Here is a 142474-nt window from a genome sequence, read left to right on the forward strand (position 1 = left end):
TTTTTGGGTTTTCATTTTAACAGAAGCAAGTCTCAAAGCTGTGGAAACTTGCTACTATTATTCCTGTACCAAAAACAAAAATGCCAAAACCTTAAATGATTTCAGTCCAGTGACTTTGACATCACTGGTTATGAAACTAATAGAGAAAACTAGACTTTGTTAGATCCATTTCGGTTTGCATAAAAGAAAAATAAGGGGACAGTAGATACCACTGTGACTTTACTTTAAGTTATGTATAACTACATAGGAGCGTCAAGACTCATGTTTATAGACCTCTGATCAGCTTTAAATACCAACCAGCCCCATCTTCTTGCAGACACTTTAATTTGGACCTTACTTTGGTCAGCTACTTGACTTTTTAGTAGAAGGTCTGACCCACATGCAACATGATGCTACTCAGCAGTGCCACAAGAAACAAGATTAGATAGATAGGAATTGCAGTAAGTATAGATAGCTAGTCAGCTAGACAGATATCGACAGGGCTCAAAGAATGAAAGTATATGGTTGTCTGTCTGTCTTGATGTATTCATCGACAGAGTTCCCTTGCCTCTTTTATACACTATATTCACTAATGGTTCATACTTTAAATTTGAAAATAGATTCATCTTGAACTATGTTGGCAACTTGGTAAATGTAAAGAAACTTAAGAAGAACAAGTGTTACTCCAATGGTAGATGATTTTGTTAACTAGCATGATGAGTCCTTTCTTAGTTTAACCTCTACAAAAAACAAAGATCTCACTGATTTTTGAAGAAACATTATTTGCTTGCAAGAAACAAGCATCAAAATCAAGGCAGCAGAGATTGTTAAAAGTAATGAGACTCAAGACTGACTTTTAACCAAAACACAGTACCAGTCTGCAAAAAGGGAGAAGTCTGCTCTCTGAGGAAGCACAGTCTTTTTAGCACGTATTCTAACATTATGCTAGTTTTTTTTTTTAATCTTGTATTCTGTCTATCTTAACTTATGTTCTGCTAGCTTTGTTTTCAAATCTTATTGTTAGCTACAAAAATGGGATAAATCAGATTCTACACGGCAAAAAATGAAATGTAAGCAAGTGAAAAGTATTTATAATATGACATTAAATCTTTTTTCCTTATTGTAAGAGTTGCTGACATCAAAAAATTAGTATTTATAATTATTTACCTTATATTAAGAAATCTTGTCAAGTAAATTTTGCTTACCACATAGGCAGATTTAAAGTTTTTTTGTCTAGATTTTTCATATGCATTTTTGCAGTGTAACCTGCCGCAGTAAAATAGTAAAGTCTCAACAGTCAGAGCTAACAGTCCTGTTTAATAAGCAAGTACTGAGAAAGCAGAGTGTATTATTTCAGACAAAATGCACCCAACTACATTCACAATTCCAGTTGTCAATATCAAGTCACAGGTTCAGGGTTCTGAGCACAAAAAGCACCCAGCCCAAATACTCCTTCTTCCCAACAGCTATTAATCTTCTAAATAAGTTTTACTTTAATTATCTTCATCAAGCTAAAATCATTTAGTGAACAGTTATCATTCTTTTTAAGCATTAGTCAAGTCATAATGTTGGTTTTAATTTTTGTATGGAATATTTATTATCTGATATTATATCATATGTATTATGTCCACTGCTATATTTTATTTATGCAAATTTTATATTTGATGGTTGAGCTGGTTTTTTAGTGAGATGTGTTCGTCTTTCTACACAAACCTACTGACAAACCAAATTTCCCACTTGGGACAATAAACATGAATCGTATTGAACTGAATTGTAATATTGATATGTTTTGGAAAGGCATGTAGGTAAACAACACTATTAACCATTATGCCAGCTATAACTCTCTGACTACTGACATAAAAATCAGTCTAGAAGTCTGATTTTCATAAAAAAGCAAAGCCACCATTGCATGGTCAGAAAGATATTGAGGTGATTCTCACACAATGAGGTTGATTCTCTTCTGTGTATCAAACAGAAAGTACTTCCTGCAATCAGTCAGAGAGAATACAGTATAGGGTCATGTTTATTAAGTCATAGTTCATAAGTTATTGTCATTTGCTAGTGTCAATTGTGTGTGTTAAGCACTCTTTATCAGGAAAATAATTTGAAAAGTACACTCAGGAAAAACATTGTGTAATGAGGTCACTCATCTATTTACCTTTCTCTCAAAAGTCTGGAAATCCACAAATTGGATAGGGAGGACGCCAGCCCACCCTGATTCCACCCTTTCAGGTCCAGCCACTATAAATGTGAAGCAGATGTAAAGAAAGTAGTCAGTAATCTGATCTAACTGTGAAGACACCAGAGTAGAGAAAAAGAGGGAGCTTTTTCCTGAGAGGCTACTCTATTTGCTCTAAAATAGAGCCATTCTTCGTGTTGATTATTCTTTTTGTGTCAAAATAAAAGGGGGACTGAAGTCAGAAAGTCTCCAATAATATCTAACTGACTCTATTATTATTTCAAACAAGGTAGCTCTAAGAAGTGTGCTGCTGAGAAGAAAATGAATGTTCCAGCCTAAATGACAGTTTCCTCTTATTCTGCCTTAAGGGGTGCAAATAAATAAATAGAACAGAAGGCCAGCATTGCTACTGTTACAATTTCCTGCCACAATGAAGCACAAAAATGGGTGGAGGCCTCACAAAAGCTCAAGACAGACCAGCCCTTTACCTAAGTCTAGCTACACAAGGTAGGTCTCACTACAGATAGGCTAACCCAAACTTCAAAAAGCAGGCTTCATACTTGAAAGGACATAAGCTTTTAAAGTTAAAAAACATTTAACAATAATTTTAACAGAGGCAAGAGGAATGCCATCAAACTTCTGGCCCACAATAACAGAACAAGGCCAGGCAGAAGAAAAGATAAAAAAAACTAAAGTTCAACAACACCAAGAATGCAAATCCAGTAACAGCACCTTGAAAAATGGCAAAGGTTAAAATCAAGGAAATCCTCAAGCCTAAAGCAATTTACAAAAGAGGTCAACATAATCATCTAAACATCAATCTGATGGATTGTTTGAGAGCAAGTGTTACAGGACAAGGCTACACAATTGATCACTACAAGGGAAAAGCTCAGAACAAGATACGAGCTAGTCACAGTTTCTAGATTACATAAAAACTAAGAACTAATATCAGTTAGACAGAAATTCACCAAACAGGGAAGTCTTTAAATTCTTGACGGAGTTAGAATTTTGAATGGAGGTGGCCAGTTCATTCTACCAGCTAGTAGCCACACATGAAAAGAGTCTGGATTGAGATTTGATACCACAGAGAGGTGGCATCACCAGATGCCATTCATCAGTAGACTTGAATAGTTGAGAAATAGCATAGGTTCTCACAGGTGTCTCCATATATATAGGTGTAGTCCAGCTGATTACTCAGTAAGCAAGCACCAAGGAACTGAACTTAATACGTGCCACTACAGGAAGCCAATGTAGTGATCTGAAAAGAAAAGTGACATGTGCCCACCTCTGCTGGTTGAACATCATTTTGAATCACTTACAGCAGCTTGGTAACACATGAAAGAGAGTTGCAGTAGTCCAGATGTGGCAAGACCAAAGCCTGGACCAGGAGTTGTGCTGCATACTATGTCAGACAGAGTCTGATCTTGCGGATGTTTTGTAGAGTGAAATTGAAAGACTGAGAGAATGTTGTGACATGGTCATTAAAGATTTGGTCATCGGTCACTACTCCAAGGTTGCATATCTGCTTGGCAGGCATTAGCAATAATGGGCTGTGCTGAACAGATTTGAATTGATACATGAAGTGGGATGACAAGAAGGGCCCCTTAGCCAGGTTGAGCTAAAGATGGTGGTCCTTCATCAAGGTTGCAATATCAACGAGATATGCAGAAATTCTAACTGATCGTGTGTAGTACTCTGGAGGGTATAGCTGCATGTCATCGGTATAGCACTGATAGGAGAATCCTTTGTACAGGATAATAAGGCCTAATGAGGAGGCATCTAGAGAGAAGAGTATAGGGATCAGCACCAGTCCTTAGGGTACCCCATGCTTGCCAGGTGCACCCATGACATCTCTTCATGCCAGGACACATAGTAGGATCTGCCCAAGAGTAGGGCTTAAACCACCTGAGGGTAGTTCCAATGATGCCAAGGTCAGAGAGAGTGGCAAGGAGGATCTGGTGGTTGGCCGTGTCGAAGGCAAAGGAGAGATCTAGAAGGATGAAGACAGATGACATATTGGTAACTCTAGGAAGCCATAATGTGTTGACAATGGGATGTAGAGCTATCTCAGTGGAATGGCCCTGCACTAAAGTCTGCTTGATTAGAATCAAGCAGTCTGTTCTGAAGAAGAAAGGAAGAGACTTGGTTAGAGATTGCATGTTCCAATGTTTTTGGATAGAAAAGAAAGCAGAGTATACACTGAAGCTACTCTGTTTATACAGCTGAAGCCAAACCCCCAACTGCATCATCAGGTGGCCCCACCTCCTTGGCCTCTACTTTAAGGAGACAGGGTGGATAATTAAAACTAAAGCATCTATAATAAACATAGCACAGAATAGCAAAATATTAAATAAACAAAATATTAATAAAAACATAATATGACATTAGTACAAAGAAAACACAAAACCATTAACAAAATATTAAAAATATTACGTTTAAGAAAATTTCACTCGAGCCAGGGACAAACATGGCTGAACCGTAGCAACTACCCACCACAGCTAGCCAATGTTTTGTTTGACAGCCATAAGATATTAAGTCTCTGGTCACTCATCTCCTTTTCCTAAAATGTGCTTAATATTCAGAATTCATACAGAAAATTGTAGCATGCGTTAATGACAACAACTAAAAGAAAACATATCAATGCTGCTATTACTTTAATTTCTTAAATGAGTCACCTTTAATTAAATTTCCTTTAACAATTTCCTTTAAAACTAGATTCTTGTAGGTTTTAAAAGATTTAAAAAAGTACAACTTCTAATAAGCAATTTATTCATCATTCTGACATAATGTACTTAGGTTTTTGATTTCTGAGTATTTCATTATTTGCCTATTCATTTTCAGAATTAATGAAAGGTAATTTAAAGCACACAGCTTGTCTGTTTTAGTTTGATAAAGGCCATAATTTGGAAATGTTTGAAGAAGAATGATCAAACAGATGGATATGTATTGAATATGACTTTAACTTATCTTTTTTTTTCCACATCTTGAGCACATGCTGCACATCCAAAGGCAAATGGAAACTAAAATGATTTTTTTTACCTTCTAGATAGTAATTAAGTTGCACTGACTAAGGTAGATTGATAAAATCTGCTAAAGGAGAGTAGAGTTATGCTAAAATGACCTTCATTGCTAGATGATTACTCTATGCTTCCACAGTGTATGATTTATTTTACAGTAAATAAAAGTAAATAAAAAGGTGTGCAAAAATATTGTAGCTGTTTTGTAGTGTGTGTAAGATTAACCCTATTTGGTACTCTTCTGTATTCTGCCAATCCTATGCCATCCTGGTAGAGGAGCCAGTGGGAAAGATTCCTAGTAGTGACTATTCTTGGAATTATTATAAAAAGAAAAGGACAGTAGGGAACACTATCTACTGTAGAAGTGTAAAAGTCCCTAAAGTCTAAAGCCTGCTACATTACAACATAATCAAACCTCTGCAGGGTTAACTGACTTTTATAATTTGGATAAGGGTTCACAACTAGAGAGACATCTGGGGCTACCAGAAAGAGAGACATAATTTGTCATGGACGGCCCAAAATTCTATGGGCAATCCTAACCCCAGAAGTAATTCAAACCTTGAACTTGGAAGTGATCCTAACATCAGGTTAAAAAGATCCTTCTAGTCTCCAGACCAAAGAGCCTGGAGTCAGAAGAAGAGTGAGAGGCAGAGAGGCCAGTGATTGAGAGGTGAGAAGTGTGGTTCTTGACCTTGGAAAGTCACCATTCAATGGTGAGTTAGACTGAGTAAAGCATATTTCATTACTCCTGTGCCTCACTGGTGTTATTTTAGGTTCAGAACCATCTCATTATTGCCCCCTCTTGGCCACAAAAGTAATTAAATACAACATTTCAATTTCTCTTATCCTAGAAGTGAGCGTTAAGGGAGCGCAGTGGTTAAAGCTTTTACCTCAAGCATCAATAGTCCTTTATCTGAATATTGGGCCCGTGAACTATATGTGTGGAGACTGCATGTTTTCCCCTTTGTCTGTGTTTTTTTCAATGTACTCTGGTTTACCTTCCATTCACCTAGGGATGTATATTGTAGGTTAACTGGTAATTCCAAATTGGCCTAGTGCAATTGTGGGTGTCTTCATAAGCAGGCCTTGCAATATAGTGGCCAGCTGTCCTGGGCTAGTTCCTGTGCTTTGCATAATGCAGTGTGGTAGGATTGCCACTTAACTCTGCCATGGTCTTAAACTGGATGAAGCAGGTTTGAGAATGTTATTGTATGTAGTGCTCAAGACAGCCAACTTTCACGGCTGTAAACTGGCATCATCCACCATTTTCAAAGGGTCTAAAATAATGTCCTGAAAGGATCAGGTACAAGACAACAAGACATCAATCCATCATTCATCCTAAATCATCCTGAGGAAATATACTAGCAACAAACAATTCAATCTGTATATCTTTATAAGGCCAGTTGAGAGAAAACCATACACATACACAGACATGGGGAGATTTCCACAAAGACATTTATAGGACTGCATTGCCCTAAAACTGTAAGGTAGCTGTGCTGTACCACCATGATGCCCAAAATTGACATCACACAATAATTAAAATGAAATACACCGAATGAAGAAAATAAGAATGAAAATGGTTGAGGTAGAAGTTTTACTTTATGAATGTAAGAAATGAATGTAGCAATTATTATTTAAGCAATCAAGTCAAGTCCGAGTCCTCAAGGAGCAAAAGTTGCATCTGCTGACTTTCTATGATTTATTTGAAATTATATAAAAACAGCCCTCCAACAAACTTTATCATCTAATCCATGTTACAAATACATGGTTTTTAATGTCACTGTACAGATTATTGCCTTTCAGTATGTGCTGTTGAATTTTCAATGTTTGTTATTCAACACAAGCCCACTGCTTAGTCTGTTCAAGTCAATAATGAATCAATTTCTATTTAAAATGAAGACTCAGCCAAGGGGTCAGGGCAGCCACTATATTTAAAGCATACTATGGAAAATAATTATAAATATTGCCATAAAGTGGCTTCAGTTCAGCATACCTGGAACTTGGAGGGAGGGTGAGCCCATAAAACAGGCAAAATACACCTGACCAGGAAAATTAGGCCATCAATAATTGACAGTCAACAGCTCTTTGCACACATGCAGGCTATTCCAGGAAATTGGGGGTAATTGCTACTGAAGAACAAGTGTGAAGAACATTGAGTCATTTTTCTGGGAATTTCTCAGACAGGCAACTATTATAATTACAGGGCATTGGCCAGGTTGGAGAAACAATGAATAAAGATAGAAAACTGACGACTGAAGCGTGTAAACCATCATGGTGTCCTCATCTACACACTCTGACCTTTATGCGATTGAACTAATTATTAGTTTGATTGTTTCCCTGAAGCTTGGTTGTTTACTAGTGTTAGATGTTTTGATGAGTGCAATAAAAGAATATACTCCCCATTCAAGCCAAACAGAAAACTCTGGGGTTTATTCACAATGAGATGCAACTGTGTGTAAACAGAAATCACCATTCATAGGTGCTGTTCTCTGTCAACAGAGAGGGAAAAGTAGACGTGTCTGGTTTGTGCAGCCATCTGAAAGAGTCAAGTTGCTGTAACATATGGTACCTGTTCACATGCTTGCTGCTTTGTATTCATCCTAAGGCTGATCACCACACCAATGTTTTTTTTTTTCCATTTCTCTAAATTACTGACCACTTATCGATCTCAGGGTGGAGTGGAAGCTCTGAGGCTAAGGATCGGTTGCTCATTCAAATCCTGTAAGCGCCAGAATTGACTCTGTTCCATTGGGCCCTTGAGCAAGGCCCTTAACCTGCAATTGCTTTGCCCTGGGTATGACGTTAATCTGCCTCCAGCCCTGCAAGCAGGTCCTCCAACTTGTAGGGAAAACCTAAGGGTTGGTGGCAGGATTGGCAAAAAAAAAAAAAACTCACATTGTTCCAGTGTGGTGCTGAGGTGTCATCATTGCATGGCTGCACTCGGGTCCCAATCTGGGTGGTTTGTCATGTGGTGCTTGCAGCAATGTAATATGAGCGCATGTTCCCAACCTCTCTTATCAATCCCATGAGTACAATTGGATTGTGAAATTGCCAGGTTAATCTGTTATGTGTGAACAAAAGAATAGTTGCTAAGTAGTATCATATGTGCCATTCTATTTCTTAGTGTATAGAAGGTCATTCAGATTGCAGAAGACACTGGAGATGCTCTGGCAGACATGTCTACACATAGCAGTCAAGATATCTAATACAAATTATTGAATCCTTGCTTTGTTCAGAAAAGGGTAAATGGTACAGGAGCGGTTCTTTTGCTGTTAAAGAAGAAATAAAGAAATGGGTGTACAAAGTAATAAGGCACTTGACACACAGATTTGTGCTTTACGTGTCCTTGGATTTTATAGGTTAGTTCCTTGCCCTAGAAGTATTTAAATAAATGTTCTGGCAGTGAAGCACAAAATATATGAAGGTCATACCCTTCAATTGCTGATTCAGTAAGGCACAAAAAATATTAAAGTGGCAAAAAGGAGATAAGAGAGCAGAATGTGTGTCCAGACTACCCCTATTGTTAGATGGATGCCAACAACTTGTCAAATTTGGCCTCTACGTGGGTGCAGAGGTGTTTAGTTTTACTTTGTTGTCTATTCCCCAACATTTGGTAGACTTATTTTTGCTTCTATAAAAAGCCAAATAAACTGTTTATCTATCTATCTATCTATCTATCTATCTATCTATCTATCTATCTATCTATCTATCTATCTATCTATCTATCTATCTATCTATCTATCTATCTATCTATCTATCTATCTATCTATCTATCTATCTATCTATCTATCTATCTATCTATCTATCTATCTATTCTGTGACTTGGAATTGCTTTATTTTGGACAATCTATGTAATTATAAACTCTGGTCACAATTTATTCTAAAGATGCTTGTTACCTTCTGGAGTTACACTGTATTTTAAGATCTAAAATAAAGCAGATAATTGCTCACAGCATTTCATAAAAAAAAACCTGATTATACTAAGGCAGTTTGCGTAAATTGTGTTTTATTAATTTATTTTCATGTTTGCTAGGCTTATACTGTATTTCAGGAGTAAAAACACAATTATGATTTCCCTCATTATTTCTGCTTTTTTATGCTTATAATTTCCATGTGTCCCATATCTGATCCCGGTGTTTACACAGGCAGCACTCTGAAATGACTAGCATGCATAAATGAACAAGAACATAAGCTTGTGATAATGTGGAAAGAAAACAGGGCATTTTTGTCCTTTTACATTTTTAATGGCACTGCAAATATGACCATTAAATGCACTGCTTGCTCCTGCCAGAAAATATTTCTTTCTCTTTGGTATATAATTCTGTAACAGCTATAGTGGTGATAGAAAAATGTAAACCCTTCAGAATTTTCTCTGTTTCTGCATAAATATGACCTGAAACATGATCAAATCCTAAAACTAGATAAAGAGAACCCAATTAAATAAATGACACAAAAACATTATATTTGTTTATTGAGGAAAATGACCCAGGATTACATATTTGTGTATAAATAAGTATGTGAACCTCAAGGATTATCGGTTCATTTGAAGGGTAAATTAGCGTTGGGTGTTTCACTCAAAGGGATGACAGTCATGTGTTCATGTTTTGCTTTCTCTGTATACTCCATTTTCCTCTGTTGTCCCAAAAACAAATTACAGTAATTGGAAAGCCCACATTTTCCCGATGATAATGAGTATTATTGTGCACCCTGTTTCTCACCTTGTGAATGTGACAGAATAGGCATCAACTCCACCGGATGCTGTAATGGAATAAGCCACTTCTAAAAATGGATGAAATGGCTAGTGTAATAAATTTTAACTGTTAGGTAATAAATGTGCTTTTACTTTAATAATATTTTAACCTTTAACACACATGGGAGCATCGGGACTGTCTCACAGTTATTGCTCTGTTTAAACATGGGGAGAAGAGTAAGAATGTGACACAGTCACTAACCCAGTTTCCGTTTCCTTTAGACTGGAGAACACACCAGACGATAACTGACATCACTTTCAGTCCTGACCTCACCAGTTCCACCTCTTCTGCTTTATCCCATACTTAAACTCACACCTGACAGAGAGTCCCTGTTAATCTAGGAAAGAGCTTCAGAAGATGATGGATCTCCACGTCAGGCAGAAGCTTTTTGACAGCGGACAGCAGTATTTTCTATCTTGACCTCATGACTCACTTTATTTTTTGATCACCTCTTTTTTTCACTTAGGGACATTTAACAGGGTGTCCTCTGGAGTCCCAACACTACGTTAGTCTCCTATGCATATTTTACATCTTGTATAATAGAAAAACAGGTCACAAATGGTTGCTAAAAACTATTTTTATTGTTTTTATTGTTATGAAGATATTTCTGTTTCAATAGTTTTTGTCTATCCCAACCATCCTATGAACTTGCTGAATCCTTTTCAAAATCACATTGAGCAAATATTTATTGTAAGTTCTAAAAATGTTCTACTTTTCTGCCTATTTGAAGAGAGAGTTTACAACATATTCAAAAGAAAAGAGGGTCTGGATTAGTCTTGCAGAAACATTGGCATTGTTACCTTCTCCAGGAATGTTGGTGTTGGACTGTTGGATGAAATATCTATTGGAAAACAATTACATAAGAAATGTATCTTATTTTATCATGGAACAAGCTTGGAAACCTTACTTTTTGAAGTTGTGGTTAATGCTTCTGTTCCACAACTCTGAACTATTAATTCCCAGCTTGATCCCCTGTTGGAATTTTCATGATGTCCTTGCATATTCTTTTCCAGATATCTTACATCCTATATACATGTAGGTTATGTTGTTTAATGACTAACTGCCCCAGGGTGAGTGAGATCTTGCTTTAGGCTCAATGCAGCCAGGGCAGACTTTGGGTCAGTTCTGACCCTATATAATTCAGATGAGCGGATGGGCTGATGAACTAAAACATTTACTTACAAATTTCTCTATGATCCTGTTTTTTCAATCCAGCTATAGTTCTACAGAAATTAAAACATCCATTCACCTCTGAAGGCAGACAGCATTATTCTATATGAACAAGACGTACATCAGTTAAGCTGATTTGCGTTTCTATTTAATGGAAAGAAATTCTGTATTTTAATCCATTCTTGTTTATCATGGCACTGGAGGGCAGTGGCATGTTTCACGCTGTTCAGACATGCAAGTAAGAAGTTCAATGTACTTTGTACTATATTCTGTCTCCTTGTGGACACTCCTGAGATTCCTGATGCATTTTAAAACGTTTGACTCCTATTAAACTCCAGTGTTCCATTCTGCTTTTGGGAAGCACATTTGAGAGCGATCATTATAAAGGGCACTGCAGAAGGTAAGCACTGTTTGACTAACTGATTTTCTCACAAGGCATTCTTCTCAAATACAGAAATCACTTGAAGGGAGAAAATAACTGAAATTAACTACTCATCTTTTCCTACTTCAAAGATAACCTTGCAACTGCACACAGACTCACAGATAGCATTCACCCTCTTCTAATCAGTAGGCCCATGGGCATCCTGTGCTTTTCACAAATATATTCTCCAAGGTATTGAGCTCGCCTAGCTATTCAACACTATGTGTATACTGCTTGCATAAAAATGAGTACTATTTTTATCTGAATGCCCTCTTATGTAAAATGTTAAGATATATCAAATAAAAAGTAAAATGTTGAAGAATTAATTTATTCTTAACTAATCCCTACACACACAAATAAAAAACCTTACTGTAACTTGATTACTCAGTGACTCATAATCTGCTAGGTGAACATAATTCTCTCAGGAAGTAAGATTTATTAATTAAAGTAGTAAGCTATTTGTTCTTAAGGCTTAGTCAGCTAATGTTATCATAAGTCATATTTTGTAATGATGATCGGGGGTATGGTAGACAATGGCAGTTAATAAAGGTGTTTGAAGGCAATGCAGAATTAATTATTTTTTTCCGACAGACTACATCAAGTTACAGAATAATGAGGCTCATGAGTTAGGACTTTTATGACATCAGCTTTGGTCAGGAAGCTTTGTTCATCACTAATCTATACTTTAATTAAACATCAAAAATAAGATTTCTCGGAAACAAGCCACAGTAGGGCATCATAAATTAAATATATTTTTTTTTACCTGAAATAAACATTTCAGTGTAGCAAGACATTATCGAGTGTACGTGCTTTAGGAAACATTTTGCCTAATTGTGAGATACAACTCTTACAGAATACTAAGGGTGTACAGGTGTGCACTTAATATGTATTGTACAAATCCATACAATAAACTGTTAGCAGACAAAATACTTTTAACAATTAGCATAATTTACTCAAGCCCATGTGAGAATCTGTTGCTTTGTACTCAGCCTGATAAAGTGTCCCTGTAACTTTAGCACATCATATCATACACGTTCTCACTTCCTGTATATTGAAGGATGGATTTTAAGGGTGGGAACTTCACCTGGTATGTCAATATTTATTGCTTCATACCTGGCAAAACTCTCTGCACCTCAATTTGCATGGTTTGGAATGATTTATACAGGCACATTAAAATGTTTCTTAGTGACAGCCCTTTAGCAGTCATACTTTATAACACTTTATAACAGCCTCTTCCACCAGGCTGTCAGGCTTCTCAATATGCTGTTGCCCTGAAACATTTACCCCTCACAACTGACCACTTTTAAACCACCCTATCGCCCACCGCCCTACACTAACCACATTATTTATTACCCACTACGTACATCGACATAGACTGTTACTATCTTGTGTTTAGCACCAAAATCAGAGAAATGCCATTTCACTTCAATGTATACTTGTGTTTGGTGAGATGATAATAAAGTTTACGTGATGTGATATCAATTATGAGTTATAAAGACTATGGTTGTTATGCAGTTTGACTTCGTAGACATATACAAATACATATCTACATTTACTTATGTATCAAAAGACTTGCTTTAAGTTATACAGTAAAGGTACTGGCTGGGAGAAGAGTGGTTTTCAAAATTTCATATCTTTAGGTGACACTATTCATGGTTGAGTTTATAAATGCTAGGTCAACATTAACATTTTACATGATTTGTAATTGTGTTATTTAGAAAACTGAAATGCAGACTGAAGATTTAGGGGAAGAATTGTATCTATAGACTCTTCTATGAGCATCCTGAAATTCTCCAGGAGAAGCTGAAGTAAGTTTCTGGGGATAGGGTGACCTGGTCAGTCCATCTCAGCATTTTGCCATCATGACTGTTGCCATAAAAATCAGAATGAAGATAATGTCAGGGACACGACAATTGATCTTTTACAGGTGGTGCTTCATTCATTGGAAAAGAAGCCCCCATTTCCCAGCATCTTAAATCCTGCCTAGGACAGTAATAGCAGTTGGGTGACAAAGAAGGGAGAATGAAATGACCACCCTTTAGTGAGAGATAGAGAGAAGACAAAAAATGTCATTATGTTCATGTTGAACATTTTTCTCATGCAGCTTCCAGCTGTTTTGTTTTTTCAGTAAAGCTGATGGAACTTAATTTCCAGTACTGAAATTTTGAGTTTAACCTCAAAAAAGAAAACCTTTAAAATTTATTGACTTCTTCCTAAAGTGGTTCTTTTCTATGCAGAAAAATATGGACTTTTATATAATTCCTAGAGACCCACTCTGATCTTCAGACAGGTAAAGTCAAACCAGTAGATAAGTTCTATTGAACTTTTAAACCTGACTGACCATTCCTGGGAAGTGAATTGTTACAAATGCATTTGTTAAGATAGATATTGAAATCAGTAAAGGCTGGTGAACCATCTATTTACAGTATGCCTAAATCAATGTGTTTTTTCCTCAAAAAGAAAACTATATCAAGAGAGTCTGGTTGGTTTACAGCATGAAGTTCAATTGATGCAAATATTATAAAAGTTATATTTGCTACCAAAATAAAATAGTTTTTGTAAGAAAAAAAGTTTCTACTAATGCGCATGATTATATCTGTTATTAGCAAATACCAGTGATAATGCATTGCCTAAACCAACTTGTGAGCTAATCACAATAATCTTTTTTGAAAGAATCGGCATTTTTGAGATGTGATAGTAAGCATCCTTCAAATTCTATTATTACATTAGAAGGTGACACTGCAAATGCCACAAACTTTGATAATAATCACATTTTGCAATAATCAGCTAGCCCCAAAAGGATATGCACTTGTTACTGCATTATGTTTCAGGATAAGGAAAAGCAAGTATAAATCCAATTTTAATGAATCCCTTACCCACTGAGTACCTGTGATAATGGGGCTAATACTTTAAAAAACTGGATTTTTTGGGGTTTACTGTCAAACCTACTTCTGGCTGTCCAACACAATTGGTGCAAAAGGTGGGCTTGTAAAAATGACAACATTGTACAGATATGCTCCAGAGTATTCACTGTGTAGTTTTAAAATTTGACCCACCAAATTTTTAAATGTTGAAGATGCACTGTAAAGTCTAAATTGTGGTCTTTTGAACATAATTCCAGAGGATAAAAAAGCTGTTTCTTTACACCTTTGCACTGCTCTTGTTATATTTGAAGCATACCTGTTGCTTTCTCTAATTTTTCCCAAAAGCTTGCCAACATATGGTATGCATTACACATCCAATGTACACACTTTAGTCAGTCTCCTGAAATAACACAGAAATATAAACTTCTATCAGGTTTCAGGACAATGATGATTGGACTACACACAATTTTGTTTTACTGATGCCTTACTATGCACAATGCTTTTTTGTTTCACCCCTGCTTCACGGATTATTTTGTGTTTGGTTAAGCTTGTTTTCCATGGAAAGTCTGAGAATATTTTTTTCTTTTCCTTGATCAAGTGGATTCATTGTTCCCTTTGTGTTTTATTTTCACATTGGAGCTGTAGATTCTAATACAGTTTTGTTTTTGGAATCGACAGCCTGGTTAACATGACTTCTTAAAAACATATTTTATATATGTGTATAGCTGTAATGCATGTACTTTATATAATAAAAATAAACATAATTAAATTACTGTTTGCCAAAATTTGCCAATTTTCTGCTGAGATTCAGTTCCCAGACTTGTCAAGTGGTATTTTACATATGGGTGTGGTACTTTGTATGCAGGTTTTTAATCAAGCAATATCAAACATAATCCATGCTTTATCTATGGTACAGTGTTTCGATAAATACATTTTAAGCCGAGAGTGCATTAATGGGGCTATTTTTGGAGGCTTGTTAACTACGTGCTGTGTTAGGCTAAGCTACAGAAACATCATTCTTGAGTTTATCTTTTATTTATTTATTTTTGGTTTTATTTTATTATCTTCTGTCAAACTTAACAGTATATTCTCTTCTTCATGCTTGTTTTTCTGTATGTGTGAGCCTGTGCGATTATAGGTGACATCTGTGTGTTCGACAGATACAAAGTCTGCTTGACTTTACGGTTGTTGAGGATGAAGCTTGGTTTGCTCTACTCTGTTGAGTATATATTCATGGGATTTGTTGTAAATGAAAAATACTGTAGGCTTTACTTTTATTGTAATTATACATTGGTCCCCAAAATTGTTCTGTTGCTCAGCCTGATGAGTAAACAGAATTTCTTTATGAACCCGACTTTGAGCTTAACATGTAACATTCATAGAGGAAATCACCAACACAGAATTCTTACTTTGTAATTTAGAAGGTTTTTCCTTTTTTAAATATAACAGGATCTTGCCTAGAGTAAAAAGTCCTGTTGAGCATCAGAAACAAATTAATTACTTTATCTTCATTTTCAAATCTGTACAATTTACTTTTCTGTTTGTAATCTTCTCTTTGGTCTTTTTCAGTCTTTGTAAGGTTTCCTTGGCAAAACAACATTTACACACTTATTCTTTTAAACTGGTAGCATGGGATGTCACATTTTGACCTTTCCTTTCTCCAGAAATGTCTTCTCATTTCTTTTTTTCAGTAAGTTTAAAAAACCTTATGGTGTCTGCTGAATGACAACTCAAAATGGCTCACACTAGGAATTATCTTAATTCATTCATAAGAAATGCAATATTGCTGTATGTCCTGGGCTTTTGGTTTGTCTTATCATTTGATAGAAATTTTCAGTTTTTAATTACCCTGCCCTGGTGCCATCATCACTCCATTGGTTTGTGTATGATAGACATTTTAAATTAATTTCTTTATAGACATTATTTTACATAATTAATTAATTTAGAAGTGAAAGCTCAATGTTATGTATTTTTTATGCACTTTTGGAAACTATTTACTTGATGTTTAGAATTAGAAAGCCTTTATTGTCATTGTATTAGTACAACAAACAAATAATACAAAAAACACGCATCCTATAACACATAAATACCATACATACAGTAAATAAACAAAAGGGTGGAAATTATTATCTACTAAAGTAATCATCGTACAAACTGAAAAAATGTTTTTAAAATTTAAAATTCTGATGGCTCAAGGATAAAAACTATCCTCAAATCTATTTGTTCTACTTTTAATGCTGCATATAAAGATTTTTGGAATTTCTGAATTAATTTCTAAGGCTAATTTTTGGTTTCTTATAAAGAAAAGTATTTTGCATCTTTGCACAATGCCATTTTGTTTTTCATGCTGTGGACGTCACAGTGCTGTTATGAAAAATCGACTGGAAATTAGCAGTGTGTGTTATCTCCCTTGTAATGGTATACAAGTTGGAGCCGTGAACCTTCTGGTCATCTGAATTTGAAGTTTTTTATAATAGAGTCGATGTGCACATTTCTTTCTGAAGTTCTGCTGGTTAAAGACCCTTTGCTATGCTTTATTGACCACAAATTTGGTTTATTGTCTTGGCTACATGATTTCATTGAATTGATTCTTTGGTTCCCAAATTTGTCCCATTATTTTTTAATTTCATTCATCTTCTGCTCCCTGTTTTCCATCCGTTTTAATTATTCTGCCTCAGCAGAACAGTACCCTGATATGTTAATAGTACACAAGTGATTACCATTCAAGCAAATACACCATAAGATGTTAATGCTTTTTTGGTATTTATTGAATTTGCTTTAAATGTAACTAAAACTTACTAATAACCATTTTTTCTATTTGGAACCCAAATATAGTTTTATAGGGTCATTACTGCACAATGTATTTTGGAATTTTTACTACAATATGCAAATTAATATTCAATAAGCTTCCCATCTCTAACACTGTGATCAGTGAATATAACAACCTTACTATGCAACTTCTGTCTCCTTCACTTGAAAAATCTCAGTATGCATTTGTTATTAACAGACAAACAAAATAAGGAAATGAATATTTGACATATCAGGGTATATATGATGCTTCTTCCATATGAAACATTCTGTATGATACCTCATAAAAGCATGGCAAATGTTGTTTTCTAATTCTGACTTTTACAGAGGACATTTCCCCCACAACATTAACTTCCTACTAAACATTAAAGCTCTTTCCATTATTAACAAAATATCCTTTCATAAAATCCTTCCTCACAAACATGTTTTCTGTTTCTGTTTTCTTTTCCAATCCTCCTCTCTTCATCCTTCTAACTGCCCTGGGCTCTCCCTTAATGTCAAATCCCCAACAAAACTATTTTCTTTTTTTTCTTTTTTTTGCTCAAAGCGAAACACAACCTTTACTTTCTTTTTTCTTATGGTTTACTATTTTAAGAATATCTATGTAAAGCCTTATATTTCCTTATGCTTGGCTTGGTTCAGAGCTGAGCTAGTTCTCAATTAGTGATCCAACATACACATTCTTATTAATTCCTATAAAAAAATGTAAGTTTCTAAAGTTATATGATACCTTTACTATCAGTTGTTGGCATTCAAAGGCATGGTTATTTTATCTGTGGCATAACAACACACAATTTGTGGCACTCCCTTTGACTTCTTAATAGGGCAATGATGCAGCTAACAAAATATGATTAAAAAAGGACAATTTAAGTAGGAAAAACTGTTAAAACAAATCCAATTATCCGCAGATCCTTATCTGCCCAGATAGAAAGCAGGCAGCCAAGATGCTGCTTTAACAGACTCTGTGATGCTGAACTTACATGTGATTCTAGGAGTTGACCCTAAACTGATTTCTGGGATGAGGTTTAAAAACCACCCCATTGAGGAGCAAACTGTATCAAGAATCAGAAGTGACCTATGGCAAGCCAAATTAACATTTAGAGATATCTCAAAATGAATTTCGGATATCTTAAAATGTAATTTACTTTTAAAGCAGTGAAAACACGCTTAGAGGTTACATAATGTAAATATGTCTGAGCTTCATTCTCAAAACTGTGTGGGGTATTCCCGAACACTGTTTTCTCATCTATCTAGTGGAGTGGTTTCCCCGCTTACCCAGTACTACAGTAAGTACCACAGATCCAGCCTTCATCTTTCTGGGTAGCATCTACTTATTGCTTAGACTTTGCTTAGGTCACTATGGCAAGCCAAATTAACATTCAGAGATATCTCAAAATGAATTTCGGATATCTTAAAATGTAATTTACTTTTTAAGATATCTGAAACTCGCTTTGAGATATCTTAAAATACTTTCCTTTACATTTTAAGATATCTGCAATACATTTCGGGATATCTCAAATGCATTTCAAGATATCTCAAATACAGTTTCAGATATCTCAAAATAATTGTGTCTGTATTTCAAGCTATCTCAAATGAATTTTCAGATATCTTAAATTGACCTTTCATGCATTTTAAGATATCTTAAATGCATTTCAAGATATCTCAAAATCATTTCCTGTAAAACTGCCTATTATTTCAATGGGACTTCTTGTTTATTATAAGATATCTTAAAATGTATTTGAGATATCTTGAAATGAACAGGAAGTGATGTTGAGATATCTGAAAATGTATTTGAGATATCTGAAAATGGACAGGAAGCTGTTTTGAGATATCTGGAAATGTATTTGAGATATCTTAAATTGTATTGTAGATATCTGAAAGTGCTATTGAGATATCTTGAAATAATTGAGTGTCCTTTTAAAGATATCTTAAAATGCATTTTAGATATCTTGAAATACAATTTTAGATATCTTGAAATACATTGTTAGATATCTGAAATAGAGCAGAGATCCATTTTAAGATATCATGAAATTAATTTTAGATATCTAAAAATGTATTTCAGATATCTGAAACAACAATGAATTTCAAGATATCTTAAAAGCTTTTTAAGATATCTAAATTATATTTTGAGATATCTTAAAATAACTTCCTTCTCATTTTAAGATATCCCAAATTCATTTTGAGATATCTGAAATGCATTTTCAGATATCTTAAAATGACTTCCTGCACATTTCAAGATATCTAAAATACATTTCAAGATATCTTAAAATGACTTCCTGCACATTTCAAGATATCTCAAATACATTTCACGATATCTCAAAATCACTTCCTTTGCATTTCGAAATATCTTAAATGCATTTTCAAGATATCTTAAAATAGGCAGGAAGTTCCATTGAAAGTATAAGAAATTTTACAGGAAGTGATTTTAAGATATCTGAAAATGTATTTGAGATATCTTGAAATGTGCAGAAAGCTATTTTAAGATATCTGAAAATGTATTTCAGATATCTCAAAATGTCTGCAGATGTATTTTAAGATATCTTGAAATGTATTTCAGATATCTCAAAATGCACATGAACATATTTCAAGATATCTCAAATTGCATTTAAGATATCTTGAAATGCATTTCAGATATCTGAAAATGTACAGCATATCACTTCAAGATATCTTGAAATCTGTTTGAGATATCATACAATTCTTTTTAGATATCTTAAAATAGATGTATTTTTAGATATCTATAATTCAATTTGAGATATCTAAAATGCATTTCCAGATATCATAAAATTCATTTTGAAATATCTCTAAATGTTAATTTGGCTTGCCGATTTATTGCATTGATGCGGTGCATGGTGCAGTGCTCCGCAGAGTTGGCTATAAAGAGTGATGTGGTGTGGCATTCCATCTTCTCCAAAGTCCAAGCTACTAACAAATGTGTAAGATGGCACCAGTGCTTGTAGCGAACTAATCATTGCAATTCATCACTCGAGTCCCACCCATCCTGGTTGAATGAAAAGTACATACCCTGTAGTAGGAACTAAAAAATTACTAGGAACTACCTACCTGTAACTACAAATGGCCCACATTTATGCAGTGGTAATGCTAAAAGAGTTCCTGAATTTCTAAAATTTCCTGTGATGGGAAAGTGCCTATTGTAACAAGGGCTCAATATACACAGCAATAATCCTGTGGACCCTGGAGATTATGATCCTGAAGGTGTATGTGCACTGGAAAGGCAAGGGAGGGAATTCCTGATTCACAGAAGTTCCCTTATCTACTATATAAGAGGAATGCAAGGAATTCTTTCTTATTGTTCTCAGTCCTCTATTTCATTTTTTTTTTCTGAAGAACAAAGTATCTAGGGTATTCCAGTTTCGTAAATGCAAGCTGGGGCTCAGAAGTGCTGGAGCACCTGGGGCCACCAGAGGGAACTGGGAGAATATAACCCTAGGATTTGTACATGCTGTTTTTAACCCCAGAGGTAGTTACTGGGATTGTCTTGAAATTGGTCTCAGACTGGTGGTATAATGCTATCTCTCTGCCATCATTCAGGTGAGTCTGAAGTCAAGGAAGAGTTAAAGACAAGGAGGGCTGATTTGGAAGAGTCATAGTGTGATATTTGGAAGAATATATAAGCAAATGATGGTATCCGTTTGAGGGAAAGTGGACTGCCATCCCACAAACTAGTCAGGATCACTATTATGTGTAGGCTCTATTGTTTTGTATTTTCTTTGTGAACTTTGTATATTCTGTGCATTATTACTACTCTTTTATAATAACCCCCTGTTGTGTTATTGTTTGGTTTTTTTGTTTGAGTTTCAGGGTGGGCCTAGAGCGTCCCCTACTCTCACACATATTTATATATGAACAAGAAGCAGACACAGAAAAATATTTGACCCCGTATAATGGAAAAAAAAAGCAAAAAAAGAATGATCTTTTTACAAATTAATTGATAACATCTTTTCAGACGTGAGTCAGATGTAGAGCTTATTCAAAGATGGCCAATCTATTGGTCATATGGGTTCCAGGCAGGAAGGGATGGGTCCAGGAGGGCAGACAACAATAGTGACATCAGAGGTGGAATGCCCATTAATTTTCCATTGTACAGAGTGTGGAAGAGAGAGGGCATTAGCACACAGCATCAGCCTCTGGTTTGATTGGTCACTACCATCACCAGAGTACTTAAGCTGTCTCCCAAGTGCATATACATATATGTATTACATGCATAGGCCCGATCACAATCTTATATTTGGGTGGCTACCTGCCAGGTAATGCATGTGGTTGGTCAGCTAGCTGGCAGACATCCACCACATCCTCTCAGTTGCGAGTATATGTAACCAGGTTTATAGGGTCCTTATTGTTACATGTGCAAAGTACAGTGAAAGTCTTACTTCCACATGCTAACCATCATACAAGACCACTCTCCTGCGCCATGATGAGTGGGTATAACTATCTTACCTCAAACCATCTGTCTTTCTAACCTGAAAAAGAAGAATACAGTTTACAACATTATCTGTCATTAGGACTCATACATAGCAATATTTTATAAATTTAAGTTGTTTTTTGTTTGGGCAGACTAGCAAGTTGGCTCTTGTTCTGTATTTTATAAGTACACATTATGCAGCATTGTCCATCCAATGCAAACAAAAAAGGTGCTGGTTGTTCCACCAATTGCAAATAAAGCTAACTGGAATGTATTCTGACATATTGGACCTTCTTCAGTACGATGCAAGTTAAAAGTTGATGTTAGTTTTGCACAAGCATCTGAACATGCTGGTGCCCTTCATTCTGTATGTCATCCAAGGTTCTTCTATTCATATACTGTATACACTGTATATGTACCATAAAGTGAAGTGATCCTCCAATTTGGGTCGATAAACAGAAGTGCCAGAGAAGGAAGAGGTGAATTCAAAGAAAGGCATATTTAATTACTGGAAACCAATAAATTTAAGAGAACAAGGTATTAACAATTCCAATGAAATGGAAGGAAATTAATATAATAACTAACTATAGGAACTAACTATAGGCATGGCTATGAAACCTTCAATGTTCTTGCTGTGAAAGATGTACTATTTAAACTCACTTTAAACTCACCAGGAATTTCAGGCCTGTAGCACACCTTAACTCTGCCTTAGGTTTTCTGTCCCCAGGACATACCTCTATGGTCCCTAATTTACTCCTCTAACTGTCACTTAAATTTCAATGTCATCATTCACTTTAGCAACCTTAAAGCTTCTTGCATTGCACAGAAAATATCACTCAGACAGCTTTGGTCACACTTGAAAGTGGTTTAAAAAAATAAAAAATTATATATACTGTATATGTGTATGTATTTATATGCATATACTGTATATGTGTGTGTTGTCTATGCAGTATATATTTTATATGAAGAGAAACTAAAATGTATGAAAGCTCTTTATATATTATACTGTATTTTGAATATCACTAATCACCACCTATCTTGGAGTAATATACCTTTAGTTTGACATAGTGGTGTCTCTGTTCTGGTTTTACCTTTTCTGAGAATACACAGAAAAACTGATTCCTGCTTCAACACTAAAGTGTGCATGCATTAAAAAATATTCTTGCACTAATAGCCTGAATGGTCATTCTGAAAAAGAGATAATAGATGTGATATTGCAATTAAAAAATATATTTTTTAACCACACATGTACAAACATAACAAACAGTACAAATGATAAACTTGGGCAAATAAAATAAATTATAATACAGTATGGGGTTTGCAGCAATTGTGTTCAATATACATTACATGCTCGGAAAAGTAAATGTTCCAATTAGTGCTGTTGTTTGTTAACATGGCTCTCAAGGGTAGAAATGTTTGCTGATCTGAGTTGCCTGAACTTGGCAAATTGCAGCTGCAGATCACTGGAGTAATGAACAAGCATCCGGGAAATCAACAAGGGATTATGTTTAAGAGATTGCTAATCTTATTTTTCCCAGTACACATTTCACTTTACAGTTCCCTTTCTTGTAAGCTGTATTACAGCAAAACTAAATGATGGATACCATAACATTATGTAAACTCTCTTTTTTCTCTTTCCCAAAGCTGTAAATCACAAATGATTACCTAGGCTTAAATGTTATATAGTGCTTAACGGTCAGGTCACTAGTGAATGATCATTTGAGTTTTTGTTTTGTAAAAACATAGGTATATTTGGTTACTTGATTTTTCTAGGTTTTGCATAAAGATATAGCAAAAAGCATTTTTTGAGTAAATGTGATTTCATAGCCACATTTTCTAACAGTATTTAAACAATGTAAAAAATTACTTTAATCTATCTATTGTATTTTTCTGTGTCTGTTACTGTTCTGGCAAGAGAACAAATATATTTCTTTTGAGTGAGAAATTGGTTTTGTTGATAGAGATCATCATCCCAATTTGTTTGGTACAAGTCTGATCTTGTACCTTTTAATCACAACTTCCATAGGAAACTTTTTTTCATTTTAAAGTGGAAAGGAGGCATTCCTTTCCTAGTCTTGAGAATACTTGCAGAACATTGCTAAATCCAGACTAGGAATTTTAACAATCGGTGAGTTTACTTTTGCTCTGTCCCTCAAATTTGACAATTGTATGAACATCACAGTTTATGTGAACTAATGGTGTTCTATTTGCACAGCAGGAAAGGAAGGGTAATGGAAATATGGAAATAATACAACGGCAATACAAAACAATAAAGCCTCTTCTGTATTTGCATGACTTAACAGGTGTCAGGACCCTTGCATCCTGCCTGCTGTCTGAAGGTCTTATAGCTTTTCTTTCTCTTCCTCTCCTGACTCCCGGATTCCGGGCACCCTTACATCCTGCCAGTGAGCCTTCCTTCACACACTGCCTTCCAAATTAAAGTACAATTTGCATCTGTAGTTAGGAGGTGCCAGGGGTGGATATTTGAATCTCTTTCCAAGCTTTGTTATGCTTTTACACTGTCTAATATTTCTTTAAATTGCCCTCACTAGGTGAATGGTAAACCTAAAAAATCAAAAGCATACATTCCAATCCACTTTGGGTCATTCCCTAGGACAGACCTTTCAACGTTTATATGTACAGCATAGAGAAGAGGTGGGACTAAAATTGAAACAAAGAGAGAGAGACTAACACACCCTGGCAAACACATTTGCAGTCTAGTGCTTGTGTGTAGAGGTGGTGGCAGTATGCTGTCTCTCAATTGCCCTGGAAATAAGTCCTCAAAGGCACTGGAGTAAGTGAGAGAAGCACTAGAGGAATGGTGGTTAAACAGTGTAATTCCTCCAGGCTGGTCAGGATTCAATGTTGCAATAGTCTCATGAGCAACCAGATAGCACCTAGATGTAGCAGCCCACAGCCTTCATAGACCTATCCTTACACCACATATTCTTTTTGGACAAGGCTCAAAAATGAACACCAAGGTTTAAAAGCTGCTCTAAGCCAATATGAAAGTGATATTAACTAGAATGAATATGACAGGTCAAAAGTGAGTGAGAGGGATGATGAAAAGGAAGGAAATATGTAAGCTATTGAGAAGTGGAAATGTGAGAAAGTCACCCTACCAGGGAGATGTTTTAGACTTTTTATAACTGATATATTGGATATGTCCCTTTTCAGGCAAGTACTGTATTACAGCAAATTGAAGGGTAGTATTGTGGAATGTAAGTGGCCAGTTCTTGTAGGGCCTCACCAAGCTTCAGTTTCTGCTTTGTGGCTTCATAAGCTTTACTGCTCTCTTGTGTTGAGTGATATAGAAGATAAAATATAATGTGTGTGCAAATTTAAACCAACTTAATCAAATTCACCACTTATCCCTGGAGATTAATGGGGGTGTTGCATATATATTGTCACATGTGTGTGGATATGGGTCAGTTTAAGGGCTCTGATGATGGTAATTCTCCACTGCTCCACGGGCTGGTGCTGTGTGATAATGCCTTCCCTTTTATTCCCTCTGCAGACCAGAAGATTGACAGCTTTTCCAACTCTGACATCACTTTTGGTATTCGTCCACCTGGACCCTCTTCTTAGTGCTCGAAATACACATAACCGGAAGATCCACCATGCTTGAGTCATTTGGTTTGCCCATGGGTGCCCTAACAGTTCTTATTGTGTCATCATGTTCTTACAATGTGTATGTGTATTGTGAGATTTTTGAGACCCTGCTAACCCCCGAACTGCACTGTGCCCTAAAACTCTGTTAACACAGGCAGGGATTGGTTGTCCGCTGCCAGTGCAACATCATGTTCGCAGGCTCATTGAGTAATGTGTCTGTTGCCTGAAGTTTGATGCAGGGGACATTTTAAACCAACTACTGACCTGGCCTTGTGCTCACTTCCACCTTCTGAGGAAGGTTATCTGTTCTTTTAATCTGAGGAAGGGAGCTAATGCAGGGTGATGTCAGTGTCACCACTTGCTTACAGTGCATTTTGAGTGCTGAACCTACAACTCCCATTTGAAAATGCTTTTGATTGTTCTTGTCTTGACAACAATAAAGCTGATTTGTTTGGAAACCTAGACTCACCTCCTTCTCTTTGGCTCTGTAACCTACACATCACAGTATGCATGTATATATATTGAGGGCAGAGTAGTGGCCTTAAGGCTAAGGTTGCTGGTTCAAATCCCCATTACTGCCAAAAGAGGTCCTACTTTGCTGGGCCTTTGAGCAAGGCCCTTAACCTGCAATTGCTCCAGAGGTGCCATACAATGGCTGACCATGCACTCTGACCCCAATTGTTATGCAAAAACTAACAAATTTCTACAAGAAATTGTATAAGATGAAATAAAGAACAAAAAAAATTCTCTCTATATATATATTTAGTTTTTTGCCCTGCGGTGTGCTGGCACCCTGCCTGGGGTTTGTTTCCTGTCTTGCGCCCTGTGTTGGCTGGGATTGGCTCCAGCAGACCACCGTGACCCTGTAGTTAGGATATAGCGGGTTGGATAATGAATGGATGGATATATAGGTTTTTTTCATAATTTATTGTAGCAAAGGTGTCATACATCTGCATCATTTTTTTATATAATTTTTATAAAATCTCAAATGCCTACAAACTGCATGGATTCCTTTAGAAAAAAAATGTTTTGGTCATGTTCGCTGCTACCCCTGCACCACCCGCTGCACCTCTTCATCTGACTTGAAAGACTTTCTGCCCATCGCGCCTTTGAGTGGTTCAAAGATGTGGTAATCACTGGGAGGCAAGGTCTGATGTAGTTTCAAATCTGGAGTCAGCTGCTGTGGCACCCACCTTGCAGACATTTTGTGGAAGTGCAGCACACAATGGAGGATGAGGTGAGCTGAATCATGACTGAAGTTCAGAAGTGCGGTTATTTCATTCACTGTCACTCGACAATTTTTCATCACTACGTGTTCAACTTCCTGCAGTCGACTCTGGTTGTCACTAGTCTGTGAGTATGACTTAGTTGAGCACACTCTGTTAAAGAGCTCATACCATTTCATAACTTCCTACCACTTTCGCACACCTGCTGGAGTAACAAACATACATCACTTTACTGAACCTTCATTTGTCAATGAATTTTGATAGGTTTCATCCCTTTACTACTCAAAAAAGTGGAAGACAGAATGCAGCTTCTCTTTAGGTCAGTGGGACTGCCATCTTTATAATGCTCATTTGACATCATGTGGCTTGTCTGCACTGCCAATTAACATGACAGCGGTATGGTGTTTAGAATTTCTGTCAATTTCAAGGTTTTCATTAGACTCACCCTTATGCATTTTCACTGATCAGCCACAACATTAATCCAGTGACAGGTGAAGTAAATATCATTGATTATCTCGTTACAAAGGCACCTGTCAAAGAGTGGGATATATTAGGCAGCCAAGTGAACTGTTGGACCCAAATGCAGCTGTGCAAAGGTTGACACCTCAGCACTACACTAGTTAGAATAGAGTGGAACAGTTTGAGGTTTTCAGTTCTTGAGGGCAATGTGTTGGAAATGGGAAAAATTAGGAAACATAAGGATCTGAGCGACTTTGACAAGGGCCAAATTCTGATGGCTAAATGACTGGGTCAAAATATCTCCAAAATGGCAGGTCTTGTGTGGTGGTCCTGGTATGCAGTAATTAGTACATACTAAAAGTGATTCAAGAAAATACAACCAGTAAACATGGGACAGCATAATGGGCACGCAAGGCTTTTTGGTGTGCATGGAGAAAGACAGCCCTGTACTATAGCCTCTGGGACCAAGAATTAGATTCAATAGTTAATAATTAGTAATAAGTACTTCCTTACTCAATCTCATACCCAGCGGACAACATACATCCTCCAAGACACATAAGACCCTGGGTTCTTCAACAACAACCTCTAATCTGAGATATTCTGTATATTGCAGTTTGCACAATATTATAAGAGGGTGTTTTTCTGGTTTTATATATTTTCATGTTGGTATGTGTTACCTTAGTAGAAATAAGCAATTGTTACATATTCCTCTGACCATCCTTTATGTTTGACTTGGGTTAATGTTTGCCAGTTTGAGAGTGCTAGGTAAATATCATTGCCCATTGTAAATCTTGTGGTTTTTTTTTCCCAATAGGATCTGAGCTGCAGGTCTGAGATAAAGTGAATTGTCTACAGGCTGCTTTCTACATTTGGTCTTTAAACAATGAACCTGTCATTAATATCTTTCTATTGTTACAATAGTTTGGTGACTAAAGATTTGGTACATTTATTTCTATTTTTTTTTCCTTTTTCATTCTAACTAGTTTCCCAGATCATCAAATAATTAATACCATAAAAATTAAGTACCTATCTTATCTTAAAAAATGTGGGGGTTAACTGTAATTTGATGGAAGTTCTGCATGGCTCCTGAATACTGTATTTCTAACTGATTAGACAGTAAACACTCTCCCTACTACAATACATTGCTTTCATTTTATATTGTTTACAAACAATGGACAAATGACATACTATTTTGCAACATGCTCAAAGGCCTGAAATAACAGAAAATATTGCTTTTCAAAATGCAGCAAATATCATCATGTATAATTGCTTTTCCTGTTTATCATTTACAGTTTATAGAATTCTTAGAAGTATCAAGTTTCATGCATATTATAATTATTATTGTTTCATCTCAAAATATGCTAAAGTATATAAATATAAAACCTAAAAAGACATACATTTAATTTGAACTATTTAACTATTTAATACTCCTTTATTTGTTGAAGATTTAGTGTATTGAAAATTTGTTTCACATTTAGTTGTATTGTTTCAGTCATATTATGTGTAGTACTAGGGTGTTGTACCGTGTTAGCCATTATGACTGTAGAGAAAAGCCAAGCAAAATGACACCTTTTATTGGCTAACTAGAAAGATTACAATATGCAAGCTTTCGAGGCAACTCAGGCCCCTTCTTCAGGCAAGATGTAATTACATCTTGATTACATTGATTACATCTTGCCTGAAGAAGGGGCCTGAGTTGCCTCGAAAGCTTGCATATTGTAATCTTTCTAGTTAGCCAATAAAAGGTGTCATTTTGCTTGGCTTTTCTCTACAGTCATATTATGGAAAATAAGATCTATAACCACCAGATGGCACAGTTTGACTATTAAAAGCAGTTCCTTGAAGGAATACTATCAAGACCAAATTGCTTTAAAAAGTGATAAAGTTAAGTAGTTAATCATAAAGAATACTTTCCTTGGCTGTAAAAATGTAGGTTTTATTAGTACACATAATATCTCCCTCTACTATTGCATGAATTCTGCAATATTGTTTCAAAAACAAATTAAAATGCTTAGTATGAACCTTACTATTGTAGAAACTGTGGGAAAACACACAAGTTAGCATTTGTAGTGGGGTGAAACCCTGGGTGAAGGAGCAGCAGGTAAAGGGGTGTGACTAGAAAAGAACGAGAAGACCAAAGCATGGTTAGAAGAAGTGTTTGCTGGTGCCAGCAGGCGGAGTGAGTCGGGGTCCCTGATACAAAAGCACTACAAATCGTTCTTCTAAGGGCCATAAACTATTGAAATTGTTTTGCAATTATATGCATCATGCACACATCTTAAAGAAAAACTACTATCAACAATATCTCCCAATAAAACATTAGATGAGCAAAGAAATTAACAGATGTGAATATTAAAAATTTACAGATTGTTTTAACAAAAGTTATTGTAAGTTGACATGCTCTGAGTTCTACACCCAATAGCAAGATGTTAGGCATTTTAATAAATTTCAGTTAATTTAATAGTTATAGCCAATCATTCTTCCAACTTATTCAACCATTGTTCAATCATTCTTCAAGTAAATTTTTAACAAGAACACGGAGAAACGGTTGGAAACTTAAGGGCAGATGTCGCACGTATATTAGAAAGTTTTTCTTCACATGAAGAATTGTAGACACTTGGAACAAATTACCTGGTAGTGTGGTAGAGTGTAGGATTATAGGGACCTTCAAATTTCAAATTGATGTTATTTAGGACAATCTAGGTGAAGGGGTGGATAAACTTGTTGGGCCGAATGGCCTGTTTTCAACATTATAGTTTTAATGGGACCACGGGAAAGGCGCTATATAAATAAAATGTATTATTAATGTTCTAATATTGTACTTGATTTGAGGCATCATCTTTACCTTATTCCTATTCAGTAAACATTGAATATACTGTAAGTTCAATTAAATATACTGTAGCTATATATAAATATTTGCTGTGCGTATAGAAAAAAATATTCTCTTACATCTTTTGGATACCTCATTGTTTAAGGTTCTCTAAAGTTTAAATATACAGTATATGATTTTGTTTCTTTCTTTTCATGATGGTTCCTCTAAGACCTTTAGGATTTAATATCAAGAGCTGGCCAGTCTTATTTTTGGGGTAGGGCTTATATTACAGAGTAGCCTGAAAATCATGCTAGGGTTTATTTTCGGAGTAGGTCCTATTTTCGGGGAAACACAGTAGAATTAATTTAGAATAAGTCATGTTTTTGGACTCACATAAATCAGACATTCACCAAATATAACAAAGCTAATTTTTTAACTTCTTAAAACAAGACAACGTAAACTTGATTACAGTTATTTGGAACTGAAAATATTTGATATATCAAGTTGTTAAAATATGTCCCTAAAGTTTAAATTTAATTATATTAAAAATAAAACATTTAAATTAGTTTCTACAATATTTTTTTTTATTTGGTAGAGGTTGCTTCTTCTTCTTTTATTTTAATATTTGAATAGGCTGATAGGATGATAGAAAGCATGAACCTATATTGGTGTCTCATTTGGATAATGATGGAAAGTTTTATTGTTATATATGTTAAATTTTTTTCCAATTTTTATTTATTTTTGGTATTTATAACTAAATTAAATTATATATGCTGTAATAAAGGCGCTATATAGCGCCCGACCCGGCACAGACTGAGGCAGAGGCACGTGTAAAATCACACAGGCTTTTTATTTTCTCTTCAGCCGTGGGGCACGTCTTCCCCGTGTCCCACAGGCCCAACACAGTCCCAAAACACAGCACAATCAAATCCTTCCTCTGGCACCACCACCACTCCTCCCAGGCAACCTCGTCCTCTTTCTCCCAATTCTGGCTCTGGAGTGGTGGTGGCTGGCCCTTTTTATAGCCCACCCGGAAGTGGTCCAGGTGCTTGACCACCTGGTCCCAATTGCACTTCCGGGTAGGGCTGAAGACTTGTCCATGACGGCTCTGGGATCCACGCAGCACCCCCTGGCAGCCACCCCAGATCCCCACAGGGTTGTGTAGAACTCCATCTCCCATGGAGCCCTGCGGGAAACTGAGGAACCAACGTCACCCAGGGAGGCTGCCAACAAGTGTCCCGGGGGAGGTACTGAGGAGCCCATGGCTGCTCCCCCGGAACATATGCAGCAGGGGCGTCCCGGCAGGCTCCCATGTCCCATTACAATGCATATATATATATATATATATATATATATATATATATATATATATATGGTTGAAAATAGTTTACTGTCAAATAAATGCAAAGAGTACACGACACGTGTTTCGCCCTCATTCTGGGCTCATCAGGTGTACACACTCTGCACTCCCTCTCGGGAATCGAACCTCGGACGTCAGCGTGGATGTTAGCAGATTGCTGGCCAACCACAAGCGTTACCTGGTAGGTAACCACCCATACAATCAGATTGTGACACAGACTACGAATGCCGTGAATATAAATATATATATACACAAACTGAATTGTTTAATAATTTTATAGCTAAATTGTGTTTTTAACTCCTGCAACCACTTCAGAAGAAGAATGGATATGACATATTGGATAAGACTAATCTACACTGCAAAATGCATGCAGTGGAGAAATTAATACATAATATAAGACCATTTGTAGCAATTTAGTTGATTCTGATTAACCAATGTGTACCAAACAGGAATGGTAGTGAATATTCCTCATTGATTTAATACCATTCCTATTCCAATCATAGTTTGCTGATTCTTTGTTTTTTCTCCTTTCAAGTCTCCTGTAGTGATCCAACACATCCTAAAAGCTCAAGATATTTATCACATTGATATTTACACCTCCACTGTACATCATTTGTTCAGAACAACACAGTTACTCCTAAATTAACAATACATTGACTGATAATAATACATTCTTCTCTCTGTGTGCTTATGCAATTACAAGTCTACTGTTTTCTCAAATTATCCTTATCATGGAAATGGCTTTTGAAGACAAACCCTTCTAAAGCAGCTCTTGGTGCCTTAATAAACACTTGCTTCTAGTCAATGACTTTGTTAAATATATGTCCCCACATATATACTTCTTCATTAGTGCAAGTCTGTGTGAATCTTTTTAGGCACATTGGGTCAACAAGTAATATGCTTTTTCATGCATAAGAGAAAGCAATATACAAAGACAGTGTTAGGATTGTCAGACCTTATCTGTACAAAAAGAAATTACCAATGTTCAATCATTACAAGAAACTGCATGAATTCTACACTGAGTTTTATCTTTCGTCTCCTAAAATACAGAACAAGATCTTAGCATACAAAACACAATAAGAGGAGTTTTTTAGATTATATGACTAAAATTACTACCCCAGGTGTATCAAAAGCTAACAAAAAATTAAATAGAAAACTAATACGAACTACATTTGAGTTATCCAAGCAGCATTGGATTATTTACATTTCAGTATTAAAACACATTTCCTCAACAAGTTTTATATTCTAAGACAACAAAACCAAGGTATCACAACAAGCTGTTTCAAAATTGTCAGTATTACAACACCTTCAGTGTTCACAATGAGAAAATCCCTGATTCCAAATTGCTATATAGACAATTAAAATGACCACCTGTGTTTTATGAAGCTCCTTGTGAAGCAGTGAGACATTGGCGATAACATTGTACATTATGTGTGAGACCTGTAAGAATGGGGTGTGAACTCTAAAAAGCTTAATAGACCTGCCAGGAAATTACCTTACCCCAGGCTGCAAGCACCTAAGTACAACATGCAGGCTTAAAGGGATTAAAGTCCAAAAAAGAACATAAACATTCAGATAAATATAAGAATAGGCAAATGTATATGTAAACCGCTGGCTTGTTCAGAAAATCCAAAACAAAGTATCTGCAGATATAAATTGGGACATTATTGAATAATAATACTGATGCTCTGTGCAAGAAAGGACAGAGCCGACTATACTTCCTTAGAAGACTGGCATCTTTCAACATCTGCAATAAGATGCTGCAGATGTTCTATCAAATGGTTGTGGCGAGTGCCCTCTTCTACGCGGTGGTGTGCTGGGGAGGCAGCATAAAGAAGAAGGACGCTTCACGCCTGGACAAACTGGTGAGGAAGGCAGGCTCAATTGTAGGCACAGAGCTGGACAGTTTGACATCTGTGGCGGAGCGACGGGCACTGAGCAGGCTCCTGTCAATCATGGAGAATCCACTGAACAGTGTCATCTCCAGACAGAAGAGCAGCTTCAGCGACAGACTGAGGAGATCGTTCCTCCCCCACATCATGCAACTCTTTAATTCCACCGGTGGGGGAGTGGGGGGTGTAAACGGTAACATTATACAAAGTTATTGATTGTTACATCTGCCTCGCACTCTCCACCTTGCACTTTTTAACTTGCACTGTGTTTTTTATCACTCTTTAATTAATATTGTTTTTATCAGTATGCTGCTGCTGGAGTATGTGAATTTCCTCTTGGGGATTAATAAAGTATCTATCTATCTATCTATCTATCTATCTATCTATCTATCTATCTATCTATCTATCTATCTATCTATCTATCTATCTATCTATCTATCTATCTATCTATCTATCTATCTATCTATCTATCTATCTATCTATCTATCTATCTATCTATCTATCTATCTAAGTCAACAAGGTAAGAGGAAAAGAGGAAGGCCTCAGAGAAGGTTTATGGATGTGGTGAGAGAGGACATGAAAGTGATGGGTGTGATGGAGCAAGATGTAGAGGACAGAAAGATATGGAAGAAGATGATCCACTATGGTAACCCCTAACTGGAGCAGCCGAAAGAAGAAGATTGAATAAGTCAAAAAGGAACAAAAAACAGCAAAAAAGGATTTGCTAAAATTAAATCTAAGATGAACAAGTCCCGAAATGTTATCCAAAGATGAATCCAAGAGCACAAGCAATAATTCAGAAAAAACAGTGATATAAAAATAAGTTAACCTCCAAACAACTCTCAAAGATCTGCTGTTTTAGGGACACCCTGTCTGGCTGGCAGAGGGAGGACCCACAAGTAGAGACGACAGGAGGCCCTCACCTCCTAAGCTGTCACCCCCAACATACAGGGAATTGTGGAATATTTGAAGAAATATCACACAAATAACTAATAAAAAGCAAATCTAACAGAAACTACATAAAGGCAAGAAAAAACAATCATTCAAAAAGAACAATAAAGCAGAAAATACACTTAAGCTAGTACCCAGGCTAAAGCATAACACCATCAACTTTTCTGTAGGTTTAATCAAATAAACAGAGAGATTATTACAAAAATAAATGTGGAAAAGATACTTTGTATAGTAAATGTTGTACACCATTTTTTAAAATAATATGATGAAAAAACTTTCACTAACAAATCACTGTTTTTGTCATTTCACAAAACCCAAGTTTTTTATGAAAACTTCTTTATTCTAAATTGCCACTTTAATACAATATATTTTCAAAGCACACAGAGGCACCCAGAGAGTTGACTGAAACTGTTTGCTTGCAAAACTGCTGAGGTTTGAATTTGGTCCAAAAATAACAGTCTGGATAAAACTATTGCATAAACATCCTGAGAACATAATACATACAAATATGTAAACTGTAATGTTTTTGTTATAAGTTGTGTTACATAATAGCAATTTCTTCTTTTACCTCCTCATTTTGCCATTGTATAATACTGCAGAAATGTAAAATTGGAATACAAACAGAAGAAACATAGTATGCTGGTACTATGCTGCTCTTATCTGTATCAGGGATTCTTCAATTTCTTTCAGATAATGGGATGATAACGCTGCACAACAATTTTTTTGAAAAGTCTTGCTTCCTGAAAAGTTTTTGCTGATTGTGTCAGATATGCACAAATATAGTTTTGGTTTTACTGCATCATGTAGGAACTCTGAGAAATAGACATTTATATGTTTACTGACAATAACGTATTTAGTCATGTTTATGTTTCGCATAAGCTATTAAATTCAACACAATTAAAAGTGTTTTGCTCCTGATTTTCTTTTGTATTCAATGTCTGGTGCATCACATTGCAGTGTCCAACAGTAGTCAGCAAGATTTGACAGATTCCAGTTGCCCTGGTATCGTTTCCCCATCGTAGCAATGTCCTGGTGAAACCTTTCACCGTGTTCGTCACTGACAGCACCAAGATGTGCGGGGAAGAAGTCCAAGTGTGAGTGGAGGAAATGAATCTTGAGTGACATGTTGCACTTCATTGTCTTTTATGCTTTGAGACATTTGTCTACCAGCTAAATGTATTTTGGGTCTCTGTAATTGTCCAGAAAATTGTCAACAACATCTTTGAAGGCTTTCCAGGCAATTTTTTCCGGCCCAACTAACAGATCTTCAAACCGCTTGTCACTCATAGCATGTCTGATCTCGGGGCCAACAAAAATGCTGTCTTTGATCTTGCCGTCAGTTATTCTTGGGAACATCTGTCTTAAATAACGAAAACCTTTGCCTTCGTTGTTCAGTGTTTTCACGAAATTCTTCATGAGTCCCAGTTTTATGTGAAGAGGAGGCAAAAATATCTTTGCCAGGTCGACAAGTGATTCATGTGCCACATTTTTTCTGTCCTCGAACTAACTTTTTATGGAGTGGCCAGTTCTGTCGAGAATAGTGTGACTCTTTGGCACAGCTGTCCCATTCACAGATGAAACAACAGTACTTTGTATAGTCAAGCTGCAGTCCTAGTAACAGAGCAACAACTTTAAGATCTCCACAGATATTCCAGTTGTACCTGCTATACTGGACGTGCTTCAGCAACAGTTCCATATTCTCATACGTTTCTTTCATGTGTGGTGCATAGCCAAAAGGTCCTAAGGGTAAACATTGCCATTGTGTAGCAGAACAACTTTCAGGCTTAACATTAACAAATCAATGAAGAGATGCCACTCTTCTGGGTTGTGATCATAACCCAAGGCTGAGAACAATCCTTCAATGTCACAACAGAAGCAGAGACTGTCGACCTCAAAACACAGAAATTTTCATACCTGGTGACAACATTCCTGCAGTCTCGAACCCAGCAGCTCGGCTTTTGCTTTTGACAGACCCATACATATCTCTGACCAAATCGTTCAATTCGGACTGTGTTATCAGATGTGGATTGCCTGATGAGCACGGTTCAAAATCCGGGTCAATGTCACTGTCAGTACCCTGCATTGCAGTTTCTTCATCTGGTTCGTCTAAGGTCCAATCCTCTGGTGGTTTCGGAATTGGAAGACTGTCATCAAGTGGCACAGTTCTCATTGCTGAAGGCAGATTAGGATATTCAATTGAGTTCTTGTTTTTGGCAGAGAAAGCAGACACATTAGTCAAACAGAAGTAATAGTCCGTCACATGGTCTTTCTGTTCTCGCCATATCATCAGAACAGCAAACAGCATCATCTTTCGAGTGCCTCTGAGCCAAATGTGAGGCGCCCATTCCTTGTCTTGATCACCAATTTTGTTACGACATTGACGAGACATATCGCCCGACACCAAAACATCTATAGCATCAAGCTTACTTACTGTAATATTTCTACAGATACTATACTTTATTATACTGATACTATACATACACACTGACTATCTATATTAACCAAATGAGCAGGATCGGTGTATGCAAGCCACCTTTATAGCATGCTGAGACAGTGTCAAACTTGTTCAGACCTGCCCAGGCATGCCCAGGATGTCAGCTTCCACAGAACAGCTTCCAACCTGGCCTGATTCCATGCCTGGACATGCCCAGGCTGCACAAACCGTTGTTGATAAGTCACTTACGGGAGCGAAAATGTTTGGATACAAATATAAGAAAAAATCATGACAAAACTGAAGATTTCTCTGAAATGGTATGTGTTGGGTAAATTTTGATCAGCACCCAAAAATCTATAAGAAACATCAGTGTTCAAGAAACAAAAACTTTGTTGTGCAGTGTAATCAAATATTTCTTTGTTCAAGATAAATTTTGAGTGATTGCATATTATTTCCTCTAAACACATATTTCTTCAGGTCTAAATTATTTAAGTGTTACAACTACATAAAACTTCAAAGACGTATCCATAAAAAAATATTCTTCTTCTTGTAAAAATAATCAGGACAACCTTCACAGCTGCTCTACTTTCAATTGGGAGGATAAATTATTGCAGGTAAAATTGTTTTTTTTAAACATCCTTTATTAAATCAACTTTTATTTATATAGCTTAATCCTCCTTTAACACTTAAGGTGTAGCTATATTATTAAAAGTTTTTTTAAGGTTTTTGCTTCCAAAATGGATTTCAGAATTTTAAGAGAGTATGGCAGCTTGAGCAGTGGTGTGAATTATATATCTTTCAGTCTATCATAGTTATAGCAGAACTTCATTGGTTTAAAATTGATTGAAAAAATTGTAAAAGAACAATTGACATCTAGATTCAACTACATTACTGTGTATAATTAATGTAATTAAATTAGATTTTTTTTGTAATTTTTTCCCTTTTTTGTAACATGGGCACAGTATTGACACATTTTAAAACTTACATGTCACATACAAATGTAACATCAACTAATGTGTGAAATTTACATTTTTTGATCTAACCAGAGTCAGCTTAATCAAGCTCAGTTTAATGGTGGGCAAAGACCTGACCTGACATCACTGAGCACAAAGCAGAAACTACACCAAGATGGGTACTCAGTCCATCATAGCCCATCTAGACATACAAACACAGTCACTTATTCTGTTAATTTAAAGATGGCAGTTAACCGAACATGCATGTCTTTGGGCCATGGGAAGAAAAATGGGGTATCCATAGAAGAACCCACACAGACTTTGGATGAACATGAAGAGTCCACATAGGAATCTTCTCAAAGCTTTGCACCTTTGCATATTTATTTGCTGGTACAGGGGGTCCTCTGGGTTACGACACAGTTCTGTTCCTACAACAGTGATGTAACCCGAATTTTGGTGTAAGTCAAAACACACCCTAGCCTAAGTCACTTACCTATCCTAACACATTTGCAAAATCATAATCTAGAAAATAAAAACACAACTAAGCCACAGAAAAAGGAAAATGACATAAATATACTGTACTGTAATGTACACTGTACTGTAGTAACAGAAAGGAAATTTTATTCCTTCTGATCTCTTTACAATGTCTAATTTCACTTCCATCATGATGGCTTTCCTCTTCTTCGAAGCACTACCATCTGAAGACTCTGACTTTCGTTTAGGAGCCATGATAAAGGCCAAAAGGTAGCCAAAGAAAGCAACACAAATGGAACACTTGTGCTGCAAGCAACCAAACTAGTTCGCCCACGTAGTCTGTAAATACGACACTAATGGAGTAAGCCGAAACACTCACGTCGCAATTTTTTCAAGTTTTTATTGGAGTGAGTGTTGTAAACTCGAAACGTTGTATGTCAAGACGTTGTAACCCGAGGACCCCCTGTACTTGCATATTTACATTTTTTTCCTCACTGTAATTTTACACCTTCAAATGGCCGTCTGTAATGCCTATGTAATGGTAGTCCAGCACAGCCTATACACTGTGCATCTTGCAGTTCATAGCCGACTGGACGAGTGTGTGAGAAACAGAGACACAGACACAAATGATAATGTAAAAACAGTGTATCTGTTTATTCTAGCAAGTAAATCACAGTCCTATATCAAGCAATTATCAAAGCATAGTTCAAAGCAATGACACAATTAAAATGTGAAAAAAATCAAAAAAGTGAATATTTACAATATTTACAGTGACTCCAAAAATTTTTGCAGTGAAGAAAAGAAGAAAAAAAACAGTCTTCTTCCTCTGTAAATGATCGCAGTTCAGGAAGGTTACCCCACACAGTAAACAGTGTAAGAAAAGTGAAAATGAGCAAAATCAAAACTAAAGACAGACACATAAATTGGCTCATCACCAAGTCCTAGAAACCTGTACAAACACCAATATCTCGAGGGAATATATATATATATATATAGTCACACATGTGTGTTTAGGGGACAACTAAAGGGCTTGAATACATGTGATTCCACGCCAGAGCAGGGGGTGGCGAAGTGCACTAATTTTCCCTCTCAATCTTTTGCAGAGAGTTCTAGGGAAATCCCGCCTGGCTCTGGGGCAGCCAATGATGTCACTTCCGGTACCGGTAATGATGACATCACTTCCTCCACTGGCCTTTAAAGCTGCCATATTGTGTCAAGAGAATCAGTTCTGTTTTGGACTCTGTTATGTAAACATGATAACCTTGTTGAATCAATTTTGCAGCCAGGAACAATTATATGGGTGGCTGCCTCAAACCTTCTCAATGTCTTATGGTCGTTTTTGTGACTGTATATACTATATATATATATACTGCAATGGCTCTGAGGCTAGGGTTCTGCACTGGCAATCAGAAGGTTGCCGGTTCGAATCCCGTAAAATGCCAAAAGGGACTCTGCTCTGTTGGGCCCTTGAGCAAGGCCCTTAACATGCAATTACTAAGCGCTTTGAGTAGTGAGAAAAGCGCTATATAAATGCAATGAATTATTATTATTATTATAATATATACTGTATATATATATATATATATATATATATATATATATATATATATATATCCATCCATCCATCCATTTTCCAACCCGCTGAATCCGAACACAGGGTCACGGGGGTCTGCTGGAGCCAATCCCAGCCAACACAGGGCACAAGGCAGGAAACAATCCTGAGCAGGGTGCCAACCCACCGCAGGACACACACAAACACACCCACACACCAAGCACACACTAGGGCCAATTTAGAATCGCCAATCCACCTAACCTGCATGTCTTTGGACTGTGGGAGGAAACCGGAGCGCCCGGAGGAAACCCACGCAGACACGGGGAGAACATGCAAACCCCACGCAGGGAGGACCCGGGAAGCGAACCCAGGTCCCCAGATAGACATACACAGCACAATCTCTTCACTGCTAACAATCTTTACACTGCTCAGCAGATCCGACACCAAAGTCCACTTGGTGGCTTCTCTCCTGTTTTCTACCTGAGCAGGTTCTATCTGACCAATCCCAGCAATCAGCCTGCCAGCATCAGCCAACTGATGTAGAGATGTTTACCTCGTAACTTGCTTCAAGCAGATGAGTGCTCCTTATATTTTTACCTACTTACTCATGCACTTGTGCATGCTGGCATACATGTGAGTGGGCTGTTTTTTCCCATATGAATAGGTATCTTTTCAGGTAGTTAAGTTCTACTGAGTTAAGTTTTACAGAATCTTTTTTGAACCAAGCAAATGCTGTTTCAGGGTGTGACACAGCCAGTAAGGATAGACTCCACTGTGTACCTTTAGAAGTTTATAAAAACAAATGGAGAAATCTCAACTTTTCTTTAGGTGTCTGAGAAAGTGAGCCTTTTAACAAGAGCCAAAATGTGTTCTGCCCATTTTAGTTCAACAACAATAGTCATTCTAAGAAAGTTAAAACTGCTCACACTCTTCATGGCATTCCCTCCTAGGCAGATGTCAGTGCAGTGTGCGTCCTCCTTCCTTAAATCTATGACAAGTTGTCCTACCAGTGCCTGCCTAACAAATAACAGTCACTAAAATATCTAGAATAAAATAGCATCTTTATTCTTCTTTTTCAGTATTCAAAGCATAAATCATTCTTTAAAAAATAAAGGTGGTAAATGGAACTGAAATAGAGTCATATTAATGTTTAAACAACATTTAACAATAAAAATAAACCATTTATTTTCAGGGTGATGCAGTGGTAGCATGTTCTTCCCGAGTCTGTGTAGGGTTCCTCTGGGTGCTCTGGTTTCCTCCCACAGTCCAAAGACATGCAGTTTAGGTGGATTGGTAATCCTAAATTGGCCCTAGTTTATGGTTGGGGTATGAGTGTGTGTGTCTGTGTGTTCGCCCTGCGATGGAGTGGCGCCCTGTCCAGGGTTTGTTCCTGCCTTGCACCCTGTGCTATCTGGGGTATGCTTCAGCAGACCCCCGTAACCCTGTTCAGCACTAGGCATGTTGGAAAATGACTGACTAACTGACATACATTCTCAAACAGTCATGTCCAGATTAACTTGGATTCTGTTATTATAGAAGAAATCTTAAATAACCAAATAGATAAAAAACTAAATTGCAAGGCGTGTATAATTGTTCATATTACTTTTGCTCATGGTACCAAGAGTTGTAACTGCTGTAATCAAAAAGCCAACAACATGGCAATATATTTTTATCTGATTTTGTCTTGGAAAAAAAAGAAGTTTGTTCAAAGTCCATAAGGCCTTTTTTGCATTTAAAACTGCCAGATAATTTTAAAGCAGAAAACAAATTAAATCAAATTATATTTTTTGAGGAATGCTAGACTTCATAGCTCAAAAGTGCAGGGTTCAAATCCCAGCCCAGGAATTGCAAGTATAGGGTTGCATATTTCAGTGGCAATAAGTACAAAAGGCTTTTACTCTAACTGGTTCATTAGTAAATTTAAAACCATACATGACAGGGTCATTTAGTCTCACTACATAACATGACACATTTTTTAATTATTTATTTTAAAAGATCGCAGTGAGGGTCCTTTTAATAGATGTGGAGATAGAACATGGTAAAAGTCTAATAGTTTATTTGAACAGTAAACTGTCAAGCTAAATTATGAAGACCAAAACAAACATATAAAGGAAAATAAAATCATAATTGCCCGAGTGTAAAATATCACTACAAGTTAGTATTCTATGTAAGGATTAATTTCCAATAATGACTTTGAAGTCTGCACCAAATGATGGTGTAACAAAGCTGGCAAATTGAACTGAAATACAGTCGTTATTAATAAATGTATACTGTACATAAAGTCAATGTAAAGCACTATTTAAAAACTGAGACTAATAAGGTTCAAATGTTACTCTGGTTCCACTTTCTGCTTACATGTAATCAACACAGGATGACCTTCAGTCATTTGATAATGAAGCTGATAGCAGGTGATTACATATTTACAGTTTTAAAGTGTCCTCAGAACTGTTATAGTGGAAGGTGAAAACCTGCTGCACTTCGTTTTGTGTTCAACTGGGCAAACATACAGACAGCTGGAATACTTTGCTAAGAAAAAGCATGGCATGCAGTAAAAGAAGTGGCCTTATCACTGGTGCTGTACTTGGAGCTTTATTAGCTCTCCTAGGAGGAGTTTTAATACCAGTTGGAAAAAACATTATTAGTACATCAATTGTTAAGGTATTTTTCATTTGTATTACTGTGTATTGATTTATTTATTATGCCTTGTAAATATTATTTTGAAGAATATTATTAATGCATTTCTTTCTAAATTAGAATGGCCAAAAATTATAATTCATGCATAAATTATTAAAGTGATTGTAAGTTTAAGTTTGTTTGAATCACTAATTTAATTTAGCAGAGAGCTAGCAAGTTACTCTTTTACATCCATTGGAAAGAAACAAACGACAAGAAGATGACACATGCTGATTTTTTTACTCTTGTTTAATTTTAATGCCAAAATTGTCTGGAATGGACTGTTGTAGTTAGGAGGTTGTAGGGCTTTGCTGATAGATTATACTGTAATATGCAGATAATCAGTAGTGAGGTTGTTTTTAGCAGAATGTAAATACGAAGTACATGTTTATTTATTGTATGCTAAATGAGTCACAGAGCTACACTTAGGGTGCTTGTTTCCTTTTGCATTTATTTGTAGATAATTTAAATTTCTTGCTTTTTTATGGTCACAAAGACCATTGAATTTACCTGATACAATTTCAAGTAGAAGATAAGTAAACTGGTGTGGTACAGGTTTATATAAACTATTGCTGCCACTTTTACAGGGAGGCACAAGGCGGCTTCTGTATGGAAAACTTCATGTTAGCTGACAGGTCTAAGGCAAAAAGCCTTAAAGCTGAAAGTCTACAGCCTGTCAACCTGAACTGGAATGTGGTGTATTCTGGGAAAGTTGGAAGGCAAAACAGGATTTACAGTATTTTTGCATAGATAGATAGTACAGCTTTTAATTCCTATAGAAAAATAACCTCGAGTAAAGTGATAATGATGTCTGTACTATTTTCTGTGTGTTTTGAGAACTCAGTAAAAATGTCAAGGCACACTCTGCTAACAGAGATGACAGTAAGTAATTCAGTGTTTATGTGTGCTTATTATTTGGCAAGAAGGGAGGAGGAGAGCAGTTGCTTTTTATTTGATGTTTTTTCAAAGAGTTCAGTTTAGCTGCTGTTTTTTGACTCTTTTGTAAAGAGCTCAGTTCAGCTGTTGTTTGGTAAAAAAGGGACACTTTGCTGTGTCATAAAAACTGAAACTGACACTTTAATGACACCTACTATCTGATGCTGCTTAGCTACTGGACAATTTCCAAAGAGCATTACTGGCAAGACATTTTTAGACATTTTTTGACTAAGGATATATAATTTGTAACTAAGAGCCTGGACCATCTGGGAATGTATCATCTGCATTATGATGTTGCAAATGTGACTGTATTAAACCATCCAAGTTATATAATTCTCTCTGTTGCTGTTATTTGCCACTATTGGTTTTGATGTAAATTAACATAATTTTTAACTTAAAACTTACATCAAGTGTCTCAAACTGACTATTCCTAGTATTACTGAGAGTTTAGGTTGTTCATTCCTTGTCTAAATGCAGTGCCTTAAGGGCATGAAAGGATAATAATAATAATAATAATAATTCATTACATTTATATAGCGCTTTTCTCAGTACTCAAAGTGCTATCCACACAGGGAGGAACCGGGAAGCGAACCCACAATCTTCCACAGTCTCCTTACTGCAAAGCAGCAGCACTACCACACACTTATGAAGCTCTCTATTGATAGATAGATAGATAGATAGATAGATAGATAGATAGATAGATAGATAGATAGATAGATAGATAGATAGATAGATAGATAGATAGATAGATAGATAGATACTTTATTAATCCCAGGGGGAAATTCACATACTCCAGCAGCAAAAAATATTAAATTAAAGAGTAATAAAAAATGCAGGTAAAAAACAGACAATAACTTGAATAATGTTCAACGTTTACCCCCTCTGGTGGAATTGAAGAGTCGCATAGTTTGGGGGAGGAATGATCTTCTCAGTCTGTCAGTGGAGCAGGACAGTGACAGCAGTCTGTCGCTGAAACTGCTCCTCTGTCTGGAGATGACACTGTTTAATGGATGTAGTGGATTTTCCATAATTGATAGGAGCCTGCTGAGTGCCCGTTGCTCTGCTACGGATGTCAAAACCGTCCAGCTCTATGCCAACAATAGAGCCTGCCTTCCTCACCAGTTTGTCCAGGCGTGAGGCATCCTTCTTCTTAATGCTGCCTCCCCAGCACACCACTGCGTAGAAGAGGGCACTCGCCACAACCATCTGATAGAACATCTGCAGCATCTTACTGCAGATGTTGAAGGATGCCAGTCTTCTAAGGAAGTACAGGCGGCTCTGTCCTTTCTTGCACAGAGAATCAGTATTGGCAGTCCAGTCCAATTTATCGTCCAGCTGCACTCCCAGGTATTTATAGGTCTGCACCCTCTGCACACAGTCACCTCTGATGATCACGGGGTCCATGAGGGGCCTGGGTCTCCTAAAATCCACCACCAGTTATGATGGTAAATGTTAAGAAGTGAAAGTGAAAACAGTCTCAGACTATGGTAAGTACCTTACCCCTGAGGACCCAATGTTTCAAAACATGTTGTAAAGCACAGGCAGGAAGACTAGTAAGAGATTACAGGTAACAGTTACATAGAAAGAAATGTCAAAACCAACTATCTCCCATTTAGAACAGAACCTAAGATGTTGATTGGTACCTTTTGTATTATGAGTATGTTATAGGGGATCTGATAACAGAATAAAAAACAGACTCTGCCACAGTTTCAATAAATTGTACTGAGGACCTGACTTGCCATCAGGAGTGGAAATTGGATGAGTAAAACAGTAAAATGTACAAAATATACAAGATAAACCAACCCCTCTCTAGGTGAATATAAAACAGTCAACTAATCAGTACTTGTCTTTGTGCAGAATGTTTCAGTTTTAAAATAGATAAGTTTGAAAATTTTCCAATGCTTTTCAATTGAAGTTTGTGATTTTTCAAAAATGTGTCTAGCTCCTATTTAAGATATCTCAATGAAAATTAAACTTTTCTGAAAAATTTCCCTGAAGATAGGTTGGTCAAGTTTCAACAAAATTGATCCACACAGAGCTGAATTGACAGAAAACACACCAAATAAAAATGATAATATGAATATAAAAGCCTGAATAATATTAACATAATAACTTATTCAAATATGTTAAATTAAATTGTGTTTTATACCAATACTAGCTTTCCCCCACGGCTGTGCCCACATAGTAGCGAAACAGGACAAACTTTAAAAATCAATAGACAGCACTGGCACTTTAGCTGATCGTGTTCAGCTCAGAAGGGAGAGCGACCCCCACCCCCAAAAGTGAATGGGGGGAGAAGCACATGGCCATGATATCTCTGCCAATCCGCACCTACCCTCTAAAACACATGTAGCTATGATCTCTCTCTCTCAAAAACATCCAATGTTACTCCTTTACAATCTTTAGATAATGTCCGTTGAACAAACAGGTATCGCTAGCTAAGCAGAGGCAAGGTACCATCCAACATGTGACGAGAGGTAAAAGGACTCAAACAGAGGCTGGCACATGAGGGAGGAGGGCCCTGCCTCCTTCCTCTCGGCCCGCAACATCTTCCTTGGAATCGCGCAAATAAATCGGTACTGCAACCAAACTCTGATACTTAGCACAATGAGAAAAGTCGCAAAATCAAATGGAATGTTCATGCAAATTATAGAAAAAAAAATCTAAATCCGTTAAGTAGTTCTCTCGTGAAAAGCGGACAGACAGACAGACAGACGTATTTTATATAGATGTATTTATTTCTAAAGTCTAAACTGCCATAAAAATACATATTTTGTAATAAAACAGTACAGAACAAAATACAGCATGACCTCTTTACGTAATGGCTTAATGCCGACAAAGACACACAGCTCTTTATCAAACAAAATACAGAAGCTTCTATAAAATGCTCAAAACATAAGAACATTTTAGATGGACCCTAAAACAACTAGAAACTTTTAGAAACTCCCAGGAAAAGGAGCTTCATGCTACTAAGCAATAATGTATTCCTTTAAAAGAAGTTGCACATTACTACATAGAATTTTGTGGTAGAAGAAGAGTTTCTTTTTGCTTCATAATAACCTGTGCTTCCTCACAGGTAGTGCTGCTGCTTTGCAGTAAGGAGACTGTGGAAGATTGTGGGTTCGCTTCCTGGTTCCTCCCTGTGTGGATAGTGCTTTGAGTACTGAGAAAAGCACTATATAAATGTAATGAATTATTATTATTATTTATAATCTCTCTTTCTGTTTTTAAATTCGGTTACAGCTACAAATTATGGGACAGCCAAACTCAAGTCAATAGATGAAGTTACAAATAAAAACAGTAATATGATTAAATTCAGTTAACTTCTGTCCTTAACTGAGAAAATGTTGCTGTGGAGTGAATTGAATTTTCTGTATTAGTGATGATCTGCTATTATGATTCTGTGGTTTTGAAGTTGCACATGTTTTGTAATTTGATTACTATTTTGATCGTATGGATATATTTTATTGTTAGTTTTTTTATTTATGGCATTATTTTCTTCATTGCAGGCACTGCCATTTTGAGTGTTTTTTTATATTGGTGCTTCACTGTGCAAGGTGACAGTAAAGATCTTTTTGAGGTTCAGAAACCAGGAGATGAAAACATTTTTAATAAACAATAAAGGCTCACAACTAGGAAGATAAAACCATGCACCAAAACTGTAATCACTTAACAAAACTCAAGGTTTAACATGTTGCAAAATTGTACTGTAAGTACAAGTGCCAAACTCTAACCACTAAACAGAAATTAAAGTTAAAAGATATGTTTGTCAAAAGTGCATTAATCCTGAATTAAAAATAAATGAATCTCATGTTTGAGAATTAGACATAATCTTGGACGAATGTACAATGCTGACCTTCATACTGGGACGATGGTGACATCACAGGTTGTATACTTATTGTTATCATGGTAACTACCACAAACAAAAGTTCACAAGATGGTGTCAGCCAAGTAAAAACCGTATCATGGTGCATACTGATAGAAATAACTAAGTGAATATCAAATCAAAGTAAAGATAATAACACAAACAAATTCTGCATGGTACCAAACCCCCTACTGGCGCCACAAATGTTATTAAATGCAAAAATAAACATAAAATAAAATAAAACTCATCTTAATCACAACAACACCCATATTGTTGTTGGTAATGGAGCTCTGCTTTCATCAAGTGGCTAGAGGAAGTGAAATTGCATGATGTCATCACTTGGGCACTGTGTAAGATGGCGGTAAATGTCTTCACAGTATTAGCTAGTGGCAGATCTAAATAGAGAGCCAGGACTGTCCCTTTCCTTTTTTTAGATTATGAGTATGGGTATCGTTTGAGTTTGGACTTTCCGTTTATTTTTGACCTTTTGGCTCAGAGTCTTTTCCATATACTGTATTTGTACCTTGGATGCCTAATATCTGTTGAAGTTGTTGGACTAAAAACATGTATTTCCTTCATCCCATTTTCTTCCAAAGTTAAAATGCAAGATTAAGATTGATAAAAATGAATGAACTAAATTTTGAAGAAGCACTTGCACCACAAAACCTACACTGAATCATATTGCATCTAAATCCCCTCAAGTTATGATCATTATCATATTTTCTGTTATGATCTGCTTTCTGGACTTTCATTTATGTTCTATTTTTTGTTTGGTGTTGTCACCATGACTCCATTTTTGTGTCTAAATGCTGCCATTTTGTGATAATTTTTCATCACCACAGCCATACTGTTTAATACTATGCTTGTTGCCAGTCACAAAACGCACAAGTTATTTGAAGTATGTCATCACAACCTACCTATAGATGATAATGGTGTGCATTGCTTAACATTCTTGCTTTAGATCAAATACTTTTCTTTATAACCCCTCTTAATGATAGAACAACCTAAAAGATGCTTTCAAAGTTTTCTTGTTTGATTTCTTAAGTGAGTTTTGGTAATCAGTCCCTTAGTCTGTCTGCATGTACAGATTACCAGCCCAACTATGTCTTATCTCTTCAGTTTTTTTTTTCTTAATCCATTTCTAACATCCCACAGGGCATTCTCTTTTAAATTGGAACCTTAATAATTTTAAATGTTTTGATAGCAATGTATTATTTAGGATTAGTATGGTGCAATCAACTTTGTAAAACTGATAATACCATCATAAATATAAACTTTTCTACTTATGTGGTTAGTCCTGCTTCTTCATAGATCAAGCATTTTCAGCTTGAATCATGCACGTGGTTGTTGTCCATGTTTAGTTGATACATTCTGCTAGGGCCTGTGTGAGGTTTTCTCTGGAAAATCCAGTTTCCTGTCTTGTACTAAAAACATGCATGCTAGATTTATGGTGAATCTAAATTGGCCTCATTTCAGTGTGAGTGAGAGGGTGTGTGTGTGTGTTTGCGTGTGTGTGCGTTTGTGTGAGGGTTGACTATGATGGACTACTTTCACATCTATGATTCCTTCTTAACATTCATCCAATGCTGCCAGGATAAACCCCAGCCTCCCATGACCCTACACTGGATTAAGCATGTTTGAGAATGTTAGTTATTAGTTAATTATTAATATAACAAGCCAACGCCTGCCATAGCATATGGTGGTGCAAGAATAGCAACGGAAAATCGTGAGAATGGAATTCAGAAATCAAGAAGAAATAAATACTTCTTGAAAGACGCAGTGTGCATGTAGAATTTCCGGCCAAGCAGGATTACATGTGAAAGTGATAAATAAATCCGGCTTTCCGAATTTACGTACTATGGCCATGGCATCCTGATAGTTTTGTTGCATGTATCTTGGACTTCCTGGAAATGTGGACGGTAATATGATCATTTTGCCTACACGTGCGTTGTTATTTTCAGCGTTTGCTTGCAGTGCGTCTGATAGTTCAACGCGCAGATCTTATTGATGTAATCTGAGATAGTTGAGACGCGCACCCTCTGTTTTAACATACGCATCTACAACGTACTGTTGGAATAGTTTACCGCTGGAGTGCAAAATACTAAATGTATTCCTTATTGCTAATCTGTATGCATAAAATTGACATTGAGTAAGCCTTATTTGCTTGGCGGTTCTTTTATCTGGAACATGTTGTAAATCTTTGTGCCAGCCAATGTCTCCGTGAGGGAATAAAAGTGGGTAAATCACAGGATCGCAATTCATATTGAGCGTGGAAATCTGTTTACAGGAGTTGCCTATGGGATAGATGCAAATGTCCCATTCAGCAGGCATTACACAATCTTCTCTGACGAAAATCGCTGCAACATCGGTGTGACATGTCTGGGTATTGTATCGTCATAAATCCTGCCTAGGGTTTTCCTTGAAAACCATTCATACAGATGCTGTTGGATTGGACTGAGCGATTTCATGCATGTGTTTGTATGATTTAGCGAAGGGGTTGATGATTCTGAGCATAGAATCTAGCTGGAGAAGTACATTTTCGCTGCATGCAGAGTTTGCTTTATTTTGTAAGCATACTTCAGTAGCTTGCACTGTGTCAAAAACATACAACTGTCCATATCCTGGAGAGGTAGAAGTGTTAGGGTATAGAGAGAGATTTGGTGATAAATTTGCCCATGTATTTTAAAATAGTATGGTCCGTGGCTAGGAGGTTGAGTTATCTGTGCACCCATGGAAGCAAACGCTAAAGAAGAGTTGTATTCTGGAATGTGTTCACGATAATTTTTAGCTTCTAATGTTTGCTGTGTAAGAAGCTGTTGTAAAGACACAGGTGGCTCCTGCAAAGGCGGTAAAGCTACTTTACCGTTGTGGCAGCACCTCGAGTACTTGTTGGATATATTATGCTCAGCAGGCCAGTATAGTGCATGACATGGAAGAGGACGAATAGGAATCGAGAAATGCCATGTTGGCTGCGTGTGGGCAGGACCGCTTTTGAAGTCGAAGCAGGACGAACCAGAAGAGAAATATATATAAGAGATTACTTATATACAGTAACTATGTAATACCTACCTTCTCACTCATTAAATACAGGATTGTGAAATAATATTTAGTATTGCTGAATTTCAGGTGCATGCCATATTATTTACGTTTTCTGTTCCTCTGAGATTATATTATATAACTGCTTAGTTTATTGTACAGCAGGATGATGCATTTAAATACATGTACTCGTTTGGCTGACACCTTCATTCATTTGAGATGTTTTTCACAGACAGGGTTAGAAAATGAAATGACATGTTAATTACACCATGTTGTTTCTAGTGATGACTGAAAAAATAATCTGTTATAATGGAGAACGGGGATTCAAAAGTTTTTGACACATTAAACTTCAGTGGGAACCAAGCACTGGCAGATTTGTTCATATCTGAGATGCTTTAAAAAGCAGAAAGTCAGTTCACCAGTGCAGTGTCACAAACTGTTTCTGAAAAACCCACAAAAATGGTGCAGTGGCTTAATGATGAACAAACCAGTGGAGCCTTCATCTAAATGCCCCCTTCAGTCATTCAGAAAACACTTTTCTTGAAGTGGTTTATTTAGTAATACTTTATCAAAAGTGACTGGATGAAAGGTGAGGTTTAAAAACCAACTCCTTCAAGTTAGATGGGTTGCGTTGGTATACAGCAATCTTCAAGTGACACCACAGAATCTCAATTGGATTGAGGACTGGGCTTTGACTAGGCCATTCCAAGACATTTAAATGTTTCCCTTTAAGCCACTCCAGTGTAGCTTTACCAGTATTTTTAAGGTCATTTATCCTGCTGGAAGGTGAACCTTTGCCCCAGTTTCAAATCTCTGGCAAACTGAAACAGGTTTTCCTCAAGAATTGCCCCAAATTTAGTGCCATCCATGTTTCCTTCAATAATGACTAGTTTTCCAGGTCCTATTGATAGAAGACATTGCCTCAGCATGATGCTGCCACTACCATGCTTCAATGTAGGAATGGAGTTCTTAGGGTGCAGGGAAATTTTGCCATTTCCAATGATGGCTGGAAACTTCAAGTTTGGACCAGAGAACCTTCTTCCATGTGTTTGGGGATTCCACCACATGTTCGAAAAGTGTTTTTTTATTTTTTTTCTGCAAGCAATTGCAGAAGCCCCGCTCTGTGGAGTATATGGCTTAAAGTGGTATTATGGACAAATTACTCCCTTTTCAACTGTGGATCTTTGAAGCTCCTTCAGTGTTATCCGTGTTGTCTTTATTGAATCTTTGAGAAAAGCCAAGCAAAATGACACCTTTTATTGGCTAACTAAAAAGATTACAATATGCAAGCTTTCGAGGCAACTCAGGCCTCTTCTTCAGGAAAGATGTAATACAGAAACTGGAGTTCCCTGTGTTTACTGTATATGCACACTCTAGGACAAGAAACAACATTGGTAAATCTTTAAATGAGAAATCTTAAATGTAAAAAATGCCCTCCATGTCCGGACTATGAGTTTTGGTGGGTGGCCTTCTATTGCCAGGTTTGTACTGGTGCTTTATTCTTTCCATTTTACTGTAATGTGGGATAGTCAAAGATTTTTTTTTAATAACCAAACCCTGATCTATATACAGTACTTTTTCACAACTGTGAGTTTGGAATGCTCCTTGGTCTTCATGTTGCTTGCTTTGTGGTGCTGCACACAGGTGGGCCCTAATCAACTAATTATGTGATTTCTGAAGTTAAATGGTTGGACCAAATCTTATTTAGGGGATTCATAGCAAAGGAGATGAATATGTATAAATGCACAACATTTCAGTGTTTACTTGTTTATAAACGTCTATATATTATATATATTATATATAAACGTCTACAAGTGGAAATGTGTGTGGCCCAGAAGTGAGAGGTAGAGTCGGGGTAAGGGCACCACCTCCAGGAATATACAAGCGAGGCCAGAACGTTGGCAAAGCGAAACCTCTGAAACAAGAGTCACTCACTTAGCCGCTAATACAGAAGCGAGGTGAGCACATCGGCAAAAGGTAACCTCTGAAGAAAGACAGTTGCTTAACTGCAAATGCACAAACGATGTGAGCATGTCAGCAACACGAAACCTCCTAGAAGAGAGGAGTAGTTCCTTTCAATTACTTGACATCTGTACATTTCAATTTTTTTTGTGACAATTTCAATAGTTTCTAGGGCCTTTTATAGCACAGGCTTACACAGCTAGTATATATATATATATATATATATATATATATATATATATATATATATATATATATATATATATATATATATATATATATATATATGGTGGCCAGGTGTGGAATTAAAAATGACAGGCAAGGCAACTTCGATAATTTGAGACACAAACCGAGTTGTCCCATTTACTTCAAAATGAATCCAAACGGGCAGCACGGTGGTGCAGTGGTAGCGCTGCTGCCTCACAGTAAGGAGACCCGGGTTCGCTTCCCAGGTCCTCCTTGCGTGCAGTTTGCATGTTCTCCCCGTGTCTGCGTGGGTTTCCTCCAGGCGCTCCGGTTTCCTTCTGCAGTCCAAAGACATGCAGGCTAGGTCGATTGGAGATTCTAAATTGGCCCTAGTGTGTGCTTGGTGTGTGGGTATTTGTGTGTGTGTCCTGCGGTGGATTGGCGCCCTGCCCGGGATTGGTTCCCTGCCTTGCACCCTGTGTTGGCTGGGATTGGCTCCAGCAGACCCCCCTGTGTTCGGATTCAGCGGGTCGGAAAATGGATGGATGGATGGATGAATCCAAAGGAAGTTAATGCCATCAGGTAGAAAAGAAAAACAGCTTCTTAGGCAATATAACAGAATGAGCCCTTGGCTATAAGGAAAATAGCGGGTCATTCTTGGGAGCGCCATCCTGTGGTTCACTCTTATGAGCGAATGACAACTCTGTCCATGCGGCTGTCCTTTACAGTGATAGCACAAGAAAAGGCTGCTAAGACATTTAGTGAAGCAGTATTTAGTTGTATGAAATTAAATCAAATGTGAAAAACTGGCTGTGCAAAAATGTGGGTCCCCTTGTAATTTTGCTGATTTGAATGCATGTAACTGCTCAATACTGATTACTTGCAACACCAAATTGGTTGGATTAGCTCGTTAAGCCTTGAACATCATAGACAAGTGTGTCCAATCATGAGAAAAGGTATTTAAGGTGGTCAGTTGCAAGTTGTGCTTCCCTTTGACTCTCCTCTGAAGAATGACAGCATGGGATTCTCAAAGCAACTCTCAAAAGATCTGAAAACAAAGATCGTTCAGTATCATGGTTTAGGGGAAGGCTACAAAAAGCTCTCTCAGAGGTTCACATTGTCAGTTTCAACTGTAAGGAATGTAATCAAGAAATGGAAGGCCACAGGCACAGTTGCTGTTAAACCCAGGTCTGGCAGGCCAAGAAAAATACAGGAGCGGCATTTGCGCAGGATTGTGAAAATGGTTACAGACAACCCACAGATCCCCTCCAAAGGCCTGTAAGAACATCTTGCTGCAGATGGTGTATCTTTACAATTCAGTGCAATTTGCACAAAGAACATCTGTATGGCAGGATGATGAGAAAAAAGCCCTTTCCGCACTCACACCACAAACAGAGTCGCTTGTTGTATGCAAATGCCCATTTAGACAAGCCAGATTCATTTTGGAACAAAGTACTTTGGACTGATGAGACAAAAATTGAGTTATTTGGTCATAACAAAAAGTGCTTTGCATGGCAGAAGAAGAACACCGCATTCCAAGAAAAACACCTGCTACCTACTGTCAAATTTGGTGGAGGTTCCATCATGCTGTGTGGCTAGTTCAAGGACTGGGGCCCTTATTAAAGTCGAGGGTTGGATGAATTCAACCCAATATCAACAAATTCTTGGGGATAATGTTCAAGCATCAGTCACAGAGTTGAAGTTACGCAGGGGTTGTATATTCCAACAAGACAATGACCCAAAACACAGTTCGAAATCTACAAAGGCATTCATGCAGAGGGAGAAGTACAATGTTCTGGAATGACTGTCACAGTCCCCTGACTTAAATATCATTGAAAATCTATGGGATGATGTGAAGCAGGCTATCCATGCTCAGCAGCCATCAAATTTAACTGAACTGGAGAGATTTTGTATGGAAGAATGGTCAAAAATACCTACACTCATCAAAGGCTGTAGGAGGCATCTGGAGGCTGTTATATTTGCAAAAGGAGGTTCAACTAAGTATTGATGTAATATCTCTGTTGGGGTGCCCAAAATTATAGACCTGTCTAATTTTGTTATGATGCTGTGGAAGACACAGACAGGCAGACATCGTATAATCACCCACAACACATTTATTATACAGAATAATATTTACACAGTGCACACACAACCCCAAAACTCCCCCAAAGTCCAGGCCTCTGTACAATGCCTCTTTCTGTGGTCCGCCTCCACTCCTCTCCTCCCGAGCGCTGTCTCTCTTCCTCCCGACTCCAGCCATCGAATGGAGGGAGGCGGCCCCTTTTATACACACCCGGATGTGCTCCAGGTGCCTCCTGATTAGCTTCCACCGCCACTCCCCAGTGTAGCAGAAGTACTGGCTGTGCACTCCGGGTGTCCCTGGTCTTCTTCCCCCTAGCACTTACGGGTGTGGCAGAAGTGCTGAGGGCCAGGACTCCACAGGCATCGGGGCGCCCCCTGGCGGTGACCACGGGCCCCTATAGGGCTGAGCTTCAAAGCTCTCTTCCCATGGTCCCCAAAGCCCCCAGGGCGGTCGCCACCTCGTGGTCTGGAGGAGGTGTAAGCCCTCCTCAGTTCCTCCTGGGCATCCCGGCTGGGTACCACCCCCAGCCACTTGCCACAGATGCATATTGCATATTTTCTGTTAATCCAATAAACTTAATGTCACTGCTGAAATACTACTGTTTCCATAAGGCATGTCATATATCAAAAGGAAGTTGGTACTTTGAAAGCTTAGCCAATGATAAACAAAAATCCAAAGAATTAAGAAGTGTTCCCCAATTTTTTCATATGACTCATATGATATATATACAAAGTATTTTACTCTCATTCCACTTCAACAATTTGGTCTATACTGTCAAGTACATTATATCAAATCCAAATGAAAATCCATTTTACTTCCAGATTGAAATACGACAAAACAGGACAAACACAGAGGAGGATGAATATTTTTGCAAGGCACTGTATGTTTGTGATATACGTTCTGGCACCTACCACTTTAAACTGGATAAAATAAACTTGTTAACTGCTATATGTATGGGGCAACACGCTTCCCTGGTCCTCCCTGCATGGGGTTTGCATGTTCTCCCCGTGTCTGCATGGGTTTCCTCCGGGTAATCCGGTTTCCTCCCACAGTCCAAAGACATGCAGGTTAGGTGCATTGGCAATCCCAAATTGTCCCTAGTATGTGTCTGGTGTGTGGGTGTGCGTGTGCCCTGCAGTGGGCTGGCGCCCTGCCCGGGGTTTGTTCCTGCCTTGCGCCCTGTGTTGGCTGGGATTGGCTCCAGCAGGCCCCCGTGACCCTGTGTTAGGATATAGCGGGTTGGCAATTGACTCTCTGACTGGCTATATGCATTCCAGGTTTCTATTCTTATATTCTGTACCCCCCTGAAACATTCAGAATTTATTTTCTTAGTATTCTTGGGCAAGGAAGTCTCTATAGTGCACATCATAGGACTATCCAGACATCTGATTGTAAGTTGTCTGCTTAAAAATCATTCCAGACATTTAAGTCAATTTAAGATAATATGGGTTTTATGGATGACAAGGTCCAAATCTGTTTACAACACAAACTGCTTGTAAAGTAATAAAGTTTACGTAATTTATTTTTAAGCCATATTATTAAACATGATTGTCGACATTATGACATCAATCAGATGTGCAATGTGCAAAAATTAATAATTTACCTGACTTTTGTACACCTGCTATTGCATTGGCATAATCTTGCTTTGTAAATTTCAATTTTATTTGTAATTAGTTGTAATTTGACCTTAATGAGCAATTGTGGAGAGGGTGCTTCACTTTGATGTATTCAGTATATTTATTCAAAGCAATTATAATTGGCATAGCAAACACTATATCTATAGATACACAAACTAGATTGTAAAGGCAGTGTAGCACAATATGAAATGGTTTAGTGGTGCTGCACTAAACCATTTCATTTTCTGGTCCACCTCCAGAAGCCCATGAGCTTGGTCATTGCTAGTGTGGAGTCATGGCTTCCCTCCTACCTCTCAAAGACGTTTATTAGTTTATCTGGTTACTCTATATTTCCTCAGTATTAGCGTGAGTCAAAAATTATAAAGTTGCCATATACTCTGGTCTTTAGACCAGCATTGTTTTATTCTGTTGAAAGCTGGCCAGTGATGGATAGTAAACAGCGCAGGATTACAGCCAGAGAGATGTTGTACTTCAGGAAGGTAATTGGGAAAACAAGAAGAGACTGGTGGTGGAATGAAAGGGTTAGGGTAGAGTTGAAAGAAGTATTGTTGATGAGGACTGTCAGGGAGTGGCAGTTGAAATGGCTTGAACATGTGATGGAGATACAGGAGGACAGATTAGAAAAGCCAGTGAATGGAAGCTAAACCAGAAGTAGATGTGAAAGACCAAGCACCACCTACTGGCACAATGTAATGGAACTGGGAATGGCAAATACTAAGACTACTGTTAAGATGAAGAGGATGGCTTTGGATTGAAGGATGTGGAGGATATAGGCCATATCTCACATATGTTGGATGCTGCAAGGCTAAAGGACTGGCAAAAGAAGAAGAAGAGTGTCTGTCAATGTGACTTGAAATAGATGAGCTTCCTACCCAGGACTGGTTTTGGTCTTGTGGCACTGGATACCTACAAACCTATAACTGGATTAAGTGTTTCTTGTAAATGGATGGATGAACATATTATAAAAACACTTTAATAAATACTTATTAAGTTTTAAATTTTGCAACAAGCATTACTATATGTCTGTTGTAGGTTTCCTCCCACAGTGCAAAATGTGTGTTGGTGAGTGTGTTCTGCAATAGCCTAATGTGTTATCCAAGGTTTGGTTTTGCCTTGCCCTTAGATAAATGCTCACGCCGTATGAGTCTGAAATAAAAAGAAAAACTTAAGTGTATGCATTAGCATATGTCTGTGTGTCTGACATTAAAACTATTAAGAATGCCAGTGCCTTTCAAGTAATATACAACAACATAACCTAAACACTCCCTGGCCTTGACCTATAGTGTGAATTGTAGTTTCACATTACCAGACAGAGGTTGATGAGATTACAGAACTGAAATGTAACCAAGAAATACAAAATCACACAGGTAGGATTTCTTTTGATCTACTGTTCTCAACAGTTTTAGTATATTTGTAGCTTGTACACCTTTTAAATGGATTCACAGAAATCAGAATTTTGGCATTTTTGACTTTTGTATTGTTTGATTATGTCTCTGTTTTTCTTCTGGTTTGAGTATTTATTATTTGTAATTAATATATTTTGTTTCTTTTGGTCTTTCTGACAATGACTACTTTCTGAACATGATTCTCTATGACTTGACTCTAAGACCTCTTCTACTCGCATATAGAATCAGTGATTATTTTTATTTATAATTTATTTGGCCAGCTTGGATATGACTATGGTTGATTAGCTAAATTCTGCAGAGGGTTTTGTTTTATTTGCAGCAAATTTGCTGGGTTCGCCGATGACCTTGTTTGCCAAGTTTTTGACTTTTCCCGGTGCTCCATAATTATATGCAAGGCTAGCATGACATCCCAGAGCTGTAACTTCAAAGACTGGATGTGGATGTCACTACCCAAATAGAGCTGCCTGCCCAATTTGCATCGTACACATGCAGAACTTTTACTTATGTATACTGTAAGCATACTTCACCTCACACTTTACAGCTGTGCATGATGTGCATGAGTGAATGATTTACATCATATACACGCATGTGTGATGTCACTCTCTGATTGATACTTCTGTCAGATTTTCATCCCGGATGCATTTTAAAAATAACAAAAACCTCAGTCAACATTACATTTTATAATACAGCCTGATCTGGACTGCACATTAGATGACATAGATTAATTTTACATTGTACATTGTGTCTCCACTGCTAAATTGAGCATGTTATGCTTCTTACTATGTAGCATAGATCGGGTGGTGACAGGGACAGGCACCCTGAGTGTACTGTATAATGCTGATTCCTTGCATCACAGGCTCTGTGGGTCCATGTTAGTCATCTGTGACAGGAGCTTGAGAGACACAGAGAAAGATAAAGGACTTGGAGCATAATTTTATCTCGGGGAGGAACATTGGAGCAGTGGTCAGCACTGCTGTCCCACAGCTCATGTTATGTTTTTTGGCCACAATAATGTGTTCAGTATAGTTGACAGAGACTTCCCTAGCTCTCAGGAACACTTACTGCACCATTATAAACTACTGTGGATGCTAGCTGTTGCCCCGTGAAACCCACCAGACAGACGTCCAAGACACACTTATAAAAAGCACCAAGAAGAATTTTAATATCTTTCTTCAGATACAATGCACAAAGCACCACACTTGCCACAATTCTCCAACACTAATAATAATCACAACAATATTCAATCCTCCACTCCCAGCAGCTTAGTCACCCAACCTCCCAAGTCCGGCTCTCCCTGCTGGGTCTTCACCAGTCCTTTAAATAGTCCGTGACCCGAAGTATTTCTCCCGGGTTCAACGCCACATCATCCTTCGTCAAGTAGCCCCGAAGTACTGAGGGTTTCCATCCTCGTGACTCCGAAGTACTTCTGGGTTGTTGTAACAGTAGTAGTCCCCCGGTTCTTTGTGAGCTCCCCCTGGCAGCACCCACGGCACCCAACAGGGCTGGGAAAATGGACTCCACATCCCAGGATGCTTTGAGGGAATCCGGGGAACCGTTGCCGTCCAGGAGAGCTGCCACCTAGCGTCCCAGGGGATGCAGTGCCCTGAAAAGACTGCCTTCCTCCACTCTTTTCTTTCATGGACGTCCCAACTGGACTGAACCGCCGGCTGTCCATCACAGTACTCCTCCCCCAGCCTTGCATCATAATGCGATGCAGCCAGCCCTGCTAGGGTAGTCCTTTTTCAGGAGGGACTGTCTGTACTGACCGGACCATGGCTTCTTCCTAAAAAACAAGAGCAGGAGAACAAAGGGGAGACATTGCCCTTTTGTTTTCTTTTAGCACCCTCCCCGGTTTCTCCCTGGACGTTCTCGCCATAAGTGGCCTGGCCGATGGCATTCATAACAGCCTCCTCTCTGAGTGTAATGTCCTGTGGGACTGGAAGCAGGCTGGTAACGTCTGCATTGCTTTTTGGCCAGCTGAAGGCGGACTGTCTCCCCGCCCACGCGGAGAGCGTCTCCTCCACACACACTCTACTTCGTCAGGAGTTCCCTGCTTTTCCTGTGGGTCCTCCTTTTCTCTCTGGGGCTTACTCACAGTTTGGGTCTCCCTATGAGTAAGAGAGAGACCCTTTACTGTCTGCACCCCTTTAGATTTTTGTGAAACCAGTGCTGATGTCTTAAGGTTCGTGACTACCCAGAAGTGAGTACTATCCCGCTGCTCTGACGGCCCCTCTCCTTCCATCGAACACTCGGTCATCATCCCCCTATCAACTGTTGGACTATTCATCTGCCCGCCTTAAAGGTGCCTCGGCTATCACTCCCAATTCCTCGATTATCTTCTTCATCGAGGTGATGACCTGGAAAAGGCTTGTTACAGGCTGGATTATCTTTTCCAGCTCCCGCACATTAAAGTCATTTACCCGATCGGCTGGTGGCAAGCTCAGACTTTCAAAAGCCCCGCCCTCCAGCCGCGAGCCAACAAGCGTCTCCTCCACCTGTGCAGTTGGGCCTCGCACTGCCTTTTGGGATTTGGAGTTCCGGATATCAGCTTTAAACCGACCGCAATCCGCCTGACTCAATTTTTCGGCAGATCGATCGGTCACTCCCCAAACCTCCTTACCTTCTTTTATGGCGTGTGATGCTTTGCCCACCTTCTTCTCCCTTTTTGGAACATCTGCGTCCGAAGGAGTGTTTTGATTCCAGCCTATGGGCCACGGTTGACCTTCTCTATTCCATGACGCTTTGGGGCTGGTCACGTGTCCGTTGCTGGCTGACCGCATCCAGAAGTCTTCCGTGTTCATATTCCCCTCGGAGAGCGCACAACCGTCTTCGGGATGATTTGCCGTCTTTATTACGACCTCCGGATGCACACCATCTATGAGGTATGAGCATGGGACAAAGTGGGTTATTTTAAAGATGTTTTCAATCCCTTCCCCGGCACATACTTCGTCTTGGTTGTTGGCACCCGGAAAATTTTTCTCCCGTAAGGCGGTGTCGCTCCGTTGCTCCTCTTGGACGCAGGGGATGTCGAGCACCTGACTTCTCTCCGCACTGTCAGTCGATTTAGACTTTCTTTTCCCCATGATGGACCGGGGGTTCTGCCCATGTTAATTTTAAAAGGTTTTCTGACCAAACAGACGGCCAGAATCCTGCCGGCTACGCCAACTGTGGACGCTAGAGGCGCTGTTGCCCCATGAAACCCACCAGACAGACGTCTAAGACACACTTATAAAAAGCACCAAGAAGACTTTTCATAGCTTTCTTCAGATACAGTGCACAAAGCAACACACTCGCCACAATTCTCCAACACTAATAATAATCACAACAATAATCAAAACAATAAATCAATCCTCCACTTCCAGCAGCTTAGTCACCCAACCTCCCAACTCCGGCTCTCCCTGCTGGGTCTTCACCAGTCCTTTAAATAGTCCATGACCCGAAAGTATTTCTCCCGTGTTCAACGCCACATCATCCTTCCTCAAGTAGCCCAGAAGTAATGCGGGCTTCTGTCCTCGTGACTCCGAAGTACTTCCGGGTTGTCGTAACAGTAGTAGTCCCCAGGTTCTTTGTTAGCTCCCCCTTAGCGGCATCCCAACAGGGCTGAGGCAATGGACTCCATGTCCCAGGATGCTTTCAGGAAATCCGGGGAACCGTTGCCGTCCCACTGCAGGGGATGCAGTGCCCTGAAAAGGCTGCCTTCCTCCACTCTTTTCTTTCATGGACATCCCGACCGGACTGAACTGCCGGCTGTCCATCACACAACTCAAATCTAGTCCAGTTTCTGTTTCCCCATTGACTTCAGTGCATAGTGCTGAGTTCACACCAAAATTCCCAAACCTTTACACTTCACCAAACATGAGGTGAAGCGAGTTTAGTAAGGTGCACTCATCACTTCTTATGACACTGAGAAACAGTTTATATTCTGAAATGAAACTCAAATAACTTAGGCTTACAATGGCACAAAAAAATGGAAAAAATTATATTTGGCTCACTTCTACAGATGGAGGAAAAAATATATTTTAGGAAAAAATAAGGATGGACACAAATGTACTTTTAGTGTAGTTTGAGTTTTCTGGCTGTGGCCTTGATCTGTGCACTTTAGTTTACTCTTGGTTTAGATGATGTTGGTTTAATTTGAATATTTGACTTTTGACTTCATTTTAAATTTTCATCCCAAAATTGTCTAAGAAATACAGTTCTATGAAAAAGTATTGAAGACCTTCCTGATCTATTTGTGGCACTAAATATTGTTAGGTGTTCAACCAAAATCTAATATTAGATAAGCACACCTGAGCGAATAAAATAACTTAAATCATTTAGTGGGCAGATATTGAAAGTATCTTTATTTCATTTCATGTAAAATAGTCAAAGGTTTACCATATATTTTTAAAATAATTTTTCACACATTAGAAATTTTCTGTATAAGTTCCTTCAAAAAATGAGCCTGGTTTTTTGGCTTTGTTTGTACAAGGCATTTTGCACTCCAGTTGGATTTGTCGTTTGGATAAGACCCTGTATCTAACGGGAAAACAGAAAAAGGGAAAAAAGACTTGCATTGTTTGTTTTTTTTTTTTTTTTTTTTTGCTGTCATGTATCTGGTGGCATAAGAATTTCCCCTTTTGAGATTGTAAATGTGTATATATACAGTATATATAACAGCAGCTTGTGGTATGGATATTTTAGTTAGAGACTAGAAAAGAGTATAAACGAAGAGTGCATGAGAGTATGAAATTAGACAGAATTACACAGAAATCTGTGCAGTTTTTTCTGTTTATAGAATAAATAGAATTATAATTTGAATCATCAATATGCAGAAGACCATACACTAATTTAGGATTCTTAAGTAATAATTCAAACACACTTTTAATTAAGTTGTCTGACTGGTGGTTCAGGCTATGCAAATTATGGACACTGATTATGGCTAGATGTGAGGCAGGAAACAAAGCAGCCATTGCATAGTTGAGATTAACTAACTGTAGAAATGAGAACAAGACAAGACAGCTCATGGCTGTAGTTTAGTAGGAAAGTGTAAACAAGGTAGTTGCTGCTTGGCTGTGGGTTGGGCTGCTGCATAGAGCAAAACTTGATGCAATCTCACTGGACAAGTGACAGAACAGGTACAAACAGCTGCCTGTGAGCTCACTGACTAGACTGTTGCAGGCTTCCTGGATGAATACGACACTACAAATGGCAAGCAAAGACAAAACAAATGTGAAAAACCATGTTAAGGGCCAAATCAAAGAAAATATAGTATAAACAGTGTGAAACCCTGCCTAGACTTAAAAGGCTGAGAATGTTAATAATAAGCTTCTTAGATGTTACATTAGTGATATCTGGATTAATATGAAGTGGCTGATGTTTTTCACATAGGTTAGCTGACTGATTTTCTTTTTGCATTTCCAAATTATGACTCATATTTTGCCCCCAGTGTAAACAATGAAGTCTATCATTTCATTTTTTTCAGAATTCTTTGATTTTTAATCAAGTGTTTCATAGACTAAATACCAGGTGTATGAAATAAGCATGGAAGAATTTACCCTTTCTTCTAAATTATTTCTACTTTTTCTTTTTTACAGGAAAGCGTTCTTGAAAATCAAACCACTGCTTATGAAAACTGGATTAAAGTTGGTGGAACCGTATACATGCAGATTTGGCTATTCGATGTGAAGAATCCTGTAGAAGTTATTCTCTATGGTTTATCACCAACGGTTGCACAAAAGGGACCTTATACTTATAAGTATGTTTTTGATTTCTTTACAGGGGTCTTTTTTCATGTGTTGTATCTCAGCAAAAATTATGTTAAGGCTTGAGTGAAAAAAGAGTCTTGAAGGGCATCATGAAGAAGACATTTTTAGAATTTGACATAATATTTGTAAAAGACCATATGGGTAGGACACAGTTTATTAGTATCACTTAGTAGGAACAAACAGACCTTGTTTGAAGAAACTGCAGTACAGGTATAATGCAACGTGTTCAGGTTTGCATAGGTATTTTAATATTGGGGACCACAGTAAACTGTGCATGCCCTTAATAATTACTGTCTTCAGCACTTGAATAAGAACAACGTACCTAAAGCATACGATATTTACTTTTACTTCTGAAGAACTCAGGTAATTTACATTTAAAAAAAATATTAAAGTAAATAATTTGGCATAAGTATGGATTTGATTATCACTAAACTGTTGAAGAAATGTCAACATTTCACAGCGTTTACAAAGGAACCTGCAAATTCATTTTGTCTCTTTTGCTACTATGGTTTTAGTTAAATGAGCAACAGATTTAAGGTATACTCCACCCAAAAATTATATTATTTTATATAATACTTGCTCCATGTAGTTTGTAGTGATTGGTGTGAAAAACCTTTAATCTCATGTTTTCATGGAGAACTGAGATAACAAACTTTCTAATAGAATGGGCATCTATAAAGACTAATGCTGGACCAGAGCACACAATGTGAAAACATCCATGAAAAGAATCCTGTTACTCGTGTTACAGAATTCACGTCATGTCATTCAGTCATATACTCACAAAAGGAGACAGCCATGCATTTTTTGCTAAAATATTGTTAAATAAATATTTCTGGTAAAATCAGAGAAGTGCACGAAGAGGAAACGTGTTCATTTTGGAACGAGCTATTAAATAGAAGAAAGGACACTTTACCACTACACCGTAAATTTAAATTCACATGTCAAAAACAATATATTTGTTGTTGTTTTGTTTGGTGTTGGTAGGAGAAAAAGTGGCTCATCTAAATGATACAAATGAAAAGCAATGTGCTTACTATGCTTTTTGGGGGTGAAAATTCTTTTAGTTTCTGGATTTATTTTAGTGCAAAGGACTGGAAGCTGTAGATGGAGTAGGAGTTTTAAGAAAAAATGTAGTTCAGGGTATTGCAGTTTGTTTTTATTTTAGTTTTATTATTGGCTGTTGCACACCAACCAGCCGGTGTCTTTTGTCTGTCCAGCTGTGCTTGTTTAGTTGAATAATTGTTGCGATTTGCCCTGAGTATTCAATCATTTCTCACTGAGAAGCAGTTGCTCTATGGTTTCTGTTAGTTTTAGCATCTGGCCAACCTTTAATTAAACATGATGTGCCATGTCTATGTGTTGTATCTTCACTTCCTGGAATTGTACTAACTAGTTGGTAACTAACTTGTTTCTGCCCAGTCTGCATTCTAGATTAAAGTCGGTCATGTTTCTTCTGCTAACTATCTGTTTTGATTTTTGTTCCTTTGTTTTCATTCCAAGTTTAAACACTACGTTAACCCAAGTTGGAGACTTTCTATACAAACTATTTCTTGACTCATTTTAAGTGATGCACTATTTTAATTATCCATTTTATCAATAACTAGCAAAATACCCGCGCTTCGCAGCGGAGAAGTAGTGTGTTAAAGAGGTTATGAAAAAAAAAGGAAACATTTTAAAAATAACGTAACATGATTGTCAATGTAATTGTGTTGTCATTGTTATGAGTGTTGATGTGTTTTATATATATAAAATACACACACACACATATAAACATATATATACATATACATATACACATATATATACATATCTACATATATATATATATATATATATATATACATATACACATCCACATATCAACATATATATATACACATATATACACACACACACGCTTTATGGGTGATGATTGTTTTACTCTTTTTATCTTTATTTTATTTTATTGTAGAATCAACTCCTATCTGCGCACAGCAGGGCAGCCGTGGGCAGATGCGTATGGTGTATTCACTCCATGTTATCGTGCATTGCGCTGTCAGTGGTATTTTGATAAAAGAATTTGAACAACATATAAGAAGCGTATAAATTATTAAACAGTAAAACATTAACATTTAAGAAGTAAAGTTACATTAAGTACTACTGCAGTGCCTTCGGGTATACCTCATTTTTTGTTTGCCCATTACATGCTTAAATGTATACATTTTTTGGTGCACCTACCGGAGAACACGCGACATATAACCGAGCGTGGGAGAAGCATGGATTTTAAACACGCGTTGAGTTCATCTGCTGGTCTCCCTCGTGGAATAACTGGTAATGTTTGACTAAAATCTACAGCGAGTAAAACGACATTACCTCCTATTTTTTTTTTTACGATCTCTGAGATCTTGCTTTTTTCGGTTCAAGGCTTCATAAGCTCTTTTATGTTGTATGGTGTACTTATCCCAAACCATCATCTTTGAATGTTGCAAGACTTTCGCCTTGTATGTAGATCGGGGTAATTACATTCATTGCATTCCTAGTCTGAATCACAATCTGATTGTATGGGTGGTTACCTGGCACTGTAGGGTTGCCACCCGTCCTTTAAAATACGGAATCGTGGCGCGTTTGAGAATGAAATTGCGCGTCCCGTTTTGAATCAATACTGGACGGGATTTATCCCGTATTTTTTTTATCATTTTTTTTTTAAAGCAGCGTCTCATGCAAATCATCCCACATGCATTTTATGAAGATGCCTCCTTTCCTACTTTTGATTGGGTAATACTTGATGTCATCGTTAGTTTGATTGGTCTTTTTAACTGTCCAGTGAGGAGGGCGTGTCTTTTAAGTAGAGTGTGCAAAGTGTTGGCACTGAGATGTGGCGTCAGCGCCAGAGTTGAAGCCCCTAACGTTGCGGTCAGCAAGTCGGCTAACATCCGCCATGTGCCGTCTTTCAGTTGCGAGAAGCAGATCACAGAATGATTGAAACTGTTGCCCCTAACGTTGCGCCACGGCGTGTGGTTCGTTTATACCTCGTGTCTTCTCATTAAACTTTTATCTCGCGAATATGTTATTGCAATCCGCAGCGGGAGCGTTTCTATAAACTTAATTTATACTTACGTTTTACACCGTGCTTTGTTTCCCTTATGAACATGCTTGTATGCTTAACTCGCTCCGTTCTCAATTGTTTAATTAATTTTTTGCTCTTCGCTGTTTGCGGCTGTTCCTCCATTTCCCCCTACTTCGTTCTTTTATCTCGCGAATATGTTATTGCAATCCTTAACGGGAGCGTTTCAATAAACTGATTGAAAATAGTTTTGCATTTACCTTTTTAGTAAAAGGCGAGCTTTTAAGCCTGAGAAATCACCCCGTAAATGCACACGTTTAATTGCACATGTGTTAATATGTATGGTTACACAGTATTAAAAGACAGTGAACAACGTCAGTTACCTTTGTTCCCGCGTTTGATAAAAGGTGAGCTTTTAAGCCTGAGAAATCACCCCGTAAATGCACACGTTTAATTGCACATGTGTTAATATGTATGCTTACACAGTATTAAAAGACAGTCAAAAATTAACGTCATTTACCTTCGTTCCCGCGTGTGACTCGTGCTGTAAATCTCTTCCTTGTTTTTAGTTCACGTGATTACGTAGGAGGCGTGATGACGCGATACGTGACTCCGCCTCCTCCATTACAGTGTATGGACAAAAAATATGTTCCAGTTATGACCATTACGCTTTGAATTTCGAAATGAAACCTGCCTAACTTTTGTAAGTAAGCTGTAAGGAATGAGCCTGCCAAATTTCAGCCTTCCACCTACACGGGAAGTTGGAGAATTAGTGATGAGTCAGTCAGTGAGTGAGTGAGTCAGTCAGTCAGTGAGGGCTTTGCCTTTTATTATTATAGATAATAACATTTGTTATCCACAAAGATTTTTACTTTGCTTATAATCTTATTCTCTGCCAAACTACAGTAAAATACCTGATCCAAGAGGCTTGCAAGACAAGTATTTATTTATTTTTTATTATATTAGAACTGCTGGAAGATAACAAATACACATCAAAAAGATGAGACTTCATGACTTTTAATGTTGTGAGACTTTAAGAGATTGTAAGGGCATGTTTGGCATACCTTTCAATTAAAAGTGCAATTTGATCATTTCTTCTAACTGGTAGGAGCACACCCATGTACTATTTAAAACTTAAGGTTTTAAACAAAAAAATAAAATAGTTTCACTTGAAAATTTTTAATCTGTGCTTTTTAATTCTCACACTTTGAAATCCTTCATCAGATATGTCAGATTAATTTTAGGTGGCTCCAGATGGATACAATTTCAGGTGTTTAGCACAAGCAAATAGCTAAAAGAAATTTTGAAGCATGTCAAAATGTGTCATATATATTTAAGCAATATGGCTACAGTGTATGCACAGTTATGTCCAGAAGTATTTGGACAATTAAACACTTTTCATAATTGTGTGCTCTGTGTGCCACCACAATTGACTTGAAATGAAGCAATCAAGATGTAAATGAAGTGTAGACTTGCAGTTTTAATTTAAAGTGTTTAACAAAAACATTGTATGAGCCATTTAGAAAAGGCAGCCATTTTTATACATTACATTTATACATTAAAATTATTTGGACAAACTGACATAATCTTGAATATAATGAGCATTTTCAGTGCTTGGTTTGAAAATCCTTCGCAGACAATGACTGCCTGAAGTCTGGGACCCATGGATTCCCCAAATGCTGGGTTTTCACCCTACTGATATTCTTCCGGCCCTTTACTGCAGCTGTCTTCAGGTGCTGTTTGTTTGTTGGACTTTCTGCCTTCAGTTTTGTCTTCAGCAAGTGAAATGCATGTCCAGTTGGAATGAGGTCATTTCAGTGCCGGACTAACCAATAGGCACATGTAGCATATGCTACGGGCCCCACAATTTCGGGGGCCCCCAAATGGTGGACCCAATATTTAATGAAAAAGTGTAGCATTGAAAAACTGGTCTTTAAAAATATTATCTTTACGTTTTTAAACTGTAAATTTCTTACACAACAAAACTTTAGGGGCCCAACACATAAAATTCACATAAATATTATAAGATTCTTATTATAATCGAGAGTAAAATAATTTTTTAGTCCAGTTTGAACTGTTCAGAATCTAAACTTCAGATGATGCAGACCAAAAGGGCCCCCAAATTTGAAATGTGCTACAGGCCCCCAAAGCTCTTAATCCGGCCCTGGGTCATTTGACTGACTTGCTCATTGAAGAATATTCCTCTTGTTTACCTTGAAATTCACTTGGTTTACTGTCACAGTGTATTTTGGCTCATTGTCCATCTGTACTTTAAGGCGTCATCCTATCAGTTTTGCAGCATTTGTCTGAATCTGAACAGACAGTATAGCCCTGTACACTTCAGAAATCTTTCTGCAACTTGTGTCAGTTGCCATATCATTAATAAATACCAGTGACCCACTTCCCTTGGCAGTCACGCATGTCCATGCTATAAGTCCATATTTCACAGATGATGCATTATGCTACAGATCATGAAACGTTCCTTCTCTTCTTCAAATTCTTCTCTATCCATCATTCTCATACATATTGATCTTAATTTCATTTGCCCAATGAAAACTGTTCCAAAACTGGACTTTTTTTTATATTTTCTGGTAAAATCTAATCTCTCCTTCCTATGCTTGAGGCTTACCAGTGGTTTGCACCTTGTGGTAAGCGTTCTGTATTTACTTTCATGAAGTCTTCTCTTGATTGTAGACTTTGGCAATGATAGGTCTACCTACTATAGAGTGTTCTTGGTTTGGCTAAATGTTGACAAGAAGTTATACTTTGCCAAGGAAAGAATTATGTGATCATGCAGCACAGTTGTTTTCCATGGTTGTCCAGGTTTTCTGGTGTTGCTGACCCCACCAGTGCTTTCCTTCTATTTAAAAATGTACCAGATTGTTGATACCACTCCTGGTGTTTCTGCTATCTCTCTGATGGGTATGTTCTGTCTCTGCCTAATGATAGACTGTTTTTATTTGCATGGACAGCTCTTTGGACCTAATATTGAGAGTTCACAGCGACAGCTTCCAAAAGCAGACTCCACAAATTAATCCCAGACCTTCTACCTGCTTAACAGGTAATGGAATAATGAGGCACCAGCTCCCACCTGGCTATGGAACAGCTTGCTAGTGTAATGGGCTAGAATTCAGTATTCTAAAGAAAATGACATTTCAGTGTGTTGCTTAGTGTAATGGGCTATAAACCAGTGTTTTAAAGAAAAGGCAGAATTTCTGGAAAATTCTGCTACAGGTTATTGCTGATGGCTATCTACTGGATACAAATATTTAACTGTCTTGCTAAAGAGTCACCTGCTTTGAATAGTCAGACTGCTTTGATTTAGTATCTTATCTACACACAATGTGGGGATACAGAACTGTCTGCTTCCTTGGAAAATTAATGAGTTCTGGGGACATTGGTTTCTAATCAAGTACTCAAAGTAAATGTGTTTACACTATTTGTTACACAGAGTAAATTGGCTTGCACCATTGTTATCACTGATTACCATGTTCATCTATGCAGAAATTGAAGCATATATATATTTCTGGGAAAAGGAGAATAAAGGTAGAAGAGAACAGAGAAGTATGGTCTGAGACTTGGGACTGCTGTCTGTTTCTTTTATGCTTTACACCAGGCATGTCAAACATGCGGCCCCATGTTTTAAGTAATTGGTCAAGGTTTCAGCCATTTACAATGATGCTGTCAGGAATCTCATATACAAATGAGCTTCAGTATCTCACTGAAATGTCAAAGTCTCAAACTTATGGTACCATTTCTGAGCTAATGGCAGCGGGTGAGTTGTTCCCCTATGAGTTTCAAGTATATTATTATGGAGTCCTACACTCCAGGTTTGGACAGGCACTTGAGGGGATAAAAAAACAGGTTTTCGGGAGATGTTATGAATGGGCACTTTGATGTTCTCATTCCCTACACTTACATGCCTGATGTACACATGGAGCGCACACAAATTGAGGATAAAAGTCGGTCGCCTTATAAGGCGGGTGAGCCTAGTAATATAATAAGGACCTAGCTAAGAGGTTAAGACTCTAATTCTACACTGTTGTATGGAGACTACATGGAAATAAATTGCTTTTCTTTAAACTTTAAACTTTAAGTGTTACATTTTTTAAAGTTTTCAGTATTGGAAAGAAAGCTACAGTAACTTTGTATAATAGTATAATAGTATTTGTTACAGTATGGCCCGCTGACGCACGTATGGCAGTCGAAGCGGCCCACCAATGGTAGTGAGTTTTACATGCCTGCTTTACACCATATTGCTGTGGCTACACCCTGTAGCAACAGTGACTTGTACCTGGCCCAGGTTCCCCTAGGCCTGAGGTCAGTAACACTAGTCAATAGTCCAAATACTTTTCAGCCCCTGAAAATGGGGGGACCATGTATAAAAATATATGTCATTCCTAAATCGCTCATACTGTATTTCTGTTAAACCCTTTGAATTAATGTTGAAAGCCTACACTTCAATCATTTCATTTCAAATCCATTGAGGTGGTGCATTGAAACAAAATAATAAAAATCATGTCACTGTCAAAATACTTATGGACCTAACTGTTTACATGAGTTCAGAAGAAAAATATGCTTACATCTTTCACCATTTTCTGTTTGAAAAACAAATACCTTAATGTCAACCAGACCCTGAACTTAATAGGCTCAGTGCCCATAAACATATTGTCCCTTCCTGTTTTTCTCTGTTATTGATGATTTTTTACACTGAATGTTTTGAAATCTACACCCAAAATCTAATATTAGATAAAACTCACCTGAGTGAATAAATAACACTTATTTTTTATTTATTTCATGCAGTAATTCATTTAGATCACTTTACAGAGATCTGTTTTCATTTTGACATTAAACAGTCTTTTTCTGTTGATCAAGTTCAACAAAGCCAATTTAAATCCATTCTGATTCAAAGTTATGTAATAATAAAATTAGCAAATTTTCATATTTTTGCATACTGTGCATGACATTTCTGTTTCTTTTGTTTATGTTCAATTGTATTTTGAGTTTATGTTATTAATCTTAATTGAAAGTGTAATTTTTATTTAAAATGCTGGACTTATAAGAAGAACTGTGCTGAATAAGAGTAAATTGAATCTTTCCATTGACTTTCCCCATCTTGACAATCTTCTGCTTTTCTCCCATCCCTTATATTCTGTCTCAGGGGTAGGCAATGTCAGTCCTGGCAGGCCGCAGTGACTGCAGGTTTTCGTTCCAACCAAATTGCTTAATTAGAAAACAATCCTTGCCAATCTCAGACCTTATTTAATTTTATAGCTTGTTAATGTGCAATGTAATGTTTTTATATTGTAGATTTTTTTCCTTTCCAAAGATATCATCCAAATGATTTGAAGCCTAAAACAGGTAATTTTGAGTCTGTCATATCTTTCTCTTAAGTGTTTTATTCAAACCAAATAGTGCATGATGAATCTACACAGGTGTAAATGGAAACAAGTTAAATGGAGAACTGCTGGCTCCTTTGTCTTTTGGATCTTATTGCTAGTAAGGAGCCATTAAAAACAGTGAATGCAGCTGTTTACGACTGAAATAAGCAATTACGGGTGGGGAACCTTAATAAGCAAGACCACTAAAATGAAACATCAAGCAATAAGTGTTTCATCAGCAATAACTGACTTCTCATTAAGAAGGTTGGAGCAAAATCCTGCAGCCACTGCAGCCCTCCAGGACCGACATTGCCTACCTCTGATCTATTTTGTTTTAATATTTTTAGGTCAGAATCCTACCTTGTTGCAACAGTGAAACTGTTTTTATTTCTATTGTGAGTGACCTCATTTTTGCTTCTTATGATACTTCCACTCCTTGACTTCAATTGTAGTTTTTGATGTTACTGAGCACATCAATCCTCCAAAACATTGTGCTGGAGTCATGAAAACTGACTACTTCTGGATGTTGGTTTTTTTAGCCATTTGCAATGATGTGTCTTTTATGGTGGCAAGTCCTGTCACAGCTCTTCACAAACTTTCTCTCCTTTAATGGTTCTATATTTTAGCTTGTTCTTTTTAACATTTACATGTTGTTACTGACTTATCTGTTTTGCAACCACAAGTTTATTTGTCATTATAATGTTGTTGAAAACCAGATCTGTATGAAAGTCACTCCCATGGATATTTACCTTATTGCTGCTAGCTTTGAAAGGTCTGTTTTTTTTTTTAAGATTTTCATAACATTTATATAGTTTTATATTATAACTGTTTTTAATTTGAAAATCTTTTTCTGGTTCTGGTTTCACCCTACTTTTAGTTTTTGCAGGCAGGTGATGCCCATATAGAAAATAAAGACAGACTAATGATCTTGTATATATACGGTAGCATTCAAGCACCTACTCTAATATTAATGTTTTGTCTCATCAGTTAAATTGTTTTTTAACTTTGCTTTATGCAGCCACTTGTGTTTGCCGATTTTGTTTCAACTAATCTTGTAACAGCAAACTAATTTCCTTTATTAAAGTAATTTCTCTGTGTCATATTTTTAACTTAGTTGATTACATTTATATAGAAATTCTTTGAATATAATTTGAATCAGGTTGGAAGACAGATTAGCTGCTTTCTTTAGCCAACAATCAAATGCTGGCTAACACACAAATGTTTATTGCATCTGCCATGTAGCTGACTGGTGTAATTACTGCTCATCCCCATAAAACGGTTTAGAACCATATTGTGAAATGCTTCTGTTTATGGAAAAACATTACTCTTTCTGATAGATGGCTGACTTTGTGGTGGAAAATGTTGAGTTCATATTCTCTCTTTGTAGTAGATGCAGGACTTATGTGTATATTAAAAATATAAACCGTTAATAGTCTCCATTAAAAATGATAAAGGATGGCTGAATTACATCATTACATTTAAAAAAAAACAGTAATTTATTAATGATGAGTGACAGTGCAGCTGAGCTCCATGCTCCCACTTGGGGTTTGTTGTCCTCCCACCTTCCTTCAAATTCTTGCAGTCATCCCTCAGATCCCTGGGGAGGACACCACCTCGATTACACCTCAAGGAATAGTCAGCAGGCACGATCCATCTCTAGAGCACCAAACCTTTACTCCTACATGGGGCAAATGACCGCGCTGCCTTTCTCAACATTGGATGGCTGACTCGACCTGCCTTTCCACCTGCTGCTATTCTCACGGTTCTTCTTTTTGCTCTGTCTCTTTTCAGCTGAGTGCACTTCCCTTTTTAAAAGAGGGATGTGGCACAGCTGCAGCAATCAGCAGCTCCTAATGCCAATTACAGTCATGGGGGATCCTGTACCTGTGCAGTAAGTGCAAGACCATCCACCCTGCTACCACACCCCTACCTGAAGAAGCAAGTCTGACAGTTATTCATTTAAAAGATGCCAATCAGCCGCGGACCTCACTTTACCATAGGGCCTTCTTTCAAATCATTAAATAAAGCTGTAGTGAAGTCTAAATCAAATCATTCTTAAACAATCTCAAAACATTAAAAACTCATACTAAAAACAAGATACTGTACTACACAAAGGGTTTGTTTGTATAACTTTTGCCAGCATAGATCCAATAAAAAAGCAATGCTACCAAGCTCCACTATGTCACCAGAGATGTCAAGTGCTAATGTGTAGCAAATGCAGCTTTACATATGTTGTAGCCTCAAAATTTCCATGTGTCATGACCTGGGTGGAAGAAAACAATCTGAATTTCTCATGTTATTTTTGAGTAGCAAAAATGAAGTGCTCAAATGCTTAGGGGTATAATCAGTAAATTGTTTTTTCATACAAAAGTTATGTACAAGAGCAACAAGATTGAAAGTCATAGGTCAAAACCAAAAATCCAAATAACCAGGGAAAAATGTGGACTCTAAAGCAAGTGATATGCCAGGAAAACACCCAGAATACAGCTTTGTAAGTATAGCTGGCAGAAGACAAGTGCAGTAACATAGTTGTCAGAGAGAATGTGGGATAAACTAATAGTATGGTTGAACAAATAAGCATGGGTTCATTACTAAAAGTCAAAGTATCAAAGCAACAAAACCAAAATGATAGACAAGAATTAAACATCAAAATACCAAAGCTTAGAGCAGGAATTCTTACTAGAAAATAGGTCACATAAATCAAAAAAGCAGCAATGTGAATTGCTGTTAGTTACGTTTAAAAAGAATCCAAAAAATCAGATGCCAAGAATAGCACACCACCATGTTTTATACTGGCAGCACTGTGATCTTACATCAGTGATGGTATGAGAAAGAAACAATATGCTGGTAATTACATTAATTCAAATTGTGTTAAGAAAATGCTAATAATAATCAATTTATTTCTAACATTAATGCAAAAAGGTCTCAATCAACTATGACACCTTTCTTTTGTTTGATCTACTTAATAGATGCACACACACATATGCAATTGAATAACTTTATAATTACACTACATATTTCTGGGAAAAAAAATTTAAATACATTTTTCAGAAATTCCCTGCTTAAAACCTAACGAAATAAAATCTCATCTATCAAACTGCAATCATTCCTATTCCACTGTTAGCATTGTTTGTACCTTACACTACAGTGCTGCCACACTGTAACATTTTGCTTATTTGGAAGAATCCTAGCCCACCCACTATTGTACAATGGGAAAATAATGTATTATTTTACTAAAAATAAGACAAATTAAATTCATCACTTAGAAGCAACTCTGATGTTTTTTAAACCTGACAATCCAAAAATCCAAAATAATAATTTAGAACCACTGATAACTCTGCAAGTATGTGAACATTTGACTTTGATTAACTCTGTTTTTATGTATATTGTTTTCTGCTCTGTAGGGTTAAAGTTATCTGAAAATATTATGATTGTCAAGGCACAAAAGCTGACCCAGACAAGTGACTGAGCAATAAACATTTCCTTTTCTTAATATGTGTTTATTTAATTTTATTTTGAAAGTGATTTATTTTAACTATATATATATACAGTAATCCCTCCTCCATCGCGGGGGTTGCGTTCCAGAGCCACCCGCGAAATAAGAAAATCTGCGAAGTAGAAACCATATGTTTATATGGTTATTTTTATATTGTCATGCTTGGGTCACAGATTTGCGCAGAAACACAGGAGGTTGTAGAGAGACATGAACTTTATTCAAACACTGCAAACAAACATTTGTCTCTTTTTCAAAAGTTTAAACTGTGCTCCATGACAAGACAGAGATGACAGTTCCGTCTCACAATTAAAGGAATGCAAACATATCTTCCTCTTCAAAGGAGTGCTTGTCAGGAGCAGTGACTGTCACAGAGATAGAGAGAAAAGCAAACAGATCAATAGGGCTGTTTTTCTTTTAAGTATGTGAAGCACCGTGGCACAAAGCTGTTGAAGGCGGCAGCTCACACCCCCTCCGTCAGGAGCAGACAAAGTGCGACAGAGTTTGTTTTTCAATCAAAAATCAATACGTGCCCTTCGAGCTTTTAAGTATGCGAAGCTCCGTGCAGCATGTCGTTTCAGGAAGCAGCTGCACAAAAGATCACAACGTGAAGATAATCTTTCAGCATTTTTAGACGAGCGTCCGTATCGTCTAGGTGTGTGAACAGCCCCCCTGCTCAATCCCCCTACGTCAGGATCAGAGAAAGTCAGCGCAAAAGAAAGAGAAAAGTAAGCTGGGTAGCTTCTCAGCCATCTGCCAATAGCGTCCCTTGTATGAAATCAACTTGGCAAACCAACTGAGGAAGCATGTACCAGAAATTAAAAGACCCATTGTCCGCAGAAACCCGCGAAGCAGTGAAAAATCCGCAATATATATTTAAATATGCTTACATATAAAATCCGCGATGGAGTGAAGCCGCGAAAGGCGAAGCGCGATATAGCGAGGGATTACTATATATATATACTAGCAAAATACCCGCGCTTCGCAGCGGAGAAGTAGTGTGTTAAAGAGGTTATGTAAACATATATATACATAAACATACTGTATATACATAAATATATACATATACACATCCACATATATATACATATATCAACATATATATACACATACATATATATATATACACATACATATATATATATATATATATATATATATATATATATATATATATATATATATACACACACACATGCAGACACATATACATATATATACATATTTGTATATCTACATATATATACACATATATACATATATATACATATACATATTTGTATATCTACATATATATAAACATATATACATATATATACATATTTGTATATCTACATACATACACATATATCTATCTATATATATATATTTATATACATTTTATACACATATATATATATAGCTGATTAGCCAGTGGATTCGCTCAGTGAGTGCAAGAGAAAAAAATAAAATGTATGTATAAAATAAGTTAAATTGCCAAATTTATTTTTCCACAAATAAAGAGCACTTACAATAACATAGAAATCAATATAAACAACATTAACATCATTATCATTTGAGAATATGAAGTAATATATAAGAAGCACATTGCGTATAAATATAAATTATTAAACATTAAAATGTTCTTCTATAAAACAGTACCGTGGCTATTAGTTTGTCTGTCCAGGATTTTAAATGAGCTGTAGCTCGCAAACCGTTTCACCTATTGACTTGAAATTTGGTACACAGATACTACGTCACGTCTACTATTCGCTTTCCCACACATATGAACACATATATATATATATATATATATATATATATATATATATATATATATATATATATATATATATATATATATATATATATACACACATACATATACAGACACATACACATATATACATATACATACATAGTGCGTTGCAACACGGGCTGTGATTGTTACATGGGAGGGAGACGACAAATCACAGCTTCCCGCTTTGTAATCAGGCTTGTGATTGCTGCTTTGACGGATGTCCAGATCCCACAGTATTTCCCCTTAGGAGAGGCGTTAGGCAAGTGTAATTGAATAGCGGTGGTGCAAGTTATTACTCTTTTTATCTTTATTTTATTTTATTGTAGAATCAACTCACAGCTGCGCGCACCAGTGGGTGCGTGGCGGATGCGTACGGCTGACGTTTTCATTGTCTACCACCTTCGCTAATCATTGTTGAGGCAGATTGAAGACTTAAGTGCCAGCTTAACTGAAAAATTAAAGAAAACATACTAAGTTTTAAAAGAAATCAGTTTTAACGGGAAAAGATGCCGACGAAAGAAGAGAAGCAGCGGGACGCTAGGGTCAAGAGCTGCTCATTAAGCAGCAAGCGCATCAACCTCTGAGCAAACGAATGGTAAACGTACAGAGAAAGAGGATAAATACTATGAATGGTCATGTCAAGTGTATTCACTCCACGTTATCGTGGAGTGCGCTGTTACTGGTATTTTGATAAAAGAATCTGAATAACATATAAGAATCATATAAATTATTAAACAGTAAAACATTAACATTTAAGAAGTAAAGATACATTGAGTACTACTGTAGTGCTTTCGAGTATAGTACATTTTTTGTTTGCCCATTACATGCATAAATGTATAAATTTTTTGGTGTACCTACCCAAGAACACGCGACATGACCCGGCAGTTAAAAATTTATCGCTCCAGCAATTTTAACTCTGTTAGAAAGTCATCTAATATGGTATTGTAAAGGGCAGCGGGAGCGTTTCTATAAACTCAATTTAAACTTACTGTTTACACCGTGCTTTGAAGATGCATAGTATGCGACACGTGTTTCGCCGTAATTGTGTGCTCATCAGGAGTACAGAGTTACTGCACTCCCTTACGGGAATCAATCCTCGAACGTAGAGGCGAAGCCCCTAACGTTGTGCCACGGCGTGAGGTTCGTTCATTTGACAGCATGTAGATCGGGGTAATTACATTGCAGGCATTCGTAGTGTGATTCACAATCTGATTGTATGGGTGGTTACCTACCAGGTAACGCTTGTGGTTGGTGAGCAAGTCGGCTAACTTCTGCCACGGTGCCCTCTTTCAGTTGCGAGAAGCAGATCATACAATGGTTGAAATAGTTTAATATATATAGCAAAATCACCGCGCTTCGCAGGGGCGAATATGGTATTGCAAACGGCAGCGTTTCTATAAAGTTAAAGTTACGGTTTATACCGTGCCTTGTTTCATATTCTTTTCCTACCTTATCAATTGTGTAATGTGTTTTTTGAACAGGTTTGATTAATGCAAGTGATCACTCCTGCTGCGTTCAGTCACTTCACGTGAGCCACTCTCTTGTGTGATGTTGCGATGTCCACGGGTTTATTTAATGTTAGCTAAGACCCGGCAGTTAAAAGTTTCTCGCTACAGCAATTTAAACTCTGTTACAAAGTGATGCAAACTGTCGTTTATACCTCGTGTCTTCTCATTAAACTTTTATCTCGCGAATATGTTATTGCAATCCGCAGCGGGAGCGTTTCTATAAACTTAATTTAAACTTACATTTTACACCGTGCTTTGTTTCCCTTATGAACATGCTTGTATGCTTAACTCGCTCCGTTCTCAATTGTTTAATTAATTTTTTGCTCTTCGCTGTTTGCGGCTGTTCCTCCATTTCCCCCTACTTCGTTCTTTTATCTCGCGAATATGTTATTGCAATCCTTAACGGGAGCGTTTCAATAAACTGATTGAAAATAGTTTTGCATTTACCTTTTTAGTAAAAGGCGAGCTTTTAAGCTTGAGAAATCACCCCGTAAATGCACACGTTTAATTGGACATGTGTTAATATGTATGGTTACACAGTATTAAAAGACAGTGAACAACGTCAGTTACCTTTCTTCCCGCGTTTGATAAAAGGTGAGGTTTTAAGCCTGAGAAATCACCCCGTAAATGCACACGTTTAATTGCACATGTGTTAATATGTATGCTTACACAGTATTAAAAGACAGTCAAAAATTAACGTCATTTACCTTCGTTCCCGCGTGTGACTCGTGCTGTAAATGTCTTCCTTGTTTTTAGTTCACGTGATTACGTAGGAGGCGTGATGACGCGATACGTGACTCCGCCTCCTCCATTACAGTGTATGGACAAAAAATATGTTCCAGTTATGACCATTACGCTTTGAATTTCGAAATGAAACCTGCCTAACTTTTGTAAGTAAGCTGTAAGGAATGAGCCTGCCAATTTTCAGCCTTCCACCTACACGGGAAGTTGGAGAATTAGTGATGAGTGAGTCAGTGAGTGAGTCAGTCAGTCAGTGAGGGCTTTGCCTTTTATTATTATAGATATATATATATATATATATATATATATATATATATATATATATATATATATATATATATATATATATATATATATATATTGTGAGACTTTCCCGGACACCACCAGTCGGAGACCACATCTTTATAAAAGCACACATTTATTTAATCACTAATAAACACAGTTCTTCACACCACACAATGCACAAAGAAATAATCACACCAAAATTCCAGACTTCACAATGTCCTTGGCCGCCTTTCCTCTCCTCCTGGGAGCATTTGTCCTACTCCCACTCCCGATTCCAGCTCACTGACTGCAAGGAGGCGGCCCCTTTTATTCCTGTCCGGATGTGCTCCAGGTGGCTGATGATGTCCATCCGGCAGCACTTCCTGGTGTGGCGGAAGTGCTGCGCTTTGAACCGGAAGCACTCCGGGCGTCCTTGGCCGATCCCTCCGCCATCTTGTCAAGTGTGGCGGAAGTAATCACATCCGGGTCTCCTGAGGCTTAAAGCGCCCCCTGGCGGTGGCCACGGTTCCCAATAGTACAAATTCTCTTTGTCCCTGTCCCGTGGTCCTCTTTTTATCCAGGGCGGCTGCCCCTTTGTGCCCCGGAAGCTATTAATGTCCCTTTCCGGTCCCTCCAGGCATCCCGGCCAGGTAATGACCGCAGTCATCTGTGACAATATATATATATAGTGTATACTGTCAGACTATGAATACCGTGAATGTAATTACCCCGATCTACATGCTGTCAAATAAACGAACCACACGCCGTGGCGCAACGTTAGGGGCTTCGCCTCTAGTGCTGGCGTCCGAGGTTCGATTCCCGAGAGGGAGTGCAGTGAGTGTGTACGCCTGATGAGCCCAGAATTAGGGCGAAACACGTGTCGCGTACTCTTTGCATTATTTGACAGTAAACTATTTCAACCATATATATATATATATATATATATATATATATATATATATATATATATATATATTTGTTTTTAGAGGTGGTGTACCCCTGCCACCTCACTATAGTGTCCTGGATTCATATCCCATGCCTGTTATTACTTATTATTTGGATGACATCTTTATCCAAGGCAACTTAAAACATTTGAGCTACAACTAGTTACATTGCTTTTGTTTCTCTTATTGTAGCACAAGCAGGTGAAGTGACTTATTCATGGTCACACAGTGTCAGCTGCAGAATTTGAGTTCACAACCTCAAGGTTTGAAATCCAAAGCCTTAACCACTACACCATACTGCCACCATCTGTGTGGAGTTTACATGTTCTCTACATGTGTGAATGAATTTCAGATTGGCCAAAGTATGAGGGTTGCGGTATGCTTTAGTGGGCCCTGTGACGCACTGGCAGCATGTGGTGAGCTCTTTTGTGCCTTCTGCCCAGTTTTGCCTAGATTGGTTTTGAACCCTGATAACCTGAAATGAATATAGTGGATTTGAGGTTGACATGTTATTTCAGAGTTTAAAATAAAATTAAAGTGTTTGATATTTTTTAGTAATGTTTCTAAATGCTGTATAACATTTACTCGTTTCTTAACAGGGTTCGTTATCTTCCAAAGGAGAACATTACAGCAAATCCAAACAACACAATCTCTTTCTCAGTACCAAAGGAAGCAATCTTTGTACCTGAAATGTCCATTGGAAATGAAGAGGACAAAATTACAACTCTCAACCTGGTGGTTGCTGTAAGTTGCAGTAAGAAGTTGAATTCAACTTGTTTGTAATAACCACAATGAGATTATACTGCTATGGGTAATTGTATCAATTCCAGATTATTTTAAAAATCATTCATTTATTCTGTTTCTACCCCTGAGCATGGAATGCAAGACCCTATTCCAGCAAAACTAGGGTGCAAGCAAGAATAAGCCCTGGAGAGAAAACACCATGTCTTAATGTATGTCAGTTCTCACCCACCCACACACACACACACTCACGCGCGCGCAAACACGCACACATTAATACTTGTGTAATTTTTTGTGATAATTTTTCATAAGAACGGAGCATAATGAAACCATGGAAATTTCACACAGAAGGCAATCAAGGGTATTGCTCAATGGGTAGAGCATTTGACTGCAGCTCAAGAGATCCCCAGTTCAACTCTGGGTGTCCTCTTTCTATGTTTTACTCAGTAGAGAAAAGCCAAGCAAAATGACACCTTTTATTAGCTAACTAAAAAGATTACAATATGCAAGCTTTCCAGGCAACTCAGGCCCCTTCTTCAGGCAAGATGTAATACTCAGATAAGCTGCAAGAACAACTGTCTGCAAATGACAGTGCATCAGTCTGGAGAGGCCTTAAACAGGTCTGTAACTACAAGAAACAAACATCAAACAGTTCTGATAATCCCAGTCTGCTAATCAGTTAAATTAGTTTTACGGTGGCTATGAAAGAGAATAGGACATAATCTACTTTATGGTCTCACTGTTACTACTCTACTCTACTCTTCTTCTCAGCTTCCCCCTTTGTCATCACTGCAAAAGACGTCTGCAGCTTATTCAAAAAGCAAAATATTAAAAGAGCTGCAGGCCCGGACCTTATTTTCCCTACATGCAGGCACTGTGCAGACCAGTTGTCTACAGTATTTGCAGACATTTTCAACCAATCTCTGGATCTGTGCACTTTTCTTGTCTGCTTCAAGATCTCCACCATCATTCCAGCTGCAAAAAATTAAAGGTCACTGGCCTAAATGAGTACAGACCAGGAGTTTTAACCTCTGTAGTAATGAAGACCTTTGAAAGCCTTATTCAGAATTACCTCAAGAATGCTACAAAAGACTTCCTGGTCCCATTTTAGTTTGCATACAGAGCTAAAAAGTCCGTGGATAATACAGTGAATTTAGGTCTGAGGTTTATTTACCAACACCTTGATAAGCCAGGGGCATATGTAAGGATCCTGCTTGTGGACTTTATGTCTGCTTTCAATACAATCATTCCAGAGCTCCTAGATAACTCGCCCAGTTCAATCTGCCATTGGATCACAGACTTTCTTATAAATAGGAAGCAATGTGTGCAGGTGGGCATACACACATCTGACCCATCAGCCCTTAGTACTGGAGCACTACAGGGATGTGTCCTTTCTTCACTGCTCTTCTCACTTTATACAAATGACTGTACCTCTGGCGATTTATCTGTCAAACTTCTTAAATTTGCAGATGATAACACAAATAGGCCTCATTTCAAACAATGATGAGTCTATATAGAGACAAGAGGTGGAAAATCGGACATTGTGGTGCAAGCTTAATAATTTGGACTTTAACATTCAAAAAACTTGGGTGATGATCATAGATTTCAGGAAACAGTCACCTGCTCACCTATCACTTGCTTCAAATGGCTCAGCCATTGGGATGACAGAATCATTTAAGTTTCTGGGCACTGTGCTGTCACAAAACCTTAAATGGGACCATTAAATCACATGCATCCTTAAGAAAGCCCATCAGAGAATTTTCTTTTTGTGTCAGCTGAGGAAATTCAATCTCCCTCAAGCAATATTGGTCCAAGTGTACACAGCCATCATCGGGTCCATTCTGACCTCATCTATAACTGTCTTGTTTGGTGCTGCCCCTGTTCAGGCTAAGAACAATCTGCAACGCATCATCAAAGCCTGTGAAAGGATCCCAGGCTGTAACTTACAGCACACTGAAATCCTATATGAGTCCAGTCTAAGGAAAAGGGCCACAAAGTTCATTGCTAATCTGACTCACTCAGGACATCACCTATTCTAAAGACTTCCCTCCCGCAAACATCTTCATGCAGTGAAAGCTAAAACAACATGTCACCTAAGCAGTTTTTTTTGCCATGTGCAGTTATTCTTACTAATCAGGTCAGAGCTTCTACTCAGTATCTATGTATGCCTGCACACTTGACTGCCTGGCCATTTTAATCCTACTATCTCTTTATTGTTTTATCCTTGTATTCTGCATCATATTTTAACTTTTATATTTTACATTTTTATATTTATGTTTTGTATTCTGTGTTGTCCTTATACTGTATGTTGCATCAGTACTATCAAGATAAATTTCTACTACACATTATCGTACCTGGCCAATAAAGTGAATTCTGATGCTGATTCTGATTCTGAGCTCAGCTAGTAATTGCACTCTGCGAGACGTGCTTCTTTTGTTAAATAATGAGAATATTTTATTACTTTTCTGTTTGTTGCTGTTTTCTAAGCTTTCATTATGCTGATTAGATAAATGGGATTCTTTAATATTGTACATGGTTAGGAAATAAATTCTTTTCAGCCATTGCCTTTATTTGGAACTTATTCTAAGGATGAGAGTTTCTGTTGGCTGCTTGTCTTAATTGTCAGTAAAACCTGAGAACAGAATGCCAAACATTATATTTCAAACTAAGTCCATAAAAGTCAATGCTACAGTGGTATTGGGCCTTCACAGTCTTACAATTGCCATATTCTTGTTGTTGTACTGAACTATGGCATAGCACTTTTAGAAGTAACCTCCTAAATGAGCAGCAATGCACACTGGATGGGAGCTTGGGTAAAATAGTAGTCACCCTTGGTGGCTGAAGTATAAAGGCTTGTTCACCATGCCAGTTCCAGAATCCAAGCCACCTCTCATGAAGGATTTGTTCTTATAAGACCTGCAGGAAATTCCTCTTTGGCAGCAGGTCCATGTAACATGTTGGCATTGTTTACAGGTGAACTTTTCCCAAAAAGATGAATTAAAGTCCACTTTCAATGAGCAGGGTATCATTGGAAAACTGTATAGTGCAGACAGCTGGAGTGGTACTTCCAATACCCTTAGCCTTGTTATTGTGGCCCATCTGGATCAAGATGTTTTACAGCCTACATATACAATTAGATGCAAGGAGTCAGCCCATCTCTAGCTTGAAATGATAACTGCACAACAGCCTAGATTGCGAGTTGATGGGTGCTTTTTTATATTAGTGTACATGTCCAATATTGAAATATCCCACTGTAAAGCTAATACCATAGACATCTTTGATAGGGATCAGTGATCTACACAGTCATTTATCAGCAAACTTTGAAGGAAGTTCACAAAGCACTCAGTAGCTACACTTCACTAGGCAACATCAGAGCTGGCAAAAAGCCTAGAATGACACCTTCCCATTTCTCATCAGCTACACCAGTTCACCAAATACAAGAGTGACATCACTCCCTGCTAGCACACATTCCAATAAGTGTGCACACTACTTGCGAGCTGAACTGATACACCAGCCTAATGGAATGATTCTGAAAAAGAAAGCAAACCCACCTGAGCATTCCTTACCAACGATACCAGTTTACCAGTAGCAAAAAGTAACAGGATTGTTGACTACAAGAACCTGCCAGCCAGCCTTCTAACTCAGACTCCATCGTGATCTTCAGGAGAGACAAACCAGAACTCAGGCATGATATCGTCAACAGATAGCCCATAGCCAGATTATAACCTACGAGCCTCAGAGTGAGGCTTAGTGGCCAATGGCAATGTAAAATCTATAGACTAGCTTATGCCATGCAGCATTGAAGAATTCAGGCTGAGGGAGTGCAATCAGCTGCTCACTCAGCTGTTGAACATCTATTGTTAGATTGCTATGAAGAATGTTCACACTTTTTTTTAACTCTGTTTACTAAGAATTTTAAGAACAAATTATGAGCACTTTTCTACATAGTCACCTTGCTTTGCGATGCAATTTTCCCAGCATCATACCAACTTTTTAATGCCCAATTACTACTCTTCCTGCCTTCATCATTTCCAATGAAAATATAAAAGTGCAAAAACTTTTTGAACATCCCTCGTACATGATGGAGACAGGAATGGAGACTGAACCCTCACCAGTATCAAAACTGGTGACTGCACCTCAATTCTTCAGTCAAGAGTTAGTGGAAAAATGAAAGCTGCAATTTAGACAATCTCAGTAGACACATATAATGCAAATGTAACTAATTCTGTTAACAATATAATAAATATTTCATGTATGTACATAAAACAATAAGAAGAGCTTTTAATTGAATATGAAACTTATTTTCAGGTCAATCAAATAAGCAGATAAGTTAATGTAATTTGATTAAAGAGAACCTTCCTTAATTTAAAGTTCTAAAATTTTAATTTATATTCTGACTCTTGAAAGTTAATTTATTTTGCAGTTCAGTCATTCCAATTTTGTTTGTTTTTCAGGGAGCTCCAGCATTGGTACCAAATTCCGTTCTTTCATTCTTAAACGGTATAATTAAGAAGCAGAATAGTACATTATTTCAACAAAGGACCGTGAAAGAAATTGTGTGGGGTTATAGTGACCCTGTATTGAAAGCTTTAACAAACCTGTCCTTGATAAAAGATGATATGACAGGAGTTATGTACCCAGTAAGTAAAACATGTTTCCTTTTATAGTCTGTCTGTAGGAAAAAAAAGTCCAGTAAAAAATATCAAAACTTAATACTGCATTTTGCCCTTTGAGATGGCATTTCCTTATAGATGATGACCTTTGCTTTAAAAAAAGAGGTTTCTTTTTAGATTGTGTTTTGTAAATCTGCACTGTTGTACAAATTAGCCTGTTTATCCTATTTTTATAGGATTTCAGTTGACTTTTTGCCTGTATAGAAACCACACCATGCTTCTGTGGCTACTGGGCATACAACAGAGATCCATGAACTGTGTTTAGTATGATTCAGACATGTTTGATTTTACTCATGCATTTGCAAACGCCCTAAGTTTGTGTGTGAGAGTTGGCTTGCACTGTATTTACTTGAAGTGATATTGAGGCATGTAACTTCCCTTGTCCATCTTGTGGACAAAATAATACTCCAGGCCAACTTAATTTATAACAACATGAATGAATAGAATAGCCCAACACAACACACACTCATCTATATGTTCCCACAATCACCCACATCATGCCCACCTGCTATCATTAATAATCCTTAATATGCATATTTTTTAATATTACAAGAAATAAGAATACACACATCAGAAAAATCTGACTTGAACTAGGCAGAGCAGAACCAGACACTGGTCATTGAAGCTTTGAGGGACTGTCACTTTAGGACATTAGAACAATCTAGACAAGAACAGGCAATTCAGCCCAACAAAATTCACTAGTCCTATCCATTTAATTCTTCCACAATAACATCAGGTCTAATTTTGAAAATCCTAAAGTCTTACTGTCTAACTCGCCACTTGGTAGCTTATTCCATGTGTCTATGGTTCTTTGTGTATAGAAAAACTTCCTAATGTTTGTGCAAAATTTACCATTAATAAGTTTCCAACTGTGTCCCCGTGTTCTTGAGGCGGCTGAAGCGAGCACGTCTTCCCCCTTCCATCCTCACCATGTTCTACAGAGGCACCATTGAGAGTGTTCTGACTAGCTGTATGACTGTCTGGTATGGCAACTGCAACATATCCGACCGCAAGCACCTGCAAAGGATAGTGAAGACAGCAGAGAACATTATTGGGGTGCCTCTCCCTTCACTACAGGACATATTTTACAAACGTAGTGTCCGCAAGGCCTGCAGCATTGTGCAGGACCCCTTACACCCCTCACATGGACTTTTCACACTTGTGCCATCCAAGAGAAGATACTGCAGCATCAAAGCCAGATCTACCAGGCTGCAGGAGAGTTTTTACCCCCAAGCTGTTAGACTCCTTAACACCAGGCTGCCCCCTGGGACCTTCCACACGGCCTCAACCACCTCTAAAAACAGAACTTTTATACATGCGAGCCACTGTCCTGCAAAGACGAGTGTGCAGGTAGAAAAGAACTGAAACTCTCATACTGACCTTTAAGTATTTTGACACTCTTGATATCCTTCTGACCTGTCATTGTTTACACATGTCTTAAACAAATATTATCATCCACTGATCATTTCTGTATTATCTATATCTATTATTTATTATATTACATATCTTACACATCGATATTCCTACTACTTCTTTGTCTTGTCTTTGCACAATGTCTTGTCTTGTGTATGTTTTAATTTTAATTTAATTTTAATTTAATTTTTAATTTTAATTTAAATTTTAATTCTATTTCCATCCATCCATTTTCCAACCCGCTGAATCCAAATACGGGGTCACGGGGTTAAATTATTATTTGCACGTCATGTTGTTACACTGTGGACCCTGAGCTTCACAATTTCGTCTATCTGTATACCTGTATATGGTTGAGATGACAATAAAGTTCACTTTGACTTTGACTTTTGAGGAACTCATTTTAAAATAACATTCTCAATCCACTGTACTAATTCCATTCATAATTTTAAACTCTTCAGTCTTAATCTTTACCTTTTAATCTTTTCTTGCTTAATTTACTTTATTACCACAAACCACTGCCATCCCCCATGTCTTCAAGTTAAAAGCTAAACTTTAGAGAATATTATAGAGTGTGGTTTGGGAGTAGTAGTGTCTCAAGCCTGAAGAATTTTTTGGGACATGAACCAGGTCATCCCTTTCATTTGTCATCAGACGAAAGAAAAATAATTATCCATCCATCCATCCATTTTCCAACCCGTTGAATCCGAACACAGGGTCATGGGGGTCTGCTGGAGCCAATCCCAGCCAATACAGGGCACAAGGCAGGAACCAATCCCGGGCAGGGTGCCAACCCACCGCAGGACAAAACTAATTATTTGTATAGAAAACAAAAAAAAAGGGTGCATCTTTGCACAAGTCCTGTACGGGAGTTTAACATAAAGGCTTTCAATCGGGTCTGGCTTTTAGGGAGCTCTGTCCTGTGGCTTGCTCAGGCCAAAAGTGACGCCTCCTTCTGGGATGCCCGGGATTTGTGAAGGTGAGACTAGTAGGGCGGGGCTACTTGTCTTCAATGGGTGGATTCTCAGTGCTATAAGGGAAGAAAAAGAAGTCAATGTTAGCAGCAGCAGCACCTCCTCTCTCTCCGACAGGTTATTACATACTTCAACAGAACCAGTGAGGGAGTCCTCTGATGCACATGTGTTACAATAGTAAAAAAATTTGTAAAAATGATGGGCATACTTTTATTATCAGAAAAAAAATTAGTGTAAAGAAGTAACTTTGCTTTTGTTTCTGAAATTTTAATTAGAAGGGTAATTACAGTAAATTGTTACATAATGATTAATTTGTCAATTGGTAATTGTTTACCTTTTAATATCAGGTGCTTTGTAATTTTGTTCTTGAGCACTATTTTTTATATGTAATATATGCACACTTTTAAAACACAGCCATATACTCAGTCATAGACAAAAAAGTTACCGCTTATTGTGCTTGAAAGGGTTAGAATTATTACAAACATTATGATATCCATCTTTGTATAGTACCAAACATAAATGCAAAAAATAGAGAAGATTGAGAAACTTCATGACCACTGACAAACTATCAGGCTCTCTGTAAGATCTGAATATTCGCTGCTCTTAGTTACAGTCACCAAAGATTTCTCTTTGTAATTTTTTTCCACTCCTCCTTTAACCGGCACCTTATCGTGGTGGAGGGGTTTGCGTGTCCCAATGATCCTAGGAGCTCTGTTGTCCGGGGCTTTATGCCCCTGGTAGGGCCACCCAAGGCAAACTGGTCCTAGGTGAGGGATGAGACAAAGAGCGGTTAAACAAACCTCCTATGAAGAAAAACAATTTTGGACGGCGTTTTCCCTTGCCCGGACGCAGGTCACCGGGGCCCCCCTCTGGAGCCAGGCCTGGAGGTGGGGCTGGATGGCGAGCGCCTGGTGGCCGGGCCTGCACCCATGGGGCTCGGCCAGGCACAACCCGAAGAGGCAACGTGGGTCCCCCTTCCCATGGGCTCACCACCTATGTGAGGGGCCAAGGAGGTCGGGTGCAGTGTGAGTTGGGTGGTGGCCGAAGGCGGGGACCTTGGCGGTCCGATCCTCGGCTACAGAAGCTGGCTCTTGGGACGTGGAATGTCACCTCTCTGAAGGGGAAGGAGCCTGAGCTAGTGTGCGAAGTTGAGAGGTTCCGGCTAGATATAGTCGGACTCACCTCGACGCACAGCTTGGACTCTGGAACCAATCTCCTTGAGAGGGGCTGGACTCTCTACCACTCTGGAGTTGCCCCCGGTGAGAGGCGCCGAGCGGGTGCGGGTATACTTATCGCCCCCCGACTTGGAGCCTGTACATTGGGGTTTACCCCGGTGGACGAGAGGGTAGCCTCCCTTCGCCTTCGGGTGGGGGGACGGGTCCTAACTGTTGTTTGTGCGTATGCACCGAACAGCAGTTCGGAGTGCCCACCCTTTTTGGAGTCCCTGGAGGGGGTGCTAGAGGGCATACCTTCTGGGGACTCCCTCGTTCTGCTGGGAGACTTCAATGCTCACGTGGGCAATGACAGTGAGACCTGGAAGGGCGTGATTGGGAGGAATGGCCCCCCCGATCTGAACCTGAGCGGTGTTTTGTTATTGGACTTCTGTGCTCATCACGGATTGTCCATAACGAACACCATGTTCAAGCATAGGGGTGTTCATATGTGCACTTGGCACCAGGACACCCTAGGCCTCAGTTCGATGATCGACTTTGTGGTCGTGTCGTCGGACTTGCGGCCACATGTCTTGGACACTGATGTGAAGAGAGGGGCGGAGCTGTCAACTGATCACCACCTGGTGGTGAGTTGGCTTCGATGGTGGGGGAGGATGCCGGTCAGGCGTGGTAGGCCCAAACGTGTTGTGAGGGTCTGCTGGGAACGTCTGGCAGAGCCCCCTGTCAGAAGTAGCTTCAACTCCCACCTCCAGCAGAACTTCAACCACATCCCGAGGGAGGTGGGGGACATTGAGTCCGAATGGGCCATGTTCCGTGCCTCTATTGTTGAGGCAGCTGACCGGAGCTGTGGCCGTAAGGTGGTCGGTGCCTGTCGTTGCGGCAATCCCCGAACCCGTTGGTGGACACCGGCGGTGAAGGATGCTGTCAAGCTGAAGAAGGAGTCCTACAGGACCCTTTTGTCCTGTGGGACCCTGGAGGCAGCTGATAGGTACCGGCAGGCCAAGTGGAATGCGGCTTTGGTGGTTGCTGAGGCAAAAACTCGGGCGTGGGAGGAGTTTGGGGAGGCCATGGAGAACGACTTTCAGACGGCTTCGAGGAGATTCTGGTCCACCATCCGGCGTCTCAGGAAGGGGAAGCAGTGCAGTGTCAACACTGTATATGGTGGGGATGGTGCACTGCTGACCTCGACTCGGGACGTTGTGGGTCGGTGGGGGGAGTACTTCGAAGACCTCCTCAATCCCATTAACATGCCTTCCAATGAGGAAGCAGAGCCTGGGGACTCAGAGGTGGGCTCCCCCATCTCTGGGACTGAGGTCACCGAGGTGGTCAAAAAACTCCTTGGTGGCAGGGCCCCGGGGGTGGATGAGATACGCCCGGAGTTCCTCAAGGCTCTGGATGTTGTAGGACTGTCTTGGTTGACACGCCTCTGCAACATCGCATGGACATCAGGGACAGTGCCTCTGGATTGGCAGACCGGAGTGGTGGTCCCCCTGTTTAAGAAGGGGGATTGGAGGGTGTGTTCCAACTACAGAGGGATCACACTCCTCAGCCTCCCTGGAAAAGTCTATTCAGGGGTCCTGGAGAGGAGGGTCCGTCGGATAGTCGAGCCCCGGATTCAGGAGGAACAGTGTGGTTTTCGTCCTGGTCGCGGAACAGTGGACCAGCTCTATACCCTTAGCAGGGTCCTGGAGGGTGCATGGGAGTTTTGCCCAACCAGTCTACATGTGTTTTGTGGACTTGGAAAAGGCATTCGACCGTGTCCCTCGGGGAATCCTGTGGGGGGTACTCCGAGAGTATGGGGTACCGGCCCCCCTGATAAGGGCTGTTCGGTCCCTGTACGATCGGTGCCAGAGCTTGGTCCGCATTGCCGGCAGTAAGTCGAACTCGTTTGTCACCGATTCTTTTATGGACAGAATTTCTAGGCGCAGCCAGGGCGTTGAGGGGGTCCGGTTTGGTGGGCTCAGGATTGGGTCACTGCTTTTTGCAGATGATGTTGTCCTGTTTGCTTCATCAGGCCGTGATCTTCAGCTCTCTCTGGATCGGTTCGCAGCCGAGTGTGAAGCGGCTGGGATGAGAATCAGCACCTCCAAATCCGAGACCATGGTCCTCAGCCGGAAAAGGGTGGAGTGCCCTCTCAGGGTTGGTAGTGAGATCCTGCCCCAAGTGGAGGAGTTCAAGTATCTCGGGGTCTTGTTCACGAGTGAGGGAAGAATGGAGCGTGAGATCGACAGGCGGATCGGTGCGGCATCCGCAGTAATGCGGGCTCTGCATCGGTCTGTCGTGGTGAAAAAGGAGCTGAGCCGCAAGGCGAAGCTCTCAATTTACCAGTCGATCTATGTTCCTACCCTCACCTATGGTCATGAGCTATGGGTAGTGACCGAAAGAACGAGATCGCGAATACAAGCGGCTGAAATGAATTTCCTCCGCAGGGTGTCTGGGCTTTCCCTTAAAGATAGGGTGAGAAGCTCAGTCATCCAGGAGGGGCTCAGAGTAGAGCCGCTGCTCCTCCGCATCAAGAGGAGTCAGATGAGGTGGCTCGGGCATCTGATCAGGTTGCCTCCTGGACGTCTCCCTGGTGAGGTGTTCCGGGCACGTCTAACCGGGAGGAGGCCCCGGGGAAGACCCAGGACACGCTGGAGGGACTATGTCTCTCGACTGGCCTGGGAACGCCTTGGGATTCTCCCGGAAGAGCTAGAAGAAGTGGCCGGGGAGAGGGAAGTCTGGGCATCTCTGCTCAAGCTGCTGCCCCCGCGACCCGACCTCAGATAAGCGGGAGACAATGGATGGATGGGTGGATTTTTTTCCATATGGAAAGACAGAAAGAAGAAACGTCTGCTCTCCAAAATGAAAACTTCTCTTATAGTTTTTAAATCATCCCAGGCCACATGAACTTTTGATTTCTTAGATATTCATTACATTTTATGTGCAATGTTTACTTCATTTTGGCATCATTGTTTTTGTTATTTATGTTGTTTTTCAATTTAATGTGAAATCAGATTGTCACTATTTAGTTTATTGTTTCTTTATGGATACTGCTATTTTAATCACTGCTTACAGCAAAGTCACTCATTGCCAGTCAAATAAAAGAAAGCATTTCGACTTTTGATGAAATAAGGGATTAACCTCAGCATAGCCTTGCATTACAGCACTTCTAAAGCATGATGCATTTAGTGCTTCTCTTTGTTTTTAATGTTAGTTTGAACTCTGACTTGGAATTTGATTAACAATATGGCTTAGGCTTCTGGTTTCTCTTGAACTTCTCATCTTGACTTTTGCCTGCCTTTTGACTACTCTTACAGATCTGCCCCTTCAAAGAATGACAATTTTCTGTCACAAAAATCTTAAATATGCCCGTTTGGACTGTGTTTGTCAGGGCCAGGCAGAATTTTTCTCTACCTGGCTCAGCAGTCTGAAACCAGAAATAACTGTAATTGAATACAAATACAGGACCAAAAGAAACCTCAAGATTTTTAAGCATTTAGGATGTGGTAAACTGATGTAAATAGCAGTCAGGCAAGCAACAGAGAAAACCAATTCACTAAATATTATGTGACTGGTGGAAAAACGCTAGCCTGAGTTGACTTTTCCTCTAGGGCACACACATTTCTATAGTACTATATTTAAAATTGTTGAAAGGTGGCTCAGATTCCGCTTTGACAGATGTCAAAAAAGGAAACTGAAGTAGAATATTAGACAATTAGAGTGGAACTAACCATAACAAAACTAAATACCTTCAAACCTACTGGACACAAGTACTTCCTCAGGATGTGGAAAATTGTGAGATCATTTTTAAATTGTATTTTTTTTCTTAGACTTGTAACATGTTTTGTAACTATATTCTGCTTTACATGCAGTACTATATTATTGATAGTATGCTTTAAGATTTCACATTATTCTATAAAATATTAGATTGATAATGCAGTTATTTTTATATACTCAAGTATAATGGAACAGCTGATGGGTTATATGATATATTTACTGGAAAAGATGACATTGGAAAACGAGGAATAATCGATAAATGGAAAGGTCAAAGGTAAGACTAATTTTACGTTCCTCAATCAATTATTTCAAAACCATTTCTAAAAAAGCACACAAATATTCTGAATTGTACTTTTAAAAAGATTTTGTGGTAGGGGTGCAAAGAAATACAGTTAGTTGGAATTATATTTCTAATTTGCTTTCTTAATTATCAACTTACTGTATTGTTTTCCTTAGCTGCAAGTTAGACATTTGTTTATGTTCATTTTTGATTTTGATTTACTGATCAGTCTTGAACTACTGATTGCTGTAATTAAATTTGTTTAATAACAAGATTAAAAGGCAGTCTGGTTATTAGCAACCCAGCTGTCACTTTCAAGGTTTGCATGACATATATGGGAGATTGAATATGAAATTAGACTCAATGTACAGTACAACAACAAAAATGAAGGAAACAAATTATTACATTAAGTAAATTTTAAAAAATACTAATCAAACCTGAAAATATTCATTCATTATCTAACCTGCCTAGAACCTAAATCCAAAAATGAGTTATTCAATTGAAGTGGCATTAAAATGATACACAAACTCAGGGAAGTGAAGTGTTGCTGGCATATATCCATAACAGCTTGACTTTGGTGTTTCACATAAATTAATTTGTTCTGGTTCTGCTAAATTTTGTAAAGAGTGGTTAACAATACTGTTTCACACTTTCAAGAGTTTGGGTTTGAATTCTGATTGGGCCATTGTTGTGGAACATTCTCTGCATATCTGTGTGTATTTTTCCCGAAGTCTTACACAATGCAGGTTAGCTTATTAGCAACTCTAATTTAACTTATGGTGAGTGAATGAGTGAGTGTACTTGTGTGCGTGTGTGTGTGTGCGTATGTGTGTGTGTGTGTGCGTGTTTGTGTGTGTGTGTGCCTATGAGAGCTTGAGTGTGCTGTAATGAACTAGATCCCCACACAGAGCTTCTTCTTGCCCTGTGCCCAACAGCTGCTGGAATAATCTCTTTGACTGTAATTATTATTAGGTGGATGAAAATATGATTTTCAAACCATGATAACATTCTCCATTGTCAGAAATGAACAGGTGCTTTTTTTCTGTTTTCAGGTAGATAGATAGATAGATAGATAGATAGATAGATAGATAGATAGATAGATAGATAGATAGATAGATAGATAGATAGATAGATAGATAGATAGATACTTTATTAATCCCAAGGGGAAATTCCTTCCATTAACTTTTTTCATTCCAACTTTTATATTGTTGTGCTTTACCCTTCAGAGCCAAGTTAGCAATTTATTTTATATGTTTTCCATAGTTTATTGATGACTTAAAATTATTTCAGATATTTAATTATATGTAATAACTTTCCCTAACAGTATAATGCTTTTTATTTCTAGAGATGTCTCATACTGGAATGACAAGTATTGCAACATGATCAATGGCACAGGTACATTTGCTGTTTTATTGTTATGCAATTCCAGTCATTTGTGTGATTAATAGTTTTTTTCTAATTTAGTGTACTAACTATTGTAAGGAAGAGACCAGAGAGGGCATCAGGGTGATGGGGCACCAAGGCAAACGCCCCCTTTAATAAACTGAAAAAGTCCCTTTGCTGAGGAAAAAATATAAAACAAAAGTAGATGGATTAACAGTCCATCAAATACGTAACCTCTCAGCCTCTGTTGTTAGGTCGGTCCTCAAGTGTTTCATCATTATTCTTCCCTGTCTTTTTTACCTTCTCAAAGCCAAGAAGCTACTGTATTCTTATGGCGTGCATGTCTGACACTATTAAATGTTATCTAGCATGACATTTTGCATAAAATGTTTGCAGCTTCACACTGTGAAATTTGAAACAAAGTATTAATGTATAGCAGAATTGCTTCATATTAAACTTTGTTAGTAAATAAAACCAACTCTGTTTTCACAAGCAATATTTTCCATTTTGTAATATTAATTAGATTGCTGGTATTCAAGTATGAAAATTTAAAGCATTGTTTTAACTGTCTGCTTACATTCTGTTAATGGAACACCATGAAGATGGCTCGTCATTCCCTCCTTTCGTGGATAAGAAGAAATTATTATATTTCTTCCCCTCAGATATCTGCAGGTGAGGTATTATTTCTGAAAAGTCTTTATTAATAGCTAAGTGTGTGCCATATTTACACTGAGATTTTGATTAATCTGTTTTAACAAGGCAAGTTAGCTTTTTAAAGTGTAAAATCATGAAATTGCTAATTACTTTGGTTGCAGTAAGAGATAATCTATAGATAGAAGATGTAGGCAAGGATAATTGATCATTTAAATGCATAACAATGCAGCAAGTCTTTCATAAAAAATAGTCAGAGTGTTACCCCATTTCACTCATAAAGCATAATATGTTGCCAAAATTATCATATGACATTGATTGTTCATGTACTAAACCAGCATATCCTAATGCAGGAATAATCCCTAAAATGGACATCAGTCCCTAACAGGGCACACTCACACACATCTACGTACACTTAAAATGACCATATTAAGATTTTGTAATGAACCCTACAGACATGTTCTTGGAATGTAAGATTACCTTCGGAAAACTCATATGGGCAAAGGGAGAACAAGCCAATTGCATAATAAAGTTGAGATTTTAAGATGAGACTATAGATTTGCAATTTTCAGATCATAAAGGAGGGTGTTGTTCCTGCCTTTTTCCCTGTGATTGCTGGGATAGGCTCCTGTAGCAACACAAGCCTATACTGAATAAGCTGGTTAAGAAAACGGATGAATGGATGGAAGGAAGGGGTAAAGTGTAAAATGTAATATTCCCATTCTTATCAAGACACAATGCACCAATTATGTTCTTCCAAACTGTTTTTCATTTTAAAAATATATTATTATTTAATAGTAATAAATGAACCCCACTGAGATCATTTCTTTCGAGTTCAACAAAATCACAGAAATGTTTGGGAACTTCGGTGAACTCAGTGAAATGCATTAGAGTCAGTGGGGAAAGAGAAACTGAACTAGATTTGAGTGGATCATAATGGTGTAAAGGTCTTTCAAGTGTCCCTAACATCCAGGGAAATGTCTGCCAACTATGCTGGACCGATTATTGTGGGCAAAAATGTGACCTGAGCTTTTAGGCAGCAGTTCCTGCCTGAGATAAAAATAATAAAAATAAATATCAGAGTAGTTTAAAATCATTTGCACCCAGTTGGTAGGCAAGAAGGATGATTTCACTCAGGCTAGTTCTCCACAGATTTGATAACTAGAACCAAAAAAGTACAGTTTGTAAGCAGAAGCTCAACACTGTAGCACATGGATTCTTCACTCCTTCTTGTCTGCATCAACTGCATGGCACTGTAATATGTGTAATTTTATTAAAGGGGAGGATTCACACATTATGTATAGGTCTCATACAAGTCCATGCAAAGAGGCATTACATTTAAGACATGAATACACACATTTCCACTTTCCTACTGCATGTGTGATTTGTGTTTAAATGTAATGGAATATTTTCTATTAATTTTTACCACACCTCTATGATCAGCGTTATGTACTCAGGATGGACTCTCCCATCCAACACTGGCTGCTACAGCTCTTTAATGTCAACACTGGCAATGCAAAGCATCATGGAGCACTGGTCTCCAACTCAGTTCTAGAGGGCCGAAGTGGCTGCAGCTTTTCATTCTAACCGTTTTCTTAATTGGTGACCCTAACCGCTAATTTTGCTGCTAATTAACTACTTTTCCTTTTATTTTTAATTGACTTGTTCCCTTGAATTTCTTCATTGTTCCTCTGAATTGCTCAGAAATGAAATGTGAAGTGAGTGAGCCAACAGAAGACCAACTAAGTCAGGGCCTGAAACTCCAACCAATTTTACTCCAACCAGTTGCTTAAGTAGGCTCTGATTTTTGTTGTTAAATAAACCCATTCTGTAATTCCTTGGCTTGTTGCTGCTCTTATTGTGCAATAGCATACATTTCAGAAATTGCTAATTTTCTCTTTTTTAAAAGCACTGTTAAAATGTTTTGGGGACTTGAGACCTTCATCTTTCTTTTATTTTCTGATACTGTATGATGGACACAGTTTGCCGGTCATGTTTTGGCTCATTTTGTATCTCATTATAGTTTGGCTGCTATTTAAGGAAAAAGAAACAATTAAGGGGTTGGTGTCTTCAAGAGCATTAATTCAAAAGAAGTTAATTAGCAGCAAAAACAGGTCACTAATTAAGAAAAGGGTTAGAATGAAAACCTGCAGCCACTACACCCCTCCAGGACCGCAGTTGGGGACCCCTTTTTCATTGTACACTAGTTGTTTATTTTAAGAGGTATTACATATAACTTGAGACTGCTTTACTCCAAGAGTTTTGGGAGTTGGGAACAAACTACCAAGACGTGTAGCTGAAGCAGATACCTTGACAACCTTTAAGAAATATCTGGATGAGATATTGGGAGAGCTTAGCTATCACCTAAACAAACAAGCCTAATGGACTAAATGGTCTCTTTTCGTTTGTCAGATTTCTTATATTCTTATATACTAACTTGAGAACAATTTAAATTAAGAATTGTAAAACACTTTTGCACACACAGCATAGCTCTACAGAATGATAGATTATCTTAAACAACCACAGAGGGTATCTGCAGTCAAATACAATAAAAACAGAATCCATGTGCATAAAGCTTTAACAGAAAAAGTTAAAAGAATGCATGTTAAATTACAAGCTGGGGTTGTAGACATCCAACATATTCTTGAAATTAAAAATTTACAGTAGATAGCATTTTATTGTGATTTAAATGGTAGAAGAAATTAACTCAAGTAATTCTCAGTTTATGCATTGAAAATTTATTAATAAAATAAATCTTCATGGAACAACAAGCTGGTGCAGTGCTTATCACTGTTGAATCATCAATCCAACATCCTGGCTTTGAATCCCACATCTACTGTACGTCTGGTCTGTGTGGAGTGTGCAGTTTCCAAGTTTCCATATGTTGATTTATGACTCTAAGTTGGCCCTTTGTAAATGAGGAAGTATAAATGAGTGCACCCTAAGATTATCTGGCACCCTATCCTGGGTTTGCTCCAGTCCTGTGCTCAATGGTCTTTGAGATAATGTAGGCCTGACTTTCAGGCAACCCTGAATAAAATTAAAGGGGTATTGACAATGAAGAAAAGGATGACATATCTGAACAAACACCAAAACCGAAAACAAACAAATATGCAGAAGGCAACCACTGGGTAATGGTTTTAAGTTAATGTTTCTGTAGAAAATGTTGCCAGTTGTGTTATGGCAGAAAGACAATAATACTCCTATCATGTTTTGGTGGTGAGTGGTGAGAGAATACTACTGGAAGTTTATTGTTAATTTACATGGAATAAATATCTGTAAGTACTTTTCATTTGGCATTTAGCTTAACTGTTATAAATTTCACTGAATAATGAGGAAAAAAAGTATTCATTGACGCAAACAGAAATGTTGGTCACAGAGCAATATTACAATTCATCAACTTGTCTTTCTGTAATAAATCTTACTTAATTCCTACCAATTTATGTGAATCTTTCAGTTAAGCATACAGAAGCTAAACTATTCATACCAATTACAAGCCTTTATGTAGATTTACTATGGCTGTTAATTTCTGTGTAGAACATTGTTTGCTAGTATGAACTAATTATCTGATCGATAATAATATAATTTAATTTCCAGGTCAATATACGCTAAATTTGAAAAGGAATTCAAGTTGAAAGGAATTTCTGTCTATCGCTTCAAAATTCCACCAGAAACCTTTGCCTCTCCTGTTGTAAATCCTGAAAACAAATGTTTCTGTGATGAGAAAAAAGACGACTGTTCTTTGGCAGGAATTCTTGATATCAGCAGTTGCAAAGAAGGTCAGTGTTGAACGATACTAATGAAACAATATCCGTAGAGGATGGTTAACTATGAATATATGTATTAATATCATACTCAATGCAAAAGTCAGGGTAAACTTTATTAACTCTGAATGGAAAGCTCAGTTCTGTTACCTGTATAATTTATGTAATGTACAATTGTATAATTTCCTTATGTATTTTACATAGAATGCTTTTTAGTTTTTGCTAAGCTACCCTTCACCATATATAAAAAATTCGAATTCCTTCCATCTTCATATCTGATTCATCCAAATCACCACTGTGGGAGATTGAATCTTTCTCAGCAGCTTTAGCCACACTGAAGGAACCGGTCCTGACTGCGCTTATTAGATACCAAGGTGTAATAGAACAGAACGCTTAGATTTACAACACTAAATTTAAAACACAACATCTTCTAAAACAGAAATGCAAAAGAAACCAAAAAAACTTTAAAGGCTGTATTGGATAAGTAAGGATAAAGGGAGGATGAAGCACATGAGTGTTGCAACACAACACTAAAAAAAGCCTTTTTTGCTTATTTTTCTTTGCATAAAAGTGTTTAAAATATGTTAAATTTTTTTTTGTATATAAAGTTTAAACAAATGATCACATTTTATGTCATTTATTTTTTACACATCAGTTTTTTGTAGCATACCTCAGAACATATTTGACACATTTCTTGCTAAGAATGAATAAATAGCTGGGTTAATATACCAATAGTATTTTAAGTCTTTGTTTTTACATTTATCCTTTACGGAAAGGGAACACAAAGTTCAGTCCTGTTCCGATAAATGTTGTTAAAATGCAAGGCAGCAAAAGAAGAAAAGAAGATACCAATATATGTAGAAATTCAAGAGTAGGAAGAAAACATATGCATAACATATGGAACCTTCATATAAAGTATTTTCTTTTGCAGTCATAGTGCTAATTTTGGATTAACCCTGAGGAAAAATTAAGGAACTGAAGCAATAAATAATGAATGTATCACAAATAAATTTAGAAATGTCTTATGGCCATCAAATGCAAAATGATACCAGACTGCTAAGGTCCACTGGCCTGTGGGAGGAATTTTAAAAAGACAAATGCTAAAAAGCATCAGTAAAATCATATTACAATGTAAATGTATTGTGGCAACTTGATTATACTCTTAGTATACGTGCACCATATTTTTATTCATTTCTGAAGATAAGTATGGCAATAAACATATAAATAACTGCCATTTCACGACTATCACAGCAACTGCCTTGCATTTTCGATGAGGCAGCATTGGCTTATTTTCACCTTTGATTGTTCATCACATCCAAAAATTCCAATAAATGAAAGTGTTTGCTAAAGATACATGACATGACATCTCATGAAAATGAAGGGAATAGTTCTGATACATGCACTTTATTCCCCTTGGCACTTTAAATGCAAATATCAAAGAATTACTTCTGCATTTTTGCTTTCATTATGTGTGACATGCTCAAATAAACCCTTCTGTGTCCCACTCAATATATATTGTGATGCACTTCTACGTTTGCCTGCGTCTGGAATATATTCTTAGCAATATCTTGCATTACATTTAACTTTGTGAATATGCACTGTATAAAAGAGAAAATATAAAATTATAGATAAATGTATCTCACACAAGTCAACAGACTTTTTTTTTGTAGTAAAAAAATTTGCAACATACATTATCAAGTGGTAATCCATCTAGAAAGAAGATTAGGCTCTATTAAGGGGTATACCCTGGAAAGGGTACACGAATCTTCATCTACAGGCCAGAGAAATCTGTACAATACAGCTATCAAGTCTTGGACATGGTATGTTGCTATACAAGTCATTGGTAGCAAAATAAGTTCTTACAATTATCCAGCAGGTATTCCAGTACACATGTACAATTCATTGCTCTCTTCTGAGGACACTGTATGTCCGCTTTTCACGAGAGAACTACTTAACAGATTTAGATCGGGTTTTTTACCATAATTTGCTTGAACATTTCGATTGATTTTGCGACTTCTCTCATCTCGCTAAGTATCATAATTCATTTGCAGTACAGATTTATTTGCGCAAATCCGAGACAGAGGCTGCAGGCTGAGGGGAGGGGGGCAGGGCCTTCCTCACTCACGCACCAGCCTTCTGATGTTCCTTACCTCCGCTTAGCTAGTGAAAGAGAAAACTACTTAACGGATTTAGATCAGGTTTTTTTCTATAATTTGCTTGAACATTCTGGTTGATTTTGCGACTTCTCTCTTAGTGCTAAGAATCATAATTCACTTGCAGAAGCGATATATTTGCACTAATCCGAGACAGAGGCTATGGGCTGAGGGGAGGGGGAAGCGTGATGTCAGGAGCAGGGAGCTGGGCAGGGTCCTCATCACTGTCCTGTTTCACTACTACGCGGGCAGAGCTGTGGGGGATGGCTAGTTATCAATAAAGAAACTTGCAAATATATACAAATCAATGAAATTACAGAAAATATTTTCTTTATTGCTGATTAATAATTTAATGGCACAAGTTTTTGACTGAGCAAAATCATTGTTCAAAAAAAAAATCAAATCAAGTACAATTCCTAAGAGCTACCTTTGCTCCCCCACACATCTGGCAAATAAGCTCTTCTTGCCACATACATTAATATGAATGTCTTCTGAGATGACATGTGTTTGCACATGCATTCTGCACTTTTAAGAATAATGAATCTTTAATGGCACTATTTGGTTCTTTACTGGGTTGTGTGGTTCCTCATTGAACTATAGCTCGACAAAGCACTGTTTCATTCTGGGATGCATTCTTTGCATATGAAGTCATTTCTTTTTGCTTTAAAAAAACTTTTTAATATGTGGAAAAAAATGAAATTTTTAATATATAGTAGGCTTCAGGACACCAAGAGATTAAGAAAACTGTGCCTTAACCTGTGTTACTGGATATATGCAGGAAGAGTCCTTTTAAAATCATAAACCATTGGTATTTCACAAATCTGTTACCTTCTAGGGAAGCTCAGTGGTGCACTGGTAGTGCTGCTTCCTTACAGTAAGGACACCAGGGATCCTGCCCTGGGTCCTCCTTGCATGAAGTTTGCATGTTCTCCCCATGTTTCCTCCCACTGTTCAAAGACATGCAAGTTAGGTGGATTGGTGATCCTAAATTGGCCCTGTGTGGTTGGTGTGTGTTATCCTGCGATGGACTGACTCCCTGTTCAGGGTTTCTTCCTGCCTGGGGCCCTATGCTAGCTGGGATATCTCCAGCAGACCCCCGCAACCCTCTTCAGAACAAACTGCTTTGGAAAATGCCTGGCTGCTAGCATCTACTCGTTTATTAACGTTTTGGAGGCTGTTATGGATGTAGATAAATAAAACATTCTTTCTGGAACCTTCATGTAGATGGGTCTTTTGGGAAATAAAAATGGTTCCCCTATGGCATTACTCTGAAGAACCACTGTGGCACCTTATTATTAACAGTGTGTCATGTACTAATGTCTTCTGCAACAGTTTAAAATGTAATCTGTGGCAAGTCTAATCACATCATCAACATGCAGTGCTGCACGCAACAGAACATTACAAGAAAGAAAATATTCCAAACAAAATGCTAAACCAAATGAAAAACTTGAAGAACAATAGAGCAAAAACACATCTTACTCCAGCCCTGGCTAGCATTTAAAGGTAAAAGGATTCATTTTTCCTTTTGGAGATTCAAAACAGGTTAAAATATCATTTTAGGATTTTTGTTTTCAAATCTTGTTTTGGGAGCTCTCTGCTTTGCGCAGAAATATAGTAATTTACAGAAAAAAATATTAGTTTAGGCAAATTAGTCATAAACGGGACAGAACAAATATTTTGTGTTTTATATTTATAATGAATTGAGTCCACTTTGCAAAGATCTGTTTTCACTTTGAAACTAAAGAGTCTATTTTATTGTTCAAAAAGATAAATCTGCTGTGATTCAATGTTGCGTAACAATATAATGTGAAAAACACCAAGGGGGTGAATACTTTTTATAGGCACTGTATAAACCTTGTTAATATATTTGTTAATATGTTTAAATGTTTGTTTGTTTTTTCTAGGATTGCCGGTCTACATATCTCTACCTCACTTCTTGTACGGCAGTTACAGTTTAATAAACGAAGTTAACGGGATAAATCCAAATGAATTCGAGCACAGTATTTACCTTGATGTAGAACCTGTAAGCACAGTTACCCTGTTCTGATATAAACTATTTTTTTAATAGTATAATATAGAGTGTAGTGTGTAACAAATGTAGCCTGGTGGCACACACCTGCCATCTTCTGTTTTCTGAGTTTGTCAAGGCAAAATTCAGACAATTACTTCTTCTCAGAAGTACGTGTTTATTACAGAACACAATATTATTCCTGCTTTGGAATAATTAATCTATTACTCCAGCACTTCCGAGAGGTCCTTGCACAGGATGGGAGAAATTCCTTGCTTTAATTGAGCTATTTCTACTAACCACCCTAAGGCTCCATTGTCCTGAGTAAGACCGATTCCTTCATTGATGGAGCTTCTAGCTCAATGAGAGATAAAAAAAAAAAAACAAATCATTAAACTGTTGTTATCAGTCTCATTTCCCTAGGCTAATGATCGTCTCAAGACATTTAAAATATTATTCAAGTTAATTTTACAATAATTAGAAATCTTTAATCTTAACAGTCACCACCAGTACTTCCGCCCAGTTAAAGATATTAACATTTGCACATTTTCACAGATTTACATGATAAGTGCTATATTTTCTATATACCAGGTGCATCTGCTAATATATATATGTGCCTATGTATTTGGATATATTTAAGTGATTAAGATATACAGACAATTTGACATTATATTATTTTTCGTGATTAGACTGCAATATGTGAATATTTTATACTGCATGCTGACTGCTTTATTTAGGTTTATTTATTTAAATATTTTTACTGCACCAAATTTAACAAATCTCTCAGACACCTATCAATAATATATGCAAATATAAATGTACATACAATTTTTAGACACACTTTATGCCAGCAGGAGTCAATATTGAATAAGGCAGTCTATAAAAGGGTAAACTTTGTATTTCAATGGAGTCAACTTAGAACCACCGATTAATCTAAGGGACACATCTTTGAGATGTCAAAGGAAAAAAACGTACACACGTGAAAGATCCATAATAGGCAGACTCCACACACTGTGAATACAGTGCCACCTTGCTACCCTGAAATCTCCAAACTATTGTGCAGCTGACAACTTGCATTCAAAAATTAGATATGTGTTTGCTCCCTCGGCTGAGTTTGCAAATTGGCTAACATTCAACCCACATGGGGCCTTTGTGATACTGATCAATATTTCCAAACTATAATCTGATATGGTCATATGGTACATCTGCCATTTTAAACATTACAGTTATTCCAATGACTTTAGACCAGATTATATATTTATGCAAGAATAACACCTCCATGCCTTATCATGTAATACAATATGATAATTAAGGTGATGTATAAAACATTTCTTGACTTAATACAATCGGGCATGTCTGAGAAAACAAAATGTATGGACTGGAGCCAGAGATGCAGAACAATGTTATACCAATCACTGCATTTAGTGTCTTTACTTTATAATATCACAAAAAAAACACTATATGAAAACATGTACTTTGTGTATGGTTCCAAGAAGATTCTCAATACATACTTCTACTGCATCTTCAAATACAAAATCTGAATTACAGAACAATTCCTGGCATGTGAAATTGCTGTTAGTGCTCATATCTTTATCCATCTACAGAAAACTGGTTCACATTTGCACTGTTGAACAAACCCTTATTATCAATACTGACAATAGCTTTAAAGTACTAACAAACAGTACATATTTTATATCATGTTTCTATTGCTTTATATATTCTTCTGTTTCCAGAAAAATAAAACATGACATTCAGTGCTTATAATCAAGCATTCAGGAAAAACTGTATTGCTGACTAGAGCCCTAGCTGCAGACTTGTCAAGTGAGAGGAACGTTGCTATTTAGCTTAACACTTTGTGCCTGACACTTTGAACTGTGTAATTTCAAACTTTCCAAACAGAGTTCAAACCAAAATGTTTAGTGTCAGTTTCACATTGACAGCATATTGTTAGATCCTTACCTTCCTCTGTGTAAGTTATTTTACTTCAAATCTGACCAAAGTAGACCTCTTTCAAGATAAAGATGAGACTTTTTTTTGTTGTAGTCAGTCTCTTTTTATCTAAAGCTAGATGCCACAGTCCTCTTTGCTTGTTTAACACTTACATGATAAATAAAAATTAAATCATATCTACATAAGATGATTTATATGAGGGATGTTCAAAAGATTTCCGCATTTTTATATTTTGGCTGGAAATGAAAGGAGTAGTAATTGGGCATTAAAAAGATGGTATGATGCTGGGAAAATTGTATCACGAATGAAGGTGATTATGTAGAAAAGTGATATAATTTGTTTTTGAAATTCCTAATAAATACAGTTAAAAAAAGTGCAGAAACATTTTGAGTGTCCCTCGTAATTGTTACAATTTTTATCTTAGTAATTTTTATTTTGGGTATAAACTAAATAAACCAAAGGAAGGACAAATATGTAGCTGTTTTAGTTTTAAATACATAAAATTTAACCTGTAATGTAAATTTAAATAAATATGTATTTGTATATTTTGTAATGTGCATATCATTTTCTTTGTTTTTTAGATGACTGGATTTTCATTATCATTTGCTAAACGACTACAAATAAACTTTAAGATTTCACCAGCAAAACAAATTGAGTATGTTATAATACATCCACCCCTTTTTTAATTATTATTTTTGTATAATGTCTTATAGTTGAAATTAGTTATTGTTAACAATAGTATTAAGTAGAGAAGCACAGTGGTGTCTTATGGATCCAGTATCCTGGGTTTGAATCCTGCATCCTGTGGTATAACATTTTGATAAGAAGAGACACGAGACATGGCAAAGGTTTGGGGCAGCCACCTGTATAATCTGTACCCTGGCTGCAAAAAGTAAAAGTTTGAGTGTAAGTCAAGTTTACAAGACAGAGTCCAAAACGGAACTGAATTCCAGAGGCTTTATAGGAAGTCTGGGGGAAGTGATGTCATCCTCAGGGCCAGGGCCGGAAGTGATGTCATCCTCAGGGCCAGGGCCGGAAGTGATGTCGTTTTCGGGCCCGGGGCTAGAAGTGATGTTGTCCTCAGGGCCGGGGCCGGAAGTGGTGTGCCCCGAGTTGAGGCAGTGCTTCCTGGTGGGATTTCCTGGGAAAAGTCTTCAGGGAACTTAGAAAGAGTGCTAGTGCACCCCGCCACCCCCTGGGCAGATGTGTTACCATTATTCTCCAAGCCCTTCAGCTGCCTCCTATTCACACATGTGTGACAACATATATACATCTTTCCTCTTGTCATCATTGCTTCTGCAGTTTTCCTCCCACATCCCAAAGACATATGTGATAGGTGGAACTGGAAATTTTAAATTGGCCTGATATCTCTGTGTGTAGACACTGCAAAGCAATGCACAGCCTGTCATTGTTTTCACTTAATTGGGTTTGTGATTTCTGCAAAAATGATTTGCACTATACAATTGTTTCCTGTTTCAGGTTGTGGCTATGAATAGTGTGTATCTATTCCCACAAATGTCATCTTACAAAAATGAATGTATATATTTCTGTCCAACTGCACTGCTAAAGAAAAAACAGAATTTGACAAGGGAAAGACACATTTCCAATGATGCACTCATGTCATATAGGAGCAATTATAAGAAAAAAATTACTTGCTTTGTATACATTCACATTAGGATCCAGTTAGTAAATACAATCCTGGGCAATCAGCATCTCACAATTGCTAACCTCTGTCACCATTCAGACATCTCAACAGCAGTATGTTCGGAATGAGGGGTGCTAAATCCTCATCCTATTATGAGTTTTAATCTGAATGTCAATGTAAGTGGTTAAAATAAGGGATAAGGTGGAGTAAGGTTTACCTAAAGAAACTTTTTTGGTTAACCACAAAAAATATTACATGTTCACATATGTATTCTAGTACCCATGGGCGTGTAATAAAATCATGTTATTGTAGCGACTGCGGAAATTTGCAAATTACCTACATTTTTCTATAGTGAACGGTCTAATGAGGCTACAATGTTTGAATGTTACCAAGTCATCCCTCCAAGTTTTCAAGTTACTTTTGAATAACTCCAATATTCCAGCAAAAATACTACTTATAAGTTCATTTTCTACATTCATTCATGATTCTCAGTAAATGCATTTCTTTCAACTTAAACTAATGAAAAAAAGAAACATTATTTGCTAGATCTTAATGCCCACTTTAATTCTTTTGATCTACAGTCTAACTGTAGAAATAGATAAACAAGACGATTAGTAAAGCTAAAATTAAACGCCCAAGCAATGCTTTTTTGTGTCTGTCCAAGCTCTTGATTCACCACCCCTGAAAAGTGCAACTTGTAACCCAGACATCTCGGCAGTTTCATATTGGTGCATGGGATGGAAAAGAGTGTGATAAATAATCTCTTCTAAGTCTTTTAAATAAACAACTATTATATTTCATAATCATATAAATAAGACCTTTTGTCATGTATACTCCATTCATATTTCTGACATTTCACTGAATGCTGCAGTAGGCAAAGCAGTTCAAATAGTTAAAATATCAAAAAGTACACTACTATAAATTGTATCAGCCTACCATTGGTAAAATTATTATTTTATTATCTGTGCTTACGATTCTATCACCTGTCCCTTAATAAAATGCAGCCTCTTTACTTTTGCAGAAAATCATGCAGTAAAATTGTAAGTAGGTGATTTCTGCTGCAAAATTCTTTGCTACACAAACTTTTTAGAAATTAAAAAATGAATCAGAGAGTTACAAGGATTGTTTGCACGCTGCAGGTATTTTGAATAACATTTTTTGTAATAAAATCATTTTTGTGTGGTTTTACTACACATAATAATTAGCACTTGCAAAATAATAATGAGTACAGTTTTGCAAGTTACTAAGAGATTTTTGTTTGCGTACAGTAAGTAAATATTTATATCATTATAACCGCCTGTAAGAGGCAATCTCTCTGAAAGCAACACTTCTTTTGAAAATATTATATTAATATCATAATGGAATGGTATTAAAATGAAATGTATTAATATACTAGCTGTGTAAGCCGTGCTGTAAAAAGCCTGGGCTCATAGAAACTATTGAAATTGTCAGAAAAAAATTGAAATGCATTTTGCGTACGTGCTCGCCCCTCATGTCTATCAGCGGCTAAGCGAGTTTCTCTCTCATTTGTCTTTCTTCGGCAGGTTTCACTTTTGCTGTAGCCTTGTACTTCGTTCTTCTTCAGACTCGTAAACTTGGGGCTCTTTCAGCTTCATGCTATAGCTTTGCACTTCCGGGCCAGACAGACAGACACACATACTTCCATGCGTAGACGTTTATATATAAGATAACTCACAAATTCTTTTCATGACACTCCATAAAAAGTCATTGCCAAACCTCTTCATTTAGCTGTTTTTAAAATCTGCTCTCAGGTGTTTTCAATATATTTAACTATAGCCATAGATACAACTGCCAATAGTGACAGGGAATGTCCATTACCAATAACTGCCACCTACACACTCACAAACTCTTATTCATCAGTCAGGATGTACTGTATGTCCTCAAGTTTGCACACACAAAGACAGAGAAAACCTATTCCAGTAGTGAAATTTGCTGATCATTTGTCAGCTATGATTTGCCATGTGTATTTCTAGAATTGTAATTGATATTCTGCCAATTCAACAAACCTAAACAAATCGGGTCTTCCATGAACTTTAAAAACAGAAGAGTGCCATTTGCATCACAAAAGTTCTTTGTTTTTAAAACTGTATGTAACATTTTTTTCTAGTTATATTTTTTGAACATTGATTTTTAGAGACTTTAGTTTTCTCTCAACAATCAGGTGAATTATTACTGTTACATTTCTTTGGCACATAGTTGACTAGAATCTTTTATCAAAATTAAATCAATTGTTGTTGCAGTGGTCAGCTGCTGCCTCTGGTGTATAGAGTAAGGGGTTCAAATACTGGGTGCTGCCTATGTGGATTGGGCACATTTCTCTTTTTTATCTGGTTCTGCTCACTTATCTAAATGGTTATTAATGACTCAAATGACGCAGTGTTTGTGTGTAAGTGTTCTCTATGTTGGAGTGGCTCCCTGTCCACTGTGGGTTTCTACTTTGCATCTATTGCTGAAATTGGCAGTGGCTCAACATTGTGTTAAATTTAGAAAATACACGAATGGGATGAATAGGTAAAATGGTATCACTAGCAGCTTTGTCATAATAATGTAGTGATTTGTGTTGCTTTCCTACAGTTCCAGAGTTCTTGCTGTTTGTACAAATGCATGTGTCCTGCCCAGGGCTGTCTTAACAATATTACAGGCCCCCAGGCAAAGCCCCTGCCTACACAACCACTTAGCAAGTCACAACATACATAGATTAGCATGGGGCACCCTATGCTTGTGGGGCCACCAGGCAACTGCCCAGTGTGCCCAAGCATTAAGACAGCCCTGGTCCTGCCCTGTCTATGGTTGGTTCTTTCCTTGCACCTCATGTTATCCTGAAATGGATTAGATGTGTTCAGGAAATTAATAGATGGACAAAACTATCTAATAATAATAACTCAACAGATATCTAATAATAATAACTCAACAGATACTAATTGGTCACACTAACACCATAATCAACCTAACCAACATATCTTTTGGATGTGGGAGAAAAACTGAATTTTAATTACAAACTAATATATATGCGCTCATATAATAAGTATCATCACATTTTTAAAAGCTAATGTTACACTAATATTTATAAAGAATAATAATAATAATAATACATTTTATTTATATAGTGCCTTTCCCATGCTCAAGGTGCTTCACAGAGTCTTAGAAAAAACAGCAGGGTATATGTAACATTGAATACAAATGTCTTCCTGAATAGAACAATGAAACAGATAACAAAGCATTAAATAGAATAAAGAACAATAAACTACAGTAAAATACTAAATTCAATACTAAAAGAAAAGCTTAACAAATAACCTAATTTGTGATATAACAGACACACAAATTATCCTGAGCACCTGGACAGAGAGGTAAACTGAAAGAAAAGGGCAGAATGTTAAGTTAAAGACCTTCCTAAATAGATGAGTTTTAAGTTGTTTTTTAAAAGAATGAATGGAGTCAGCTGAGTCTAATTAATTTCAGGATGTCATTCTAGAGCCTGGGTGCTTTGGAGCTGAAGGCCCTGTCACCCATAGAGTGCAGGTTAGTGTGAGGCACAACAAGATTACCAGAATCAGAGAACCTTAGTAGGCGAACAGGAGAATAGTGATTTAGAAGGTCACTGACATAGTCCAGTGAAAGGCCATTTAAAACTTTGTAGGTTATTAATAGAATTTTATATTCAATCCTGTAAGACACAGGGAGCCAGTGAAGGGCAAGCAGGATGGGTGTAATGTGCTCACTGTTGCTGGAGTTTTGAATCAACTGGAGCTGTGATATAAGATTAGAAGGGGCACCTGACAGCAATGAATTACAATAATCAATGCGGGATGTGATAAAAGCATGGACAAGTTTCTCAGCATTAGAGAAGGAGAGGAATGAGCGAACACAGGATATGTAACAAATTACAATGTATATTCTTTTCTAATATACTTCTCTTGCAATTTTACAGTGCTCTGTCAAAAATAAAAAAGCCTATAATGTTTCCATTACTGTGGCTAAATGAGGTAAGTAAGCTGCATGCAGCCAATACAGTCATTGGAATAAAATAATTTTAGGCTCATTTTAAAACTATTTAATGTCCTGTCTGTCTCCTAGACTGCATCGCTTGATGATGCCACAGCAGAAGAACTAAAAGCATCATTGAATTCCAAAGTACGGCTTCTAGGAATTCTTGAACTTTCATTCATTTGCATAGGAGTGGGGATTTTCTTTGGATGCATAGTTGCACTTTTGGTCATGGATAGAAAACAAAAGAATGAAAAAGGTGAGAAAATAATTATTGTGTTTAAAATGGACATAATATACTGAGACAAAAACGTATTAATTCATTCAATAATATGCATTATACACTGATCAGCCACAACATTAAAACAACTGACAGATGAAGTGAATAACATTGTTTATCTTGTTACACTGGCACCTGTTAAGGGGTGGGATATATTAGGCAGCAAGTGAACAGTCGGTTGTTGAAGGTGATGTGTTTTCGACACAGGGAAAATGTGCAAGCTTAAAGGCAAGGGCCAATCTGTGATGGCTAGATGATTGGGTCAGGTCATCTCCAAAATGTGGGGTGTTCCCATTATGCAGTGGTTAGTACGTACCACAAGCGTTTGATTGATGTAGACCCCACCTTGCAAATTATAGAAAACAGATCTAGTGCTAACAACTGGGATTTTGTGGCGTTCATGCCTTGACAGGTCAGAGCTATTTTGGTGGCACAAAGGCGAACTACACAACATTAGGTAGGTGGTTTTAATGTTGTGCTCAATCAGTAGATACAGTACATTTTATATATTCATAAAGTATTCAGGCCTATTCACTTATTGCATCCATGTGCTAAAATTATTTAAATTAATTTTTTTCCACATGACAAGGACAAAACAAGATTTTAGAAATTTTTGCACTTTTTTTAAAAACAAAAAACTGAAAAATCCCATTGTGACAATTATTCAGACTTTTTACTCAGTACTTAATTGAAGCACCTCTGGGAGTGATTACAGTAAATAGTTATTTTCAGATCTCTCCAGAGATTTTCATTTGGGATCATATACACATATCTTTAAATTACTTCCTTTTCTATCTATCTATCTATCTATCTTATCTATCTATCTATCTATCTATCTATCTATCTATCTATCTATCTATCTATCTATCTATCTATCTATCTATCTATCTATCTATCTATCTATCTATCTATCTATCTATCTACGCCTCTACCCCTAACGCCAATTAAGTTTTTGTCCCAAAAAATGCCCCACATTGAGCAGCCTTTAGAGTTGAGGTGGCTTTAAACCACATTCTGAGGTCACTTCTGGGAAAGTACTAGAAATACTTTAAGTGATACTATTACTTTTGATACATAGAGACATCTAACAAGAACTCATTTTAGTTTCAGCTGGTATTCTTGCACATCTATGCCTTCAGTTATCTTTAAAAGGTTGTGTCTTTAAGGCAGATTTCTGCTACCTGTTATCTTTAAGGAATAGTCCAATCCCTAATCTTCCAGCATGTGAGAGTAATCTGCCTTCTGTTAGCCCAGAGATGTTTTATTTTTAATCCTGCCTATCCCTGCTCTGTGCCACAATACCCTACACACATCTTTTGTACTGTCCCTCCCATGATAATATATATATATATATATATATATATATATATATATATATATATATATATACACACACTGCTTAAAAAAATGAAAGGAACACTTTTTAATGAGAGTATAGCATCAAGTCAATGAAACTTCTGGGATATTGATCTGGTCAGTTAAGTAGCAGAGGGGGATGTTAATCAGTTCCAGCTGAATGAGACAATCCCCCAAAACAGGAATGGTTTAACAGGTGGAAGCCACTGACATTTTCCCCTCCTCATCTTTTCTGACTGTTTTTTCACTCGTTTTGCATTTGGCTATAGTCAGTGTCACTACTGGTAGCATGTGGCGATACCTGGACCGTACAGAAGATGCACAGGTAGTCAAACTTCTCCAGGATGGCACATCAATGTGTGCCATTGCCAGAAGGTTTGCTGTGTCTCCCAGCACAGTCTCAAAGGCATGGAGGAGATTCCAGGCTGCTACTCTAGGAGAGCTGGACAGGGCCGTAGAAGATCCTTAACCCATCAGCAGGACTGGTATCTGTTCCTTTGGGCAAGGGGGAGCAGGATGAGCACTGCCAGAGCCCTACAAAATGACCTCCAAGAGGGCACTGGTGTGAATGTTTCTGATCAAACAATCAGAAACAGACTTCATGAGGGTGGCCTGAGGGCCTAATGTCCTCTAGTGAGCCCTGTGCTCACTGCCCGGCACTGTGGAGCTCGATTGGCATTTGCCATAGAATACCAGAATTGGCAGGTCCAACACTGGCGCCCTGTGATTTTGACAGATGAGAGCAGGTTCATCCTGAGTGTGATAGACGTGAATGGGTCTAGAGAAGCCGTGGAGAACGTTATGCTGCCCGTAACATCGTTCAGCATGAATGGTTTAGTGATGGTCTGGGGAGGCATATCCATAGAGAGACACACAGACCTCTACAGGCTAGACAATGGCACCTTGACTGCCATTAGGTATCGGGATGAAATCCTTGGACCCATTGTCAGACCCTATGCTGGTGCAGTGGGTCCTGGGTTCCTCCTGGTGCATGACAATGCCTGGCCTCATGTGGCGAGAGTATGCAGGCAGTTCCTGGAGGATGAAGGAATTGATTGACTGGCCCCCATGCTTGCCTGACCTATATCCAATAGAACACCTTGGGGACATTATATTTCTGTCCATCCGACGGCCACTAGGTTGCACCTCAGACTGTCCAGGAGCTCAGTGATGCCTTGGTCCAGATCATTGGAGGAGATCCCCCAGGACACCATCTGTCATCTCATTAGGAGCATGCCCCGATGTTGTCAGGCATGCATACAAGCACGGGGGTTGCGAGAGGGGGGGCATAAAAAACTACTGAGTGTGATTCTGAGTTTGTGCCTGCCGCATCATTTTTTCACTTTGATTTTTTGGGTGTCTTTGAAATCAGCCTTCTGTACGTTGATCATTTTTATTTCCATCAAACAATGTGGCATCCTTTCATTCCTAACACATTGCCTAGTCCATATCAGTATAGATATCCAGAATGATTTTTTTCCCATTGCGATCTGATGTGTTTTCAAAGTGTTCCTTTAATTATTTGAGCAGTTTTATATGTATAGACATTCCTTTTAAATGCAGAATAATGTTCCTTTACATCAGAAGGGTTCATGCAAGGTGTATGTGAAAAAACTTAAATTACGTATGGTCTGTGTTCCTATTGCAGTTTAGCGTGTGCTCCTAGGGTTGCACTAATGAAACTAAGCCCTTTCTGGACAAACTGCATGCATGCAAGTAAAACTTCCATTCCCTCTAATTTGTTCAACAACCAGAAGTGTCTTTTATTCAGCATTTAGGGTAAATGTTTGTGGTTTAGAGGTCATCCTAAGTTGTATGTTTCTTACTTAAACAGACACATCCAGATTCTCTGCCATACCTTTTCAGTTGCACCTCTGAATCTTAAGTCTTGTAAACTTAAAGCTTATTGCACTTTTTTAACCAGGAATTTAACTTCCCACTAGTTTAAAAAGATGCACGGAAATAGTGGCATGAGCAGGGCATACTAGCTGTGAAAAAAGTTCAAAGAAATACATGACATGAAATCTTATTTCTTAGTTTTGGATCTAATTCTAAGGTTTCTGATCTCATACTTTTAAAATAATTTTTAAAAGATTTCCAGTGGTTATGTTAAAAGTATAATTTTACAATAATTGATTTCAATTTACAGTAAATTCAAATGCAAGATCAGCACATACTGGTCAATAAAAATATTTTGTTTTAACAATGGAGGTAGTACCAGGAACAAAATGAGAAAAAAAAAAAATAGCATAAGTAACAATGGAAACAAATGACACCCTGCAGGATCTGAATAGGTCGAGTGGCAGGAAGAGTAAATAGGAGTTATTAATAAAAAGTGCACATATTTTAGTTTAAAGCAATTTCAGATTATCACACTTCACTAGTAATATTTAAACCATATTGTAGGCCAGGGGTCCTCAGTTATGGTCTTGGAGGGCTGCAGTGGCAGCTGTTTTTAGCTTCAACCAGTTTCTTAATTAGAACCCAGTTATTTCCAGCTAAAGCATCATACTTTTTTTAAGTCGCTTGTTATGATCCAGAATCCTCAACTGCTTCTTTTCATTTTTAACAGCTACTTTCAGGTTTTAATTGTTTCATATTTTTTTTAAAAAAGGCTGCAGCTAATAAGGTGCAAATGACAAAGGGACCTCCAGCTCTCCAGCTAATCTGGTCCTATGTAAAACCGTGTGTATGCATCATGAAGTATACTGTATGTGCTAATAAAATGTTTATAAATAAGAGAGAAGAGGGAAAAACCAAGAAGTACAAGTCTGATTTGGTCTTTAAAATATGGATAATGTTCTCAGAAAAGGAAAATGCACAACGTGATAAAGAGACATCTGAGTTGGCAGAAGGAAAACATGAAGAAGCCATATAATTAAATATAAAATTTTATTATCAGCCAAGACTGGCCTCTACTTAGGAAGCTAGCTGAAAAGAAATCCTGCAGCCACTGCAGCCCTCCAAGACCACAACTGAGGACCCCTGCTGCAGGATAATTGTAATAATTTTTGGGATTCATTTCCTTTTTGGCACCATAGTAGAGTATGTCAAATGTAATATGTCCATAGTCCGTGAGTCTATTCTGTTTTTTTTACTGAATAGTAATAATACTGTAATTCATTACATACTTCTCTTTAGGACACAGTTTGGTAGATTTTTTATATCATAAAAATATGTAGGCACTGTATATGCAAATATCTATGTAATAAGACACCCTGATGTAGAATAAAGTGACACATGTAGGCTCATCATTTGCAAAATAATATTTTTTGATATACACATAAGAGAGAGAATTGCAGGAAGGAGTGAAACTACAAGTTCTACAGTACCTATTGTTGGAATATTCAGTCAGTTTATTTTAGGCTTCTAAATTCATTACTTCTGGGTCCATACAAATACATTTCTTTTCCCAATGAATCTTGGATTGTAAACTTTAAAGTTAAAAGTCAACTTTTCTACTTTTAAGACAGAAACAATGTTATTTAGATAATACAGAAATGTAACAACTGGAACTGGTGGGCAGCAGAGTACTTTTTATATGTAGAATTTTCACTTTCTGCCTTCTGCTTTGGCTTCCCCAGTATACAATGATTGGCTAAACTATTTTGGCCCAGTAGGCATGAGTAATGGTGTGTGCATGTGTGTGCCCTGTGAGGTCCCACTGTGACACTATTTTGGAATAAGTGGAATAGAAAAACAGATGGATGACCAAAGATAGGATAAATGATGAGGAGCATTACATCTTAACAGGAAACACATAAATGATTATTGAATGCTTTCTTGGTCATTTTGGTTTTATCCTACAAGCAAAAAGACTTAATTTTAAGTGATATTCTTCAAATTTATATAAAGTTCATATATCTGAGATTTAAAAAAAATCATCCTGTTTATCTCTGTGAGTATTTCTTGTTCAGTTTTGGAGCTTATCATCACTTGGCATCTCTTTCACTTTGTCTCATTCTATTACACACTTTTGAGGAAGAACAAAAAAGGTGTCCTGTTGCTACAAACAAAATGGTTTTATCCATCCATCCATTTTCCAACCCGCTGAATCCGAACACAGGGTCACGGGGGTCTGCTGGAGCCAATCCCAGCCAACACAGGGCACAAGGCAGGAACCAATCCTGGGCAGGGTGCCAACCCACCGCAGCAAAATGGTTTTACCTTTAGCTAAATATAAACTGAAAAAAGATAATACACAAAATAACTAGTGATGCAACAATCAATCAATAATAAAAGGCACTCTGAATTAGTTCCTGTAGGTTATAGGTAAATAGCAGCTAATATAGAAATGATGTTAAATGCAGTTACAAAGCGTCCAATGTGACATCACAGCAAAGGAAAAACAGTCATGTGGATTCTTGGTTACTCACATTTAGTACAAGTCTAATTCTTTAAATATTATGATTGCTTTTGTATTCCTTAGTCAGAAACATTTTTAGTAATAATCATTGTAAAACTGATTCAATATGTAGTGGTATTCTTACAATTAATACAATATGTGATTAAATAATGTTAAAACAAAAAAGAATACACAGTATATTCTCAGAATTAGATTAATCTGGAGAGAGCATATTATATTATGTTATTCTGTCCAGCTACTACTTTTCTTAAACTATTAGAAATTTCTATTGTTCAGTAAAAATCTGTAAAAAAAATAACACATCTAAAATAATTATTTATTCTTAGATAACTGAAAACTTCGAGAATGTGACATACTGTGAAAATTAAGATAAACTGTTTGAAAATATTAATCAATATTGAGTTAACAGGTCTTTTTTTTTAACTGAGACAAGTAGACATTGTACTTGGTATCAATAATTTGTAAAACTAACTAAGCAACTATTTTCTGTTTGTGTCATCGTATTCCATTAATGAAATATAATTAAATATAATTGAAAGACCTGGGTAATACTTCAGAATACATTATTTAAGTTCTTGCTCAGCGCTTAGTCTCGTTTGCTATATATAACGCAAACCCTTTATGAAGCACAAAGTAATAATGGTAATATTTGTAGTAGTAGTAGTAGAATTAATATTGTAACAACCCAGAGTGGGAAGCAGAGTATTTGAATTAGCTTCTTTATGCTAAATGTTGATAATTTGCCAGTAGAAGGATCATTGGCATCTTCAAAGACCGCTTTTACTATGCAGCTCCATGCACTCCCAGCTGCTTAGTCTATTTACCTTCTCATATACACCACATGGCTCAGCCTCAGTCCACTCACCCAGTGTCACAGACAACCCTTATGCCACTCTTTTTCCCAGCACCATGAGCTGACCCAATGCCAGAGTCTACATCCGAGGCTTGCCAGCAGCCACACGCCAAGGCCAATGGACTTTAGAATCTTGAAGGTATGACTGAAGTGATCTCTTGTTACTGTGTGTCACCCACTCCTTCTGCTGCTCATGGAGCTGCTTTTTATAGCTGGCTTGGCCATGTATTCCCACCAACTTGGACAGGTCTTGGACACATGAGGAATATGTTGCTGTCAGGTCCGGACCCAGGGTTGCTCCAATATTAATACTCTTACATCACAGAATACAGTGAAAATCTTACTTGCGTGTGCAACAAACCAGCAACACATCACTACTCTTCAGCACCATGATAAACAGGAAAGGCATCAGGAGGTATCCCAGAAGCAGACCATTACATGTAAGCATTGCATAGCTTTGCAAGTACAGCATGGCATGAGGATTACTCTGATAATGGGAATACATTGCCTAAGGAGATTATAAGTTCTGACATGTATGATCTGTTTAAAGTGTTAAAATAATGCAGGTCAGTACTAAGTGTTGCTATTGAAGTTATAAGTTATAGTATAAAAATAAAATAACTTTAAAACAAACGATTTACAAGAATACAGCATTTGGGCCAACAAATTGTGCCTTGTTACTTACATTAATCTAATACAGTATTCCCAATAGCAAGTTCTTCCAACATGCTTCTTTCAACTATGCTGCTGGTTTAGTTCCGTGTTTCTATAGTTGTCTGCATAAATAAATATTTCCAAAAAATGATGTATAATTACCCATAAGATGACTCCATCTTTGCCCCTGTCTTCTTGATTAAAACCTGATAATGAAATAACAGATGACATCCACTTAATTTATACACTACATAATTTCATAATTTTAAAGATTTTTATTATGCCTCCTATTAAGATGTTTGCTTAAAATGAAAAAATTTCATCTTTCCCCAGTAGCTGTCCTCTAGATTTTTTGCATCACTGTTTTGTCCTCCTTATAACATATCTGATTAATAGATGCACCATTGTGCTGCATTGTCACTGGTGTTTTGATAGTTTTATTAAGAGAATTTTTTTTTGCTAGAGCTATAATTGACTATTAGAATGATCTAGGGAAACCCAATCTAGAGTGTTGCCTCATCAATATTTTTTTCTTAAAGATACAAAGTGATCAATATGTTCAGTAAGAATTTCTTGGATTGAAACTGATGGATGTTTATACTCCATCCATTTACAGTATGTGCAATGCTTCCTTGAAAACCTCCAGATGGCAGCAGATACTTTAAAACAGCTTCACTAGCTTAACAGTTGATCTCTAGAAAAACATATAATTTAACCTGCTTGTTAATAGGACTTAAAAAGTAAAACAATAAGTCCATATAATGGCACAATTAACTAAGATTCTCCTGTTATATGTTTTAATAAAAGACATACCCACCTTTGTTGTCTTATAAACTAGTCAGCCAGAATTTATAGTGTGAGACATGCCTGGACACCACCAGAATGAGACCACATCTATCTACAAAAGCACACGTTTATTAATCAGCAAACAACACAACACAGCACACTGTGCTCCCAGCACCAATCACCCCTACTCTGGGCTTCTCTCTCACTGTCCGTGGGCCGCCTTTTCTCTCTCCACGGGAGCCTCGTCCTGCTCCCACTCCTGACTCTAGCTCCCTGATTGTAGGGGGGCGGCCCCTTTTATAGTGACCCGGATGGGCTCCAGGTGGTCCGTCTGACGACACTTCCTGGTGTGGCGGAAGTGTCAGGAGAGCACCCAGAAGCACTCTGGGCATCCCTGGCAGGATCATCCTCCATGTTCCCAGGCGTGGCAGAAGTAAATGTTTCCCGGGCTCTCTGAGACTCTAGGCGCCCCCTGGCGGTGGCCACGGGCCCCAATGGGCTTGAACCTCCTTGCTCCTCTCCCGTGGTCCTCTCCAGATCCAGGGCGGTTGCCCCCTTGTGGCCCGGTGGACGAATATGCCACCTCCCGGTCCTTCTAGGCGTCCTGGCTGGGTCTGTCCCCCAGCTGCTTGTGACAATAGACTTCACAAATCCTTAATAAATCACTTCTTCATTATTATGTTTAATTCAATGCTCACAGACTTAAAGTGATCTTTGTAAGAAATGTACAGCTTTAATATGTGGATACTGTTTATACAGTGCAGAACCTTCACATTACCTTAATCAAGTGAAGAAAAATTTAGGAAAGGCCAAAAAAAAACTATAAAACCTATAAACTTGTGTAAAGTGACCTGTTCTATCTTAGGCACCATTATTTTTAAGTTAACTGAGGTCTCCTTTGCCTCCCCTTCTAAAAAAACATTTTTCAATAGATTTTTCCACCATCTGACACCTTCTTCCAATGACAAGTCCCCCCAAACCATCCTTACTACATGAACAACTCCTCCCAGTTCAACTAAAAGGCCAGTGATGAGTCCACCTCTATCCATTAGTATGGGTTGTCCATAACTGAACACTAAGTGAGGAGATAACTGAGGAAGCTACACAAAGTTAAAGCCCCGGGAAGTTTTCAAGTTCTTGAGGCCTGTGCTGACCAACTTTGGGATATCCTCTGTCACCTGTTCAGGCTACCCCTAAGGCAAAAGATTAGGTTAAAATATTGTTTCTATTCCAAAGAAGGCCCCTCTTCACCTAATGAATACAGACCAGTGGCACTTGCATCTCACATCGTGAAGACCTTTGAAAAGATGGTCCTGGGCTTTATGAGTCTTCTGTTGATAGACCACCTGGACACACTTCAGTTTGCTTATCAGACAAAGAGTTGGGAAAGCACTTTTCTATCTGCTCCACAAAATCTCACAAGGCTTATTCTCACCTCAAGCTGACATCACAGTGAGGATTATGTTTTTTGGTTTCTCCAGTGACTTCAATGCCATCCAGCCATCATTGTTAAGTGGTAAACTCAGAGATATGCAGGTGGATGAGTCTATGATGTCCTGGATAATAGACTATTTGTTGGGCATACTACAGTTTGTGAGACTCAAGGACTGTGTTTCTGATACAGATGTGAACAACACTGGAGCACAACAGTCCTGTCTCCTTTTCTCTCCACTCTGTACACCACAGACTATAAATATAATATCAGATCATGTCAGTTGCAGAAATTCTCCAATAATTCTGCACTTATGGGAAGTATTGATGAGGGGAATGAGACAGAGTATATGAGTCAGGTGGAGATCTTTGTTTATTGGTTCAAAGAGAATTTTCTGCATGTTAACATCAGCAAACCAAGGAACTGGTTATTGACCTTTGTCGCACCAAAGAGGCTCTATGTCCGGTCACTATTCAGGGAGTTGATGTAGAGGTGGTGCATTGCTACATTTACTTAGGGGTCCACACCAACAACAGGTTGGGCTGGTTTCGTAACACAGATGAACAATGTAAGAAAGGAAAGAGAAGGGTTTTTTCTTAGAAGACTTCCTTAATGTGAGAAGTGCCTTCCTTCACATTTTCTATAACACATTTTCAATGCTGTGCTGGGCTGGTAACATAGCTTATTAAAAGGGCAGGCTCAGTTATCGGATACATTCTGGACTCCCCAGAGGTCGTAGTGAAGGAAAGAATTAAAGCAGCACGGAGTGCCATTATGAACAATGCTGCACATCCTCTCTCTGACACACTAAAAATGAGTGACTGAGACTGGGACAGTCAGTGTTTCTATATCTTATTATATACTGCAAATATTGGCAGTTTAAGTGTTGTGACCAGATTGGGTGCTCTGTAGTGACCCCAAACCCAATAAAAAATTAAGCCCAATTAAAGGATAATAAGAAGGGTATTTATTCATGGAAAACAATAATGGACAGGAAGAAGTCATGGAAGGATCAAAATAAAACAAAGGGAGAAAATAACAAACATTTAAAACATCAAAAGATTAAAATAATCAAAAAGCTCAGATGAAGGCTGTTGCATAGATAAAATAAGGAAAAAAGCACATTATTTTAAATTAGAATTGTAACCCTGTATATGAAACCCACTAATGTTTACCCTTTTTTCTCTTTGCAGATAAGTATGCTGAACACATTAATCTGGATAGGTTAAAAGAAAATAAATTCTAATTGGAATATAGTAATCTTTGGGTTAAATGATTAATCTGTTCAAGTTGTCTATGTAAATAGAGTACTAATTATATTAAACTCACTTTTGATCAAAATGTTCATGAGTTTTTTGATAAAAAATGCAACTGAATGTTCACTCTGTAAATATTGAAAGCTGTTTTTTCTGTATTTGAAATTCTTTTTGCAGACCACACTTTCCTTTAACACCTATTTCTTTAACTCTATTAAATTTATCAAAGCATCTTTACCATGAAATATTATGAAATAAAAAAGAAATTCGATCCTGACCTCTGTTTATAAACAGTGGGGCTGGTTTATTGATTTTAGCTGTGAAATGGAGCGTTGGAGAGCAGATGTATTCTTTCAGGTTTTCTAACAGCTTGATATGGTTTATAATGTAGTTTTGTGCCAAATTACAGTGATAGAGTGATAGCCATGCTGATCTCCAACAATAAATATTTGCAGTGGCGTGCAAGGATCTGAGAAAGGGCAAGACAAAAACAACACTTTAATAACTGACACGGCACCTTCACTCAGCCTAGTAAAGTCAAAAATGCACTCTTTCAGGAGGCCATAGAGTATGTGCAAAGTTTTTAACAACCCAAAATAATGTTTTTTTCTGGAAGATAGTTTCTTGTTTTTCTCTCTCTATCATTGTGTAGTTTTATAAAATAACTTTTCTTTAGCAGTTACACTCAAATTGTACAGTGTACTACCTATAAAATCATTTTAAGAACATCTGGCTTCAGGATGATGAAACTTGAGCTGTCGTCTATGCATAAAATTCATTTTTCCAACCCTAATCACCTTATTGCCGTTTATTCATCCCAAAGGGCACATGTATGGTAATACCATAAAACAATAAATCCATCAACAGATCGCTATCATCACTGTCTCCTGTGTGCTCTTGTAGTGTAACAAATGTAGTGGTGTACTATGACCTGATAATTCCAACACTGCACAAACTGGTCCAAATCTGAAACCTGATTTTTTTTTTCTTCCAATATGTAGCCTGTATAAGTATGTATCAATTATTAATTTTGCTTTAAATGCTTACTTTGTATTCATAATAATAACAACACATTTTATTTATATAACACCTTATATAAAATATTTATGGCAAGGATTTGATGTGCACTTTGTATTGGATTATTGTTCTTATTTAAGTGTAGACTGCTTAATCACTTATTGTTAATAATTTAACCAAACAATCTGAAAATAAACCATCCATTTCTGTTGATACCAGCCTTACATACATCCAACTATGCATTCTTCCAAAACAACAATGTGACACGAGGAAAGGAAAAAGGAGAAAACATGAGATAAAATATTATGGACGGAGAAAGCTGTAAGTGAACAGCACAGAACCTCAGGGGGCTTACTCACAGGCAAGGCAGACCCAACAATCAATTTGCTTATTGTGCAAACAGAAGTGTGGAAGATGCTCTGCTTGTTATCTTACATCAAATCTATACCTTTCTTGATGAGCCTGGATCATATGTCAGAGCACTATTTTTGGATTTTTCTTCAGCGTGCAATACTGTACAGCCTCATATACTGACTGGGAAATTAAACAGTATGAATGTAAACCCATTTATCACACTATGGATTCAGAACTTTCTTTTAAATCGTTCACAGACAGTTAAAGTTCAGGACACTTTTTCAATAGCCATTCATTCAAACACAGGAAGTCCACAGGGGTGTGTCTTATCACCATTACTGTTTACTCTGTGCACAAGTGACCTGAGCCAGAACAATGACCACTGCTCCATTATTAAGTATGCGGATGACACCATGATCATAGGATGCATATCTGGGGAGGATGAAAGCCACTATCTAAATCAAGTGGACTGTATGGTAAACTGGTGCAATAAAAACTCTCTCACTCTGAATGTAAAAAAGACCAAAGAAATGATATTTGATTTTAAGAGACAGAAATCTGTATGTTCACCTATTGTAGTTCTGGGAGAGGAGGTAGAAATAGTGAATGAATATAAATACTTAGGAACTTACCTAGATAACAATCTTAACTGGAATACAAATACAAAAAAATTATTTTCTAAATGCAACCAGCGCTTATTTCTCCTCCATAAACTCAAACTATTTAAAGTAGACAAGGACCTCATGTTGTCCTTCTATCGCAGTATGATCCAGTCTGTGATCACTTTCAGTTTCATTGCCTGGTTTAATTGTCTGACAAACCAAAACTCAAAAAAGCTCCAGCAGATTACGAAGTATGCAGCTAAAGTTATTGGGGCTGATGTTGATGATTTGACTAGTGTGTGTCAGAGGGCAATGCTAAAGAAACTGGAAATCATCTCAACTGATGACAGCCATCCATTACATGTAGAACTAAACTTCAGAATATCAGGAAGGATAGTTGCTTTGAAAACCCTTACAAATCGCTCCAGAAACTCCTTTCTTCCTAGTGCCATATGACTTTTCAATAAGAAATATCGGAGATAATGTTTAAGGTTTTGATATATATCCTGTTACCTTTTTTTTTTTTTTTTGGTGTAAATATGTTTTATCTAACTGCCTTACCTTAACCTCTCTTATTTCTATTTGTCTGTTTTATTTCATTCTGTCTGTTCCCTGTTATTCGATGCAACTGAGAAGGCAAATTTCATGTTTTTTTGTGTAAACATGACTAAATAAAGAAACCTAACCCTAAACAATGTATGTAAATCTGAGAATAAATAGTTTGCTTTCTGTGCTTGTGCAACATGTAGATGCTGACACATGTCCGAGATTGAACCCTGCTGAAGCTGGGAGGATTAATTTAGTGTGAGACTTGCCTATAGATGAATCATTTTGATGCTATAACAGACTTGATATACTTTGTGCAGAACGTTTTTATGTGTTGCAAGTAAGGGCAGAGCATAACCGTAGATGAGCAGTTATTTCTAATGAAATGTTGATGCCCTTTCACTCAGTGCAAGTCAAGCAAACCTGACAAGTCTGCCATCAGATTTTGGATAAATGCTAAAGTAAATAACTAATTTAGACTTAAACACTATTTTTGTGTTTGGAGAAGGATTGCCATTAGATACATATTCTGTGAAATATGTAAGTATGGTTGTAATTTTAATAAACTATTTATGCAGAAGAATATCAATTTTTGCTTCATTTATTTTACATTTACAGCTTGTAGAAAAGTGTTATTAATAAATACTGAAAAGCAGCACATGCCTAGACTTTTTTATTGGAAATGTATGCTAATATTTAAATTGGAAAATGTATGTAAACTATATAAAATATATGCTAATAATTTATTTATTTTTATATTAACTCAAGCTGTATTAGAATTTGTATGATTTTGGGAATAGGGGAGTAGGGATACACTATTGGGACGCCAAGAGCTGATGGGCCATTAGTGAGAACGAAAGGACTCAAACAACACTTGGCTTTGCCTTGGTATCTATAAAGATGAAAAAAAATGTATGGCGGTTCTATAGTTAATCATTATAGAAGAGTGTTGATTTCAAAATACTTAAAAGAATCAGTGCATTTAGACACCCCAAAAAGTTGCATGAACTCACTTGAAGTCAGAAACTATGAAACTGTCTCCATCCACTTCACCAAAGTTATTCAAATTAACTCTTTTAGGGCGGATGTCGACTTTTGTCGACACAAGGGGTTGAGAATGGATATCGGGGCAGAGGGTGAAAGAAAGCTAGCTATAAATGTTGATAAAACTCACCGTTACATTATAGGTAGACCCCTATTTGCTAGGAGGACTGTTAGACTCGTTGACTTGATAATGAAGCTCTGCGTGTGCATGAGTAGTGTAGAGTAAGCAACGTCTAGAAAGGCATCGACATCGGGAGGGAAAGTGAAGCAAATGCACAAAGCGAAATACTCTGTGCATATTATTTATTTTTTATTGTGCATTATTGCTGAATCGGACTCTGACTTATCGAACTCCAATTTTGATACAAGTGATCTGGAAATTGAAAACGAAAGTCAGGTGCCTGCATTAGCTGACCAGTCCCCAGCTGATCATAGTGCTGGACATGCTCATGCAGCTGACACGCCTACGAAAATGTTCGTCCTGGGAGGACTACACAGACATCGATCTGTGGGAGACAAGCTGGCAACTGGACTTCACCAAATGATGTGGCCTGCTGGTGCACATAATGGATTAGCAGCCGCTCGACTACTTCAAGCCGTTTTTTTTACCAGAAAGTGTCTTTCAGCTTATGAGTGATGGGACAAACATGTATGTAATAAGTTGTGAATATGAATATGCCTACTGTAGGGGCTCCTGGAATATAAAACAGAGTGACATTTGCAATAAATAAGTGTCTTACTTTGATTTATACATTAAATTATTGGTTTGTGTTCTTTCTTAGAAACCTAGGTTTTTTGGAAAAATATTCAGCCCTGGGACAAAAGGAAGTAAAAATAATTAGCCCATAAAGAGTAAAAAAGCAAAGAAACCTTTTTATTCTGCTTTGTTTTTTATGGCTTCAGAGATTTTTCAGGTTACTTTCCAATACAGTATAGTTGAATTTAATCGGCATAGCAAAGAATTGAATTCTATGGTATATGTCTAATGTAAAGAAAGGCAGAAAGTAAATAATACCAGTCTGAGGACAAGAACTGACACTTCTGGAGTTTCACATGCAATTGTAAGTTAATGAGAAGACTGAAATTCATCCAGACAGACATATTCAAACTTATCAGTAAGAAAGAAGTGGAACCAATCATGAACCTTCACAAAAAGGCCAACACTATTCCTTAAGCATTCAAAAAGATCATAATGCATTAAAGGCAACAATTACATCAAAAATGGAATAGGAAACTGGGGGAAGCAATCTCCACAGGTATCTATCTGTAAATCATTCTCATTATAACAACTACAGTTTCAGTGCCACAGTAATTTTTAGATAAGTTGTTGAAGTTGAGATGATGCTGTAGTTGTTTTGCCACAACTTTTCCAGAATTTTGAAGAGTACAGGCATATTTGAAGAAGGTCTGTAATTGGCTAGACCTTCACTGTCAAGACTGGATTTCTTGAAATGAGCCATTTTGAATGCTGAAGTATACATTCAGATCAAAAGGAATAGTTTACAATCAACATAATGACTTTCATCAGAGATGTGTGATTTGGATCTAAACAACATATTAATGTTTTCATTTATGCAAAGACCTTATTAACATCTCCAGACATGATCATCAAAAAATCATTAAATATTGTTGAGAGGAATGTATTAAATCAATATGTTCAAATGGTTAAACTTTCACCCAAGTGGCCTGAAACTTGAAATATGTCACTTTAAACGTAAAACATTAATGAATTTCAATTATCAAAAAGAAGCTTTAACAGAAAAATGAGTGTAAGCCTTTAGGGTGATTAATGGTAGAGACCGTTGAATCATCAGCATTATTTTTAATGAGGATGGTATATATTATATGTCTCTTTTTGGGCTGTAGAGTAAGAAAATGGCTGATCTTCTAAAGTGGCATTTAAGCTTACAACCTCTAGGCTTCATTTTAATTAACGCAGAAGTAAACTAAGGAACTGAAAAAGAAAATGACAGCTTAACTGCCTGATAATGAAGATAATGAAGAATAGCACTCAAAGATTGATTATAGACTCTAGCCTTTTCACTGGAAAATATAGACATTTGACTGCCATGGCACCACAGGAAGATTATAAATTTCATCAAAGGCCTACTTTCAACTAGCAGTACAATTTTTGTAATAGAATTGTATGTGCATTATTAAACAATGTAAACATTTTTTTGCAACCTAACAGTTCTTGTTGCATGTTGAGCTTACTTTGACGTAAAAGGCAAGTTTCTACCACAGCTTTAAGCACTTAACACTTTTTTTCCATATACAGTGTCTATTCAGCATGTACAGCATAAGTATTCAGACCCCTTTACTTTCAATTTTCAAAACCTCAGAATGACAAAGCAAAAATAGAATTTTAGAATTTTTTACAAATTTATTAAAAATAAAAAAATGAAATATCACAAGTATTCAGACCTTTTACAATGACTGGAAATTTGACTCAGGTTCATCCCATTCTATTGATCTTCATTGAAAGGTTTCTAAACTTTGTTTGAGTCCCCCTGTGGTGAATTCAAATAACAGGACATGATAAGGAAAAGAATACACCTATCTATATAATGTCCCATAGGTGAGCAAAAACCAAGCTATGATGATTAAAGAATCACAAGCATAACTTAGATACAGAATTGTGTCGAGGCACAAATCTGTTCAAGGCTACAAACGATTCCTGCAGCATTGAAGGATCCTGAGTACTTTTGCCTTCATTTTACTTAAAGTGAGGAAGATTGGAACAAACATGACTTCTACTGGTGCTGGTTTTCCAGCCAAGCTGAAGAATAATGGAAAAAGACATTGGTAAGAGAGGAGAACAAGAACCAGATGGTCACTCTGTCTCAACTCTAGAGAATCTGTGTGGAGATGGTAGAAACATCCACAATAACAACTATCACTGCAACACCCCACAGATCTGGGCTTTATGACCAGCTGGCCAGACAGACAGGACATGGAAGCCTGTTTTGAAAACAACATCTGAAAGACTCCCAAACTGGGCGTCTGGAACAAACCAGGCACTGCTCATCATGTCTTTAATATCATACAGTGGTGAAACATGATGATGATGGTATCTTGCTGTGTTTTTAGGTGCAGGGATTAGGAGACTAAACAGGGTTTACGGAAAGCTGAATGGAGCAAAGAAGAGCGATAACCTTAATGAAAATCTGCTCCAGAGCCCCCTCTGGACCTCAGACTGAGATGACGGTCCAACTTCCTAAAGGACAATAACCCTAAGTACAAAGCAAAGACAATACACAAGTGGCTTAGGAACAATTCTAAGAACCCAATCGAACATCTCTGGATCGCCCTGAAAATAGCTGCCCACCAATGGTCTCCATCCCACTTGACCGAAACTGAGAGGATCTGTAGAGAAGAATGGCAGAAAATCTTCAAATCCAGGTGTGTGAAGCTTGCTGCGTCAAACCCAAAAAGACTTGGAAGATGTTTTTGCTGCCACAGTTGCTTAAATGAAGTAGTGAGTAAAGAGTCTGAATATTTGTGTCAATGGAGATTTCAATTTTTTTTCTTAATTAATTAGTAAAAATTTCTAAAATCCTGTTTTTACTTTGTCATTCTGAGATATTAAGTGTTGTTTGATGAATGACAAAACATAACAAAATTTGAAAAAAATGAAGGGGTCTGAATACTTTCTGAATCCACTGTATATTGTCCATACTGTTGAATACAAAATTTTGAGGTAGAATCACAGTTGATTACAATGCTACTGGACTGAAATGGCTTGTAACATCAAAAAAAGACTGTTTCTGACCACACTGTGGTCTCGTTGGCATTATTTTCAAAACATATTTTTTACCTTGGCTCTGTCGTGACACACACTGAAATCTGCAAGGAGCTTTCACACTTGTCTAAATGATCTGAATTTTGGAGTTAAACGGAAGAGCATTTGTAACAGTGTGTTCAGTAAACTGTGAATTTGGACAATTGTGAAAGACTTCAGAATGATCCTGGCAAAACTGGACTCAAAGCATACATCTTTAAAATGAAAGAAATGTGCATCTATGTAAAAACACTGCGATTAAATGAAATGTGAGCTGGCTAATGGGCAAAAGCTGATCATACAAAGTTTATGAAGTACCTTAATGTGAAGACCATTGCACTTTCTTTGTTATTTTGTGATATAAATTAAGGATTAGTGCATTAATAAATCAAACACTTGGCCAAAAGTAAAGGAAACATTTTGGACATTATGCAGCACGTAGCAAAAATGTCGGATACAACATAAAAGACAATAAGTGGCATATCTCACATCTGGTAAAGGACTTACTTGTTAATTTTAGTACAACATTTTTATCTTTGAAGTGATGTAAGAAGCCAATATAAAAGAACCACATTCAATGACCTGATTAACCATTAGCAGTATAAATGAAGCCTTTTTGCTTAAACTCGGCTCTGTAATTTTGAATCTTCATTTAAGGTGTTATATGCAATTTTCTGCATTAAAGGATGTTTCCTATTCTGATGGGTAAGGACACTCTTTGTAGGGCACTAATCATAACATCAAAATCATCCAGCAGATTCTTTTAAGATTAAACTCTGAAACATGCACTTAAGGACAGCTGTGGAAAAGGAGAGGAAGGACATTCGAACCATAAAATAGGAAGCAGATCTTCAGGAAGAGGACAGTGATATGCAATTTATACAAATTTCCTTGTCTGCTTCTTAAAGTAGATACTCTATTATCCAAAAACCCTCAGCAAAGTATTTAGCCACCAGGTCAGTAAATAAACATTTTGTGGTCTTTGTATAGGTTCATGAACTCAGCTTAGCATGCTGCAACCAAACTGTGTATGTTTAAAATCAGTATAAAAGCTCAGTTTGTAATGATTTTGTGTATGTTGTACTTGCTAATTATATTACGATTCCTTCAGAGAGCTTAACATGAAATGTAAAATTAAAAAGATGTAATGATTAATATTGATATTTTCCACATTATTTCTTTGTATCTTTAACAGATACAGATTAAACCTTGTGTTAATTAATAAAAGATTAAAAGGAAAAAAAATCAGGAAGCATTTCAACTTTTAAAGTAACAACAAAACACATGTTTTAAAGTAATATATTATGACCTAATAGGTTTGGAAATCAAATTATACCGAAGTCATAAGCATCTTTAAGAGGATAATAGGTAGCAGACTTAATGGTTTTCTAAGAAATTTTCAACAGTCTAATTTTTTCCAAAACATTTTCTTCTCTTTTAAAGTACAGTATCTTCCTTTATTCTAGCCATGGAAGAGTTTTCACTATCTTTATTTTTGACATAATGTAAGTGAATGCATTTGTTGCTTGATCTGAACTGGCCATCGGCTGAACATCTGGTTAAGGAGTATAGTTTATATGAAAGGACACTGACATAGTTTGCTCAGCCTGAGTGTCTATTATTAGTTACCACTCCTTGCCTGTTTTATAACACTGAACCTTGGCTTTCCAATTTTGTTTTTACTTCAAATTTAACGGCAAGTGAAGAAGCCAACCTAAATGTTCATGATAAGCATGTAATGTAAACTTCTCATGAAATCACAGAGTCAGATGTGTAAATAAGGACTTTACAAGATTGTCAGCGTTAGCATAATGTAACCACCAGGGGGTGCCACTTAGCCCCAGACTACAGACCCGATATGCAATTTTCCAACCTGCTTAATCCAGATATTTGTTGCAGGGGGTGCTGGAGCCTATTACAGCTAGCATAGGGTGCAAGACAGGAACAAACCCTGGACTGGGCACCAGTCTATCACAGGGTAACCACACACACACACACACACACACACACTAGGGCCAATTTAGCATTGCCAATTCACCTAACCTGCATGTCTTTAGACAATGGGATAAACCAGAGGAAACCCATGCAGACACAAGGAGAACACGCAGACTCCACGCAAGGAGGACCTGGGGTCTGAACCCTACTCTCTTCACTGCCAGGCAGCAGCGTTACCACTGCACTACCTTACCACACAGACAAAATATCACACAACACAACTCTGGGTTTAAAAGCAGAGCATCTCCAACACAGCAGGTCTTGTAGGGTGTTTCCAGTATTCAGTGGTTACTACCTACCAAAATTGGTCCAAAGAAGGACAACTGATGAACCAGCGTCAGGGTCATTGGCTCCCAAGGCTCTTTGATGCATGTAGGAAGTGAAAGTTAGACTGTCTGTTCCAATAACACAGAAGAGCTACTGTAGCACAAATTGCTGAAAAATGTAATGTTGCCCATGACAAAATGGTATCAGAACACACAGTGCAACAGACCATGTTGACCCCTGCCCACCACCGAAAGCACCTACAATGGGCACATGAGTGTCAGAACTGGACCATTATCCAATGGAAGAAGGTGTCCTGGTCTGAGGAATCATATTTTCCTTTAGATCATGTGGATAGCTGGGTATGTGTGTGTTGCTTGCCCAGGGAAGAAATGGCAGCAGGATATACTATGGGAAGAAGGCAAGCCAGTGTGATGCTCTGGACATTGTTCTGCTGGAAAACCTTGGGTCCTGACATTTATGTACAGTATATGTTACTTTTATATATACCACCTACCTAAAGATGCTGCAGAACATGTGCACTCCTGCATGGCAACAGTATTCCTTGATGGCAGTGGCCTCTTTCAGCAGGATAATCCACCTTGCCGCACTGCAAAAATTGTTCTGGATTTGTTTGAGGAATAGAAGAGTTCAAGGTTTTGATGTTGCCTCCAAATTCCCCAGATCTGAATCTGATCGAACATCTGTAGAATGTGCTGGAAAAACAAGGATCTGCACGTAACATCTTGATTTCAGATACCACTGGACACCTTCAGGGATCTCAACGGGTTGGAGCTGTTTTGGCGGCACAAGGGAAACCTACATAATATTAAGAAGGTGGTTTTAATGTTGTGGCTGATCTGTGTATTATGGTAGCATAAACTGAATGTTTCTGAAATTATCTTTAATAAGCACAGGTGCATCTTGGGAAGGCAAATAGCTGTTAGTAGATCTCCAACAAATTACAAGAGGTAACGAGGATATCTCACAAATACTGCACTGCTACAGAGCACACAGTTCAGAACAACACATTTAATATAATGAAGACTATAGTTGATATAATACAGTATATGAAGTCAAAGAATTTAACAAATTTTAAGAATTTGTCAAACATCTTATATTCTTAATTTAGCCTAATGTTTAGTGGACGTAAGGCAGACACCTTGGCAATTCCTCCTGTTTGAAAGAAGGTGGTGGACACGGTTTTGTTCTCTGTTGGTGAGTGAAAGTTCATGACAACTTTAAAAACATGCAAGACTAATATGAGAAACATTTTTAAAATGTGCTTCCTGGTTCCAGCTAAGGGGGGAAAAATAAAATTAACAAGTCTCAGCTCAACTTATTAATGAAATCAATTAATTTTCAATGTGAAAAATAAATCTCCAGAGGTGAAAAAGAAAAACAGAAAACAAGAAGAAGGTACAGGTGTGCATCCTAATATACTGTATATGGTAGCAGATAATTATGAAGTATGCAAAAATGTCACATCCTAAAATGGAATGGGGAAATGTGGTCTTCTCCTTCTTCTTCTTTCGGCTGTTCCCATTAGGGGTCGCCACAGCAGTTCATCTTCTTCCATATCTTTCTGTCCTCTGTATCTTGTTTTGTTACACCCATCACCTGCATGTCCTCTCTCACCACATCCATAAACCTTCTCTTAGGCCTTCCTCTTTTTCTCCTGCCTGGCAGCTCTATCCTTAGCATCCTTCTCCCTATATACTCAGTATCTCTCCTCTGCACATGTCCAAACCATTGCAATCTCGCCTCTCTGACTTTGTCTCCCAACCATCCAACTTGAACTGATCCTCTAATGTACTCATTTCTAATCCTATCCATCCTTGTCACACTCAATGCAAATGTTAGCATCTTTAACTTTGCTGCCTCCAGCTGTGTCTCCTGGTTTCTGTTCAGTGCCACCGTCTCCAATCCATATAACATAGCTGGTCTCACTACTGTCCTGTAGACCTTCCTGTTCACTCTTGTTAATATCCGTCTGTCACAAATCACTCCTGACACTCTTCTCCACCCATTCCACCCTGCCTGCACTGTCTTTTTCACCTCTCTTCCACAATCCCCATTACTCTGTATTGTTGATCCCAAGTATTTAAACTCATCCACCTTCGCCAACTCTACTCCTTGCTTCCTCACCATTCCACTGACCTCCCTCTCATTTACACACATGTATTCTGTCTTGTTCCTACTGACCTTCATTCCTCTCCTCTCTCCATCTCCACATCTCCAGGGTCTCCTCAACCTGCTTCCTACTATCGCTACAGATCACAATGTCAACAGCAAACATCATAGTCCACGGGGACTCCTGACTAATCTCATCTGTCAACCTGTCCATCACCATTGAAAATAAGAAAGGGCTCAGAGCCGATCTCTGATGTAATCCCACCTCCACCTTGAATGCATCCGTCACTCCTACCGCAGACCTCACCACAGTCACACTTCCCTCGTACATATCCTGTACAATTCTTGCATACCTCTCTGCTACTCCCGACTTCCTCATACAATACCACAACTCCTCTTGAGGCACCCTGTCATATGCTTTCTCCAGGTCCACAAAGACGCAATGCAACTCCTTCTGGCCTTCTCTATACTTCCCCATCAACACCCTCTGAACAAACATCGCATCTGTGGTGCTCTTTCTTGGCATGAAACCATACTGCTGCTCACTAATCATCACCTCACTTCTTAACCTAGCTTCCACTACTCTTACCCATAACTTCATGCTGTGGCTCATCAATTTTATCCTCCTGTAGTTACTACAGTCCTGCACAGGTCCTTTTCTCTCTCCTTAGTTTCCAACCTCTCATAGAACTCATCATACACCTTTTCTTTAGCCTTTGCCCCCTCTCTCTTCACCTTGTGCCTTATCCCCTGGTACTCTTGTTTACTTTCTGCATCTCACTGACTATCCCACTTCTTCTTTGCCACTCTTTTGTATGCTCTTCTGTACGTTCCCATTCCACCACCAGGTTTTCTTTTCCTCCTTCCTCTATGCAGGAGTCACGCCAAGCACTCTTCTTGCTATCACCCTTACTACATCTGCTGTAGTTTCCCAGCTGTCTGGTAATTCTTCACTACCACCCAGTGTCTGTCTCACCTTCTTCCTAAACTCAACCTTGCAATCTTTCTTTTTCAACTTTTTCAACACATCCAGGATGATGGTGTAAGACAGGGAGACACGGACACAAAAAGGTTTGGGTTTTTTGAAAAATAAAGTGAGGTTTTATTTACAGGTGCACTTAAAGAAAAACAAAAATAATGTCCTGCGGAATTTATATATCAATGCACAGTCCAATACCGCAAAGGACACACAAAAACAGTAATTAAATGGAACCCAAAAACGATGACTATATACAGTATTTATAGTGAAAACGTATAATGCACACAAACTAGTGAAACCTATATATACACAAAAACCAATATGAAGCTGTCTTCCTCCACAGTGCTGCAAGTCAGGAAGCTGCTCCTTCAAACAGTATATTGTACAGGATTCACCAAAAACAAAAATATTTAAAATACAGAAAAAGAGAAAAAGTGTATATACAAAAATAAACAGTGCACCATTAACCACAACCCAATAAATATCTCCACCAAAGTTAATCCAGAGATATTTTTGAAATATATATACAAGAAAAAAAAATATTTACAATAATCAAGGCACAAGCTGTAGTGCTTGGTAAGTTCAAGACAGAGTTCTACCAAGTACCTTTCTATTAGCAAGCTCTAGCCAGAAGACCCCCTCTAGAGGCCATAATTCCCTTTTGTATTCGGCGCCCTTGCACCGACCAATTAAACTGCTCTATGTCATCCCTCCGCTGGCACCCGATTACTATAAAAATTCGAGCAGCCGGACCGTGCGTGCGTAGCTGTGCCGGCCTTTGAGATGCGGACTGCGCTTCTGCCTTAAGTGAAAGTAAGCAGTTTTCATTTTTTTTGCCTTCCCTGAGCTACAGCCCAGACAACTGCAAATACGGGATCCCCTTTCTAAACCGCAGCAAACAAATACTAAGGCACTTCGCATATTTTCACTCTTCTGGTGTTATGAGGTCGCGGGAGACATGCGCACGAGTGCAGGACAGACAATGTCATCCTGGCTGGTCAATGGCAGGGCCGCCTTTTCATTCTACACGAGACCCGCCGTGACGCTGCCCAAAAGGTGCTCATATCGTCAGCAAAGACGTCTCTCTGCATTATCTAAAAGAAAAGTAAAAGGCAAGTTTCCTTTCTTTATACTTTTTTGTTCCCAAACAAATGCCTCTCTCATAACCCTGCAGAGGACACTAAACTAATTTTATTTAATTGCTGGTAATGACAGTAAAACACATTACCACAGTCTCCTCTGTTCCCTTCACCAACGTGTCCATTGAAATCCGCTCCAATTACCACTTTCTGTCCCTTGGGTACCCTGTTCATCACTTCATCCAAATCACTCCAAAAATCTTCTTTCTCATCCATTGTACACCCAAATTGACGGGCATATGCACTAACAACATTCATTATCACACCTTCAATTCTCAGCTTCATAATCATCACTCTGTCTGATACTCTTTTCACCTCCAAAACACTCTTGACATACTGCTCCTTCAGAATAACCCCTACTCCATTTCTCCTCCTATCCACACCATGATAGAACAATTTGAATCCACATCTGATTCACCTGGCCTTACTCCCCCTCCATTTAGTCTCTTGCACACATAATATATCAACCTTCCTTCTCTCCATCATATCTGCTAACTCTCTCCCCTTACCAGTCATACTGCCAACAATCAATGTTCCTACCCTCAGTTCAACTCTCTTTATCTTCCTCCTCTCCTCCTGCCTCCGGACACGTCTCCTCCCTCTTCTTCTCCTTCTTCTTCTTTGGCCAACAGTAGCCCAATTTCCGCCAGCACCCTGTTGGCTAACAATACTGGTGGCAGTCATTGTTAACCCGGGGCTTGACTGATCCGGTATGGAAATTTGTATTGTTGTCCGCATATTGATTTGGCAAAATTTTACACTGGATGCCGTTCCTGACGTAACCCTCCCCATTTATCCAGTCTTGGGACCGGCATGAAAAAACACACTGGTTTGTGCATCCCCTGTGGCTGGGTTAATGGGGGAAATTTGATCACCCTACCTAAATTAATTAATGGGGCAAAATTTGCAGTGCAGACCCTTGTGGTAAATGCTACTTGGTTCCCATCTTCAACATTTGTGTCATGCTCTACTCCTTACAGAGATGCAGCCACCAGACTGCTCAAAACACTAAAATTATTTAATAAATCTAGCTATCCACCATTAAGAGAGGTTTTACATAAATAGTTCACAGATCACAGTACCAGCACTCCATGTCCCTGAAGTGGATATGTGGGTTTCAGTTATAAAAAGAATGGACGGGGTCTGTCTGAAAGAATATACAGAGGAGTGTTACAGTACTGACATTCTGAACCAGACAGTGTGTCCTTTCTGATGAGCCAAGGAGTTATTTACTGTATCAGAACTGTGTTCTGGCATATTTGGCCCAATCTATGTACAGATCTTGTCAAATCTAATGTAATTGCTTTAAAGACATATTATTACTGCTTATTATAACATGTATTTAATGCAAGAATCTGGATAATTCCTGAATGCTGAGTTAAAACATTTATACTTACTGCTCAACAGAGAAATGAAAAGGTGTGTTGGCATACTTGTGGTTCTCATCCCAGGATTAGGCATTATCAGTGGCACTTTTATATTATGGACTGTAAATATAAACTCACTGAGCAAATTATGGAAATTTGTTCATCTGCTTTTTCATGTACTTTTCTAATAATAATGTAGCAGCAGAATTATGTACAAAATCATGCAGGAGCTTCACTGAATGTTCACATCAATCACCAGAATGGGTACAACATGTGATCTCAGTGTTTTCAACTATGGAATGATACTTGGTACCAGATAGACTGGTTTTGTATATTTCTGTAACTGCTGATCTTCTGTGATTTTCACACACAGCAGTCTCTATTCTTTACCCAGAATGGTGCAAAAAACATCCAGTGGATGGAAATGCCTGATCCATTTCTATGGATTGAAAAGCCTGATAGATGAAAGATGACAGAGGAGAATGGCCAGACTGGTTTTAGCTGAAAGAAATGCTTCAGTAACTCATAAGTATTCTGGCAAGCAGAAAAGCATCTCAGAATGCACAACATGTCTAAATTTGAGGCGGATGGGATGCAACAGCAGAAGACCATGTAGAGTTCCATTCCTGTCAGCCAAGAACAGAAAACTGAGGCTGCATTGGGCACATGGAAAAATGTAGCCTGGTCAGATGAATCTCAATTTCTGCAGAGGCACACAGATGATAGGGTCAGAAGTTGGGGTCAACAGTCCATGCATCCAAGCTTGCATTGTGTCAACAGTCCAGGCTGGTAGTGGTGGTGGTGGTGTAATGCTGTGGGGAATGTTTTCCTGGCACACTTTGGGCCCACTAACACCAACCAATCATCACTTGAATGCCATAACCTATTTGAGTACTGTTGTTGACCATGTGCATTCCTTCATGGCCACAATTTACCCATCTTTCATTGGGTACTTTCAGCATGATAATGCACCATGTCACAACCCAAAAGTCATCTCAAACTGGTTTCTTGAACATGACAGTGAGGTCAGTGTTTTACAGTGGTAATTTCACTTGCCAGATCAGAATCTAATAAAGCACTTTTAGCATGTGGTAGAGCAGGAGATCTGCAGAAAGTGCACGATGCAACCATGTTGAAATGGACCAGAATCTCAAAGATATGCATCTTGTGCAATCCTTGCCACCGTAAAGTGAAGCTCTTTTGCAAAATGAGACCCTACCCTTTATTTTGTGAGTGCTATTAAAATTTTGTTCAGTGAATTTATGTCAAAAGATAAAAAGAAGCAAAAATAACTTAATTAGTTTCCTTCATCAGGCTTGTTTTTCATTATGCCAGATGCTCAAATATTACTCCACATCTAAGTACTGGGGTGTTTTTTCCGAACAAAGATTTTTAGTGAAGCAATAGTTAGTTGTATGAAATTAAATCAAATGTGAAAAACTGGCTGTGCAAAAATGTGGGTCCCCATGTAATTTTGCTGATTTGAATGCATGTAACTGCTCAATGCTGATTACTTGCAACACCAAATTGGTTGGATTAGCTCGTTAAGCCTTGAACTTCATAGACAGGTGTGTCCAATCATGAGAAAAGGTATTTAAGGTGGTCAACTGCAAGTTGTGATTCCCTTTAACTCTCATTTGAAGAATGACAGCATGGGATCCTCAAAGCAACTCTCAAAAGATCTGAAAACAAAGATCGTTCAGTATCATGGTTTAGGGGAAGGCTACAAAAAGCTCTCTCAGAGGTTAAAGCTGTCAGTTTAGCTGTAAGGAATGTAATCAGGAAATGGAAGGCCACAGGCATAGTTGGTGTTAAACCCAGGTCTGGCAGGCCAAGAAAAATACAGGAGCGGCATATGTGCAGGATTGTAAGAATGGTACAGACAACCCACTGATCACTTCCAAAGACCTGCAAGAACATCTTGCTGCAGAAGGTGTATCTGTACATTGTTCTACAATTCAGTGCAATTTGCACAAAGAACATCTGTATGGCAGGATGATGAGAAAGAAGCCTTTTCTGCACTCACGCCACACACAGGGTCACTTGTTGTATACAAATGCTTATTTAGACAAGCCAGATTCATTTTGGAACAAAATGCTTTGGACTGATGAGACAAAAATTATTATTTGTATTATTTAGTTATTTGGTCATAAGAAAAAGTGCTTTGCATGGCGGAAGAACAACACTGCATTCCAAGAAAAACACCTGCTACCTACTGTCAAATTTGGTGGAGGTTCCATCATGCCGTGGGGCTATGTGGATAGTTCAAGGACTGGGGCACTTGTTAAAGTTGAGGGTCAGATGAATTCAACCCAATATCAACAAATTCTTCAGGATAATGTTCAAGCATCAGTCACAAAGTTGAAGTTACACAGGGGTTGGATATTCCAACAAGACAATGACCCAAAACACAGTTCGAAACCTACAAAGGCATTCGTGCACAAGGAGAAGTACAATGTTCTGGAATGGCCGTCACAGTCCCCTGACTTGAATATCATTGAAAATCTATGGGATGATTTGAAGCAGGCTGTCAATGCTCAACAGCCATGAAATTTAAATGAACTGGTGAGATTTTGTATGGAAGAATGGTCAAAAATACCTCCATCCAGAATCCAGACACTCATCAAAGGCAATAGGAGGCGTCTAGAGGCCGTTATATTTGCAAAAGGAGGCTCAACTAAGTATTGATGTAATATCTCTGTTGGGGTGCCCAAATTTATGCACCTGTCTAATTTTGTTTTGATGCATATTGCATATTTTCTGTTAATCCAATAAATTTAATGTCGCTGCTGAAATACTACTGTTTCCATAAGGTAGGTCATATATTAAAAGGAATGTACTACTTTGAAAGCTCAGCCAATGAAAAACAAAAATCCAAAGAATTAAGAGGGGTTCCTAAACTTTTTCATATGACTGTATACTCTCAAAGATCAGTCAATGCAACATGTCATCTATAGCTACCACCAAAAAGGATGCGGTAAGATTGTATAAATTCTACCAAGACAATGATGGGCTGGTTATCTGAACCCATTCTGCTGGAGCTGTCTAGTAGAAATGTTGCTCATTGTGCCACTATGTCTTTTTTTTATTGCATGGCAACTTGTCGAAAAATATCAAATGTATGATCTGCACTATAAAAGTAAATAACCTATAAAAAACTGAAACGCCAGTCATGCTTACACATTAAAATACAGTGTGCATATTAGAAAAATCCTAATTAGTAAAAAGCATAATTACTAAAAGAAAGACTAACTAAGCTAGAATTGAAAATATCAGAAACAAAGCAAAATCACCACTTCACATGAGAAGATGGCCACAACAGAGAGTTAAGTCAATGCATGGCAAGTGTAGGACTCTACACCAAAACGCAAGGCAATATCGGATAGGCATGCCATTCAGCAAGTCTTTAACACCGGTACATGGCAATGTAGTGTATTGATAGAAAAAGAGAAAAAGATACTAATGTCACCCAACATCGTGGAGTGCACACTATAATACCACTTGCATAACACAGACAAATAAACTGAACCAGTTCAAATAGCAATCATATTTTGAAATATCATTTAACCACATCAGCGCCAGTCACCCTAAAGTGTAAATTTATGGGATATACAAAGTAAAACATAGGAACTGAGGGAAAAACCAATACAAACAAAATGAGAATGCACAAAGTCCAATCTCTACCTTCAAGTGCTGAGAGACAGGCGTGCTAACCACTGCTCAACTGGCCTGCACTCCTAGTAAATGCTCCAAATCTTACTGCTTCATGAACCTTTCTCATGGACTGCTGTTCACAGTTAATTTTTAATCCTTTCATTTGAGGAAACAATAGATCACGCTTACAGTTAGCTTACACAAGGTAATTCAGAAAAAGTCTGAATGAAAAAGAAAATTGCAAAATTTCCCATAGTACATTTTGCCACACAATTTCCATCAGTTCTTTGAGTAGGTTATTTTTCTCCTTACTAATAAAATTTATAAACTGAATTAGCTCAGCAGCTAAGCTCCTGTACAGACTACACAGATATAATAGGAAGAGTGCTTTAGTCCACTTGCACTCACATTAGCACAGTTAAATAAAGCTGCTCTTTATTCATCCATCCTTTTGGTAATCTGTCAGTAATATTACTGAAAGTCAGTATGACATCAGAATCCACTGTCTCGTCAAAACATCTCTTTTTTTCCCTCATTTAGATGAGATCATGCTGGTAGGACTGAATGATATCCCTTACATCTCCAGTAAACTCTCAAAGTTTGCAAACTCATAATGTTGGAACAATACAGTACAGTGATTCCAAATGCTACAAAGCAATCCATGTCACCTTTTTGAAAACTGTCACGTGCCCGCTTGATTTTGTGTTGCATACGGTGTCCAAAAACAGATTTAGTGCAGTCTGGCTCTTGTTCAGGTTGTCATATTGCACTGTGGTTTTTAACAGTAGTAGTAATAGTAGTATCCTCACAGGTGGCGCAGTGGTGGTGCTGCTGTTTTGCAGTGGGGGGATTGTGGGGTTGCTTCCTGGGTCCTCCCTGTGTGGATAGCGCTTTGAGTAGTGAGAAAAGCGCTATATAAATGTAAAGAATTATTAGTAGTAGTATTATTATTAAACATCCTGTCTCTAGTTGCTGTCAGCTAACATTTCTAAAATTACAATGAATTGAAATTCTCAATGAAACAGGCCATTCTCATTGTTCACAGCACAAGTGCATTTTGTGCTACAGGAGCATTTCAGAGTTGTATGAATGTTAGGACCAGAGCTACAAAATACCATGATACTGTGATAAAAGTGATTCTAAAGGATCAAATAAACGTTTTCATCATGACTGATGCTTTTAATGCCTTTCATGACAAGGTTTAAGGAGTTTATGTTTTTGAAGGATCACTTTACCCAATTCATTAATAAAATGGATGATACGTGTCAGCCAGTCTGCGTATGACTAATCCACCTTTTCATCTATAATAAAAATATTACTCATCTTGCAGTATTCCAGATGCAATCATTTGCCTTATTTCCTCTCCAATGAAGAACAGCAGATGACAAACGGTGGCTTTTCTGATCATACTCCTGTATATGTTCCTATAAAAGTGATTGAACTGTGCAATGAGTTCTTTGGTTTCTTGATAACTGCTATTATAATGTAACTTTCAGGGCAAATCACCTCTGCTGGAATGTTTCGTTACAAGTGCAGTAACTGCAACCATGCATCGTGGAAAGGCTAAACTATATGGAAGCCCTACAACTGAAAACTCTCTATGTTCACCACATATACAAGACAACAGAAATAAAATTATAATGACAAAATTAGGTGCAATACTCGCATTCTTTAATATTATCCAGATTTCCCATTTAGGTTCCCCTGATTCTCATTTCACTGAAGAAACTTGACAGAAGCAGCAGTTATATTTGGTTGGGAAGGAACTGTCCTGTATATATGGGCCAGGGAAAGCAGACAGGAATGAACTGGCAAAAGTGAAAAAACTAGCTGCATCCTCAGGTATGGCAGCAACTGAAAGCCCACATTGGAGTCCATAGGGGTGTTTTTTCAGTTTTAAAGTCTAATAGGTATGTGGCACTTTGTTTTCTTTCATAACAGCTCAGCTTAATTGCATAGTAGATTCCTGCATTTTTTATGTTTGCTTAGCATTTTTTCTTATTGTGTTTACATGCATGTACACTCCAAA

At 37.8% G+C, this 142474-nt stretch overlaps 1 protein-coding gene across 1 annotated transcript; it reads left to right on the plus strand.

Annotated features, from left to right (window-relative positions):
• The first annotated feature begins 41806 nt into the window (after nt 1-41806).
• cd36 (CD36 molecule (thrombospondin receptor)) lies at nt 41807-121655 on the plus strand. Its single transcript, XM_051923801.1, has 13 exons — nt 41807-41992; nt 62695-62855; nt 80619-80763; nt 85215-85400; nt 92931-93022; nt 94374-94423; nt 95014-95083; nt 98660-98841; nt 102884-103002; nt 105519-105592; nt 110532-110586; nt 110678-110846; nt 121508-121655. Exons 1-13 carry the CDS (start codon nt 41873-41875, stop codon nt 121558-121560), a joined length of 1476 nt encoding a protein of 491 aa, XP_051779761.1. The 5' UTR covers nt 41807-41872; the 3' UTR covers nt 121561-121655.
• The last annotated feature ends 20819 nt before the right edge of the window (nt 121656-142474 follow it).

This window comes from Erpetoichthys calabaricus, chromosome 1 (assembly GCF_900747795.2).
Source record: "Erpetoichthys calabaricus chromosome 1, fErpCal1.3, whole genome shotgun sequence".
Classification (NCBI taxonomy): Eukaryota; Metazoa; Chordata; class Cladistia; order Polypteriformes; family Polypteridae; genus Erpetoichthys; species Erpetoichthys calabaricus.

Bases quoted from the DNA above. Each gene is read 5' to 3' on its own strand.
- cd36 (XM_051923801.1), top strand. From the start codon at position 41,873: ATGGCATGCAGTAAAAGAAGTGGCCTTATCACTGGTGCTGTACTTGGA. The intron at 95,084-98,659 runs GTGAGGTATTAT...TTTAATTTCCAG, and splicing joins TTCCCCTCAGATATCTGCAG to GTCAATATACGCTAAATTTG. The intron at 110,847-121,507 runs GTGAGAAAATAA...TTCTCTTTGCAG, and splicing joins AAAACAAAAGAATGAAAAAG to ATAAGTATGCTGAACACATT.